Source organism: Fundulus heteroclitus, chromosome 14, assembly GCF_011125445.2.
Source record: "Fundulus heteroclitus isolate FHET01 chromosome 14, MU-UCD_Fhet_4.1, whole genome shotgun sequence".
NCBI lineage: Eukaryota > Metazoa > Chordata > Actinopteri > Cyprinodontiformes > Fundulidae > Fundulus > Fundulus heteroclitus.
The window spans coordinates 18,667,280-18,811,458 of NC_046374.1; the positions used below are offsets into that span (position 1 = coordinate 18,667,280).

Consider the following 144,179-nt stretch of genomic DNA (forward strand, 5'->3'; position numbering starts at 1 on the left):
CAGGATTAGATTGCCTTATCTAAATCAAATCAGCTGTACTGACTGCAGTTGTTACCTACATTAGGATGTTCAGGCTCAGCAGAAGATCAGAGAGAACCTCAGAAAACAGAATGAAAGGGCTAAGGTCATTGGACAGCTTGTACCTCGGTTTAGTTTGGTTCCCCTTCTCCGCTTGGCATTATTGGTGAGAATATAAATAGCTAGCAATGGGTAGGCACACTCATCTGAGACTGGTATTGACATTTCCTTCTTCTCCATTCCCCCTGTGTTTTGTTGCACACGGTAGTCGCCCTGACAAAACGTTAATTAATATTTCCTCTCCATTGTTGAGCAAGAGAGAGGACGTTTGAGTGCCAGTGCCAACCAAGGGCACTGCCAGACTCGCCATCTTGCCAGAGCTTTCTTTTTTTTTTTCCTTCTGAAAGAAAAGTGTTTTTCAGTGTGCCAACTGAGTGATGCTTTAAAAAAAGATTCTCTTATTTTTTTCCTCAAATGTTCTTTAAAGACCACTTTGCTCAGAAGTCCACAGTAAAAGTCATATAAAAACTTTTTTTTTTTTTTACCCTGTTTGTTTTTACTTTACTTTTGGCTCCAGGAAGTGGGGGATGTGGGCAGGACCACCAAAGAACCACTACAGTCAGATGGTGTACGAGAACGGAGAACCGTGCTGGCAGGGAGGTTCTCGCACCACTACAGTAAGTAAAGATGAACATACAGCCTTGACTCGCTCTCCCTGCCGTGGAAGCGCTACCCTCAGACCTCGTCCACGCAAACATGTCTATTTCAACAAACTTCATGTGCTGCATTTACGGGGGCCACGCAAAACACGTGACCTCGACTCCCACACATTATCTTCCTTCTGCTAGATGGCAAGTCGTACATACATACATGCTTTTCCTGACTTTTGGGTCATGCTTTATTCACGCGCTCATTTATTTGCTTTAATAATCTCCATATTTACCTGTTTATTCATTAATCTGGCAACGGATTGTATTGATTGAAATACAAGCAATGTTAAATAAGTCACTAATGTTTCTCAGGCATGTGGTTCAAAGGTCCAAATGTGATTGAGCAAACGGCTACTTATATTTGCATTACTGTACATGCAAAAGAAATTGAGTTCATTGTTTGTGATGCTAAGCAGATCCACATTTGTTCACCAAAAAAAGCATAATAAGTGCTTAAATTTTATAAAACGCTTAACTTAAACATGATCAATCTAGTTTTGCTTTAAGAAAGTTAAGTTAGATGCACTTAATGCATACTCATGTAGAAAAAAATGGAACAAATAAGTTAAAGTCACTTATACATCAGACCATGTTCTAGTGTAAAAAGTTTTTTTGTTGTTTTTTTTACAAATTTTATTTGGGGACCTCTGTTCTAAAGGACTGTCTCACTCGGCACATTATGCCCAGAAGGAACTTCAGGGAGGGTTCATCTCATCTATGCATCTATGCTGAGAGATGAGTTTTCTGTGTTGCCAGGGTAAAGTTATCGCGTTTCCTCTGTTGATATATGACTTGAAAATTGGCCTCGTAAAAAGTTTTCTTTGTGGTTCCAGCTAAAGCTTTACTGCCTGAATTTATTTGCTATAACGTAAGAAAAAGTGTCTTATGTGGATTTTTCTTTTTGCTGGACATAGTTTAAATTAGAGATTGTTAATTGGAATGCAGCACATATGGTAGATATGAACGCGTGTATTTAGTGTTTCAAGAAACTAAATTTAGCTTTTTGTTTTTGGTACAATAGTGTTAAAAATGCAACAAAAAAGCTGTAAGTGTTATGCATAGGCCCCAGTGCCTGCTTGGTAACTTGAGGTCGTTACGATACGTGGACATTATTTGCCAAAGCAGCTGTTCTCAAGCTCCATAAACTAAATACTTTGCTTTGAACGTCATAATTAATGTCATTTCTAGAGTTATAGCAAAATACTGCACTGCGGTCAGGGGTCTCCCTCACATCTGTCAAGCCAACCTCGCCTGTGGCCTAAAAATACGGCTATGACTAGTTCGACATGAAATAGGCTGATTTTCCATCTGGATCAGAGTCCAGACTTTGAGAAAGACAATGACTGCAAGTTGCTTTTGTTGCATTCAAATGACACAATTATCATCAGTGCCTGTGTGTATAAATGGCTCTGTTAAAAACACATTCAGCTTCTTTTTTTTTGTGCCCATGAAAACATTTTTTATCTTTTTCAGTGAGTGTACAGCAGCTTTCCTTTAAAACTGCACTTTTGTCCCCTTTCACACCAGAATAATACCAAACCACCACATTGAAAAAATAGCATGAAAGAGTGCAAGTGGTCTCTGCAACGTCTTCTGGGGTGCAACACAGATACAGTGTCCTCCCAGTGTGAGGCTTCCCCGATTGAGTTGAACATGCAGAAAAAAAAAAAAACATCTGTGGAAAGATCACGAAGGTGCGTTATCCTGGTGTCAGCAAGTCTAAATCCCAAGTTCTCTACGAAGGAGACTGATTGCAGCTGTGGTGACTTATTCAAAAATGAGCTTAGCTACGCACACCTCCAAATTGTGCATGTGGTTGCCATGGCACGGAGGAAGATAATGAGCTCTCCAGGCCGTAGATCACACTCAAAATGTTACAAAGGAGCTCTGGTGGCATATTTAGAGAGGTATGTTAAAGGAGGTGGAAAATACACAAGCAGCTGTTGATGGTTACAGAATAGTTTCCATACAGCTGTAGCAAGAAGCATTCAGAGCCTTCATCCTAAGCTAAATTGATGATGTAGGCATGCTTACCTCACATATTTACAGGGCGTTATCATAGGTCATGAGGAAACATTCAGGTGCCCATGTGATCAATTGTGATTGAGTGATCAAAAAGCTCCAGGGGGAAAAAATTGTCCTTATTTTTACACTGACTGAGGTTTTCTAAACTCGCTGTCCAGTGATCCAGTGATGTTTAAATGTGCTTGGAGTTTCTGGAGACCATCGGTCAGTCTTAATGTGGTGTAAAGGGGGCCCTCGGGAAATAGTGCTCCCAGTTCCAGGTAAAGCCAAAGAGCTTTTTTTTTTTTTATAAAAGGAGCTTATTTCGTAATATGTAGCCAAAACTCTCAAGAAGCAAATCAGCGTAAAGGGTAGACAATGAAATCTTGGCTCAAAAAACACAGCATGCAAATGAGCTCAGTAACTAAAAATGCCAGACTGCCAAAATGACAGTTAGGTCTCTTTATTTACTACCACTGTAGAGAACATCAGGCTTTTATGACACATTGCCTGTTTTTTTTATTTGAAGAAAGCCTAAATTTTCTGATCTGATTCCTTAATGCGTGTACTTAAGAGCAATTTCCCTGCGCCTTTAGCATTACCCTCAAAAATTTTGAGTCATGAACACATTAATTGTACTTTCAGTGTGTGTCTTTTGGCATTGTTATTCAAAATGTCCACCATCCATGAAAGCTTCATCTGCTTTGACCGTATTATTCAGAAATGGCTAAATGTTCAAGTGGATTTCTTTTTTTTTTTTTTTAAAGTGAGGCAATCTATTATGTAGATCTCCAGCAGCAACATTGTCCATGAGAGAAAATAACAAGCCATGGTTCTTATTCTCGTTTTTGTTTTTATGTGTTTTGACTTTGGTGTGCTTCTGCATGCTTTCACTTTGCTGCTCACAGTCACTTTTATGAAACCCATTTACATGTTTTTGCCAGAATTTGCTGGATTAAATATGTAGCACATTTAATAGTCTTAGTTTCTTTATTTCCCCCCCCCTTGCCCCCTCTTCAGATCCCAGTGAACATCGTTTGTAAATGTATGTACTCTAACCATCCAGGGGCCCCCTTTGAAAAGACTAAATTGAATTCCTTTGATACGACCCCATAACCGTGTGCAGGCGGCATAGATGAAGACTCGTCAGAAGTTGACGCTCATTATATTTGAAATGTTGAAAGTCAGCCGTGGATGGTGCTCTCTATCTCTCTCTCTCTCTCTCTCTCTCCCTTGGATGAAATAACACTTCTCCTTTTTGCACCCAAGTAGGGACCAGTGATGTATTGTTTTACTTGGGGTAATCCAAATTCAAGCACTGTGCAGTTAATCTTACGAGTCTGCGGGGAAGGGGGGGAAGTCAACTGTTTAATTTATTAATTAAATGTTCAGGCCGGGGCTTCAGCACATGAGCACTGACTACAACAACTCGCTGCAGAATGGTAACCAGCTGCTCTTATGGTGTGATAAATTGGGCCAGTGTGTGTTTGTTTATTACAGATACATTCTTGTTTCAAGAATTAAGATGGACAAATACAATCTGATTATGTTCATAAGAAGTAGCTAGGTACCTTTTTTTTGCCGTTTAAGACTCTAACGTAAATTTGTTATCACTTTAAGTCAGTACGAGCACCACCATAGCCTAAAAAATGTGGTGACAAAGAATTTAGCTGCATGTTGAGTCTAACTCAACAAGTCTAAATCAACACGTTTGTTTGCCTATCTTAACTGGCTAATAGGTTGTACACTCCTTTTCGTTAGAATTGTATTTCATTCTTCCCACATCAAAATCACACCCTGTAAATAAATAATACATAGTGTAGTGAATATTACTACACTAACTCTAACATTAGCATGCTAATATGTAAGTTAGCATGCTAATATGTAGCATGCTAAGGCTAACGTTAGTTCTGTCTTACTGGAGCATATAGCTGATTTTTAAGTTAAGTTTATTTTATTAACTATTAGCTAATTCGCCATTAGACTGTTGACAAAACACATAATATAATCATACACTTTAAATGGAAATATGGCTACTGGGAAAACATTGAATTCAGAAAAATATAAACAGAAAAAAAAGTTAATTTGAAAAATAGAAACTTTTTTTGTTTTTTTACTTAGTGAGTAGGCTAATTGTGACAATTATCTGTGATTTCAAAACCAGTCGAATAAATTAGACAAGTGTAGGTTTGTTCCTTCCTAATCAAGGTTTTATTTCATAATCAGCTGATTAAACAGGTTTTCATACATGCTAAAAACAGTTTGCTTTCCTAAATTATCTCTTTTTAATACAGGCTGCTTTTTCTATTGAACTGTTGAAATGTATATTATTAGACATTTCTAAGTCAAAAACATTTCTGCTTTCTAGCACATTACAGAAAAATAAAATATTGAAATTGAAAACAAAACAGATTTCATCAGCCCTTGTCTTATTTTAAGTGGAATGAATCTGAAGTAATTTCAAACACGGTAATTGTGACGCGTAATCACAATTTCATTACTGACCCAAATAATCAGGCTGTGATTTTCACCCATAATGGAGCTACCTGAGGCAGTGCTTAATAATACACTAAATGCCGCGATGTAGTTAAAGCCGTTTTCCCATCGAGGACTAGAAAAATATAATGGATAAGCACAGATATGTAACCTGCACATACTGTGCAACATAACTACCCCTATGAATCATAGCGACAGCTAAGCAGCACACAGTCGTTTGAATTAACCAAACCATCTGTTGTCTTGAATCAAGGATTTTTTGTTGTTTTGTTTGTTTTATGTTCAATTGTTTATGACAAGTAAAGCAAACATAGTGTGCAGAAAATGAGTGTTTGCTCTGAGATGACTTAATTTGAATATTGTTTCATATGCCTGAGTCAGACCTCACATAAATTATGCGCACAAGAAAGTAGTTTGTCTAACCAAGCAGCAAAAAACGTTTAACATTTCTGTTGAACCAGATACTACGTGACATAAAGTAAAGGTTTGTTTGTTTGTTGTTTTCTTTAATCTAACAACTGGACAAAACTGAGCTACCGGCATGGTAATATCTGTCTAGTTCTTGTCTCAAGCGATTTTGCTCAAAAGGAGGGACCGTCGACTCAGGATGATGTGAGGGCTCCCTAAACCAAACACTAAAAGCACTAGTAGTCATTTTTTTTTCTTTGTGCTGTCTTGTGGCGGCCCCAGTTTTACCTGTTAAAGCCATGACGAGCGTGAGCGCGTCATCTCCAGTTCTGTTTGCATGTGGGATGACAGCAGTGATATCCCACAGTAGTCCAAAAGCACAGAGACAGCAGGGACGAAGGCACGCATGTGGTCGCAGGCACTGGGGCTGCGACACGAACAGTGAATATCTTAAATGCCCTGACAGGCTTATTTGATTCTACTTTTCACGAGAAGTAGACCAAACCTTAGTGCAATCACAGAAACAAGCAGCCACACATCGGCTCACTCTGTGCTTTAAAACCGTTGTGCTCCCGACTCGGGTAACGGCGGCTCCCGTCCTCACATCACCTCAGCTTCTCCTCCTCTGTGCTTTTCTAGGTCACTCTGACGTGCGGAACGGAGACAGCCCTGCGATTGGTGAAGGAGCCCAGCAAATGCCAGTACACCATGGACTTTGAGACTCCTGTGGCCTGTCAGCCGGTGCTGAAGCAGAGGGGCGTGCACAGTGAACTGTGACCTCCCCTTTCCTTTGCCACCTTAGCCTGGAATAACTTGGACCCCTGCCCTTGTTGGTTTGCCCATAGTGACAGGCCGGGGTCCTGAGGGTCCCCTCTGACATCTGTGTTGTCAGAACATATATACTTCTAAGCAAGTTTGACTGAGGTCAGAAAGTATTTTTCTGTAATGATGTTCCATGAACACTGTCTGTAGTTCGCATAGACTGTTACTTTGCTACTTTATTCCCAATCTGTGTTTCCGTGTAGAACCTACTGTCAAATTTATGGGACGGAAACATTTTGTGAAATGGCTCGGGTTTCATTATAAGGTAGAGCAATATGCCAATGTGAAAATGACTGCATAAAGGGAGCCTAGTTCAGGCTACAATGTCAGAGAATGGGAGGATAGCCCTGTGAAATCAACGGCTGCTTTAAATGGCAGCTCTAGCGCTCATCTTGATTTTAGTGTCCAGTTAGAGATATTGAAATCTATATATATGAAATAGTTGTGTTTAAAAATCACCAAAAAAAAAAAGACCAAAATCATCATGATCACAGATTTTATTTTTATGTGAAAGGACTGAAATTTCTAGGATTTTCAGTCCTTTTTTAGTCAATTTCAAAGTATTAATATAGTATAAAGTATAAAAATGTTACATGTTTGGACCAAAGTTAATAACTTTGGTTTGCGTAATTCTATTTTGTAGGCCTCATTTTGGGCATCTAGACAATGCTGTTTGGGTTTTTTTAGTGACCAATAAGGCCTCGGTGTTCACCAATCATTCAGAGCACATATGCCCTATAAAGTTCCCATGAAAAACTAAATCCCATCTTTAAAAAAAAAAAATGAAAACAAACATGCAGGTCACTTGGTTTTCCAGCTGCAATATGCTAATTAGACTGCTTAGTCTCCACACATGTATTTAGATCAGCTGTCTTAAAAATAAAAGTGAAAAAAAAAGCTTTCATTTGACATTAGTTTAACCTATTTCTGTGTGCCGAGCCGGTAGATCGTGTTCAATTTGCCGTAAATGGGGATTTCTGTCTTCGGAAGATCAAACTCTAAACTAGTACCTCTGTGGCAGTTACATATTTACATCTTTAATGAGAACAAATGTCCTGGGAGCCACTAGGGAAGGCCAGAAAGTATTCAGGGATGTAGTGTGTTCAACACAAACACTACTCAATATGTACTTCAGTCGCATCCTTTAAGTATTATTTTCTATCCCATTTACACCGAACAGACATTTGTATTAACTGTCTATTTGAGAAAGTGATTAAATTACTCATGAAAGGAGATAAGCAGTTGTGCTTTTTTTTATTAAGTTAGAAAAAAAGAATTTCTTTGAATATCAGTTCACACAGAGTTTTGAATATTTTGTTTTAAAATGTATATTTTCTCTACAATTGTTATGCAAGACTTTTCAATCATCTCTTTTACGTTGTTTATGTTCTGAAAGGAGTCAGACTTTCTTACGGCTTTAAAGTCTTGATCAATATATTTTCAGGTCTCCTGGACTTCTGCTTCCTTTTCATTAATTTTAGATCACTACCTGGCCATGTTCTTACCTTTGTTATACTATATTGCCTAAAGTATTTGGTTAGCCTCTCCACATCGTTGAATGCAGGTGATCCAAACATTTCAATGGCCACAGATGTGTAAAATCCAGCATCAAGGCATTCAGACTGGGTTCCCCTTCTGGATCTGTCACAACAGCAACACAATCTGGGATAAATGATAAATGGTTAATAAGCATCTTCTGGCTTCTAAGCCTTGTTGGTCCTGGTGTGTCTTTCAACATTTGGTATTTTCACATGACAGAGGTAATTCACTTCTGTACTAACTTTTACTGTTTTTTGCCTAAACAACAATTCAAGTTCTCATGTGTTGTCATCAGCCATTCTTGCATTGCTTTGGTGTGGAGAGCTCTTCAATAGGAACATACTGCTGAGGTTTGGAGCCAAAATAACTGGGGGAAAAAATACTTAATTTTTATTCTAAACTATTTGTAAAACAAGAGAGATTCTATTAAGATTTCGATTCATGTTAAAGAGACCCCTTTTAAGTGCGGAACTTTCTTTGTACTCCACGTTCCTTATTACGCCGCCATGATTACGTGCACATACGGTGTGAAAGAATATGTTGTAAAATCTGGAGAACTCTTTTTTTTTTTTTTTTTTTTTTACCAAGACCACTTTAAAAGATCACAGGCAAATTTTTCTGCTTGGTTGGAAAATTAAAGAAATGAGGGATCGTTTGAAACTTTTGCACAGTGCAGCTACATTAATATACAATCTCCGAAGTCTTCTGCAATATTTACAGACCTTCAGTTCTTATTCTATGCTGAATTTAACAGCTATTGATTTTCCAACATCCTCGCAGGCCAAGCAGTCTGCCTCTTCCCTTGCCTGCTGTCTGTGATGTTGTTATGTAACAGATTGTAGGGGTTTCTGCAGCAGAGCCCTCTGCTCATTAAGGGGGAGCTAAATCAGCTGTCAGGTTTCCAATAGTCTGCCTGATATATTCCTGGCCTGCTGGGGCAGCTGGGTGGCTGTTTGCCTGCTAGCAATGCAATAGCCCGAGGCCCCGCAGCTCAGGAACTGCTGCTTTTTATTTATCTGGCCTCGACTCACATCCACATGCTCCATTTGATGGCGAGCCTAACCATTTCCCTTCACCTTCGATTTTCTAGAATAATAATGGCCCCCGTTTTGTTCGGGGAGCCGGTCAAATTAGATTTACGACGTCGCCGCTGAAGCTTTTCAAAGATCATATTGAGTTATGCAAAACGCCTCCGACGTGATGAAGTGATCCGAGTTCAGATAAAAGGGGGACAAGGTAAAGCAAAATGTGTGGAAATTACACAAAAGCTCCTGGGTTGAGCTAATTTGGGATAGCATCGCAGTAACTTTGCACTTCTGAAAGCAACCACCACCGCTACCCAAAAGAAATTATATATAAAAAAAAAAATCAGCTAAACAGTCAAAAACAAATAGTTCTTTTAATCTCTGCAGAGCAGCATTTCGGGTAAAGAACAGATGAAGCAATTAATGTCAGCTTAAAACCAGCGCCATGCATCTGTATTTAGCCTCCTTCTCTCTGAGGGGATCCGGAAGAACCAATAAACTTTAGAAACCACCCAGTTAGTAAATTGGCCCCACCCGTGTGGACTTTAATTTCAGGACGAGCACAGAGTTCTGTCTCAGAAGTTAGAAAGAGAACATTAATGAGCAAACAGCGTACAAAGTCACGTTTTTTCTTTTCACGAGCCATGTAGCAGACACGACAGCCGTGTGGAGAAGTGTGCTCTGCTCACACTATGTGGCCAAAGATGAACAGCACATCATCCTAAGCACACACTAAGAGATCCATGGTGGTGGCCGTATCATGCTGTGGAAATAGCTTTTTCTTTGGCAATAGCTTCCTTTCTTCGAAAAGGAAGTTGTTCAGAGTTGAAAGGAAGATGATTGGAGCTACTGTAGACACGGCCTCGCTTGAAGAACACCTGTTAGAGGCTGCAAAAAAAAAAAAAAAAACTTGAGACTGTGGTGGAGGCTCAGCCTACAGCAGGACAACAACCCAAACAGACAGCCAGCCATTGAGGATCTTACTAACATTTAGCAAATACCCTCTAAAACCGATCAGTGTTGTTGAATAAGGCCAACACAAAAGGGTACATTTAGCAGCGTCTCTGTTTTTATTCAACATCAGAATCTCTAATACAGAGTGACTAAAATAAAAACAAATTTGCCATTTTCTATCAAGCCACAAATTACTTGTTTTCCTATTGTTGTTTTTTTGCAATATATCAGAAATTCCATTCAGGGAAATGCAGGATTTTTTATTTCTTTTTCTTTTTGTTTGGGGGGGGGGGGGTGTAATAGTAAATGGTAGCAGGAGAGGGTCAGGAAGCAGTTTAGTGGGTCAGAATTAGGATTTTGTCGCCTTTTGTTGACATACTCACGCTTTGTAGTAAACATGATTTTCAAAACCTTCACTATTAGCTGTCACACTGGGTGAAAGGAAGCGGGACCAGATTCAATGCATGTGCAACAACCGACTTAAAACGGAAAAGGACCCCAGATGTCAGCCGAAGAGCCTGATTGAAAGTCAGCGTAACGGCCTAAATACAGCATCATTTTGACAACTGACAGCGTTACGCTGAAATGCGCTGGCAAGGACCCTGACATGTATTAATTTTAATTTTTTTGAAATAAAAATTTAAGTTTGTCCTCATTGTGAAAATCTAAAAGAAAGTGTTTGCTTAATTTAACCATTGAATGCAAATGGAAAAAACAAAAAAAAAAACTTGTTTTTCCACAGGGTTATCCTTGAGGAGGTGCACCTCGAGACTAATTTTATTTTGCCATTAGGAATACAATGATTGCCTCCAGTGAAGTTCAAAACATACCCAAACGTTAGCAGTGGCCCAGTCAAAGTCCAGACCTAGGTCCAGTCACTGGAATCTGTGGTAAGACTTGAAATTGGATGTTTACAGACACTCGCCATCCACTCTGACCTCGAGCTATTTTGCCAGAAACTGGCAGATTTTCAGTCTCCCGATGTTTAAAGAGACAAACAAACATCCAAAAGAATTGCAGCTGTGATTGCAGCAAAAGCTGGTTCTATAAAGCAGTAACGCCGAGGAATGAATACAAATGCTTGACACACTTTCAGAAGTTTATGAGTAAGACACTTGGAATACCACGTCTCCATCTCCTTCCACTTCGTAATTATGCTCTTCTTTGTGTTGGTCTATAACACAGCTGGAAATCCCGCTGATCTTCTGGACTGTCTCTATCCGGGAGCCCTGCCACATCACAGCCATTAAAGAACTTTTTGAGTTTGGGTAAAACCCAAAAAGAAACAAATTCGACAGTCCGCTGGGTATCAGCTCCTCACTTCACTGACTGATCACCACGGGTTAAATGAGTTCTGCGCTTCACCCCACACACGGCGTGGGTGGAGAAATTAGTTTTAGATGGACACTTATTAAAAACACGCTCTAACCCTGTGTGATTCTGCAGCGTGTCTTTTAAACCGTCCAGTGGTGTGCCGCTCCAGATCAAAAAAAAGGATGGGGGGGTGTGGGAGCGGTGGGAAGGTATCAGCAGGGAAACCAAACACACACGCTCTCTAGCAGATTCTTACACACCTCCATTCAGCACATTAGCACATGAAGGGGCAGGGATGGAAAGTCTTTCCAGTTGAGCGTGGGCGTATTTGTGTGTTGACTCCAAATTGCTAAAAAGGGCCCAGAGGCTTTCTATTGCATTAAATCTCCGAGTCAGCTTTGGAGAAACTGGTTCAAGGTACCTGTCCTCTAGAGTGGGAGACAGCGGGGCCTTCGCCTGACTGACTGGCTGACTGACGCCCACCACAGACTAAACTAGCGCCAGCTTCACTCTTTTGGAGATTGTTTTATAAGCCTGCTCCTTTTGAATAGAGGCCAGTTGTGCCCTCTGGGCTGGGGGTGGGGTGGGGGGGTTCTGCGCTGAGTCTGCAAGAGAGACTGTGACGTTCTCTTGTCTCCGCTTACTTTATTCTACTCAGTCACAACCCTTTAGTCAGCTGGTACCCAACGCACTAACCATTCAGTTTGCTAAACAGCAGCAGGTTCAGTATACGTTCTACATGTTCAATTGTGCATCTTGATTTTTACCACCTATAATTAAAGCTCTGGCGTCAGAATTGAAAGCAATAATTTTGATGTACATTCCTATCCAAATTTGTATAGGCTGCACAGACGTGCTCTAAATCTCACCTGAGAACGTCATAACATAATATTAACTCTGGCATCGGGGGAGCCAGGGACAATATAACTGATCAAACCATTTAAAGTGTAACTCGCCTCGATGTAAAGGCATAAACCATTTGAGGAATTGACACCAAAGTGGGTGGTTGCAAGAGACACACCTAAATGTGGGGATGAGCGGTGGGATGGGGGTTTTAAGCGGGGGCCCGGGGCTGCGATCAGGACGAGGGAAAGTGACATGTTGAAACATGGTGGGACAAGGGCGTCATTTGTGGGTTTTGCCATGGATCTGTCTTTTGAGGTGAAGAATTTTTCACTCCCCTCAACACCAGGGGCTGAAGAAGCCCAGCGGTGCTGACTCGGCGCTGCCCGAAGCAGGCGTTGCCAAGGCAGTGGGGGAAAGAATGGGTGCAGTTTCAAAGTGGTAAAATAATAATGTTAGCAACATCATTGCTAAAATGGGCTAATGTTCAAATCAGTAACAAACTCTAAACATTATCAATCAATGCTCATGTTGTTCCAACTCCTTAGTCTGACTCGCCATGAGGCGTGTATGTGACTGAGAGGCTTTTATGCTATTTTATGTTGTGGAGTCAAAAGCATGTACCGTTTGAACCAATAGGAAAATTCTACTGTAATAGCCGACCCTAAGAGGGCAGCACTAAGATGGTTTTAAGACAAACAGTGCAGAACTAAACAAGTTCACATAAAAATGGAAAGGATTGAGAGTAACATTAAAGTAAGACAAGGCAAGTTTATTTGTATAGCACATCAGAAATAAGACGATTAATAATGTTGTACATGATCAGAACATTAGAAAACAAAACATTACAGAGGAAAGGACATTAAAGTGGAATAGTAGCAGCAGGTCAAAAGCGGTCGGACTACAAACTAAAACTCTAACATTCAAAGGCAACTCTAAGCAAATAGACTTCTAACCTCGATTTAAAGGAACTGAGGGTTTCAGCACTTTTACAGTCTTCTGGGAGTTTGTTCCAGATAAGTGGAGCATATGAACTAAATGTTGCTTCTCCATGTTTGGTTCTGGATATGTAAAGTAGACTTGAGCCTGGAAGGTTAATACACTGATAACAAGTCTGTGATGTATTTAGGTGCTAGGCCATTCAGGGATTTATAGACTAACAGAAGTATTTTAAAGTCTATTCTCTGAGATACAGGGAGCCAGTGTAAGGACTTTAGAACTGGGTTGATGTTCTCTACTTTCTTAGTCTCAGTGAGGACGCGGGCAGCAGCATTGTGGATCAACTAAAGATGTCTGGCCGACTTTTTTTGGCAAACCTGTAAAGACACCGTAACCAATTGCAGTAATCAATTTAACTAAAGATAAACACATGGATTCGTTTTTCAAGATCCTGCTGAGACATCAGTCCTTTAATCCTGGAAATGTTCTTCAGGTGATAGAAGGCCAACCTTGTAATTGTCACTACATCCAGATTTTGGGCCTGATCGTTGGTTACTAGATGAAGTAGCTGAAGGCCTTTTTGTATGATCTCCATCACTTCAGTTGCTTGTAAATATATTTTGACTCATCTGTTCTTGTCTACACACATTTGAACGCCTCTTTATTGCCTCTTGTTGTCACTCTCCTTTATTAGCCATTAATGATTCTCCATAAAATATTCATTTTAAATTTACCTGACTTAGTTTATATTTTAATATTTCTGTCAAAGTAGATTTTTTTTACCATTAAAATGTTTTTAAAACAATCTTTTGACCAACAACCTTTTAACGTTGCTTAATGTTTAAAAATAATTAAACTTTAGCCCAGTGTAAAAAAAAAAAGGGGGAGCATATTAACATGTTTGTTCGTCAGGTTTGTTCTCTTTAATTAGACAATATTTCCAGCATCAATATTAAAAACGAGCTGATTACTCATTTCCAAATAAACTCCAGCGCTCTAGTCAGATAAAGTTAAATAAAACTATCCTGTCATATAACTTAACTTTAACCTCAACCATTAACCTTAGTGATGAATGAACACTGAAATAAACCCAATAATAACCATTAGATATCATCTGATTGAATTGCAGCGGTAGATTCAACACAGTCAGCCCCGGAGGCCGCGCCTACTCCAGGGCTGAGGAGCTTGATCACCCGCTCTGCTACTGCTGGGTGAAGTGCAGTGAGAACCGACATAACCGGACATTTCACAACTAAGCCATATTTTGATAAACCAAGCAGGTATTTGGGCTTTACACACCCAGTCTTGCCTAAAATCAATCTAAAAATTCATTTTGAATCAAATAAAGTCTAATGTATGAAACTTTACCAACTCTACAGCCTTAGTGAACTGCATGGGATTTAAACTACCACTAAAAGTGAAACTTTGAGACCGCAGCAATGGTTATATATTTTTAACTATGCATTAACACAGGGATTTTTGCGTTGACAATTTTTTAAAACTTTCTTAAAGAAAGCAGGGGGTAGACCATCAAGGCAGCAGGAGGAGGAACTTAGTTGGTGAATGATTTCTTCTAAGCTTTAGCAGTTTATTATTGCAGTTAGCAAATTAACAAATTCATTGCAGGCCCTGGTGGAGTTCAGATGCCACAGTCACAGGAGGATTTGTTAACCTGTCGACTGTGGCAAATAAGGCACTAGCATTATTAATGTTTTTGTTAATGATCTCAGAGAAGAAAGATTCTCTTGAACTTTTCAGTTGTAAGTTATATCTGTAAAGTCTCTATAGATGTCATAGTAACCCTGGCCTCTAGTCTTTCTCCACCTGCGTTCAGCTTTTCGACACTCCCTTTTTTCTCTTCTAACTGCTGAAGCACTTCTCCACGAAGATTTTTTTTCTTCAGAAAAGCAACCTTCAATTTAATTGGAGCAATTATGCAGGACAAAGTAGAAGTAGAAGAATAAGCTTGGTTGAAGGTTTCAGTGGCATCATCCTTAAAGGTGTGTTTTCTTCTGATGTCTCTTTGGCTGACTGTCATTGGAAATGATGCTTTCAATGGTATCAGCAAAGTGATCAGATAGGGCAACATCAGTTACATTGACCTTAGAAATCTTTAGACCTTTAGTGATGATTAAGTCTAAAATGTGTCCCTGTTTGTGTGTTGGCTGTTTAACATGTTGAGTTAAATCAAAGTTTCTAAGTGTGTCCCACAGTTCTTTTGCACTTCTGTCTTCAGGGTTGTCAATGTGAAAGTTGAAGTCTCCCACAATAATTAAACAGTCATAATCAACACATATCACCGATAGGAGGGAAATAAAATAATTAAATGGTTTTATTTGAATTTAGCAGGCCTGTAGACATTCAAGAACATATTTCATGCCCGGCTCTTTACCTGTGGAGCCAAGTATTCAAGAGTCAAAATTTCCCAGAAACACATTTTCACACTTCAGTGAATCACTAAACAATGTTGCCACTTCTCCACCTTTGCTGTCTGCTCTCACAAAGAAAATTGTAGTTTGGAGGCGTTGAGTCTATGGGAATAGGTACCTCATTAAATTCATGTGACCATGTTTCTGTTAAAAACATAACATCAAGATTATGATCAGTAATGAAGTAATTGATTAAAAGTGATTTTCCTGACAGATCTAATGTTTAATAAAGCCAGTTTATATGACAAGGTCTCTGTGGCAGGTTGTATCTGACAATTTATGGCTTTTAAGTTGGTTGTTTATTACTGTTTGTTATCCTTTTAGCATTGTATCATCACATATATTTTACAGCTATCTCCCATAAGGGGCCCTCGCTTGTCCAGGAAATTATCATTTCTAATAGAGTTACAGCTTGGACCCAGTCTATATCAAAGTGAAGTGCTTTGAAAGTTCTGGGCATCCTTGATATGTGGAGGAGATTAGGAGGTCGGAGGGCCCTGCGGCTTTTGGAAGATGCTAGTTTAATAGCGGAGCCTGGGCTATGAGGATGGTTGTGTGGAGAAGATGTAAAAATTTATAACGCAGGTTAGTTGTATCCCATTCTTAAACAGCTCTTTCATGTTGTTGGTGATATGCAGGAAAATGACATCTGGTTGTTCCAGTCAGTGCTATTCATATCCCCCATAATATACTGAATGCCAAAAGAGAGCCTGGCATAAACCTGAGCGATTAACCACTGCAGTTCAATAATAGCAAACTTCAGTCTCTCAAATGATTTCAGACACTCTAACAGCAGAGGCACGGTCACAGAGCTTCTACAGACATTTCTTATGCCACACCCACTCCACTGTTCTCCCACCTGAGCTCTGGATTTCAGCAGCTCCTCCAGAGTTATCGGAGGACTCCTTGTTACTTCTCTGGTTAATAGTGTCCTCTCCTGGCTGTTCAGTTTAGGGAGATGATGGATTCGACAAAGCTCTGGGACATATTCAAAGCTCTAGATCCCGTTTCATAACCTCACCTGGCTTTGAACGTTTCGAGGAGTTTTTTTCCCGACATGTCCGGTGTGATCTTCAATTTTCTTGAGCCTGTTTTTTATTTATTGTTGTGAAACAATTTGACAACCTCTGTGTAGATCGGGGCATTTTTCTTCTGATTCATGCATAGTTTCTGAGTGTTCAAATATTGTGGGGGAAAAAAACACTCAGATCAAAATAAATAACTACTTTAAAATGATTTTTCCCAAAGGAAAAGTGGTTCATAAGTTTGCTGCTCGAATCAGGCTGCATGGAGTTTACATCCAGTTTCTGAGTCGGACCAACTCCTGAGATCTGGCTCTAGCAACAACTATGTAATTCAGCTTTGTTTGTTTGCTGGGTAGATAACACGTTAGCATGTGGAGATTTTTCAGATAAAAATGGCTGCATCCTGCTGCTGAAAAAAAAAAAGCTTTTTCCCCCCCATCTAAAAACAAGAGGGGAAAAAAAGCTGGAAGAAAAGAAAGCCTCCGTGCTGCAAAGAAGCCGCCCCACATCCAAACTACAAATCAGTCTGTTATGTATTGCAGATGCATTCTTGTGAAGGGTTAAAATCTGAATGGTGCATACGAGGGTAGAAAAGTCTATCCAGTTCCACGCATGCAGTTTAGTCTTAATTATTCCTCTGACATACAGCCCAGTTCAATCCAATTACTTTAAACGAACTTAAAGTCCAAATGCAATCAAGAATTATTCTAATAACAGAATCCCATTCAGTCCAGTTAATCTGATTTACATGCACTCAAACTTAGTCCAATTAATGTCTCTTACTTGGTCCTATTTGGTTACATTAATGCCAATGGCATATCTGGCAATTCATTACAATGACACATGGCGTAATTCAATCCAGCTATGGTAAAAGTAAATGAAAGGCATTCAGATTCAGTGCATTAGTTGGATTAGTGATAACATGGAAATCTCTAAAAAGTTGTTCAACACAGGAAGCAAACAGAACCCCCCTGAACTTCCTGCGCATTCGACTCCAGTGCATTTTTTTGAAAAATGACAAAACGTGATTTTAAACTCCCTTAATCGGACCGAACAGCAAGGCCAGTGTTTGGACTGAGCTTAAACCAGCAGCGTGTATACATCAGCATCATCGGGACTAAACAAACGACGAAGACAAACATTGACAGAACGATGGGGGAGGATTAGAAAGACACTCAGACAAGTAAACACCAACAAAGAAGGCAGCGGGCGACGACGCTTGGGGGGGAAAACTGCTCTTTGAGAGGAGGAGAGAGACGGAGGAGAAAACATTGATGGAAGGAGCAGGCAAAGAGAGAGAAATGGGAAACTTTGAGAGGAGAGGAGGGGTTCGAGGCGGCGCTGGCAGTCTGGTGAAGGGTGTTTCTGTGTTTGTGCTGTCATGTCGGCGAACGAGGCTCAACACTTCCCCTGTGGAGTGGATGAGTATAAGCGTGTCGCGGTTGGAGGCTGGAAGGCCGAGCTGTGATAGCATGTGGTTTGCAGGAGCCTCCCGGAGTTGGCTGCTTACAGCGCGGGAGGCTGGTCGAGAGGGCGATCAGGGCCATGGGAGCCAGGAAATACACAGGGGTCTTTTCTTTACCACATTTAGACAGAGTAAGAGTTAGAAAATGGTGTGTTTTTTTTAGGCAAGGGCATTTAATACAACATAATGAAGGGTGCAAGCTTCCCTGTCAGTTTGGAGCGGCTAGTGTGCAAAAATCCCAGCAAAAAAAGTTGGAAAAGCAAAGTAGTATAAACCCAAAATACACCTGTACTAAACAGAAGAGGTAAAAAAAAAAGGCATTGTTGACAAAAAAAAGTTAATATAGGATAGAGATTATAAATAACTGATACATTATTTTCACATTTTCTCTGTACTGGATGTTAGGTATTTTCTGTGCCATGCCATTTTTTCATCCACCACTGCCATCACTCTAAATTTTGTATCAGCAGAACTATATTTTAATTTAAGTTCCTTTATTTACATAGCATCAAGCAGTGTTAAATCAAAGCACGTTACAAAACACAATAGTCATCGAGAGAGGAAAAAAGAAGTACTGGCTCAAGAGTAGTTTCTTTGATTAAAAAAAAAAATACAGCTAAACACGAGAGCAATATGAAAGAAAAGCAAAGATTACACAGTTCACCGCAGCAGCAACAGCTCCTAACTACAAAGACACAGCTAAACAGAGACTCGCCGAGCCAGGGTCATTTCTACATGAAAGAAAAGTTAGAGCGCATGTTGTCAATGGTAGCAGTCGGTTCGTTAATTGTTCTTTGAAGGAAAAAAGACACGGCTAAACACAGAAGCACTGGACTTGGCATGTTTTTTTTTATATTAAAGGGGGGGGGGGGAGAGTACACAGAGTTTATGTTGGTCCAGGAAAGAGAGATTCAGTGGCACTGAACCAGGGTTACTTTCCAAATGAAATAAAACACAAAGTGCAGCAATAATAGATCATTTAAGAAAAGAGACACAACTAAATAAAGAAGCAAAAGAGACACAGCTAAACAAAGAAGCACTGAGACAGGGGTTGTGAATTGGTGCCATGGCCAACATTTGGAAAGCCTGTCCCAATTTCTACTCTGTTAAAAAAAAAAATCATAGTGTCTCAACAACTCTTAGACTGTGTAATTTGATGTAATCCAGTGTATTCCATTTATAACGAGCGAAGATTAATAAAAACAAAACAGAGCTTCCCTGTTAGAAATATTTTACTGTCACAATAATAATCAGATTTAATACAGATTTTCGTGAAGCAAATTTCAACTGCTCCATGAAGCGCATCTTCCAAGCTTGATAACTGCTTGCATGATATGTGGAAACTGAAGCAGAACTTCATGTCTGTTTACAGCGAAGACATCAACAACACTGAAAAGAGACACTTTCTGAAGGGGTTAGTTTCCTGTGTAACCTACCTCAGGAGACACTGAGATGCTAGTGTGAAACTGAGCTACCTAAAGTACCAGTGGTTTTGATTGGCCAAAAAAGATAAAAAAAAAAATCCCAAATTGGAGAGCCGTTTTAGTGGTGCACCACCCACCCTCACGTTTCCAGCATTAACCCACAAAACACAGAGTTGGGGCCAGGAAATGGAATAGAGTTTGGCTAAAATCTGAAACAGGCTAACGCTCCAACAATGGGAATCAGCCTCAGTTTGTTCTGAGCAGCCGAACGTAGAAAATCGACCCAGTGTGACATTGACTTACCAGAGGTGCTAGTTGATTTGGTGCTGCTTCTTTTGTTTATTCCGATTAGTTTCGCTTCCGCACACATACCGTCTCATGTCCTGGTTTGCAATAGCAACGAGTATGTCTGACAAACTAAGGCAAAACATCAACGAGTCCGTATTTGACGGTAGGCAAAAATATTTAGTCAATATAGTCCATGCGAAAAGTCTAATTTGCAGTTTGTCAGGCATCACTGGTTTGTGAAGATATCTTTTTTTTTTTTATGCTTCATTCTAATTCACTAGATAGATGGTGTAAATTAGTCCGAGCGCATTCCTGGAGATGCTTTCCAGTGCGATGGTCCTGCACTCACCAAGATGGTAGGACAGGCCTGTGTTCGCGTCTTTAATGTCGCCATAAATCTGATGCAAAAACATTTTCGGGTTTTCGCGCATGCAAGGTTGAAAGAAGATTGCTACAGCTGACAGGATGAAAGCGGGAGCGTAAATTAAACCGAGGACAAACTGGAAATTGATCGGAGGTGGCATTCCAGACACTTTCCGTGCCCTTCTGTGGCTGCTTCACCCTCTGCAAATTGTTGTTTTTTTCCCCTCTTGTAGCCCCCATTAGGATGATAGATGAGAAGAGATGGAGAGGGTATGGTTAATCTTCCGGGGAGAGAAAAGACCAGAGAGGGAGTGGGGGGGGGGAGAGACCGGCGTGGCCTGTACATAAATAAACAGGGCGTCGCAGGACGAATGAAAAATTACTGCCGTCGCCCCTGATGAGATGGAGGATGGGCGGCCGGGAGAAAAAAAAGGGACGGAGCGAAGCGCGAGTGAGTTCGGGGATGGAAAGCGATTAAAAAGAAAGCGGGGATGAAAAGCAAGAGAGATGAGGAGGAAAAAGTGGGATATAACGAGAGGGAGAGCAGCGGGATCTTGGTGGGCGAGGGGTGGGGATTCTGGAGGGCTATATTGGGCTCAGCCTCTCTGCAGGAGCTGCTTAATGAGCACAGAGATTTTTAAGTAATTATTGGTTATCAACCTGATAATAGTCATTGCTCTGGTTTTGTGTCGCAGGCTCCTTATACTTATTCAATTACAGCCCCCCCCCCTCCTTTTTTTTTTTTTTTTTTTGTCCTAACAAAGCCCCAGCTCTGCATCGCTGGCTTGTGTTTAAAAACGTATAGCGTGTTTGGGCCGGGCCATTATTTTAGCGTTGCATAACAGAGGTTACCAGCGGAGAGATAGAAACACAGGATGCCTCTCTGCTGTAGGGTACATTACGATCCTGTGTTTGAACCAAATGCCACAACTTATTCAAGTATGCAAGAAAAAGCTGCTCCATAAAATCAAACATGTTGACTCAATTAATAGGAGTAATATCATATATCATGCTTGGTTAATTTGCTTTGTTTGGTAAATTCTGGTCATTGTTCGATTCACTTACACTGATTTTGATAAGTTAGCCGACTGGACCCACTAGTAGTTTTCTGTGATGTTTATTGGAAATTAAAACACCTCATGTATCATAGAAGGGCACATGACCTTGAATATGCCGCGTCCGCAGCGAAACATGCTGGGGGGATTTTTTTTTCTTTCTCTCTCTCCAGCAGGGGCAGGGAAGGTTTTCAGAGCTGATGGAGAGGATGGACGGAGTTGAATACGGAGAAATCCTGGAGGGAAATCTGTCCGAGCCTGGCAGCGGGACGCCGACCTTAACGCCAGAGAATGGTCCAGTCACTAGACTTGAAACCTGATGCATACAGACGCTCTCCGTCCACAATGAGCTCGGAAAAAGAAAGAACGGGCAAAAACCTCTGCCCCTAGATGTGCGGAGACATCCAGCTGTGGCAGCAAAAGGATGTGGATCCACGCAGCATCCACTCAGAGAGGATGATTAGAAATGCAACGACTGCTACGCTGCTGGCCCATCGTAAAATGACAGTAAAATGATGGTATATACTGACGTTGGTGGTTTTGTTATGATACAATGTGAAAAAATGTACAATTGAAATAACAAACGGGCAAGTATGGGCCTGAAAACGGTGGCTAACACACACACACACACGGTTATCAGGTGAAATCACAAAAGTGAAAGGGAAAAACAGGTCAGGATTCAATGTTAGCATGCTCAGGGCAGGTTTGCACAGAAAAAGGGGGACAAGGAAAAGAATCAGAGATGGGGGTGTTGTGGGGGGTGGGGGGGGTGGGGGGGGGATGAGGGTCATGTATGCTCAGCCGCCTCCACGGCGCAGGGAAGTCATCCATTTTAAGGGCTGCAGCAGCAGAAGACCTGCTAGCTTCTCATTAGCAGGTGAGACACACTGATAGGATCTAGGGATGCAGTTGGATGGCTGGCCAGACAGCTGGCTCTCTGCTCCATTACTCAGGAATACAGCGCCGCACTGGATACGTTCCACTCCACACACAGGAAGAGAATCAGAGAGAGAGAGAGAGAGGGGAAAAAAAGGAGCACTTTAGTCTTTTAAGAGAATAAAAGAGGCAGAGAAGCACACAGGGATGTGTTGGGAAAGTCTATAAAAGGACGAACAAGAGATGTGAGCGCACTGGTGCCGCAGCCTCAGGATTTATAGCTTGAACAATGCCCTGGGTTTTTGTTAATGAAACTGGTCTCTTTAAATAATAAAGCTTGTTTTTTGTTTCCCCCCCCCCCCCCCTCCCCTCTCTCCTCTACTTTTCCCTCTTTTCAAAGAATTGGATTTAAATTTCAGATGAGCGCTGCGAGGGGAAAAGAGATACGACTGCTGCTCGGCTGAAGGGAAGAAAAAAGAAAAAAAAAATTAGAGAAGTCAGCGCTGGCTGCTGCAGCGTCTGTTGATTCAGTCATCAATTACAGCAGCAGCAGCAGTCGTGATAAATAAAAGTCAACAACTGACTAAGTGTGAAACCCCATCCAGCTGCTTATTGAGTTCCAGGCCCACAGCATCCACCTGCCTGTATACACACACACACCGCATTGATCTCTATAAGGTCTTCAAAGTCTACACGTTTGATCAAAGCTGCTAGAGGGTGGGGGAGCAGTTTTTCCAAGGCCAGTAATGCTACCGGAGGAAGAATAAGAAGGTGGTGGTGGGGAGTCTCTGCTGCCGTGACAGATCTGGATCAAGAGTACCTTTCGCAGAATCAAAGTCAGCGGTATCAATATTTCATCAGAGGAGAACCAGTCGGTCGCCGTTCACCCACACCCTCTCCCGCCAAACCCTTCCCAACCTAATGCTTGTTCACTGCAAAAACAGAACTAAAAATAAGTAGAATTTTCTTGAAATTAATGTATTTGCCCTTGATTTGAGCAGGTAAATAAGATTATCTGCCAATGGAATGAGTATTTTTACCCCTAAAATAAGATAATTAGACATCCTGCACTTGAAATAAGATGATGGAGATGAATTGTTCCTATTTTAAGTGCAAAAATCTTATTCCATTGGCAAATAATCTTATTTACATGCTCAAATCAAGGACAAATACTCTCATTTCAAGAAGATTTTTCTTATTTTTAGTTCTATTTTTGCAGTGTTCTTTCCTGTCCTTTGCTCCCCCGCGGAGCTTCCTTTGTGGCTTCACGGCTGCATCGATCATATTTGCCCAACCTGCGGGTTATAGATTCATATTATTGATACTATGTTTTGGTAGCTCACAGTAACTGCGCTGAAAATGTATCTGTCCCCCATACAGGTTTGTTGTTTAGGTTCTCCCCTTTTTTTTCTTTTGTCACACTTAAGTGTTTCAAATAAAAGACATTTTAATATCGAAGTTAACCTAAGCAAATACAAGAGGACATTTTAAAGTGATTTCGCTGATAAATGCTATAGTTGTTAATCCTGTTCTGAAACACTTTTTGTTATACTGAGTAAATTCATCCTTCCATCCTGAAAGCAGTCAATACATCATACATTCAGAAAAATATCGAAAAAAAAATCTATCTCTGTGGGAGCTGCAGGCCTGTAAAAACTAACCAATCATTGCTCTTCCCATGTTCCTCATGTTCTGGGGGAATCACCTTATCCATCGGTCGTCCCACATACCAATCATTCTGATGCTCGTTCCTTGTTAGTTTCCACTTCCTGGCTGCGCATGCCCACTTCTAGTGTTTATGTATCCGGTTAGCTCAGCAGTTAGCTTCGGTGTTAGCCGTTCATTGTAGCTCCGCTGGTCTCACTGTAGACTTTGACGGAGTTGCAAGAAGCGAACTGCATTCATGTTAATTGAGAAGAAGAGGAAGGCCTCGGTAGAAAGAAATAAGACCAGAGTGGATTTGGGAGATTTGTTTTCACACGATCCCCCCTGAGGAGTGGAAGAGCGAGGTAAGACGGTGTTGTGCATGCGCAGTTATTGAAAAAGGGACTTGGGGAAACTTCCGGGTAAAAAAATAAATAAATAAATCGCTAACCCTAGCTTTGAGGGAGAGTAGATGTCCAAACCAACTTGGCTGTATGTGAAAAGCACATTTGCCTTACTTGCCTGTTCAGTTTCACAAGCTACTCTGGTACCTGTTTAATGCCAAACCCATAGAATCAAGAGTCACCTACAACAACATCGGACAACATGACATGGGGCAATAAATCTCACAAATCAACACAGGCCCAGATCTAAAAAAAAAACAAAAACTCCAGAACCGATCAGAAACAAAGTCTGTCTGCGAATTTTCCCGAGGCTTCGTGGCCAGTGGGAGCCATCCTCCACCAATGGAGAAAACACAGAGAAGTGACCTCCATACAACATTTAAGCCACTGACCAGCTGACTAAGAAGCTGAGGGTAACAGAAAAATCCCTCCAGAATATATATATATATGCAATATATGCAACTACCATCTGAACACCTTCTCTACCGTAATAAGCATTTGCCTTCATATTTTTAATACAGGCCCCTAATTATTAAATTTTAAATAGTTCAATAATCAGTACCACATTTCTCAGACTGGTTCAGTAGGCACTTTCAATCCCCCATCACCTTCACAGACGATTTTTGTATAATCACCATGATGAAGCTCTGAGGTTACCAGTCTAAGGGTAACCAAAGTTGCATAAACATGATGAAGTATGCCAAATGTGATCAAAGTTCTCCTCCTCATCTGACCTCAGAGGGTGTTTGGTTTGTCTGTGTGGGACGATACAAATCTCTGTTCATCAGGAACCTCTCATTTTAAGGGTCATGTTAAATTGCATCACTGAGGACTGATAAGAACTGGTTTTCCAACAGCTTCCAGGTCATAACAGACTTGGTCCATCTAAGGGTGATGGTTAAATTTTATCCAAATATTTGTGGGGGATATATAGCCGGGGCTGTTTGAGTAATCCAATTAATCCGATTAGATTATGTAGGTTTGAAATAATTCAAACATACTTTGTTTTTATTTTTATCTTTGTTGTACAATCATAAAACCTTGGAAAAATGCTCAAATGAATCATTAAAAGCCTAAAAATTAAAAGGGCTTTCATTCCCAGATGATTGTATGTTAACTTCTTATCAAAATTGTATGTGTCCAGGTTAGGTCTGTTGTTAAAGCATGAGAAAAAGTAAACAAAAGGCTAAAGCAAATGAAAATATATAAAACTCAAAGCAAAAATACAATAAAATAAAATAATATTCTTAATCCTGTCAGTATGTCAGGTTCCTGAATACAACCTCGATGTGTCACAATCTGGATTCCTCTCCAATCCCGAAACAGGGAGGCAGCAACACACGCTGTGCAGAAACTAGGCTGCCGAGTGCTTAACACGGCACCAGGCGACTAATACAGGAAGAGGTTAAGTTACTCCCCAAAACCCACTCACTCCGACACACAGTATTAACGCAGGAGAGGGGGAAATGAAAGTTTGCATTATTTTTAGAAGGAAATTATGTCTGTGGATCTCAGTAATTATAAAGCAATTCGGAGCTGACTGATAGGCCTCGGGTTTACTCCGCCATCCGGAGTCTCGCAGCCTTATCTTTACCCAGCACAACCGCACAGACTCCTACTTCCATTTTAATATGGTAATTATCGAGCAAATTCTAAACAGCGAGCGAAGGGAAAAGCTGGCGAAAGCATTGAAAATGGGATTCAGCCACCTGTCACCAATATCAACGTAACTCATGCTTTCCCCTCACTTCCGCGATGAGCCGGCTTTATTCAGGGTATTTATAGCGCCTCTCCTTTGTGTCCACTCCCAGACGAGCTATTTACAAGCCCTCTGCAGCCGTCATCGGCCTGATTCGCAAACGTGATAAAACTTAGACACAGATTGAGCCAGCGTCGTCATTTAGAATAAAAACCATTGTTCAGCCTCTGTTAACAAGGCGCTTTATTCCAGCTTCTATTCACGCCATAGGCTGAAGGTATTGTCGTGCATTTCAATGTAAAAGCTGAGCCTCCAGATTCAGCTGGGGAGCAAAAACGCAGGACCCGTTTGCCAAGCCTGGCCTCGGTTTATAAGAATCTTGCGTTGCCTTGCAGAAATAAAAAGGCGTTAGAGGAAGGGGAGGACTTTCCTGTAGACTTTTTCTCTCTCGAAGTAAGTTTTCATGGCTTGATTGGACTTTCTTACCAAGAAGAAAAAAAAAAGTGAGGGAGAAGCAGCCATTCTCTGGCCGGCAACATCTGACCATCGACTAAATCTTGTTGTCAGGAATAGGAAACCCAAATTTGATCCTAACTTACCCAGTGAAGGGGCGACGAAGGACAACTAAATTGTCTTTTGAAGTTCAAAGTATCGCGAAAACAAACAGATGCTGCAGACAGGTCAGGGGTAAAGTTGCGGAGACGTTTAAAGCATGGTTAGGTTAAAAAAATAAGATCCAAAGCTCTAAACGTCTCACTGAGCTCTCTTCAGTCCATCATGCACGACTGCAGGCCTCCAGCAACACCGACAGTCCTTTTTAATGGTGTAAAACACATCCAAATGAATGGATGAATGGGTGTAGAGACTGATGGGTGCAACATTGTTCCCTCTGCATACTGTAAACTATTGACATGTGTGTCTAGATTGATGGAAGGTATAGTATAGGATGCGTCCTAAAACCACAGAGAATCCATGGCAAAGCTTTCCGTCTCTGGTCGACAGTCGGGATGCTGACGCTGATCCTTGACGGATCACCTCAGAGCTTCACATGAGTGGTGACATAAGAGCTTGCCTCTTTGTTATTTAAAACTCTGATGGCTTTATTGAATCAAATCTGCATGAAAAAGAAAATTGTTGCTCGCTTGCATCTTTAAAACTGCTAATTCAGACGTATCGGTGCTCTCAGGGATCTCATTCCGTTTTGTCAGCAGATGATGTGCAGCCTCCTCCTCCTCCTCCTCCTCCACCCTCCATGATAAATCCATCTCGTGATTTGTCCTTTCTGCTGTCCCCTTTTCTCCTCCGTCTTTCTCTTCCACCCTCCTGGGTTAGCGTTGCGGCTTAGCTTATGGGCCCAGGGATGTTGTATTAATTAACTCGCCTCACTGCACTCCCATCAAGCTGCCAGTAATAGGACCAGCTCCAAGTTTCCCCTCCTGGAGCGCACCAAGATGGCAGCCTCCGTAAACAACAAGAAATTTACGACACTGCAGTCTCAGCAGCGAGGCCCTCGCTCCTCCTTATGCTGACCACAGGCTGCAGCATGCAGGTTCAAACAAACTTTCTTGGTTTAATATCAACATTTGCTTTTGTCATATTCAAACTGTTCCTGTTCCCTCTCGCATACCTATGATTGCTCCTCAGAACAGTGGGCAACCTTTTTCAACACGCACAGCACTCTTGCTGGGTCCATTGCTTAGCGCTGGGGCAATAAACAACTTTGTCTACCCTCATGTATGGCAGAATTGAAATCGTTGCAAATCTCCGTCAATACCAACGCGGTTTGACAAGCAGCGATGGAAATCACGCTGCTCCTCTGAGAGGCTAAAATGAGGTGTGTATGTGTGTTACAGTAGCTGGGAAAAATCAGCAGCGCTCCTCATGAAGTGCTGAGGTAATGCAAGGTGTGGAGATACAGTCCACAGAGAATCCCAAATTATACATTACCTTCCAGTAGATGGGTCACCAGATATATTTAGTTTTTTCTCAGAACTGCTTACTTGTTTCGATTCAGAGTATAGTACGGTGTAGCGACTGTAAGGCATTAAAAACACAGATCTGCATCCCTGCTGTTCCGTTCAAGGTGATAAGGACGACAAAACAGAAGCGTTTCTTTTCTTCAAGTAGCAGGAAAAGATGGAGACTCTCGCCAGTCAGCCTGTAACCAACGACAATTGGTTACCATGGAGACTGAATGTTGGTCGGAGAAGAAGCTTTGCTGACCAATGATGTGATGTATTTGGCATGTCCTGCAACTCGGGTGTCAAGAGATCAACAACATAACCAGAGCAAAGGAAACAAGAAAAACAACTTCTAATGGATCTTCAAAGTCCCAAAAGTTCACCAGGTTGCAAGAGGATCACATCACACATCCTTACACACTAAATGATCAAAGATTTTGAATCAAAAATAAAACCTAGAACTGGGCTAGCCACTCCATAGTGTTCATCTTGTTGGTCTGGAACCAAGATGTTGCTCACTTTACTGGTGTGTTTGGACCTCTTCCAGTATGCTGATGTACTAAAACACTCCCAGGGTGTGTGATGGTTGGAGCAGATAGCATACTAAGAGTATTATGTTGTCTGAGCAGCTATTATTCAATGTGTAGTAGCTTGAATTAAGGGTTTAGGGAGGTCATATCAAACTGTCAATAAGATGTTGGACTATTTTCTTCCACCTCGCTTTATCATTGATTTGCACACATTCTATGTTGCTTTGAACATTTTACTTACCAGTAGTTTAGTTTTTCAAAAACGTAAGAGCGATCACAAAATGTCTATCAATAATTGCAATTAACCTAACACTACTTCATATGGAGCTTACTTTAAGTTAGTTGACGGTACGATGCACGGATATTCACTAGCTATTCCCCGACTAGCTAATCTATGAACAGCCAATTATTTTCTTCATTTTAGGTAGAAGGGTCGTTTTATTTTCTCCAACATCAACAGGGGGGTCCACCGGAGAGCTAAAGGGCAATCTGGGAGAGCCACCTTCCAGGAAGTCTCACACGGCACAAGCTAGCAGCCGTCTGGACAGTGTGTTTAAGAGATAGATGAGCAAAAATCATCTTCACTGAGCAATGTACCAGTGGGTGCTGCCATACAGTTAGAGAGTCCCCCGTCTAGGAGAGACTACAAATGCTTTTTTTGGGGGGCTAAAACGTCCCGAAGGGGCCTCTCAGCAACGTGTAGCAATGCAGAAGGTCATAGACTTTTTACCTCAGTGTTACGTATTGTAGGTAAGAATCGAAGCAGATTAACCATCGATAATGCCGGAGAGGCTGCTTTTCATCAAGGAAAACTTGCCCCTCACTTCCTTAAAATAGTTTTAGACCCCACAGACATGCTTTGCAGACTGTTTGTTTAAAATATTCAGTTCAGGTTGAAATGGGACACTTTGTTAATTAACAGAGTGGTTCTAGGTCAGTAAAGTACAATAAGAGGGTAGATCTATACAAGTAAAATACGCTACATGTGTATATCTGTTTAACGTGCCAAATGAAAATAAAAAAAACTGTGAGGAGAGTAATGGCGTTTATTGTTAGTCATGTCGGTACCAACAAGTTCTTAAAAGTAATTACTTGTACTTGGTATGAAAAAAAAAAAAATCAGGTATTGGTGCATCCATACACAAAATAGTATAATTTACCACACTTGGAGGTTAATGCAGAATGTATTGTGGGTTTGGCAAAGCTAGTAATCTACAACTTTGAGGATCCAAGATAAGATAAAGAAAAAAGAAGCCGGGAAAAAGAGGATGAGTCACCCCAACAGTGGAGCACACGGCGGCTCCTTATTCTAAAGGCCAAGCAAGGAAATATTCCAGCTCTGCTTCATCTATAAACAATGATCCGAGGCTTTTCTTCAATTTCAGTCCTCCGCTGAATGTGGCTTCCACTTATTTCTTCCTCAACGGTAAAAATAGACCTCACAGAGACGCAACCAGAAGTCAGTCAAGTCTTACGTTATTCCGATGGGGTAAATATGAAGAAAAGCTCTGATCTCCACCTGAAGCAGAGGCAACTCCTCCTCCCGGTTAGCTGTAAATCAGCTCTTATTACGGCTAAAATGTGGACATGTAGAACTCATGCCGCACGCATGTGTCGACACATCATAATGATCCAGATGTGAGACACACAAACAGCCATGCTGAGCTTTCATCAGGGTCTCATCAACACACTCAGTGGGACGTTTCAGTCTGTCAGGAGAGTCTGCTTCCAGGCCCATCCTCAGCTCGGAGACTGCAGCTCCGCTTGCTTTGGGGAAATAACTCGAGCAGCAACAAGGCGAAGGAGAAAATGAAACCAGAATGGTAAACACGGCAATTATCTGCCACCGAAGCTCCACCATCGCCTGCAGAAAGTTGTGAAAGTGTCGGGGAAAAGGTCCGAACGGCAGCCACTTTGTGAGGGGAAGAAAACTGACAGTGTTGTTGAGCGGAGCTGCAGCTGCTTCACGACCGCAGTGGGACTCTGTACCCGACAAGATTTCCTGGGGATTTCGCTCAAGTGCCGAGCAGAGATGAGTTTCAGGGACTAATTACAGCAGATAATCCCAACCGTGCTACACTCCCCGACACGACTTTTTTTTTTTTTTTTTTTCTTCAAGGTAACTTGTAAGACGAGACTCTCCTGTGGATCTAAAAGCCATATTGGTTTCCTTAAAGCACCGGAGTTAAATAGTTTACACAGTAATTACTGGCTTCACAGATGGAAAGATCAGTATCTCCACTGGAAAAAAAAATACACATACTTGAATTTAAAGGATAAAAATACCTAAAAAATATGAACGAGAAAATCTAGGTCATGGTTGAATGATGATAAAAACTAATTTCTCATGAACCTCTTTCTAAACCAAGTACAGTAAGACATTCACTGTGAAATGAACCAAAATGATTCATTGATCACCCGGGATGGAAGTAACATTCCCTATAAACAATCGGTCTTCTCCATCAAAGCTTGTCTTTTTTCAAAATTAGAGGTGCGGTGTGGAACTACTTTGGTGTAGTGTGTATAAAGCTTTAAAGATAACCGTAACAGTAGCATTGAAAATGCTACCGTTAAGCCAAGAGTGCTCCAAGATGCCAACAAAATTTAAAAGATCTCCACCGTTTATCCCAAAAAGTCATCAAACGTCCATTCATAATCATGCCAGGCAGTTCTTGATTGCCAACCTTCTGTAACCCCAACCCTGATGAATAGCGCTCTGCAAAATACAGCAACTTTTAATTCTACTTTTAATGTTTATCTGAAGAAAAACCTTTGAAAATGCTCAGGTTTGTGTCAATCGGAGCATTATATATAAACCTTTGCTTATAGACAGGTTTGGCCAGTCTAAGAAGTTTGTATTTTTAAGTAGAGATGATTAAATGTGGTCTAGTCTTACAAGAAAAAAATATAAATAAATCAGACCCTAGCTTTAAGACCATTAGTCAACACCCATGTATAGCCATTGCCTCCAAGTGTGGAACATGGTCCCTATTCCCATTGATTGCAGGTAGCATGGTAAAAAGCAATAGAAAACATGTTGGGGCTGTAACTGACCGATTGACCTTTTCTATAGCATTATGTCCCCAAACACTGCCACCCTGGGCATAGAGCCATATTGTTTCCCTTAAACCCGCTGCTGATCTCAGAAGCTTGTTGGCTCAAGATGCAACTTGCTCCTGGAGAATTTTTGTACTAAATAAATACAAGACACTTGCTGGAGGACCAATGAGCATTAGGCAAGCAACTATTTGGAAATGAGTGAAATAACTCCAGTTTTGTTTTTTTGTTTTTTTTTTGTTTTTTTTCGCCCCTATGGCACCAAAAATCGTGTAGATGTTCAGAGAAGCTTGAGAAATTTCTGAAAATCAATACCCAACCATGATCCCCAGGCCCTCAGACGGCATTGCAACGAAAACCTACATGATTCAGCAATGAAAACGTCACCATCTTGACTCGGGAACCACTTCAGCGAACCACTGGGAGTAAACACAGTTTGTTGTTGCAACCAAAAAGGTAAAACTCTGCCGTGCGAAGGAAAGCAAAACAAAACAAAAAAAAAAAAAAACATCTAGATGCAAGAAGCGGAGGAGCGACTGTCTGCTCTGAGCGGGGGAGCTCATTTAAGATGCTTACACAGAGTGGATTATGGTGGTAAACATTCCCTCTTTCCTTTTCTTCAAATGAGCTGCTCTTATGAAATTCACATGAATTACAAAGCCTAATTGGACCACTAGGATCTAATGAGCCGATCTCCTTGGACCAACAGGGGACCCGGAGTCTCAGGCTGCGGGCACGAGCCCATTCCTGAACACCGCAGTCTGGAAATGCTTGTTTACTCATCACTGGGAAACAGTTCCTGTCAATAACAATCCCTGTCAGAACGTGCCTCGCCCAGAGAGGGCTTCATTCGTCCTCCGTGGTTTGTTTCGAGCTGACAGTTAGAAATCAGAGGCCTGGATTTCCTCCTTGCTCTCCTCTGCAGACTGAAACAGAAAACGGCTCGCTGATTGCCGCGCTTGTTCCGGCTGCTTGCCACAGCCATTATTCTTGAGGCCTGTTTTGCGTGGGGCGGCGGAGGTGGTGGGGGTTGGCGGTTAAGAAGTGAAGAGAGTGAGAGGCGAGATTTTGCCACGGCACCCGCGGAATGAGAAATGATACGGTACCCCCCCCTAAACGTGGCGCCTCATCGGGCTGTTACGGATTAGTTAGGGCTGTTATTCTAATCTGCGTCCCTTTTTTCTTCGCCGCCTCATTACGGAGCGGAGATGCCAAGGCCTCATGGCGAGAGTAATCTGTTACGAGTGGCGAGGGTGCAGCTGATGGAAGCCAGCGCAGATCCGACGGGCACCGGAGGAAAGCCAAGCTCCGACCGTTTCGTGGTGTAAGGACGCAAATCCAATCAGCGAACATGTTTGACCATGGACGGCGAGAAATGGGAAGACAGCGGAACAAGGACGCGCGCGTCTTTGATGTCAGTCAGACGCGTGCAGAGGCGCGTTCGGCATTGTGTGTTTCCACGGCCTAAGCCACTCGGGCTTGTCAGTCAGGGGAAGAGACTGGAATAAAGCTCCCGTTCATTTTTAGCCTTCAACGCGTACGTAGGGAAGTGTGCAACCCCTGAACCTTTTCTACACCACAGCCGCGAACTTCAGTGCGTTTTATTGGGCTTGTATGCGATGGATAAACACAAGGTTGTGCAAAACTGAGTGTAGTGGAAAGATGAGTAATAAAAGCCAAAGGATTTGGCATATATTTGTCTTCAGCTATTCAGATTCAATATTACAGAGTATTTTATCTATAATGGATATTATACACCGATGACAGTCTGTTGACATCAGTTTTCCAGCCTCCAGCAGTCCCTGAGCAATCCACAGTCAGGCTCTTAAATATATAACAGGATGTTCTGAAACCTCTTTCTCCACCTAGACCTTTAAGTTCATCGACTCAAATGTTGTTAGTGGTACCTTGGACCAGTTTCAAAAAAATCGTGGAGATCGTGCTTTTCAGGTAGCGGCTCCAAGACTTTGGAACACTCTCCCGCTATTTCTTCGCTGCACAGAATCCACAGTCTCTTAAAAAACACAAAAAACAAAAACATCTAAAGACATTTTTATTTATAGAACCATTTGCTTAAGCAGGATTTTTTTTAATTATTATTGTTGTTTTTGCTCCTGTGAAGCACTTTGTGATGTCAGTGTCTGTGAAAGGTACTATAGAAAATAAAAATTTCAAGTTTTTGAAACGGGGAAGGCGTGTTCAGCAACGGTATTTGTTCAGTGTTAGTTTCCAGCTCGGGTTTAGGGAACATACGACCTGTCAAGCTAACAGATTCTCCCAGCTGAGCTGTGGATCTCTGCAGCTCCTCCAGAGTTACCAGCGTCTTCATTGCTTCTCTGAATAAGGCCTCAGGTGTGGTTGGATGGTCCTGAGTTTGTGGATTATTTAGGGGGGTGAGGGTAGAGAGGTCTGAATATATATATATATATATATATATATATATATATATATATATATATATATATATATATATATATATATATATATATATATTAGGGCTGGGCAACGATTAAAATATTTAATCGCGATTAATCGCGATTAATCGCATTGTATTTACAAACTCCAAGAATGAATTCAAAAGTAGTGTAAAGAGCACTTTTATTTTAATGTTCTGCTGCCATATGAACAAAAGTGTTGTAACATTTGTAGCACTTGTTTTATACTGGATATTTTCAACCCATCTATTGAATTTAGTGCACTAGTTGATCTTTTCTTCATAAGAGAACAGCAAGCACTGCAGCCAAAATATGGCCTTTTTTGACCTGCTGTATATTAGCCAGTCCCTAAGCTTGATGTATCATGAAACTGTTGACCGTTTGGGTTTTGTGGTTTTTATTTTATTATTACAATTTAATAATAATAATAATAATAATAATAATAATGTTATGTTCAGTGTTTTTTCGCTAATCCACCTCTTATATATTTCAATCCTTATGTAATTTTGTCTGTGTTGTGTGCACATGCCTGTTGCTTTAATCCTATAAATTTCCCCGTCGTGGGATAAAAAAAGGATTAGCTAATGTTATCTTATCTTAAATAACACTTTTTAATATATGTACTGGGTTCTTTCAAGGTCTTAATTACATGTTATGTGTGGGCTCCACTAACATCCATCCATCCATCCATCCATCCATCCACTGATCTACCTGGATGTTCCCTGGAGGACTGAAACGCCTCAGTCAGAGACGTCTGTGGGTCTGTCGGGGCAGAGAGAGAAGTTTCGTCTCCTCTCTCCGTTTCTGGGGCTCGACGTTTTCATGTTTTTTCACGTGCTTAGATAAATTTGTTGTGTTTCCACTGAAATGAACCGGCTTTTTACAAAACATACAGCTTGATTTCATTTACGGTATTAAAATAAAGCCAAACGGTGCTACTTCCTCTGTTCGTGTTTTTTTCGCTGCTGCGGTCTGTCTCAGCTGTTTGTTTGTTAAGTTTGTGTGAGAGCTGAGGGGGCGGGCCAGGCTGAGCCTGCGTGCTGATTGGCTGGCGCCGCTGAGCCATGTAAGAGAGTGGAGGGGGAGCGGGAGAGTGCTGCCGTGACAGTCAGCGCGCCTGCTGTCTGACACTGACTGAAAGCATGTGAGCAACATGCGTTAATGCGCGATAAAATAAATATCGCCGTTAATAGTCTAATGAATTAACGCGAAATTAACGCGTTAACTTGCCCAGCCCTAATATATATATATATATATAACAGTTTACAGGCTTCTTCTCATTATGCACATCACTTTTTGAATTCAATAATTTCAATAGATAATTTGAAATTTGTCGTTATAACAAGATAACTATAACTATAATTATATCTGAAGGTTTCTGTGTTTTTGAAAAGGCAGCACAGCTATAAGTGCTCCAGTGCCCGACTGATAAAAATAAATAAAATAATGAATAAAAAAAAAAAATTAAAATAATTTTACCCAAAGCATAATGCTGCCATCACTATGTTTCATTGTGGGGATGGCGTATGCAGGGTTAGCATGAGTGTACTGCTATGTCTAACACGCTGATGTTAGTTGTTGCAGTGGGATGACCGGTGGAACAGCATAAGACGGTGTGCAAGGAACCATAATTTGCTTTAGGTCAGTCAAAACGGCAGCTTCAGCTCCACTTCAGCGTTTTACACTTTGAAGTTGACTCATTTGAATTTAAGCAGCAGACAAGCACCACTGATCCCCACTTATCCTCTTATACAACAGACAGATGCAACATCAGGAGCCCCTTTCCTAAAGGCCTGGAAGTGCTTTAATGAAGCAAGCTCGCATGTGGAGAAGGCGCTTGTATTTATCTGTGACACTGGGGCCATTAAAGCCACGTGAAGCATCAGTGTTCATCCACTTCACTTCAATCAGCTTCGAGGCCTTTTTAATTTAAGGCTTTCAAGAGGGTTTCATCTAGGGACGGAAAGACAAAAGGGCGAACGGCGGTAAACCGGCAGAGGACAGAGGAACGGCACAAAGGAGGACTGACCGTGAGGCGTCACAGCAAAACTTCTCTATGCTTGTAGCGAATTGTTTATTCTAGTAATTCAGCTAAAAAAAGTGAAACTCAATCATTGCACAGGTTTCTTACACAGTGTGAGACATTTTAAACACTAATTTCTATAAATTTTGATCATACTGGCTTAAAGCTCATAAAAATTCTAAGTTGAGTTTCTCAGAAAATTACACAACATAAGAGAAAAAAAAAAAAAACATGCAGGGTTTCGTCACTAACCTACACCAGTGTGCATCCACTGTTCACATTCTTTCATAAGTACTTGATTTATTCATTTCTATTTTTTTCTTTTTGTTGATTTTAATATTTTTGGTTTTTCCATCTAATTTGTTAGATCATTTTGATTGTGTCTGTTTGGTAATTCATTATCAGTTTTTGACCGGTTTAAAGCAGTATATATATCAAATTGTCTGGATTTCTCACAGAATAAATGGAGGACATTGAAGACGATAAGACTATTGTTAAAAAAAATAACTCCAGTCGCAAAAAGAAAGTGCCCAATATCCATAATGGGGGTGTCTTTTTCAAACAGGCTATAAAAAATATCCTCTGGTCTGCATCTGAATCTAAAATTATTCAAAACCTAAAGTGTACAAAACAAAAGAAAAAACACAACAGATCCAGAGAGTCATCATTTATTAAACAAAGATGCAATTTTGTAAACCTTTCATGCTGTCGTGTTCTTTCAGATGAAAAGTTTTCTTGCGGCAACCCTTGTAGACAAGTTGTACTTATTCAGTTTTTAACTACAGAGGTTTTAAAAAGCATGTTCCTGGTATTTACTCAGTCTGACATTAAAATGTGTGTAATGATCTGAAACATTTTAGTGTGAGAAAGAGCTAAGGTGGGAGAATTGGTGTGTTTTTGTGGGTGGTCGTGTGTGGCGGGGAGGGGTTACTTTTTCACAGGACCGTTACTGTCCTCTCAAAAACGTCAATAAATAGACTGAAGCTTGTAGTTCCTTTATGCAGTTTATCTGAGCATTTATAATAATTAATATTCTGATGAATTTCCTGAGATTTTCCCTTTAAAATAGAGGATGGAGTAGAAAAATTATGTGTTCATTGTTTGGAAATCACCTCATGAGTTTTTGCAGCCAAAACCTCTTCGCTGAACGTCAAAATTATTCAACCGACCAATGCTCTTGACTGACTGGAAGCACCTCGTTGCATCTTTTCTTTTTCGACTCGTGTAGAGTTGGAAGGGATGTACTTAGTTGCACATTTTGTCTTCTTTTCGGTTTGATTGTTTAATCTGTTGGGTTGTTGAGGGATTTACTGTATCCAAATAATTACACAACCGGTTACAGACTAGACCGTTTTTATTACGTAGAAATCCACAAAAACACCAGAGCGGTCTGTTTACCATGACCGTCCAGGATCTCTAGTGCTTAAACTGATGTAATGTTTGCGACTTCACCATCAGGTGTGCCCAGAAGGGCTACAAAGGGGAGAACCACTGCTCAAGACAAGAGATCCACTGTTCAAAGGTTTGCTGAAGGCGACTGTGGGGCAAAATTATTTGCTGAGAAAAACATATGCAATGTCACAGAAATATGGCCCCGCACAGGTTGACAGAAGAGGTCAGGCAGGAGTCAGCAGTGAGAATGTGGAAGGATGAAGATATTATCTAAAGAGAGAAGAGGACTTAAACTTAGCAGAAGTAGGACATGAGCAAGGAAGCAGCAGGAAGCAGAGATTTTGAAAGTGGAGGAGTTTAAGTAGCTGGGATCAACAACCCCAAGCAGCAGTGCATGAGCGAGTTGATGGAGCGCCCAGGCGGGATGGATGGGACGGCGATGAGAATCAGTGGTGATCTGTGAGAGACGAGTGGCTGCATGTTAAACTAAACATGCATGCGTGTTCGGATGCATGCCGGACGAATGCTGATCCAAAAGGTTTGAACTATAATCTGTCGTTAAAATACGAATTTTAATCTGTTCATCTCTCCGATCCATTCAAGCTCACAGCGCGCACAGGAAAACCCTGAGGATAATAAAGACCTTTATAGTGCTGAAGAATCTGCACAGGAGCAAGGTGCAGATAATAAATGAGCCCAGCAGAAAGCAGTTTGGGTTATAAATCACCACAGACAGACCGTATGCAGATGTGTTTATATGCGACTCTGCTGACATCGGCAGCTCTGGACAAACATCTTTTATTTATCCCCAGTCCCATAATGTTACACTACGTTGGGTTTCAGCAGAAGGGCAGACCCAGAAAACGTATCGAGGACACGGAGCCTAGGCTCAAATCTTCATGTAAAGAGCCATGTGGGAGCTGCAGGTCAAAGCTGCATCACTTTATAGCTTTACATTAAAGGACAAACAGGACAAAGGTTTTTTTTTTATAGCTTCATAAATCCAAGCAGGAGGTAAAAAGGCAATCACTAAAAAGCTATAAGCACATTTCTTCCCTGAAGAATTAGTCTCAGGGTGGGGTGTAAAAGAAATCAGATTGTTGGAAACAGTGCTCGGCAAAAATAATCGTACCTCTTGAATCTTTTATTTTGTCTCAGATTTTACCTTAATGGGTAAGAGGCAAGATGACAATTGCCTACGTGTAATATTTTATGCATGGTGGGGGGAGAAAAACAACAAAAAACACCATCTGCTTGGTAAATTATGGCGGTAGATTGATTGCATTTTTTTTAGCAAGAACAGGGAAGCTAGTCAGAGTCAATGGGAAGATAGAATGAGCTGAATATGAGAATCATGGGAGAGTCTCATGCCAAAGACTTGGAGATGGAGGCTCACCTTCTACCAGGATGTCGGCACCAAAATGAGACGGTTTAAGTTTAGAAAAATCATGTTAGAATGGCCCAGTCAAAGTCCAGACCTCAATACGAATGAGAATCTGTAGCAACGTCATGTTCAGACCCCAACAACCCAGACTGACTGACCTTGGGTTTTGCACACAAGAATGGGCAAAAAAAAAAAAAAAAAAAAAGTGTCTAGATGTACAAAGCAGGAGGAGACACCAAAATACTTGGTGGTTCAAGAAAGCACACAGTGGAGCTGCATATAAATGCACACCACACTTTACAGATTTTTAATAGTAAGAAAAAAAGGTATCTATACAATAAAAAAAAAAAGTCTTTCGGTCCGTGACCGTAATGTGAAAGAAATTAAGGGACAAAGATTTTCTCAAGCCCCTGTAATGTGTGCATCATAAGTGAACGTTTTCAAATGTTGAAGATTCTCAGTCATTCTGGTTATGATCGATCAACAAAAATAAATAAATAAAACAATTGGACTTCTAATCTGAAGCTGAAGATGTTTCACTTTCCACCCAGGAGGTTTTCTCAATTCAAAATGTCTACAGTAGTGTGGAGTTCCAAGCTTTATAGACCTAGGTCTCAGAGCTTAGATTCACATGTAGATACACCTGGAACTGGTCGTTAGGCTCATCATTTGTCTGCCTCACAGGAGAAATGGTCACATGCATGGAGGTGTGAATTGGGGTAAAACTTGGCAGGAATCAAACCTATCGCTGTGTTGTACGTTTTTGAAAGTAGAAACCTGAGGCAGCCTCTGTTTAAAGTTGTTTTTTTCTCGCTTTACGTAAATAGCTTCCTTCGAATCATGCAGATCCAAGTTCTAACAAGGCCTCGTCAGCAGGTTTACATTCACACTGCATCAATTCCAACTTTTTGCTGAAATCTGATTTTTTTTTTGGTCTGGCAGTTTATACTACTAATAAATGCGACCGCCATCAGACTTCTGTCTGAACAGTTCAAGACAGCAAAGTGACCCGTGAGCTAAGCAGTGTCCTGTTTATGGAAGTAAAGATGGATGTAAGTGTTTCTAGAAGTGTTTAATAAAGCTTTGTTTAAAAATGCCCCTCAAAGACATTAAAATGCAGATACCGGTCAGCATCTCTCCTTATTAGAAAGCTGTTGAGCAATGGGAGCTGAAAACATTAAGATCACATCATAGCAAGACGAAATATTGTACGAAAAAAGCAGCACAGCCATTAATGGTATTTTATAGAGCGCCAGCTGCTACCATGTGTGTGGATGTGTGGTGAGCTCCAGGAGTGACGTAAAAGACAGATAAAATGCAACATGATTGTTCCGACTTGCAAAGGTATCCGAATTAGTACCAGATACGGAAATCGGACAAACCTGATTTTTTTTTTTTTTTATGTGTGAAAAGATCTGGATTAGGCCAGTCTGCTTTCATAAAAAAGATAGCTATGGGTTGCATTTCCCTGCAATCTGAATTTAGCCTTAGTCACTTCTTTCTCCAAAGTTAAATAGGTATAAAATAAATAAATAAAGGAAAACCAAACGTTAAATGGAACACCAATCCCAGCCATCAATGGATAACACAATAACTTTGGACAGCATTGTTACTCTGATGCTTAAAGCCATGATGACCCCCTTTCTCTAAACAACCGTCCTCAGAAAATTTCAGATTTTGGGAGAGATTCAGTGGTGGTGTAAAGCTTCACAATGTTGACACGAAACAGCTAAAAGTCCCTTTGAGCTTTCAGCCACACTACAGTATTATATAACCTGGCCAATCAGATTGATAATGTGTGGCACAATCTAGAACTGCTCCATTTGAATCCATTCAGGGAAAGGAATCAGAATTTTCCGAGCTGACTGGGCGAAGCAACACCTAGTGTCAGCCTTCCAAAGGTTGGTCTTGGCCCATCACGGTATTAAATGAAAATGTAAGCAGCAGACGTCATGAGAAATCACAAGAAGGTAAGCTGATCAAGGCACCTCTTGCTGTTCTTTCAAAGAAGAAATCGTGGATTCTTAGAAAAACAGATGTGATAGAAGCCCCTACATGCTTCCTGCGCTGCTGTGTTTCTATTGGTTCAGCTGTGGGCTCAATAAACCGCAATACTGCAACATGATTGGCCCAAACTGTTTTAGGTTTGGACACAAACGGTTCAAGCCTGAGCAGTACAAGATGGATTCTCGTGTGTTTGAATGCACAAATACCATGAGAACTCATCTTGCAGGCAAGGTTAAGTATTACAACCTTTCAATATAACATCTGTCAGCACTTCTGCCACACGGACTTTACAACAAAAGCCCCTCAAGACAGCACAATTCAATACAAGGTCACTAAATAAAAGCTTGCTACTCAATGAATTCATAACTGAAACTGGACTGACACTGTCTCACTGAAACATGGCACAAACCCATGGACTACCTTGCACTAAGTCAGACCACACCACCTGGATACTCTTATTTTGATAACCCCCGTTTGGAACGTCGAGGTGGTGGCATGGTTGTAATACATCACAGCGACCTCTCACATTGCCCCATCTCCATCCCGGTTGCATCTTCTTTTGAACATCTTGCCTTCAGATTACACCGGTTTCCAGTCACTCACTGCTGCTGTCATCTACCGCCCCCCTAAACCATGTCCCTCATTTATTTCAGATTTCACAGATTGTGTCACACAACTATCCTCCATCTCTCCATCTGTACTGCTTCCTGGTGACTTCAACATCCACATCGACTCCTCCACAGCCAAATTAACATCTGATTTCTTGGACATCTTAAACCGTCTCCAGCTCACACAGCACGTCACTTCACCCACTCATACACATATGGGATCTAGTTTGCTCAACTCCCTCAGTAGGCATTAATAAACTGTCACTTACTGACCTCACAATTTCTGACCATCTGACAATTTACCTTGGACATTACCATCCCTACTCCCCCCGCCAAACACCCATTGACAATCTACCAGAACCTGAAGTTACCCTCTCTTCCCCTTTATCCACTGCAATCTCTAGCTCCTCTCTTCCCTCTAATCTCTCCATCCCTGGTCTGGACAATTTTTACAACCTCTCTCCTTCTGCCTTAATCAGTTAGCCCCTCTTAAAACAGCTTTTTCCACCTCCGCCACATGGTACACCCCTGAACTCCACAAACTCAAAAAGGATCGCAGAACCGTCAACACTTACAACTCAGAACTCAAATATGCCTGCTCCAAATTCTTCTCGGACATTATCCATTCTAATTCCTCCAACCCCCCCATTTTCTACTTTTACAAAACTCACCAAACCTCTAGATAACATTACCTCCACATTCACAATAGAAAGTAATAACTTCTTGGTGTCTTTTCATACAAAAGTCCAAACCATTCACAGCTCACCGACATCCACCTCCTCCACTGGTACCTACAGATTCCCCTCTTACATCCCTCAGCTTCACTTCTTTCTCTCCCCCGTCCCTCTCAGACACCACCAAACTTCTTATAAACATGAATTTCTCATCTTGTCATCTTGACCCCATTCCGTCTCCCCTCCTTAAAACATTCTCACCCTAGTTCCTCTCGTAACTCATATAAACACTTCACTTATCACAGGTTCTGCACCATCCCCACTGAAACTTGCCACCATTACACCCATCTTGGAAAAATAATAATTGGCCTCAAGCCTGATCACCTTGACTACTTCAGACATCTCAAACCTTCCGTTACTCTCAAAACTCCTGGAACGCTCAGTCATCTCCCAACTCTACCAACATCTTCATGCCTCTCAGCTGTTTGAAACTTTTCAGTCTGGGTGCTGCACCTACCACAGCACAGAAACTGCCCTGCTCAAAGTCACCAATTACCTCCTCGCCAGCGGGATATCCATCCTTCTCCTTTACCTCTCCGCCACTTTCAATACAATAAACCACACCATCATTCTCTAGCTGCTTCAGTCCATCGGCATCTCCGGTACAGCACTCCTTTGGTTCACCTCTTACCTCTGCGACCACTACCATTTTGTTTCCATTAATGTTATGTCCCATACCTCCCTAGTCACTCATGGTGTTCCCCAAGGTTCGGTGTTGGGCCCCCTCCTTTTTATTATTTACACGTTACCCCTTGGACAGATAATTCACCATCATGGACTCCATTTTCAGTGTTATGCTGATGACACTCAACTTCATATATCCACAAAATCAGTTACCCCAGTCATTCTCTCCAGTATCACTCACTGCATCTCAGACACTAAAACCTGGATGGACATCCATCCATCCTCTTCCGCTTATCCGGGGTCAGGTCACGGGGATATCAGCTTCAGTAGGGAGGCCCAGAGGTCCCTTTCCCCAGCCACTTGGGCCAGCTCCTCCGGGGGAATCCCAAGGCGTTCCCATGACAGCTGACAGACATAGGCCCTCCAGCGTGTCCTGGGTCTCCTCCGGGTGGGACGTGCCCAGAACACCACCAGGGAGGCATCCTTACCAGATGCCCGAGCCACCTCAACTGGCTCCTCTCGACGTGGAGGAGCAGCCTGGATGGACAATAGTTTTCTAAAACTCAAAGCAGCAGAACTCTTCACCGGTCCAAAATCCCTCCTCCAATTCTGTTCAAAATGTCATCACTATTGATGCTGACAATGTCCCCCCCCCTCCCCCCTCCTCCATTCGTAACCTCGCCATCATCCTGGACTCTTCCGTGTCATTTCAAACATCTACCATATCACCAAAACGTCTTTCTTCCACCTACGCAACGTCGCCCGGCTCCGTTCATCCCTCTCATCGTGTCTGCAGCTGAAATCCTCATACATGCCTTCATCACCTCCAGACTCGACTGCTGCAATAGCCTCTATGGTCTTCCTTCAGTCATCTCCAAAAATGTATATACATACAAAATTCTGCTGCCCGCCAGCTTCACTGGCTTCCTGTCCAAAACCGTATCCAGTACAAGCTTCTCCTCACGTACAAGTCCCTTCATAACATGGCCCTTCCATATCCGACTGACCTCCTGAAACCCCCATCGCCCCTCCCACTCCCTCCACACTGCAGACACCAACCTCCTCACAGCCATCAGCCACACTAAAACCCGAACCTTAAGGGACGAGTCTTCGCTGCTGCTCCCACCCTTTGAGTTCCTGACGGTTTGGGGCAGTGAGTTCCAGACTCATTACAGAACTTTAAATCATATCTTATTAAAATTAGCTTTTCCTCCAGTGATTTGTTTGTATATTTCTGTTTGTAAAAAATTGTTTTGTGAAGCGTCTGAGTGTCCAAAAAAAGTGCTATATAAAGCTTGATGTATTATTATTATTGTCATTAACCACTATTTAGAGGACATGCTCGGTCACGCCTCTCAAGCTCTACAAGTCCATCTGTGGTAAGCTGTCTCACAACCTTCAAGCTAATGTTAAACGCGTGGTGATTCAAAGAGAAGTCAAAGCAATGTTATACTATCAGTCACTCATTTGGCCCAGGCACCAAGTAAAAAACAACTAGCTGCTGCAGCTAATGGGTAAATAGTCAGCAGGAACATTTGGAGAGAATGGTTGTTTTGATTTATAGCAGTTCCAATGATGCAAGATGTTTTGTATTCACGACAAAAAAAAAAAAAAAAAAAAAAAAAAAAAAAAAAGTACACATTTTCTTACCTGAGAAACTTTATGGCCACAAACCCATGCGGCCACCACCTCCTGTCTGACTCAAGAGCCATCACTCATCGCCGTTGCATGAACTGGGTGGTGTAGTTGTCCCTCTCAGCCTTCTTTCAGTTGTTCCTTTCCTTGAAGCAGGGACTCAAAACGTGTTTTTTTTTTCATATTTCTGGAAAGAAGTGTTTTGAACAGGGAGATCATCTCCCATTATATTCAGAAACCTTGTCCCCTCTTCCCCGAGTAAAGATTTAGGGAAAGTAAAAGTGCTCACTCCATGTTCTTCTGGGCTGCCAATAGACCTCATAAAAACAGACTTCATTCTGAGCCTTTAAATGGATATAAGACTTATATTGAACACAGCTATAAATGGCTTGTGTGGATCCAAAGAACTCGGTCTAACACCACTAACCAGATAGAAATATTTCTACATGGCAAATTTAATATCGTAATACAATACAGGCCAAATAATAGTCCATCTATCCATCCATTTTCCGCCCCGCTTAATCCCTCATGGGGTCGTGGGGGTTGCTGGTGCCTATCTCCAGCATTCACCAGGCCAAATAATCGTAAAACTGAATAATTTGTGTGGAGTTGAAAATCAGTGACCTTATTCACTGTTTAGGAAAAACAGTTGTGCCTTATTTAAGGACAAAGGCAGCAGATGTCGTACATGATGCTTATAGTGCATTCCTCTCTGCAATTAAAGTCTGGAATGACCCATTATTTTCAAAGTTGAGAGGCATAAACATAAGCAGCACAGAAAATGCCCCGCTCAGCTATAAAAAAAATAAAAAGCAAGACCCCAAATACTAAATTTAAGCTGCATTAACATTGCTTAATTTTGTTGCAATGCCAACAGTGGGCAATAAAATTCATTGTAGCTTAAGTGTCATGGTATGGGGAGGGTTGTCCTATGACGTTGTTGGGCCAAGTGGTGAATGTGGATCCGTCGAAGACACTGAAGTACTTGAATACATCTTTGTCTTATACTTTTCCAAATTGTGTTTAAGGATTTTACGAATTACTCTTTTCTAAACCCAGATGTTTGCCAACTGTAAGGGAGAGTGTTTGAGAGGGAGACTAAGCAAATAGTAGATTTTAATATTAAAATCATAATCAGCTTTAATCACAAGTTGTTAAACAAGGAAATTGACTCTGGTTCTGCTTCACTCAGCTTACTCATCAGATTTTTAGGTTTTCTTGTTCATAAAAAGGGATTAATGCCCTTCTAACTAACATTTTAGTTTGAAGTTACTGGACCAGCTACAGTGATCTCAAAGAGGTTTGACCTAGCCTGTTAATGGAAATCCTTAGACATCATTTCCAATAGTCTGAACCTCTTTCTGTTTGAGTAAGGCGGAGGTTTGCAAGAACTTGTCAAACCATGTTGAAGGGTAAACAGATGTTTCTACAAATACCTAAAATAAAATTAAGAAATAAAGTACAAAAAGGACGAGACATCAATTTATGGGAGCTAATCTGTGTTGGCCGGTGAACCTAATCTCCTTTCAACCAGGAGCGTGTAATCATTTCATACAGCTCAAATATCTGCCAATATGAGAGGAGCGCTCAGCTCAGATAAGAGCCGAATATGCCGTCACTCATCTCCCCGCATCTTTAAATCATCACAAACTAAACCAGCAGCCCTTCACTCCCAATACCAGCATTCTGAGGCTTTAAAAGCTACAGAAATAACTATTCTGGTTCCAAAAAACATTTTTCAGATTGTGAAAAAGGGAAGTGTTAAATATAAAAAGATTTTTAAGGAGCTACCATGGTGTAGCGTCTTTCCTCCTGTAGCTAAACAAAGCTACAAAGACTACATATCTGCTCCTTTGATGTCATTAAAACAGTGTTCCTGGTGTGAGTGGAACAGCATGAGATGGTTACACTGTGGGGGACGCCCATTTCTAAATTACCATTTCATCTTCGCTTATATTAAGATTTTTTTTTTTTTTTAAGATTTTCCTAGGGCTTCTACCTTCAAGTTTTAAGATCTTCTTAAGCAGCTGACCTGAGATCCAATAATCTCTTCTAGTTACTAAACTATGACTAAACACGTTCACTGAACTCAAACCCAGTAACTAGAACTGCTATAATTTTTGTTTTGAGAGATTGCCCAACAGTTCTGACTCATTATGTTCATGGAAGATGGTTAGAATTGGAAATATCACTTGACCAGTCACTGGACTCACCAATAGGACAATGGAAAGGGATCAAGGGAATTTGCAGATTTGTGCAACTCTGCCCTGATGACCATTTGTTTAGAAATGTCTTCAAAAGCCTGTCTAAACAACTGTTTTGGCGGTGAAAGGTGTTGGCTTGTCGCCACCGTGCCAAGGCCTGGAAGAAGATGCAAACCACCACTCAGATGAAGAGAAACTGGGGTGTTAAGGGAGTAAAGATGCATCGATCCGCTGAGTCTGGTTAGGTTTGCACCTTCAGTTACCCTGGAGACAGATCTAGACAGCTTTTTGATACCACCACCAATTAGAACCTCCATACGTCCAAAATCCTGGAGTTTTATTGGAGGCCTTGACTGGCCAACCACAAACTAGCATCTACAGAAAAAAAAAAAAACAGTTAAAAGACATTTAAATTTCCAGCTGCAGAAAGAACGATCTCATGCAATGCGTTGCCCTTCAATCTTATTTATTGATGTACTTAACACTGAAAAAATCCAAAGTATCCAAACACAAAGTAAAGAACATGTACATCCTCTTAAATAGTCAACAAAAAGATTTTCTGGTCCAAAAAGGCTGTAAACCAAGTCAGACTATACAACTTCAAATAATTATTCCCATTAAGTAGTGAGATAAGATGGGTTTGGAGGGAGCGGTTTTTCACGCCGGAACCGTCGGCAAAATCTTGCCGAGACCGAACCATCGTCGACAGGTTCTGAAAAGAAAAAGAGTCAAGTTGGCGAGTCGGGCGTGAAAAAAGTGCTCCCCGTCTCCCCCCTACAGCAGCAGGTATCACAACTCATCTTGACTTAAAGTTGAACTTTTACAACAACAAAAGGAGGAATAGATAAAGAAAAAAAAGCAGTTGCAAAGAAGTCTATAATGCATAGCACACTGCTCGTTTGAGGGGGGAAGCTGGACTCGCACTGGCTCAAACACCACGCAGGATGCAGGTGCAGCATTCAGTGCATGTTTCCAGATCATGTAGACGTTTGGACCACCATGATCTCCGTTAAGATTTAGCAGCCAATTTCTTTTTTTTAATGGTTTTTGTCATTGCTAATGCAACTGCGCCACTGTCCGTCCCCAAACATAAAGCAATATACACCTTTTTACGATTTTAAAAGACAGGTTATATGCATTACGTATATGTGAGTATGAAAGAAAGCAAAGTATTTCCAAACTGTGGTTTATATCCATTCTTTACCACATAAATATATATCTATAATGTTTATATATATTAAAAAAAACAAATGTGTATACTTTAATACTTTTTTTCCTCAACAAAGCAAGACTATCTACAGACCAAACAACCAACATATTTGATGCACTGAAATGCTAGTCCATAGGACGACAAATAAAAATCTTTTAACCTAAGAGAAATTTAAGGTTTCAAAAACAATATCTTACATAGTCTTAAAGAAAAGTAGAATAAATCACACTTTCTAGCAAAGGCTAACCTAAAACAAAAAAAGGTCTGTTTAATACAACGTAAAAAAAAAAAGAAAAAAAAAAAAAAGACTTATTTACACAGCTCAAAGCTCAGAAGTTATCCGTTTGATTCTTCCGACGCTTATTTTAACTGCGGCTGCCATCAGCTTGTCCACAATCTTTCATACAAAGTATGTAAAAACCCCCAATGGTCGATATTAAGACAAAAATCTGTCTACCGATACTATAGGTACGCCACAAAAACTCCATCTGAAGGAAATCTTACAGGAAGAACTGATTTTAAATCCCCCAGAACATTTAAATATCTCTCCTTACTGTGATTTTGCATGCACTTCTTTTTGCAAATAAATATTTTATTTTGTTTTCAAATCTAAATCGGAAAAGCGAGTTTGTAGTCGAGCAGACGATCGGGATGGAGGAGGACCCACAAGATGATTCAACAAATGAAACCAGCACGGGCGCCGATTCTGTAGTCTAAAGGTAATACAAAGATCTCAAAAGGTATCTTTTACATCATAAATCTCTCCAGAAACATCAACCACTGCAAACTTTCCGTTTAAAGTTCAAAAGCTCACAAGGTGTCATATGAAGATATTTGTCAAAGTATTCAAGTCAAAATATTTTGTTCCAGGTCCAGTAAAAAGTTTCTCCAAATTTTTCTTTTATAAAAATAGATGCTTTTTTTAAACCCACATCAAAGAGGTTCTTAGCTCTTTGGCAAGGTACTGCTTTAAGAATTTTTTTTGTCTTTATCCGTTAAGGTTTACAAGAAGCGACATTAGGCAGCCAACCAATTACCAACTTAGTACGATAAACTAACAGAAACAGCTCAAAATAAGAACTTGCTAAACCACTCAAAGCATTAACGCACCGATGGCAAATCAGGACACAAAGAAATACCACAACACTTAACCTTACAAGACTAACGGTGTCAAAGCAATGTGCCAGAAAAATCTAGAAAACTGTAGTAACCTTATAGGCCATCCATCAGTGAAGACCGCGAGAGACTCAATGTCAAGTTTTTAAAACCTGACGGGGTTTTTTTTTTCTGCTTCAAACCGATGAAAATATTCAAAGCGTAGCAATGGCGGAAAAAACAAAAACATTGTTGGACTCTAAATATTGATTCCAAAGCTTTTTTACTAATGTAGAAAGTTACGCACAATACGCTTCCGTTTCCCTTTTTCTTGGTGTTTTCTAGAAACAATCTCAGTGGGTTTTTTTTAGGCTTTGTGTGTTTTGTTAGTTTTGAACGAGACTTGCAGAACTCTGTCCCCGAGGCGGTATCCGTTCAAGCTGGCGATGGCTACGGCTGCCTCGTCGTAGTTAGTCATGGTGACAAAACCAAATCCTTTGCACTTGTTTGTGTTGAAGTCGCGGATGACCTTGACGTTTGTGACGGCGCCGAACGGCCCGAACATCTGCCAGAGGATGCTTTCGTCCGCGTCTGGAGCCAGGTTGTAGACGAAAATGCACCAGCCGGTGCCCGCGTGCCCCGGGATGTTGATGCCAGCCAGGCTGGTCACCCCGTCAATGGCCATGGGGGAGAACCGGCTGAAAAATACAACAATAAACATGATTCAAGACAAGACATCAGAATGGGAGCAGAAGAGCCTTTAAAAAGAGATCTGTGTTGATTTAAATGTGAGAACTCCACAGGGATCAGCCCCATCCACCCTTCAGCTGCAGTTACAACCCTCACCATTTGATTTCACTGCAACTAATAGACAAATATTAAATCCCTCAAAGCCTTCCTCTGCTGTAGAAAAAAAAAAGTATTAAATTATGAGTCATAATAAAATGTTGACCATTAGAGACCAAGCTACCACTTACCATAAAAATCCCAACTCTTAGCCTACAAAACCCCGTAGTTACAAAAACAAAAGCAGGTTTGGATTTGGGCTAAACTGTCTGGGTCCAGTATAAAATGTAAATTGCAGTTGATCGGGGGTGATCACAGGGTCTGAGGTTTTGGGGTTCTTAGCTCCCAGTACCCAGCCTTTGACTCTTGGCTTGAATGATGGATGTTTAGTCTAGCTGGAATAGAGTAACCTTTTCCTTTTTAAACTGCACTACAAGAGATTATCTGTCATTCATAATCTAGTCTCCACATGCACTAACATGCAGTTCCCTGCACACTTCAGTGACTTTCACCAGACCAAGACCCAAGGGTTACAACTTCACTGTTTAGGTACATGCTAGCTTAGCTTGTAGCAAGGTTCCAGCCCTTGGTTTTTCTCTTCTATCTGGGAAAGTTTCTCCAAACATTAGGTTCATCTTGTCTATAAAGAGGGTCAAATGTTTATGTGTGGCTGTTCTCCAGATGTTAGACTTTGGGACATCCAGCAGCAGCTTATATGGGACAGGTGAGCGGCTGCAGAGAGGAGACAGGAACATCTCTGTCCGTGTCCGTGAGTGTCTCTGCCTGTGCAGGAGGGAAGTGCAACAATTTGGCCTCATCTAAATGGGTCCGTTTATATAGATTTGAAACCTGTACTTTGTCTAAATCAATACTAAAAGAAATTATTCAATCATTTTGACAACCCTACCTATTATATACCGACTTTGGTATCACTTTAACTGATGTATAAAAAGAAAAACATTTAAAATAAACAGTGCTTAGGGTGGCAGGGGGAACACGTAAAGCCTGGTGGCCTGCCAGTTTTCTAATAGGGCGGGTTGGGATGGGGGGGAACCCAGCCTATGATGGCTATGATCCACAAACTTTAGGACTGTACTGGTCAAGCTGGTAACACTCTGGGATTTCAAGCCCATCCAAAGTAAAACTGTGGTTTCTGGCCATGAGCTTGATGAGAGTCTGTGGTTCGGTGTGACATCGAGTGCCGATTCTCGTCTGTCCCAACAGCAAACATCCACTTGGACATTTTTTCAGAGCTTTGTTCTACCAGCGGTCACAATGCAGTTTTCCCAGAAAATATGACCGACATATTTAAATCTCCTGAGAGACTACATGACAAATACACCGTTGTGTCCGTAGTGGTTGTTGATTCTGTTTAAACGTGGTGGAGATACAGAGATACGCCTCTTATGAACAGCGATTTGTATCCACAGATTATCTAAGATTAAACCAAGATTATTTAAATGGGGTTTGTATTTGCTGAATAAAGTGTTATTCTTATCTAGTGACCTCTGTATCTAATAAAAAATTTGCTTTCCGTTTGTTTTATGTTCAGTTTCATAAAAAATAATCTAAAGTTTACAGTATGTGTGTTCTGTTTTGCAACCCAAGTTAAGCCCAGCAGGTCTATGAAAATACCTAATAAATGGCAATCAAAGCCAAAGATGACTAAACGAAGATCTAATTATGACTGATTCACCTCAAACCAAACTCCAACCTCTCTTGTTCTGGCTGACAACATCCAAGCTAATCAGCCCCCTGCTTTGGGAGAATTAAGCAGGCTACTTCACCTTGAGATGGTAAAACTTTTGAATACACCATTTGTTGAATTTCTAAAATAGAAACCGAAAACTCAAGTCAATCAAAGTCAAAGACAGCTAAATGCAGATCTGTTTTCACAGTAACTCACCTCTTACCTCATCGCTTCTGACTTACAAACAGGTTAGTTCTCCCAAATCTGGTGATTTGTTCAGATCAGTCACTTTAGGGGAGGCAAATTTAAAATTCAACCCCGAACATGGTCCATTTTATGGAAACAGACATTTATGGGTACGATTTCTCTAAAGGTTTCACAATCCAGTCATAGGGTAAAAAATAAATTATTAATCTATGTAAAAAATTATAATCATTCCTTCATCCCAATGAACTGCATGCATGAAGCAATATTGATCCAAAACATGAAGGCTCAACACTCGGTGGGCGATTTTCCCGAAAGGCCAAACAAGTAACAGAGTGCTGGTCCAATAGAATAGACTTGAATTATCAAAATATAAATCTGGATCCAAGCAGCCATGAAATACATGTATTCTACACAGAAAAAATAAGCAATCCTTCCAACCAGTCCTTTGTGATAGCAAATTACACAAATACAATAATAATTTGATATGTGTAGATGCAAAACTGTTCAAGTGTGACAATTGGACAACCTCAACAATTGTGATACTTTTAGAACAAGCATTTTTGCAGCAATGTGAGGAGCGTTTGCTTAAAGTGAGAATAATTAGGGGGGTGAGAAAGTTCTTGTAGTATCCCTACCCTCTGTTTGGCTGCGTTACAGAGGCGCTCTAGGAGCACAAACTCCTGACCTCTTCATGACCCGCCGCCATCAGTCAGCGCATTCTGCATCATCCGCAACTAATATAAGTCTTTATATATAGAAAATCTCTTAGTATATTTAGTTAATGTGTCAGAAAAGCTACAATTCACACTTTCACATGGCTCATATCACTCACAAAGGAGCTGATATCAAAGCCTTCAGGTTCTGATACAAACTTTTGAACTTTATCTGTAATCTTTTGCACGCTATAATGTGAAAACAAAAATAAAACTAACCTTTGTTCATTGTCTGTTGTATTTACTCTTAGCCGGAGTGTCCAAAAAGAAATGCCACCACAGTAACACGCGGTGACAATAAATAATCTACGACTCTTAAATGGGATTAGTTTCATGGACAAGTTACAAGGCATTTCATTTCATATTTACCACACTAAATATGAAGCAAAATTATACATGTTGCATTTGTGTTTTTAACTTAAATTTATTTTTTACAACTTAACTGGATTTTTGCTTAATATGGCAATGCCCTCAAACTCCGACTTCTGCACAAGGTTCTTCAGCCTGAATCTCATAAACCATAATATACAGCTTTCTCCAACTGTTCAAAAAAAAAAATATAAAAAAAATGTAGCTGCTTTTTAAGCTTATGATTCCTAAAAAAAACAAAAAAATAAAATTTTCCTTGAAATCAAAGGCACAGCATAACTGAAAATAAATATCCCTTTACCGTTTGAGTTTTCGCCCGGACCAAAATAAAGAGGCAGAGAAAAGCCCCGGCCATTAGTGAGTGTGGTTTTGGGAAATAAAATTCAGAGTGCTTGGAAAGCCTATGAATTATTGCAGCAGGTGTCACATAGGATTAGCTGCTCCAGTTGGCCTCTCAGGGAACATCCACTGTGACAGGTGTGCTCACAGCATCAAGGACCCACAGAGAGATTTGGCAACGAAGACGTGCGCCAAGGAGCGACCAAGACATGGAATCAAAAGTGTATTGTTGCTGCTCCTCATGCCCCTTTGAGCTTTCAGAAAGCCGGACTTCAATCACACTTGAGGAAACAACACCAATACTCTGGCAGATCCTGAAAGGCGTCTGACGCAACCAAGTTTAAAACAGAAAAGGGCTGTCCATAATAGATCAAGGCAGGAAAAGCGGAGCTCAAAATATAGGTATGCAATTTTGTGCAATAGCAGGGGTGATTGTCAAATGTAGGCATTTGTGATGCAGACGACGCAGTAATCCAGACATGCGACATCCATGTGCCATCGCTCTGCATGACTGCGTTTAAATGAGCACTTGAGGATGAAATTTGAGACATTGCGCCGTTTCTAATATTCCTCTGACCTTTATCCATGGCGGCATCAACCTCCCAGTGAGCACAAAGGGATCGCAAAATGTCTGTTTTTGACTTCCTAATAAAATGACAGGACATTTGGTTATAATGAGATGCAGGATATGTGAGCACAAGATGAAAACGATGATATAATAATAGAACCCCGTTTTTGAAGAAATCTCTACAACTTGCTAAACTAATGGCTGAATTTTTAAATGCTGATCAAAACCAACTTAGTTTTAATGTGTATGAACCGTCTTCATTTTTAAAAAAAAAAAAGGTACATTTTCATTTTTTTTAACAAATGCCTTTTAAATTAAATATAGCAATTAGTGTGGGTTGTGTTTTAGAGCCTTGGTAGCCAAGTTTTTTTTTTTTTTTAGATTGGTAAAAATCACTAACTGACATTTGAGTTATATATTGTGAAAAAAAATTATTTTGCAAACTCAGAAATATTGCTGGATCCTTTTAATTGCAATCTAAACACATTTCTGCTCAAAGGTTCAGTCTTTTAAGGTGGAGGATTTTTCACCTCCACCGTCACCGTAGGTTGAGGGAGTCTTTGTGGAGCCGCATCAGTCTGAGCCGTAAGATGACTGAAGCCAATGCTACCGAGGCAGTGGAGGACAGGATGTGTCCACCTATACAGTATTTTTCAGACCATAAGGCGCGTTACATATTCTTCCAAGTGTGTAATATCACTCCGTCCCTCCGGTACGGTGACCAGACGTCCCCAATTTCTGGGGAATGTCCTCGTTTTGAATGACCTGACCCCGGCAAAAGCTGTCCCCGATTTCAGTGTATCATGGAGTAAAGAAAGTTTAGCGCAACAACAGGTATTTATCCGGTCCCGACGTAGTAGAGCTTTGCTGAAACGCATCTTACCCGCTCCGTCGACGTTCAAGTTCAGACAAAACAAACCAACCCCCAGGCAGAGATTCTGTGCTTAACTAAATCAGAGACGTCCCCAGTTTTCATCACAGGAATCAAATCTGGTCACCTTACATCGCTCTCCTGAGGGAGAGCTATCCGTCTCTGCTAAGAGGACAGAGTAGTTGGACTGCCATGTTTCTAACATAAGGCCAAAATAAACGTAACTTTTATACTGAATTAACTTACTTGGTTTATCATTGCTAGCGCATACTCCGGGCGCTGACTCATGCCTTACATGAATGCACTTCTAGTTTAGACATTACAGGCAGGCAGTCTTGTAGACAGCTCAGGGGTCCGATCAGGTAGTGACACAGTGAACCGTAATGCTCCGAATGTCCATTGAGTAGAGCGTCTTCATTGCTTACCAAAGTTGTAATTTTAATAGATTTCTGAGCACATTGTACCACATAAAATTGGTCAGTAGAAGGGTCATAGAAGGGTCTGAAACGTCGTTAAATATAGCGACAAAGTCAGACGGAGCTGCTTTTATATCCCACAGTATCAGAGCTGCTGACAACTGGGTGACATCACGAAAACCTTTGAACCAATTGCAATATTGATTTGAGATTCAATGCAAGACACCTACTGAAACTTTATTTCAACAAATCTGCACTAATTTGTCTAAATAATGACCAGGAAATGTAGACAACACTGTAAGACAATCATGTTAACAGTTTATTAGCAAAGAAAAAAAAGTCAATTTGGGAATAACTAAATTGTTTTCCCTGAAAAGTTCAACTTTAAACCTAGATATTTGTTCTCCTGTTGTAAAGCGGTGGAACCAAACTCCAGTCCCCAAGAGCAGGCGTCCCGCTCCAATTTGAGCTCATTAGCAGAGCTCTGTAGAGCTGGACTTTGGGCTCGTGAAGTAGTTTAGCCAATTGCTTTAAGCGTGTAGGGCAGGGGTCACCAACCTTTTTGAAACTGAGAGCTACTTCATTGGTGTTGCGTCATACGAAGAGCTACCAGTACTGACCTTTGAACTAGAAGAGTCAGAGTTCACCTTAACTTTATGTAAAATAAAGAAAAATGTCATGCTTTGTTATAGTTATTTTTAAATTCATATAAAGTCATGTGTGAATAAACAAGAAAAGTGACATAAAATAAAGTTTTAGATGCAACTCACTGGTCATTTGTGCTTTTAGAACAGGCTCGCGGGCACCACATGTGGTCCTCAGGGGCTATTTGGTGCTCACGGGCACCATGCTGGTGACCCCTGGTGTAGGGGAAGGGGACACAAAGGGTTCTGAAATTGTAACCCATTTGACTTTTCCAGGAATGTCTGTCTAATACATTCATGCAATTGCACAGTATTTTTTTAACACATTAACCTGTAAACTGACAGCTGTCTTTTTGACTTGAGCTTCTATTAACTTGAACACTTACATTTTTTTACAATGACTATTTGGACAATTTTCAACTTCCAAGGGAGTGTTTTGTCTGTTACATTTTTGAATCCAACATTTAAATCTTATCAGATGCTAGGGACTATTTGGACGCTTTTAGCTACTCTTGTCGGTGCATTGAGCAGTACGGTTTGAACATTATGCCTTGTTTGGGTCTGTTTTTGTCATTATGGTGACATAAGATTGTTGAAAAGTTGCAGAACATCTACCCTTGAATTGAGTTTGAGAACTGTGTGGAAAAAAGATTTGTAGCGGAAAACTCAATGTGGGAATTGCATAAACTGGAGAACTAATTTCTGACCAAAGCTCAAAGAGGAGGCATCAGGAACCAGAATCGTAAAAAGAAAATTCAGTTTTTAGTTTGAATTCCACAGTTTTGCAACATTTTGCTCGTTTCTCTGTTGTCTGGTGAAACATGCATTAAAATTTTAGTGTCTTAATTTTGCTTCAGTTGTCAAAACCATAGTTGCAGTTGGGGTTAGGATTAAGGATGCAAACAAATCGATTTACGATTAACTGATGATGTCCGCTTAGACAGAGCTTTTTTTTGTGAACGCCATGCAGAAGAGGGCACCACTGCTTAAGTGGAGCGAGACCATTATAGTTATAAGTGAAATTATGACAGGCATTCAAAGAAATATGTTCCAAAATGCTCGTAGTGAGAATATTTTACACCATTTAAAGACAAGGATGTATAAATCACTTGATGCGGTTCGGTTTCTAAACAGACAATCGAGCTCTTCAGCCATGCTGCATGGCGGAGCACAGCAGCATCAACTTCACAGTAAAGAAGCGTACACGACTCACACCAGACCATGTAAAACATGCTGCTTTTTTATTTACTTGGGTCTAAGTTTATTCATATGAAGAGGAGCCCATCAAAGCATCCAAAGAGGGATGTTCGTTTTGAAGTCAGGGAGCCTATTTATGTTCCTCCTTAGTGTTCAGTTGCCAGCACTGTCAATTGTATTCTTACCCTCCCTCGGATATATTGAGTTATTATTTTTATGTTTTTGTTGAGCTTTAGCTTAAATTTTACCCCGTCTTTAAATTATAGTTTTACATATCTCTGGGGGATTGTGAGTGTTTCACATATTTTTTTTTCCTATTCAGTAATTTCACACGTTTCTGTTTGTTATATTTTATAAATATGTCGAAGTTTAATAATGTGAGAAATTTTTTTTTTGGTTAATTCAGTATTTTTAACAGCTGGCACAAAACAGTTAATAGAGGTACTTTTTAAATTTAGCACATAATCAAAAAACAAAATTCTTCATGCTGTAGAAAGACCCTCTTGATACAAGAGAAAATTCAGGTTCTTAATAAAATGGCTAATTAATTAATCATCGGTTGAGCGATAAGATCAACCAACTTTAGATCAACTTATTAAAATACTTTCATCCCTTTACAAAACATGAAAATATCAGCTGTTGTCTGTAAAAAAAACCAACAAAAAAACAGCATGAGTTCGTCCATTGCAGTACTGCATGTTTTCCCATCAAGATTTTAAAGGAGCTTAGACACAAACTATGCATTTCACACATACCATGAAATTCTTTACAGGCTTAAAAAAAGGCTAAATAATATCAGGTCAAACGCTTAGCGGACATCGTTTTATTTCAGATGAAATATATGGTTCTTTATGTTTTTAATGGTTTCTCTTTATAGTCATAACGCAACTAGTCCCCTTTAAAATATTTTATCCTGTTCAAACTCACCAAGTACTTTTATCTTAATTTTACTGAGCATTGCTATAACAGTGTAAAATTGTTATATCCATTCATGTCAAACCAACAAAAGTTACTCTAACCTTTTGAACAGGGTTTTCAGCTGTGCTAAAAGCCAATATCAGCTGGCATCACTGGATTCAAGAGGCAGAAATTCAGCTCTAAAAGGCAGAAAATCTTGAGCCATCCATCCAGGGTCTCTAATAAGGACCGTCAGAGGCTCTACCCTCTCTTCTCACACCACAAATAATCAACCTTTTAGTCTTAGACAGCCTTTGAATATTAATATCTTCATCTGCATTTTTGTACTCCTACTGGATTCTGTGCATAATTTGCAGGCAGTTTCTGTTCATGATCTCTTGTTGAATCAGTCAGACCTTGTGAAGCATCAACTACCAACGCAACAAAATAAGCCCTCCTATTGGGTCAATGATCCCTCGGGAACAATTAAAAAAAAAGGTTTTTAAAAGAAAATCTGATTACCTTTTGACTCCATAGGCCATGTTCAGCAAATTGTCCAACCTTGGAGGAGAAAAGGAAAACCATTTCAGTAAATAGAAAGCTTCCTTGAAGACGACTCATTTTGAAAAGATGACGAATGAAAAATGGTTTTGATACAATGATCAAACTCTGTTCCACTCAGGGGAACCTGAGGACTTTTACAGCCTTTAATAACCTGCTGACTGTACTTGTTTCTCAATCAACCTACACAGCCTGGAGACTTGCATAGAGCTTCTAAAATGGCTTTAGCAGCACGATAAGAGAAACTATCAGTAGGATGCAAGAGCTGAAAATACTTTTATTTTAACAGGATTTATAATTCTCTATATTTGAGAAGATGTGGGGGAAAATAATATGGTGGTGAATGTAATCATGGGGTCGAATCATGCAGTCGGCTGGTCTCTGATCAGATTTTCTTCTGTTTAGATATGCCCCTATTACCTGAAGCGTTGTGCCTGCTGTGCGAGGGGTCCTGGGTACCTTCGATTGGGCGACTGATACAGCTGAGACAGCAGCGCCTGACTGGTCTTCTGGCTCGGGTTGTTTGCGAACTTGACTGTGATGGGTTCGGTGGCACCAGGCGGCTTCTGACAGTTCAGACCCTTGATGGCCTCCTCAGCCTCAACTCGCCGGTCAAAACGGATGAAGCCGACCCCCCTGGAGACACCTGAGGAGAGCAGAAATATCTAAATATCTACAACCCATTCTACGACAAACATCTTGCAGAAGGTTACTCTGCTAATGCTGACCTAAAGTCAGAGTTTGATGTTTGACCATCACGTTATGCACAACATGGGTCTCTTTTAGGGTTCTTTTTTTCCATTATGGATATTTTTTCTTTACAACTGAGCAGATGTTTGCCTATACAGTTTAGGCTGCAAGGTATTTAAAGTTTAGATGGTTTTCAAAAAAGCCTGTTGATCTTCTGTTGAGATCATTTTCTAAGTTCATGGAAACTCTTGATCCTTTTGTCACATTAGCAAAATCTACTAAGGACGTTGGTCAAACTTTTGACTGCTTTTAGTATTGAAGTCAAAAAAGCGTTGCCTTTTTATTACCCAGCAAGCCTTGCTCAGCTGTATTGGGTCACTTTCTGCAATGCAAATTATTATTCCAGCTTTTAATTTCTCCACGTCGATATTGTTGCAACCCATCGCCCATCTGTTTCAAACCTCTTTTTGAGTATCTGCAAGTTCTGAATGAGACCTTAAACTTTTCACCTTTACTCTGTTGCAATTTCAGAAAACTGTTTTTACCACTTAAATTACCAAAATGCATTAATTTAATTGGACTCTCCTATGAATAAATAAATAAATAAATAAATAAATATCAACATGAACATTTAAATGTCTCTTCAGGGTGAACGATGTGTATTTATATTATTGCACCGTACCTGGAGGATAGGGCTCATGCATAGATCTGATATTTTGTTTTATTCAGATCTTACAGAAACCGACTAGTTTAACCTGTGAGAACATTAAGGAATTAAGTTGAGCTCACTTAAAATTCAAAGAGCGAGCAGTAAAACTTTAAGGTCTTTGCAGGTTATACCATAACTACTTGTGTACAACATCCCTGAAACGTGTCATTTCTTTAAGAAATCTGCCCACAGTGCCGAAAGGATTCTGCACATATCTACTGGGAGATGAGGCTAATGTGAGAGAATCCATTTAGGTGTTTTTTTTTGGGATTCTGGTTTCAACTTATGGCTGAGAAACAGAAAATCTAATTGGTCTAAACTGTTAATTTCAGGCTGTAAAATAAGCATCACAAAAAATAAAGGTAATCAGAACAGGATACTGACAGGAAAAGCTAATTTAAACCACTGTTTCCTACTTTAGAGCCGCCGTGTTCGTATTCTGTTGATGCATATTTATAAACAGCTCTAGTGGAAAATTGCATTTTTGGGGACAGAATCCTCAAACCAGCTCCTCTGCATTTCTCAGCTGGCACAGCGTCATTTTGTTCAGCAGACCCAAAAGGGGAAAAATGTGAAAGTAAAAGGAGGAAAAAGGAGAGCCAGTCCAGCGCTACTCACCAGTCACCTGGTCCACCAGGATCCGTGAGGTAATTATGCGTCCGTACTGAGAGAACAGCTGCTCCAGCTCTTTCTGCGTCATGGTCTTCGGTAAACCACTGACGTACAAATTTGCATCTCTGATGGAGGCGGAGCTTGGGCGCGCATAAGAAACCTGCCAGAGGAAAGTTTCCATGAGCACCGCGACAGCACATGTGGTAATGAACTCAGACTCATTTCTACTTTTGGTAGCATTTACCCACATCATCTAATCCATCAATGTTAGCAGAGACATTCCTTCAGTGTGTACCCTAGATTCAACATTTTCAGGACAAAAAATTTAAGCTACTTAACATTTCATTAACAAAAATGTTTTCAGACTTCAGATACAAAACTCAGTCAATTAACACCAACATTAGATGCTGTTAAGCAAATCCATCTTTTGTTTTTTACTTTTTTTTGGAAAATCCATCTTAAATTCCTTAGTTAGTTTAGGTTTAGTGAAGGTGAATCAGGTAGAAGCCATCATTTCAGTCATTTACCGCTTTTTGCAACCAACTGCTGAGAAAAATTAAGCATCCAGCTGCAAAACGTAAAACTAAAAAAAACAAAACTGGACAATATTAGGGAAACAAGTAAGGCAAGGCAAGGCAAATTTATTTATATAGCACAATTCAGTACAGAGACAATGCAAAGTGCTTTACATGATTAAAATATTGGAAAATAAAACAGAATAAAAGCAAGTAGGGATAGTGTAGAAACAAAAAAAAGAACATTTGAAAACAGTAAAACATTTTAACTTGAACATTCAAAGGCAATTCTAAACAAATGTGTTTTTAATCTTGATTTAAAGGAACTCAGGCTTTCTGCACTTTTACAGTTTTCTGGAAGTTTGTTCCAGATAAGTGGAGCATAGGAACTAAATGCTGCTTCTCCTTGTTTAGTTCTGGTTCTAGGTATGCAGAGTAGGCTGGAGCCAGAAGACCTGAGTGGTCTGGAGGGTTTATACGCTGATAACAAGTCTGTGATGTATTTAGGTGCTAAGCCATTTAGAGATTTATAGACTAACAGAAGTATTTTAAAGTCTATTCTCTGAGATACAGGGAGCCAGTGTAAGGACTTTAGAACGGGGGTTATGTGCTCTACTTTCTTAGTCTTAGTGAGAACGCGGGCAGCAGCGTTCTGGATCAGCTGCAGCTGTCTGATCCACTTTTTAGGCAGACCTGTAAAAACACCGTTGCAGTAATCAATTCTACTAAAAATAAACGCATGGATTAGTTTTTCCAGATCCTGCTGAGACATCAGTCCTTTAATCCTAGAAATGTTCTTCAGGTGGTAGAAAGCTGACCTTGTAATTGTCTTTAGATGCTTTTGGAGGTTCAGGTCTGAGTCCATCACTACTCCCAGATTTCGGGCCTGATCAGTGGTTTTTAGCTGAAGCGACTGAAGCTGTGTGCTAACTTTTGATCTCTCCTCTATTGGTCCAAATATTATTACTTCTGTTTTGTTTTTGTTCAACTGAAGAAAATTTTGACACATCCATGCATTGATTTCTTCTAGGCATTTACTCAGTGCTTGAATTGGTTCATAGTCACCTGGTGACATGGTGATGTAGAGCTGTGTGTCGTCTGCATAGTTATGGTAGCTGATGTTGTTATTTTTTATTATCTGGGCTAGAGGGAGCATGTAGATATTGAAGAGGAGGGGACCCAGGATGGACCCTTGGGGAACCCCACATGTGATTTTTGTAATCTTCGATGTAAAGTTACCTACTGATACAAAAAAAGTCCCTGTCCTTTAAGTAGGATTTAAACCAGTGGAGAGCTGTAGCAGAAAGGCCGACCCAGTTCTCCAGGCGCTCTAACAGAATGGAGTGATCAACAGTATCAAATGCTGCACTGAGGTCCAATAGTACCAGCACGGTGGTTCTTCCACAGTCTGTATTTATATGGATGTCATTAAAAACCTTGATAAGGGCGGTCTCTGTACTGTGGTGAGCACGGAAACCTGACTGGAAACCATCAAAGCGGCTGGTCGTTGTTAAGAAGGTGTTTAATTGTTGAAATACAACTTTTTCAATAATCTTACTGATAAAGGGGAGGTTTGAGATGGGCCTGTAGTTCTGGAGTAGAAGTTTGTCTAAATTGTTCTTTTTCAGCAGTGGTTTGATAATTGCTGTTTTTAGGGACTGGGGGAAAACACCTGACAGAAGGGACGCGTTTATTATCTGAGTCAAATCAGACGCTATTACAGGTAAAACTTTTTTAAAGAAAGCTGTGGGTAGAACATCAAGGCAGCTGGAGGAGGAACTTAACTGCTGAATGATCTGCTCTAAGCTTTTGTGGTTTATTTCGCTGAAATGGGACATTTTGTCAGAAATAGTTCCAGCTGAATAAAGCATTGGTTCTGGTGTTGATATGGTAGTACAAAGTGATCCTCTAATTTTTAGGATTTTTTCAGTAAAGAAGTTAGCAAATTCGTTGCAGGCCCTGGTGGAGTGGAGTTCGGAAGTCACGGACACAGGAGGATTTGTTAGCCTGTCAACTGTGGAAAATAAGACACGAGCATTATTAATGTTTTTCTTGATGATCTCAGAGAAGAAAGATTCTCTTGCATTTTTCAGTTGTAAGTTATATCTGTAAAGTCTCTCTTTATAGATGTCGTAGTGAACTAGGAGTCTATTCTTTCTCCACCTGCGTTCAGCTTTTCGACATTCCCTTTTTTCACTTCTAACTGATGGAGCATTTCTCCAAGGAGATTTTTTCTTCCCGGGAAAAAACTTCACTTTGACTGGAGCAATGCAGTTAATGATGTCTGAGACTTTAGACTGAAAGTTATCTACTAGCTCATCTACTGAGTTGCAGCCCAAGGTTGAAGTATCAGAGTAAGCTTGAATAAAAGTTTCCGCGGCATTGTCCTTAAAGGTGCGTTTTCTTACGATGTCCCTTTGGCTAAATGAGTCGCTGGTAATTATGCTTTCAAAGGTAACAGAAAAGTGATCGGATAAGGCAACATCAGTTACATTGACCTGTGAAATCTTTAGACCTTTAGTGATGATCAAGTCTAAAATATGTCCCTGTTTGTGTGTTGGCTGTTTAACGTGTTGACTTAAACCAAAGTTTCTAAGTGTGTCACACAGTTCTTTTGCACTTCTGTCTTCAGGGTTGTCAACGTGAAAGTTGAAGTCTCCAACAATAATTAAACAGTCATAATCAACACATATCACAGACAGCAGGTCACTAAAATCATTAAAAAAGTTTGATGTGGACTTAGGAGGCCTGTACACATTCAGAAACATAGTTCGTACCGGGCCCTTTACCTGGAGAGCCAAATGTTCAAAAGAGTCAAATTTTCCTAAAAACACCTTTTTACACTTTAGTGAATCATTAAACAATGTTGCTACTCCTCCACCTTTCCTTTGCTGTCTGCTCTCACAAAGAAAACTGTAGTTTGGAGGAGTCGACTCCATCAGTATAGCTGCTTCACTAAATTCATGCAGCCATGTTTCTGTTAAAAACATTACATCAAGATCATTGTCAATAATGAAGTCATTAATTAAAAGGGATTTTCCTGACAGATCTGATATTTAATAAACCCAGTTTATATGACTTAGTGGTTGATGATGTCTCTGTGACAGGTTGCATCTGACAGTTTATGATTTTTAAGTATTTGTTCCTGTTTATCCTTTTGTTTTTCTTATTTCTGCCACGTATTATCACAGATATTCCATAATCTCCGGCGAAAGGCCCCGGCTGATGCTGGGAACTCTCATGTCTGATAAACGTGTGGCCAGGGCCCAATCTGTATCACAGCGAAGTAATTTGGAGTTCCTCAGTACCAGAGTGTTCTGTGATACGTGGAGGAGGAGGATCTGAGGCTCTGAGGCCTTTGGAGAATCCTGGTTTATTCACAGCAGAATGGCTATGTGGAGAGGATGTCATCTGTAGGCCAATCTTAAATACTTTGTTCATGTTATGAGAAAATTCCAGAAAAGGAACTTCTGGGCTTTGTGGAGAAGAAGGGGAGGCGGGTCCAGTCTGGACCGGTGTTTGTGAAGATGGAGGTTCTTGGTCCTTTCGTTGTCCTGCTGAGATCTGGGATGAATCGTCCTGTAGCTCTGACAACGCCTCATTCTGTGTCATCTTTCTGGCCATCTTTATCTTGGCTTGTTCGGGCTGCACTGGGCTTATCATTTGTTTTGGCACTGGATGTTCCTCGTTTTGGGACAAAGCTGATGACGCATGGTTCACAGAATAGAAGATGTTTGAAATCAGCCGTTTTGCACCTGACCTATTTAGAGAGAAACAATCTCTGTTGAACAGATGTCTTCTTTCCCAAAATATGTTAAAGTTGTCTATGAAGGTTACAGTTGTTTCTTTGCATGTTTTTTCCAGCCATTTGTTTAGCATCAGAATTCTGGAAAAAATCTCGTCTCCGCAGTTAGCGGGTGAGTGAGGCCCGCTAAGAAGAACCTTGACATTCAGGCCATCAACAAGTTTCAACAAACGAATGTAATCCTCTTTTAATACTTCTGATTTTCTTATCCTGTTGACGTCCGTCAGGGCTTCAGCTTGTATTATGAGGTTTTCCAAGGTCGGACGTTTTCTCAAGATCCTTGGAAGGTCTGTCTGAAGGATGTCTGTTAAATCAGACACCAGGCCACAGTTCCCGTCGTTATAAATCAACACCTCTGTATTTTTCTTGTTACAGAAATGTTTAATCCCCCTTACAGAACCATTGCATAATATCAGGGTCCTTGGCCCTGTGGCATGTCTTTTCTCTGATGTCTTAGAACGAAAATCGTTGACATACCTCTGGTTTTTGTCCTCCTGGGTCACATTTTGGAGCGGAGCGAATCTGTTTCGTAAAGGAATTCCAGCATTTCCAGCAGGTTTACTCCTATCATTTGTTGTGGGAACAGCCCGCTGTTGTTTTACTTGTCCTGGGACATCTCTCTGTAGTCTCGGCCAGTTTTCTTTGTCTAGGCGTGGGGTTCGTTGGTCCTTTGGTCTTGCACCCAGAGTGGTCCAGGGATTCTCATTTTCCTCAGGGAACTGTTTGTTCGCTGAGTCGCTGGGCTGGTGGTCACCGCTCGGAATCACGGGCAGGGTCGTATCATTTCCATTCGCGGCGTTTACATCATAATTCACTTCAAGTCGACAGATTTTCAGTTCCATAACAGCTATCTTCTGTAAAAGCTTGTCAAAGTCCATTGTGTTGAAGGAGGGCATCTTTTCAAAATCCAAATCAAAAAATAAGTAAAAGAAAATAAAAAGAAAATAAATAAATAAAAACTAAATCCAACTTTCTGTGGTTTAGGTTAGGAGATAAAAAGGAGATAAAAAGTAAAAGGCAGGAAAATGCAAGCAAGCAGAGAGCAGAGAAAAAAGCGTCCGAACAGGCTGAGAGGCAGATATGATCTGCAAGTGATTGCGTTCCAGCTGCTGATGATTGTGACTGTACATTTTTAGCATTGTTCCCCTTGGTTATGAGGTCCTCACAGCTGTTTAGCACTACAGTCACCAAAACCTACATCAGGTTTGAGCATCACTGGCAGTGAAAGTCCAACCAAGGCCAAATCTTGTAGGGAGTCACAAGAACTTCCGCTTGATCACTGGGACTGAAACTTTTTCTATGTCTGAACGCTAAAAACAACCCAGGTGCTACAAGGTCACAGTGAAAACAGTTTAAAGTGGAAGCTGAAGTAAAAAAACGATGCTTCTTACATAGTAGGCATGTCAGGTGTTTTTAAATCAGGCGGGCCGCTACACTTTATAGGGTGCGGATAATTTCTACCTGTGCTTTTTGCCGTTTTGGCCATTTAGTGCACGACTCATTCGGGTATAAAAGGTGCCGTTTCCACAAGCAGTCAATTCCTACCAGCCTAGGATGTTTCAATAAAGTGAGAACATTTTGATTTAATTTAATGCGGCAATCAGATTACAGAAATATGCGAGCAATTTGGGCAACGCTGCTGTTCCCTCCCCGGAAAATGAAGCCTTTCAGAAATCTTACAGTTCAGGTATCCTCTCGTTCAAATCTGCTCATCATTGCATTAGCTTTAATTAGCTTTGATAAACAATATCAAATTGTATTTTAATGTTTTTACTTTTTGTGACAGGTATTTTTAGCTGCCAACCATCCTTCACCCTTCAATGACCGCCACACCTTTTGTTTTACAGTTGGAATCAGATTAAAGTGTCCTCTCGCCCTACTTTATGGCGTCCTTGTGGAGGTTGAATATTTCCACCACGGAGGAACTCATGAACAATTATTGGCCAAACAAAGATGAGCTTTATTCAACTTCACATAAGAGGGCTGAAAAGACCTCAGTGAAAGCGTGCTGCCATAAGAGCAAGAATGATTGAGTACAATCACATCATTATTAAACAAAGTTATGTTGAACAATACAAAACACTAGCTTAGATGTAGCCCATTCTTATAGGAATTTTAGTAGAGAAAATTTAACTTTTACATAATTTCAAAGACCTTTGCCACTTTATTTTTAAACACCCCTTTTTTTAATGCTGCCATTTCTAAATGCTCTTTTCTCATAAAAAAAACAACAACCTACAAACGATGTCGTCAGTTCAACCTCTTGGCCTTTGGATACGGTTATTAGAAAGGCAAAAAGCTATACCCCCTTTAAATATCTATTATTTTCAAATTTGTGCTCATCTCTAAGACTTCCTTCCTTGTTCAATAAAAAAAATAATGACATGTGGGATCTAAGGGCTGCAGTTTTGTGAACTTTAAGTCAGATTAAAGTAGTTTTCTAGCTTTTCCTAAAATCAGCTGAGGGTGTATATTCCATTTACCTTGATTGTAGCAGTGAAAACTTTCTTTAAAAGGCATTAACTTTTTAATTATCCTGACCAATAGTTGCAGCATCAGGCCGGCTTTTTAAATGATTTACAATAATGTGGCGGTTTGTTTACAGCCAATCCATCCATTCCTTTTTTGTCAGGACTTATTTGAATTGGACCAATCACCCGATGCTATAATAAAAACAATACAAATAATGCACCACAAACACTTATCCACAAAGACCACCTGAATCAAAATCATTACACCCCTCAGTAGTTCAATCCATTTTTCCTGAGTCCATCCTTTTCAGTCCAGCAGACAATTATCCATAGGAAACCGTGAGGAACATCGTGTTCAAATGCTGACGTTGGTGCCGAGAGCTTTGAAGGATTACACTTCAGAAATTTCAACATTAAAAAGACAGGACCGTTCTAACTGATCTCATTCAGAATTTGAACATTTATGGTTCTTTAAACTTCAATTTCGCATACGAGAATGTTGCAGCTCTACTGCATGGGTCTAAAAAGGCTTCTTTTATGGTGGCAGAACAGAGAGTCATCCCGTTTGATAAGCACGCCCCGAAATCTGCTCTGACGTGAATGCATGAAGTGTAAAAAGCTGCAGCTTCCTGACTGGATCCAGAAGACTCTGTCCTCTCACCTCTGCCTCGCTCAGTCTCACCTTCACACTTTATTTGATGCTAATATGCACAAAGTGTACTCCTCCAGCAGACTATGGTTTATTTGCACATCTGACGGAGCAGGAAGAGAACTTTAGATGCGCGGCACAAAGAACCGTTACCATGTCCTACTTTCAGGGGCACGAACTGGGAGATGAACTAAGGCGTCTGCTCCGCCGGTGCAAACAAAGCAATAATGCTTATAACATAACACATCTAGGCCAGTTCTGCAATGGTGAACAAACACAAAACATGCAGCTTACATTTTTCCCCCCTCTCTTTCAAGCAAAACTGTCCCCTAAACATTTAATAAAATCAGTAAAATGTAGAACAAAACCACTTCAGAATAATCTGACTCCACTGTCCACCATCCAACAGCTCTACACGCAGCAAATGAGTTTCTTCCCACCAGCATGTCGAGTGCTATGTTGTCTGATGAATGCTAATGGCAGCCACCTCCCTGTAAAGGCATACAGCACAGCTCCTTCACATGCAACCATAGAAACAGTTCTGCTCTACTTGAGGCCCAAGAAAAGCCGTCTGTGCCCAGATTAACAATAGGCTCCCTCTCCACCCCACATTGCTCCAGCATTATAACGCTTTCAGCTCCAACCTGCAGAAGTAGATATGAACACAGCACACACTGGAGCAGTACTTGTTTTAGATCACCATATCTTACCTTGATGGTTTTAGTCTGAAGCCTCAAGCCATTTAAGGTATTGATCGCCTTTTCTGCATCTTTTGGGTCCACATAATTGACAAATCCATAGCCTAGGCTCTGCCCTGCAAATCAGACAAAAACAGGTTTCAGGCTCGGAGTAAAAACTGGATAGGGAAGAAAAAGGCTCTTTGCAAAGACTGACATTTCGTGGACGCAATGACCTTTTTATGAATCATGGGTGAATGCAATCGTGGAAAATGAATGCCATTTTACATCTAAAAAGGACTGCGATAAGTAGCAAAGGACAGTTATTGTTTTCGTTGTCAGATCAGGTGCTGATTCAGGTCAGAAGTACATTTTCAAATGATCTGCTCAAATAACTCATGGTATAATCTCAAATATGCTCTATAATAAGGCTTCAACTTATGATCCCTAACCATGAGAAAATATGCAGATTTCTCACTCAGTTTAACTCCAACGGTACAATAAATCAGCCCTCACGCTACACAAACCCAGTGATCTTGCTCCAGCGCTGGGTTTCTCTAGTTTTAACACATGAATCAAGTCAAAACTATAAAACTACAAAAATCCCTTACTCAGGAGACACTTAATGGAAAGTAAAAAGATATAAAGCTGTATTTCCCATGTCTACAGCAGGGATTAATATCACAAAAGCAGAATCTTAGTTTATATTAGTGAAATTTTATTACAGTCTAAAAACAAAATGTCCATGTTTGATTTTATTTCTTTCATCAAATTGCTCACAGACCAAGAACTAAAGGGTTCAACTTTCAAGTATTGGGAGGGGGAATTTCAGAGTTGACCATATTTTTGCTTATTCAACTTTCCATCTCAACAGCTGCTGGAATTAATAGAAATAAGTAGAAAATAGAAAAATGTTCACAAGCAGAACTTTTAATTAAAAGACATTCAGCAAGTTTACATAGCTTTTTCCACAAAAAGTTTTAAAATGTACTTTTCTGACCAGGATACTTTGAAGCCACAACTCGCTCAAACAGGTTCACCATTACAATCAATGCATGTCGCCGCACAAAACTCCTGCAAAACCCGCATCCCCAAGGCCAGCGTTGGGCAGCTTCTAGTTGTGCCTTTACTGCAACACACCTGAGTCGGATTACTAGTGCAGGACTCTGCAGGAATTTAACAACTGAGGAGGAGGGAATTTATCCATCAGATTCAGGATTGCTGAACTGGGGATGAATCCAGCGATTGCAGGATGCCAGGCCTTGAGGGCTTGAGTTTAACACTCCTGATTTAATCATAAATTATTGGGAGTGAGCACCTCTACGTTAAAAAAAACTAAAACAAACCACCTTCCCTGCATAAATGGGATAAAAGGACAGATTTCCACTTAAAGCCGACATCTCAGTTTACAGCACCTTTTGTTAAAATTAACCGAAATGCAAGAGCAAAAAACCCAAAAAAAGTTCAACCGACAGCTTCAGCAGAGACTGCAGTCCATCAAAGCAACCAGAGGCGATTATCAGCATCAACTTTTTACGGGAAGGATTTTTGTGATGCTTTTTAAGGAGCAGTCTGTGTCCCCTTTATGAAACTAAAAATCAATAAACGTTCTCTCCAGAAGGTGGTCCTGGATAAACGATAAATGGCTGCAGCAGCTTCTTTGGCTTGTATTTTGCCCATCCGAGCTATCATTGCTGTCTCAGAGCCATTTTTCCACATCTGATTTCACTCTATAGAAACTTTCACCTGCTTTTTCCCCCCATATTTTCAACAGCAGACAAAATGTAATTGTTTTAAGCAACAAAGCTGCAAACTATTGAAAACACTGTAAAAGTGGTATGCCCTTTAAACTCCAACATCCCCTTTCCCACCTCTTTATGGTCTTTACGGCCTCTTTAGAAAGGTTGTTTTACCTTTAAGGACCAGATGACAAAGCTTGTTTGCTTGTCTAAAAATTAACCACTGGACCCACTTTAGAAAAACACCAACGACTTCCATCCAGCCTAGTTGATCTCGGTTCTGAATAGATGAATATTTTGTTTGATTCAACTGCCTCAAGATGTTTAAGGAAAGCATGATTTAAAGTCTTTACATTTACAAGAAAAGTGTCGACAAGACACCAGATTGGTTGACATTATAGCCTCATTTCTGTTGTGGTTAGTAGCTGCTGTACCATGAAGTCCCTCCACAGACAGGAACAGAGTTAACTCATTTATTTCAACATTTTACTCTTAAAGCTTTCCAGCACGACGAAAACCTTTTTTTTTTTCTGAGCCAAGCAGTTCATTAATGGGTCTGGACCTTAAGCTGACACTTGATTACTCTGCAATTGACAGACTCCCTCCTGGGCCCTTTTGTCAAGTTTGCTAGCGCAGGAGGAAAAATGCGCACTAGGGTGCCATGCACAGTCTGACACAGAAACAATAGACCTCCTCGCCCACCTACTTCTCCCAAATCGTATCAACAGCAAGACATTCGGAGACGTGTCTGGCAGTGAAAGTCCTTTCCAGAGCCAAGTGCAGGCACGAACGCCTCCTAACTCGTTACAGGTTTTCAACGCACTAACTGGATGGTTTTAGGCAAGTCACACTTGAGTGGGAGTGTATGTTGTGATCAACTCATCATTGCCCATGGGCATCCGTTTTTGAAAACATAACATGTTGGATTGCCTGTGTAGAAGATAAAGAATAAAAATGTAATTAAATTCTGACAGTTCAGCCGCCCCAGTTGTTTCCATTCCCACCAGATATTAACCAAACAGGCTGATAAATCTCCTACAATCGAAGAGCTTTACCATTAGAACGTTTCTCCTTAAAGCAAAGCAGATGAAATAACCAGGTAAACCTGCAACATCCTTTAGTGTTTTTATTTTATTTTAGAAATTCTCATCTTTTAGGCTATAGAATAAGAAGTCAAGTCTGGAAACTAGTTTTCAAAGCCAAAAATTGCATTCCAAAAGTCTAATCTTTGGGGGAAAAATAGTATTATTTTTTTCCAGCTTTAAGAGGAGAACCTTACATTGTGATTAGTTTTCTGTTTATTCCAGTAAATCTGCAACGTGCGGTACAGTTTCATTTTCTATTTGCAGAGCTGCTGTTATCGCCCACCACTTTCCTTTGTACCGTTGAGCTCCTGCATTGACCTTCCTTCAACTATATAACAAAACCTTGAAGCACATACTATTTAAAAGTGTGCATTAAACTAGAAGTAACTGAACCTGAATGGTTGCTTCTCCACATCAAGACGTTGTCAATGTATGGAATCCAACGTTAGCTATAACTCTGCACAAAGTAAACTTAAAATCAATAACAAAAGTTATGCTCAAGCTGGTTAACAAGGGACAATGTTACCTAACATTGCATGTTCAAATTAAAAAGCTTAATTCCTCCACTACCGTTAAGCACACCAATGTATAAATGTGTCTAAGCATCTCATTGGCACAGTAATTAAGTCTCAACCACACTCGTTTTCTTTAATAATGAAATTAATTTCTCATTGCTTAGCTGGATTCAATATAGCGGACAAAAATGTCAAAACTTTGAATAAAGTGACACTTAGGCCTGCAGGGCATGTTGTAAAGCCTCTCCTGAACCCATTTATTCCAGGAAGGAAACACCCACCGCATCCTTTTATAACCAGGGCTCAAACAATTTACCCATTTTTAGCCGTCATTAAAGAGGAGGATTGCCAAGATACTCTTTCAAACAGCAACTCCCAGCTTTAAGTAAAATGCTGCTGCTGCCTGTAGTGGGAGAAAAACATTACAAAAACACTGAGCCGCTTCTGCAGCAGCAGCCAAAGCGTGAACATGTAGAGCAAAGAAGGAACACATCTCCCTGGTGATTACTAAACATCTGATGTAGCACCCATACACAGATGTAGGCTAGCTTAAATCCATTGCCACAGGGCCAAGGAAGAGAGGCAAGCAACAGGCTGGAGGGGATGGAGTTTTATGTAGAGCTGAAATCAAAGCAATAATCCAGATAAATTTCACTTTGAGGCTTTGAATAATATGAAACTTCTAATTATTCCCACCTCAATTCAAGTCTTTTAAGTTAAAAAGGGATTTCTTTTTTAAGTAGCACACTGGCTAAATATATAATGGTATCGGTTTAGAGACTGGTCATAAATCTAACATCAATGCAAATTGCAACTTTGAATTAGCAGCCTATTAATTCCTGCACGAAAACCATTGCTGGTGAATTAGTAGGAAAAAAAAATAAAAATAAATCAAAAGTCATTAGGATCTGAATTTTGATCAACCCATCAACTTGTAAATTTGTTTTTATTTAAAGCTTTTCGTACCTTGAGACAACACCGGTTTTTCCCTTTTCAATTGGAATGGGCGATATAGCTTAAAAATAAAATGATCTGATATTATACCAAAGCCAATTGATAAATTTTTTCCTTTTTCACCAAAATGCATTTTAAAAACTGGATTTTATTTCAAGCATTTCATCTGGGGGTTGACCTGAATTCAAAGTGCAACTAAAAAGCTGTGAAACATGCTTGTAAAACAAGATGCCATCATAAACAAAAAAGAAAATGTTTGTTTCAGCCAAAGACCTGAGAACAGATTTCTCCTCAAACTAACAAACAAAAAGAAGAGTATATTAAAGTGACTCGTATTATGGTATTAAAATGTATATTTATATACATTTTATTTTTTTTCCAAAAACATTCAGCATTACATGCGGTTCTCTTCATAAAATCTAAATTTTCCCAACAAAAATTGTAAAATCAAATTAATCGATTAAACCGACTTATCGCCCAGGCCTACTTTTCAATAAAACAAAAAAAAACAGCAAGTCAAGTGTTACCTCTGTAAAATGATTTGGATGCCAGTGGAAATTGTATTAGGAAAGTTAACATCCAAACTACTTGAGCTAAAGTTGCCTGGTAGAAACTTAAATGAAAACGAAATAAAGCCGTTCACAAATAGAAAGGAAGGCCTAGCGTTGCTGGATGTACCTCAAATGTTTACAAAGAGGACAATAACACTCAAAACTCTGTTCATAACATCCAAAAACAACTTTAGGTACACAGGAAATACAATTAAGACTCAAAAGCTATTGGTTAAAGATTTCAACTTCTCTTGCAAAAACCAAACGCTCCACACATCCAGGTTATTTGAGCTACAAATAACCTGGAATAACCAGTTATTTGAGCTGCAACATTCAGCGACTGCCATAAAAATATATTTTACATACTTTTATATCAGCTTACACTTTCACTGATTTAAAGGTGTTCCCTTTAGTCAGCAAAATGAATAATCATTGCTGTTCCGTTTTAAATAAAAATGCAATTCAAATCACTGAATATGTTTTACAAGTTTCTTGTACATACAGTGACTTCATTAATGTATGTTTTTTAAAGGTAAAACTGAGAATTTTAATCAGCTTTGCATGCCTGAAGAGAACCCCCCCCCCCCCCCATTTCAAAACAAACACTCTTACCGCCAGCAGTGCAACCCTGCTGCAGACCTCTGAGTAACAGCAGCAGGTCTTAAGCAACTGGTGAAAAACTCATGCATTACTATGAAAATATGAGCTCCTGCTGGGCGCACATCTTCCATATTAATTTAGTAAGGGCTACGCTAATGCCACCACTCTGTTATTTCACACCAAAATAAAAGCAAGACGCAATTCTAAAACGGCTGGGCCTGCTTGAACATACTAGATGTATATTTCAGACAAGAGGAAGGTCTTAACCTTAACCAAAAACAGCCAGCAGGTGGAATACAGCAGCCTGAGCGATCGGCCTGCTCATTACCACCATGAACTTCAGTCAGGCGCAACTGACTTAACTAGATGAAAACAAATGCGATAACTTTAAAATTAACGCTGCAGTAGCCAGTGATTTAAAACTTTTGTAATATTGCTACAGTTTGGCAAAAAAAGATGTAAAATCCAGTGGGATGAAACAATCCAAATGCATAAACAAAAACATGCAGCAAAGCATGAGCTATAAAACAAGGCGACGCTACGAAAACTCACATTACCTGTTATTTTGTCCCGAACCAGTTTGCAGGACTCAATTTCTCCAATACTTCCAAATAAACTCTTGAGCTCCTCCTGGGTCATGTTCTGTGGCAGATAGTTGACTATCAAGTTAGTTTTACTGTCCTCTATGCTCCCTGACTCTACAGGCGAGGAGCAGTTGTTCGAGATTGTCGAGGGACCGTTGCTTGTATTGTTGCACGTCGGCCCGTTGGACAGCTGTGTTTCCATGGTCGCAATTACCTGCTAAAGAGACAAAAAGGGGAAGGAAAATGTAAAGAACCCCATTATGAATATTGGTAATAAAAGAGTGAAACCAGTTAAAAAAGGAAGCTCTTCACACATCACATTGTTTTGTTGAAAACAAACCATTGCAGAATTTGAGAAGCATCAAAACTAGTCATTATGACTTCTTGGGCATCATGTAACAACTTTCTAGCAATAAGGTGGGAGCTTTAATAAAGAGCATTTGTACAATTTACAAAGAAAAGGTAACCAAAAAAGGGGGATGTTGACAATTTTGAATCATCTGAAGTAAAATAGATTGTTTTTGGCACTACAGCTGAAAAAAATAAATAAAAAATAAAAATAAACTTGTCAGCCCTAATGATGAAATTGTCTGTTTCATGGCTTTAAAGTTATTTACGGTTAGCCAAAATAAATCCCTTTATTCAGCAAAGCTAAGTAGATATGCCAAAGCCAGTAGCCGCCCAAAATCTGCAGTCGTCCCTAACTAGTGTTAGACAGAAATCCCTGAAGACTGATCAGCGAGCAACAGCTTAACGTATGAAGAGTCATCCTTGTTTAACAAATTCACCACGTCTAGTCACTCCACAATCCATTTTTCTTTATATAAATCACATATAAATACAAATAAAGAGTTGAGGACGGGTTAAGACCATACCAACTCAAACATTTAGGAGGTTTCAACCCCAAAACCTGCATCAGGTTTAGTTTGTTGTTAAAACATCAAAATATGACAGAGCCAATATCATTAGTATGGCAAAGGGAAAGAAAGAAAAGAAACAAAAAACACCCCCACACCAAATGATTTTAAGATTTAAAAAGTGCCACAGACCCCAGTCCAAGGCTCTGGAGCCCACGAACCACTTCTAAGCAGAGAAGCCACATCACACAGTCTGACTGCCATGTCAGTTTGGAGTTGCCGTCTGAAAATGTGGACACAAAAAGTACTTCATGTTAGAGAAACAAGGATTTAAAAAAAAAAAAAAAAAAAAAAAAAAAAAAAAAAAAAATCACTGTGAAATTATTACAGGCTGTCCATGCAACGAGCATTTCAACGAGGGAAATCAAGCTAGAGGAATGTTTTAACTTGGTCAGAAATGATCTACAGAGAAAGACCCGTCTCTGAGCCAACAAATAGCCCGGGCCCCAACAGCATGGACAAACGGCAGCAGTGATGGGCTTTCTACAGACGCACTGAAACCACGGAGCAAAGAAAATATACACCAAGCTGACAACGACGGCTCTGCTTTGACAGAGCTGCTGATGAAACTTGGGACACATTTCAGCATTTGTTTTGAAAGAATAAACAATGCAAGTAGAAGATGCAAATATCCAGTAATATTGCGTAATGTTTCTAAAAAAAACAAATGTAAAAAATAAATACACGTCTGCATAAGTTTTATCAATACAAAACATAGCTCAATGTTCTAGCAAATAGCCACTGATCTATAGCACTTTATTAAAGCAGGCAAGACGTATGTTGCAACATTGCCCAAAAAAAAAAAGTTCCCAAAACAATCTTTTGGGCAAAGGCCTTTTAACCAGAAAAGTGTACCAAAAATCTCAGGGTTTAATGCAAAATTTCCCAGCATGCCATTGGTGCAGTCCTTTTAATGAGCTGCTGGCGTGACCATGGTGTCTCTGGCTGTATAGAGCCCACACTTGAGCAGGACTCCATCCTCAACAGCTGCTGCACACTGCCAGCCAGTTGACTCAAAGAAAGCCGACATGTTTCCCTCACTGACAAATTCAGCGTTTGGAAACATTTATGGTCGTGTAAAACACCAATGGTTCTTGTGAAGAAACTGGACAACTTTAAGATAATGCAATCTTAAAACTATGGACAGACAACATTATACCAGCTGCATGACCGACCTGAGCAGAATAACCACCCTAGTGTGTAATACTTGTTACGCAAACAGCTGAACGACAACAATAAGAGCAGCTTTAGTGGAAAACAGGTTTAGGGGGCTTTTAGTCTGCTTTAGCTTAAGTTTATGTACCAAAAATAGATATATACATGTAATAAAAAGTACATTTATAAAAGGTAATGCATTATATTAAAGTATACTTTTTAATTTTCTGTTTTAAATGAAACAAATGGATTATATAAATTAGATTTTTATTTTTGCATCAATACACACCGCAGTAGGGGTTATCAAAAATCATACAACTAAAGCTCATACTTGGATTGTCAATAGATCAATAGCTATAAATAATCAAAACAAAAAACTGAATTATTGTTAGATGCTCATTTAGGTCAAAGATCGAATTAAACTGACCCAGTCACATTTGTCCGAATTGTTGCAGTTCTAACTGCAGCACTGCAACAACAAAGGCTCAAACTCTTTGCTAGCTGCAGCCAAATAAAAGACATGAGACCCACTTTATGAACAATGCATACATGATTGGAGGGACGTTCCGTATAAAGGCAGATGGACAAGAAAAAACAAGAAGCTGAACGATGTCACATGCTAAGCTAACACTACAACACTGATGGTTGAAAGCAACGTAAAAAATGTCATAAAGCTCCTTGATCTGCACCAGTGAAGCAGGAAACCTTCTGGACATAAATGCTTTCCGTTTGAACATTGGCTTCACAGACAGAGCCTGATGACGGTTCTGCTGGTCTCAGCGACTCCACTGAGAACCATGCAACGTTCTACTGCGGTACAAATAAACGCAGAGAATATTAATCAGCTGACGCCAACACTAGAAGTAGCTTTAAGTGACGTCACTTTAGGAAAAATCTTAGAATTTCCAGAATTTTAGGATTTTTCTTAGAATTTTACCTCGGTAAGATAAAGAGTTATTCACCAAACATCTCAGGCCGAGAACTTTACGCGAGTTCCTGAAGTAAAAAAAAAATATATTAGTGTGGAGGACTTTTAGTGAGCTTTAGCGCAGGTTAGACGGTAGGAACAGAGAGCACTGATTGGCTGATCCACCACCTAAACAGTGGAGGAAATGAGCACAAACTTCTTTAACAGCCCAGCATTAACAACTTTATCATCCCTATAGAAGGGAATTAACTCGTTTCAACCGGAAGGGTTGAACGTGTGTATCACATGTAATTTTATTGATGGTAAACAATATGAAAAATAATTAAAAGTGGTAAAACCGTAAGAAGAATCTACGGAAGGAATTTTTATATTTACAGAAATTGCTGTCAATAATAAAAGCTTTAAAAAGAATTGGAAAGTCGCAAAAAAACCAGCTCAGAGCGCCACCACCCGGTGGAGCTGATGTACGGCAGCCTCGCTTCTGTCAGTCTGCTCTAAGTAAGAATGGATGAATGACTGCTGTGTGAAGCGCTTTGGGTCCTCTGGACTTCAAATGCTATATAAGAAGTTAGATGCGGGCTAAAAAAGGATATCACAGTACAACGCTGACAGGTGAGAGCACAACATCAAATACATGTAGTAAAATAACCAGTACAATTTAATTTAACTTAGTCTCATCACGACATGTCTTAATTCAGTGTAATCAGTTTTTTTTCCTCCATCGATTACCAATCACAGCTCTTAGAAGACAGCGTCACCCCTAGCAACTGGGTCAACCACACCTCACTAAGGTACAAATGTGGCATCGCTCTCAGCAGCGATCTGAATCACTCTTTAGTTGACGCCCTTGCAGGATGAGCTCCTTCAGGACAGGGAATATTTATGAATATGGGCACAGATCCTTAGTTACACTTAGGACTGTCACGATAAATTTTACTGGACAACAATTATTTCATAAACCTAATGGGATAAATCGTCATTTGTAGAACTTTTTTAAACTAATAACCAGCATAATAAGCATATCCTCGACTTACTGGCTCACTAATTAAGCAGGTGGCGTCATGTAGTTTAAATAAATAAAAAATAAAAAAAACTCCCACCCTGCAGTGGTTGCGTTTGGCTTTGACACCGATTTAATTTCTTTTCAAACTAGAGTTTCTCTGGCTCTCCCTCACCAGGCTCTCATTTTAACTTTGAGCATGAACTACAAGAGCCAGAATTCAGCCTCAACTTAATAAAAAAAACATTTTTTATACTGTCACTTTACAATCTATATAAATACAAATTTGATTAAAAGAGCAACAGAAAAATAAATATAATCTTGGATGCAGCTCACTGGTGGGTTGTGCTGTTTTTAGAACAGGCTGGTGGGCACCACATGTGGGTGCTTGGGGCTACCTGTTCACCACGGGCGCCATGTTGGTGACCCCCTTTGGTAAACATTTAATTTGCTTTTAACCAGAAATAACCCTGCCTTCAAAAACTTTGTATTGAAAATTGTATGTTTGTTAGTATCTGCATAATGTATGAAACGTTTATATCATAACATATGGTTTAGAGTTGACTGAAACATTAAAGGACATAAAACATATTTTTCTGCAGTAACACCAGCCAACCAGAACCAAAGAAACAACTCTTATGGGAGCCTCAAAATATTGTGAGTCCAGGTCTGATGCTGCATTAGTGACCCACTGGCCTGCATGTTTAGGTGTTTCCCTGCCTCCATACTTCTGACTTAAATAGGTGATAGAGAAGTTTCTGCAGGTCTTGATGCCTGCTGAGGAGTTAAAGCAATCATTTCATTCAAATGTCCTTGAGCAGTGACATCTAAAACATGTAGGACAGTGGGTCCTGAGGACCACGACTGAAAACCATTGCTTTTCTACCAAAAAAGCCTTTGATTGAACAACATCCAACAACAGAGCAGAATACCACTTTATCTCAGTGGAGGCAATGATCAGAGTAATCTGATAAGCACAGGAAATACAAATGTAGCAGTCCAAGTTTAGGTATAAACACAAAGGTCATATTCTTAATAGATGCTTTATAGTCAGCCATTTATGGTCCAATCCTGGCAACGCTAATATCAATACAGAGAGTGGAAAAGACAATCCACATGCTTCCAATACTGGGTGTTGTGAGCAACATTAATATAAATCACTCCTTTATCTCTTTAATCCGCTGCTCTTTACTATCAAACAAACATGACTGAGTTTACAGAAAAGCTACTTAAGACAGATTCTTGAGAAATTAAAAGTTAATACCTTCAAGGCAATGTTTTGTCTACATGGAGCCAGGGTAATGGTAAAGCTTTTAAAACTGTTGCTTTAAAGTTGTTAAAGCTTCGTTTGTTGGTAACAAGTAATGAAAATGTCAGCTTACCATAACTCTAACACTAATTGATTTTCTCTATTCAAGCACAGAAAACTGCACAGCTCTGGCCAAGTGAACAGGCAAAAACATATGACCTTGATCAATATTTCTTAAAAGGAAACCTAAAAATGGGGGAAAAAAGATTTAATATGTCAGCTTTTATTATTTCAATACTTGTCTGGTAAAGATATTGTGAACTGCTAACATTTAAGCTCCTTTAAATGGGTCATCCAACATGCTTGCATAAGCTCCTACAGCATAAACAATGGCAGTCTCATTGTGTTAAATCTAAAAGTAACACTAACAAGTCATCACCAACCCACATTTGCTTAATCTTTTTAAAAAAAATAAAAAAAAAAAGATCTGAAACTACCAAACATGCTGCTGTATTTAAAGATTAAGAAAAGTTTTAGTCCAATTAAAATATAAAACTGGGTACTAAAAGCTGCACAAGGCTTCAAAACAATTCAACCAATGGGAAGAATAGCTTGAGGTCAGATTTATTTTAATATATATTCTAAATAATGTGCAAAGCTCTTGGCAGCTAGAGAGGACATAATTGACCAGATGAACAACTGCTTCAGATTGAAAGAGGAAAATATTTAGAAGCTCAGCTCATCAAGGTGTAAAGACTGATGTGTGTGTGGGAGGGGCACAATTAAAACCCTTGTGTTTATGGGCATTTAACTGAAAAATACAGTTTTACCATTTTAGTTTAATCTGAATGAATTTACCAACATGTGCATAAGGGGTTAGGAGGCTTTAACACTTTTACAAACACAGGCCACAAACTTTAGGATTATTTATTTAGCAGTTTTTCATGCAGTAGAGCTTGAATTGCAATCAACATTACAACATCATCATTGCGTGCAACATCACTATACAGAAACACTGACTGGATACAACACTTAATGGGTCATTTTTTGTGCCATGCACACAAATTCTGCATGCAAACAACTTTCACAGTGAGCTGGATAAAGGCATTTCCTTCGATGGCCAAACTAGATGTACATTTTTAGTGGCCAATGTTGCAAAAGCTCAAACCGTGGGACATTGTGATGAACGACGAGAGTCAAGGAAATGTGGTTAATCATAACTGATATCCAAATTGCAATATTTAGCAAAAGCATCTCAATTAAGTATTTTCCTCATAGGGTGCAGGCCCAGGACTTGCATTGCAACACAAGGCAGATTGGCAAGTAAGAATCTATACATAAAAAAGCAGCACTCTGCTGTCCGTAGAGGACAAAACATCATTTCTACGGCAAACACTGGAAACTAAGAGGCATTCCTTTTTCAGTGGATCACTGTGAAATTGTTCCAGAGTGACAACAAACCTTCCTACAGGACAAACAGCCTTTCAGCTTTTTAGTACAGACGGCTTAGATCAGATTGATATTGGTAAGAAAGCCAAATGCAAACAAAACAAACAAAAAAAAATAAAAAAAACATTGTTTTTGGTCAGTTAACAGGAAAACGTAGCTTTAACACATCGTATACGACATTGTGACACCCTCTACCTCCACGATGAGATATAAAGATAATTCATCAAACTATGGATGGGGCAAACCGATCCAGCGTTGGCATCGGGCTCCAATACCAACGTTTTTATGGATTGGAAAATTACGATCCAACCGCGGACATTTCTAATCCATAAGCTGGGTCTGGAGACTTTCCAGCAGAAAACATTAAAGCACAGAGTATCTGCTGGCTGCTCTGCTAATTGTGGAAAGGATTTTCTGAATGGAGACGAGTTCCTCCGGCTCTCGTGATGAGATTAGCTTCCGGTCGAGAAATCCATTCCACAGTTTGCAGCCAGCTAGCAGAGGAGCTGGCCATGGGTAACCAACTTTAAATCACAACATGTCCGCTGTGCGGAGATATGCTACACCAGAAACACCACAAACCAAGACCACAATGTATGTTTACAAAGCCGTACTGAGAGGTGAAAGCTCCTCTACGACCTACAATACAACGGACTTAAACAGGAAAAAGCAAAAACATTTAAGAGCACTGGGATGTTTTTGCCAACACAGACGGCGAGCCGCAAGGGCTGGCTGGACTTGATAGACGAGCAATTTCTTACACTTCTTGTGACAAATTCATACATTTACCACACTTTCCGCTAGTTTGGCAAAGCAGGGAAATGTATACTAGCAAGTTTAATGAGCTAGTGGAGTTGCTTAGCAGTGTTCAGTCTCTACCAGGCAGCCATTGCACACCGGTCGGAGGATCAGTCCGCCGTCGCACAACAAACAGGTAAATGTGCCGAAAGAAATTCAGCTAGTTTGTACAAACGTGTTGGCTGGATGTCTTGAGCAGGGGTGTCAAACTCATTTTGGTCTAGGGGCCGCATTCAGTTTAAATCTGATCTCAAGAGGGCAACACGAGTTAACTCATTGCAAGATTAAATAGAAATAATAAATGTGGACTTGTTGTTGATTTTTATATTAAATTAATTTCACTTTTACACAATATATTATGAATAACCTCAGTGTTTTTAAGAAAAGTATGTGCAATTTCAACAATACATTTACTCAGTTAAACATTTATTTGTGCATTATGCATAATAACTGATCAGATTGTACAATGTTGAAAAACATTTATTCAAATTTTTTGGAACTTAAAAACACTGTCCTACATGACAAAATACATCAAACAGATAAAAATTAAGAAATAATTTAAATTTTTCCACACCTGAAGCTTAATCTGCTATTTAAAACAGCGCCCCTCGTGGACAATATAGGAACTGCATATTTATAATTAAACGAAGTACATGTTTTTTTTCAATAATTGCTTTATCATTCTCTTCCTTTTATCTCCTTTCTTTCACCTTTTGTTTTTTTCTTCTTGTTCTTCCTTTCCTCTCCTACTTTCCCATTATAGTGTCCATATAATTTGCGATATTCCCCGCATGAATCATAATAAAACTATTCACATTCATAAATCAAGCGGAGCACTATGGCAAAAGCAGTACTGCTCCACTTGTGAAAGTCAAATCTGATGAGCTCTTTTTGGCATTAAGACAACAATTCTTATTGCCACATAGCCAGACAGGACACTGGGAAAAAAATAAAAAAATAATTTTTTTTTATTAATGATAATGCATTTAGCCACAGGGTCGGACTAAAATGTTCGGCGGGCCGGAACCGGCCCGCGGGCCATATGTTTGACACCCTTGGTCTAGAGACTTGCGTACATGTGAGTATGTAGGAGCCATTAAGTAGCAGGCAGCAGGAATGACCTCTGGACCCTGACAGCCATCATCATCATCACCACATTACCACAATATATCATGATGAAATTTACAGTCCATATCGCCCACCCCCAATTCATACATATACTTGCCGGTAGAAAGGAGTTTTTTTACAGCCTGTTTAAAATCACCAGTATGATGATTACATTAATGCAGAGAGCACTCTGGTATCAGCCAAGAAGTGAAAAAAAATGTGGTTCGGTGCATCCCTACATCAAACAGTTTTATTAAGTATTTTACAAAGTTAGACCGTCAGCTTTGAAGATTATTCAGATTAGTCCACAAACAGTTGAAGGAACAGCTACCGAGATTGGCTTTTTTTTTTTATATCGTTTGCCATCTGGTGTACAGGAGTCGGCCATGTTGATTAGTTTTATCCAGACTAAAATTTACTTTAATGTTTGCCATTTACATCTATAACATACTTCACAAGCGGTCAACAAATCTGATTTTAAAAACAGGTTTCCAGGTAAACAAAAACTACAGATCTTAGGTTGGTTTTAGCACTCCACAAGCTACCAGCTACAAACAGAGCAATGCCAGGTCCAGCATCTGGGTACAGGTGGGTGATATGGATGAAATGTGTTTCTACACTAAAAGCCTTACACCCATTACAGTTTAATACAGCTTTTAAAGAAAAACATAACATGCAATTTAAAGACATGGAACATTTCTGAACCAGTTTGTGTAGTTTTGCCAACGTGTGTAAAACACAACTGACCTTCACAAGTACATATACATGGTTTGAAGAACACACTGACAAATATTTCTGCCAAACCTCCAAAAATAAATGCAAGAGTGCGCTTTACAAAACGAGGTAATGATGTAGGAAGTCTGCATCATTAACGTGCAAATTTATAGTCTGCAATCTGAATCCACAATGGACCCAGCATACAGCTAAATGTTCAAGATGTTTACATCTGGACGATAATTCAATAATAAATATCGATCGATGTATAATCGATGATAGAAAAAGGGTCAATAAAAAGTTAAAAAGAATAACAGTTTTCCTTCCTTTTACTTTCTAGACAATCGTGAAGGTTAATATTACAGTCGTTACATCCTCCAAACCAATCACAAAGCACACCCAGGAACCAAGCTCCGTCCACTCTCAAAGAGTTCAGAGAGCACACATTCCTTTTTAAAAACTTGCAGTTTTGGTAAAAAGATGGTTGAATATAGGGTTGAATTTGAATTCAGTGTTTGTGTGTCTTTATCTAAAATAGGTTAAGCAACAGCATAAAATGGCCGGGGCTTCACTTAAAATGTATGTTTTCAATTTGTTGATAATTATCAACATTTTTTCCATTTTATCGATATGCTTTTTTTTCCTGTATCGTCCAGCCCTATGTTTACATCTGTTGAGCAGCATCGCCTCTCCTTCCAACAGTCACTCACGGCCTGACCCAAATCATGAGCTGCTGCTGGAAGCTTTAAAGTCTGCCAACATGTCAGAGAGCACCCAGAACATGTGACCCTATTTATAGTCAAGATGAAGACAAAAGCGCTGTTCAGAGAAACTGTCTAAGGCAGACGGACAAGAGAAAGGAAATGTTGAGCTAATGTTAAGCTAACAGTACTTTACGGATTGTTTTAGCGCAACAAAAAGTCAGTAAAGCTCCTGTATCTGCAACAGTGTTGAAGTGGACATGCCGGAAAACATTAGCTAATGCTAGCTGTTATTAGCTTGACACACAGCCCAATGACAGGGTTCTGTCAGTCTGAGCTGCGCTACAGAACGCTCTCCGCTCTTCAAGGCTGAAGAAGTGCTGCGCCAGACCAACTGACCACCTGCAAAGCAGGCTAACATATCTGCATTTTAAACACACCAAGTTTCATAATGATGGCAGCACTAACTCTCCCGTGAATAGCTTCTTGAGTAACTCTCCTACTCCTGGGTACAAATATAAAAAATAGCCCAAGAGCTTCAAGCCCTGCTCCGACATGCAGCAAAAATCCAGTCATCGAATGAAAGGTTTTGACCCGGCATGGCTGTCGGAGGGGAAATACTCCCACTATCTGCACAAGACTGGACTTGGTAAGTAAATGCATTCCTGATAGCGAGAGATGCAGTGGATAAAGATGGAAAGGTGGAGAGAGACCGAGAGAAGGACATGGAGAGATATAAATACATAAAATGCAGGACATGGAACATGAATACAGACCATTCTCACTCTTTCACAGTGTTCTGTCGATCCTTGGGTACGACTATCTGCCGCCCCCCCCGCCGCCCCCAGACCAATGTCAAGAGGGGAAAAAAAATTTATGCGGACGTCCATGTCTGGGAGAATAAAAACAAGCAGGGTTTCCTCTACATGTAATTGATCGTGATGCACCTTCACAGCAAAAATAAAAGCCACCTCACCCTCACAATGAACTTTTTATTTACATGTTAAAATAGTTAGTGTATCTATATACACACACGCACTATTGGCACACTTACACTAACCATATTCAGAGTGTCAAATGCATTTAAATATCAAATGTTAAAATGTACTTTATTATTAGAAAAAATAAATAAAACACTGCCAGCTGCTGTCTGGCTGCAGAAGAAGCTACTCTGTGGTGCACAGTGTTACAGACTTGGAGACTTTGTTGCTATATTTAGCAACTTTTCACATCAAGTAAAGCACCTAGACACTGTTTACCACAACCTTTTCTTAAAGGAGACCGTCTGGTAGCTCAGACTCTGAAGCAGCAATCAAGCTGAAACGAGTTTATAAGACTCCCAAAGCAACTTGAAAAGGAGGAAAATTGAAAAAAAAAAAAGGTTTACCTGTCTGTTAATTTACCTTTTAACTAAGCTTAAATAACATTTGTTCAAGTTTCCCCCCCATTTGTTGATTTTTTTTAACTCATCTAAGCAACCTGCAAACCTTCTGGTGATTTCACTGACTGCGTTTATAAAAGTAGGACCTTATCTGCGTTATGTCGTGGTAAATGTGCAAATGTATTAATGTTTTATATTCTCTGCGGTGAAGGCTGGAAATGTGGTAATTTGAGACAAAGCTTGAATATCATTACAAATCACTTGTAGAAAAATCAGACATCCCCACAGCAGTATTCATTGCTCTCCATGTAGACAGACTGCAGTGCAGGTCATTTATTACACATCAGCTAATAACATGAGTCATGATTCACAGGCATGTCCCTAAACCAAGGTCAAAAACCAGAAAACAACTTGGGCAGAAACAGAACGAGTGTTACAGAAACTGCTTCAACTTTAATGGCATTTACCACACAAGATATACTTATAGAGACGAAGCCCAGAGGAGCACAATAGTTTAATATATTGATAATATTCAAGGATTTATTTCTCCCCCATAACTGGAAGAATATCTTTTTCTTCACTATTCACCACTAATCTCATCAGAAACTGTCCACACAAAAACTTGAATTTAAACAACTTAGTATAAACCTGTTCCATTATTTCGAAAAGTACACAAGATTATAAAACAAAGAAAACCCTCCGACCTAAAAAAAAATTAAAAAAATATCAAAGTTAAATTTGTAAGCTTGACGTTTAGTTTCTGTAATCATAGTCTTAGTTTAGCTGCAGCATTGTAGCTCTAAAAGCATACGCTGAAATAAACTAAACTAGGATTTTCTCAACCGTGTCTAAGACTTGAACATTAAACACCGGCTTATAAAAAAGGTACATTTTAACCTCTCCCATTTCTTCTTTCAAACATCTGAACCTAAATATTGTAGCCCTGGTTCTTCCAAATTTCCACTGTACTAGTTTAAAAAGGTACAGAGTAGATAAATTGCACCTTCTGGTGGTTATTTGGGACTTAGTATTGGTCACAGGCTAATTTATACCCAGTAGTGCAATAGTAGTTCAGAACATGCGGATTTATGAATTAAATTAGTTGATGTGCTCTGGATGATTTATTGCTCATGTTATAACTTGTGAAATAGTTATCTCACTGCTCTTTTTAAAATCACAATAGCTAACCCTCCTCTAGGGCTGTATGACAAAAGTGTGATTTATTTCAACCATAACTGCGATTACGTTTTAATTTTTACTGTTCTCTGCATTAACCATAAACAAAAATTACCTGAAGATACAGATTTTGTAAACAAAGATTATTTAAAACAGGAAATTTAACAGCTTTTATTATATTTATTAGCTTTTAAACAGAACAGTTTGAGTTGGACATCAATCCTTGTTGAACAAAAAGTGCATAAAGTACAACCTACCAACAAATCAATGTATTAAATAGTTTGATCGGTACTTAATGTTATGGTGAGATTCCTGAAAATTTCTGGTAGGGAAAAATTATATAGACTTTAAAACAAATAAAATTTGATTATCTCACAGCTGCAGCTCTCTTCCCTTCCATGTGGACGCAAACCCACTTTAAACATTACCGACATCTAAAGGACGCGTCTTACCCATTAATTGTTACATAGCTGAAAATTACAGAACGCTAATTTGGAAATTGTTTATTAATTGAGATTATATTGCAGATACGATTCTATGTCCAGCCCTACCCTCCTACATCAGATAAACTGAAAATTCTTTAAAGCTGATAATATGCGTCATCTAGATTGGGCCAAAATCTGTAATGAGTTCTTTGGATTGGGCCCATAAACCAGTTTAACTCGCGTTGAAATGCAGCTGATTATTTCTGCTCTGCTCATGTAAAACCTGTGATCTAATCACTTTCTATGCATTTAAATGCAAACGGTTAAGAAGATTAACTTAACATTGTAATATTGATGAAGTGTTTTAACAAAAAATATTACACACATTTCTCATTTGGTAAACGGCAGATAAAAAGGCAGACGTCTAAGAAACTCAAGTTGGTTACCTCACCTTTAAATTCAACAACTAAAATACATCTAAGTTGGACATAAAGAATATTGATAGTGTTGTACAGCACTGCAGAGGCTGGTGCAATGACGCATAAATTGCCTCCAGGTATCGAAAACGCTAATTAAAATCATTACTCGTTGGTTTTGGGAAAGAGGTAAAAAAAAAAAAACAGCACATCAATTACACCTGAAGAGTGAATTGTCAAAAAATTAAACGTTGTGCAAATAGCTTCTGAAGCAAAATGAAAATTGATACACAATAAGACCAAGCTAATATATTTAAATCAAATAGATTGGACATTTAATTATATTTGATAAGAGCCTACACCTTAAAATGTTGATTATTTTCATAATATCTGCTGTACTAGGGGATTACTCGGATCAAAAAGCATTTAAATCTCTGAAGTTTGCACAAAGTTGGGTTGCGTACAGCAGCTATAGTTGACTCCCAAACCCCACCGCAGCTGCTGAAGGCATTTCCCATCCCATCACTTAACCATTTCATACCTTTGCAATTTCGCCCATTTCTCAGTAGGGCTGGGCGATAAGGCCTAAAAAAATCAGTATCACAACATATTGAGCAGTTTACTTCGGTAACGATAAACAGACGGCAACACAAATCACACACACACACCTTTCCCAGCCAGTTGTATATTGACGGTATGATTCCCCAGGATGATCACCACTAAATTATCAATAGATGCTCCTCCCAAATACACACACGTCCCTAACGAAGCATATAGGTTAAAAATAAAATAACCCCCATCAACGTACAAAGGTAACTCCATTAAGATGTACACTTACTGACTGCCAGATGCAGCCTGTACCCATAACACTGCACTTGCATCCATTTATTGAGCTCAGCAGCTTTAGGTCTGTCAGTAGTAACGGTGAGGAGGAACTGTTCCTTGATGTCCCATGCAGACAGCATCGTGCTTAAACCCTGTTCCGACCAGCTCCGCGGTATCAGCTGGAAAATATGCCGTCTGAAGCACTCTGGTGCAGGGTTTCCATTCATCATTGATGTAACGTAAAGCCAGACTAATGAACGACTCCATCGTGTGACCTAGGGCTGGACGATAATTCAATAATCACTTGATTGAGGTGTGGTTCAATAGGAAAAAAGTTCAATGGTAGAACAGTGCATTCTAGCCTATCCTGTAGGATAATACTAGAGTCATTACATCCTCCTCCCAACCAATCAGAAACATAGACCCAGGAACTCTCCGTCACCAAACTTCAAAGAGTTCAGAGAGCACACTTTTCTTTTAAAACTTAGTTTTGGTAAAATGTTGGTTGAATAAAGGGTTGTGTTTGAATCAATTTATTAAAAAATAAATCCTTAAACAGCATAAAATGGCAAGCGATGCATTTAAAGTATGTCTCATCGATATGGACCAATCTGATTTCTATTTTATCGCTAGGCTTTTTTTCTATATCGTGCGACCGGACCAGATCAGCTGCTCCTCTTCCTCCTGGAGCAGCTCTACCTCTGCCACCAAAACATCTGAAATTTCCTCCAACCTCACCGTCTCCCACTTCTTGAGACTGCATGGGGCGGAGTCACGTGACTACAGACCGTACAGGTAGTGCAGCGTCTTAAAGGGACATGAGCATCGCCTACCTCGGGCGTGTCGAGCTGCAGTCCTGGAGGGCCGGTCTCCTGCGTGATTTGGATCTGTCCCTCTAATTCAAACTATGCACTCACTGGGTTCAGCTGTGTTGAACCAGGACAACGCCTTTAACCCGCAGGACACCGGGGCATGAGGACTGACATTGGACACCACTGGACTACCTATACACAGCCAAAACCAGACTACTTGTTTTAATTATTTTATGAATACCAAAATGGCCAAATGACGTCGTTATTGTCATAAATTTCATGACGGTAAATTTTCAGTATATCCCCCAGGCCTACGTCTCACTTATCCCAGGTAGGAGATGATTGCATCTAACGCAGAATGTTTTGCACCAACAATGCATCAGTTTATACCCGTCAGAAAGACGTTTTGTTCTCCTCTCCGCTTCCTGGAATCTTTGCTGTGAAAACTTTTCAAAACAAGACTGCAGAACATGATGGTGCAGCATTGCAAGGGATTAATACGGCCATTGGTTGGTAGACGTTACAAAATTAAAGCGTAGCTGCAAATAGGGTGTTTTCACTGACGTCACTGGCCAACTTCCGGTCCGCCATATTGGGTGGCACACTTCCTTATCTCTAGTTGTCTTACACGTATTATCGTATCGCGAATGGATAAGTACGCCAGCACGCTAGAGCGACCAGATAAGGACGTATATCTGAGGAAATGTTCCGTGATCGACCATATGGACCCCTATGCCCTCCACGGTGCCTTGTTTAGCCGTAATCCAGATGCATTACCTGGTGTTCGGTGAAAACCCTCTGCACACTCTTGAGGAAATGAGAGCTTACAAGGGTCTAGAGGCTCACAACCAGTTCACATCTGGTTATGTACATCAAGGAAATCGCCATCATACGTGGACGGGTGAGTTTTAATAAGATGGTAAAAATGTAAACAATCCGACGCAAATGTGTCGCATGCTTCTGCGGTGGCTGGCGGCCGGCGGCGGGCGGTGCGCGAAGGCGCACCGCCCGCCGCAGGGCGGACGGGCTCTGGGCCGATCGACGCCGCTCGCGGCTTTAATTATTTAAGCAGAACAATGACCAGTGCAAAATTAAGTTGTATTTACCGTATTGGCGCCGGTAGGAGCTGCAGATCATAAAGCCAGCAAACAGTGGGAACACAGCAACTCGTTCAAAGGTAAGCTGCGCTCATGCTAGTTTAGTAGCTGCTAACCGTCAGTGCTAACAACCACTCGCGCATGTAATGTACTTTTAACTTGCTGCTATGTGTTTCAAACGTTTAGAACACACTCTCATTGACATCGGGATACTGTGGAAAGTTATGTTCGGTCTTACAGCCGCGATCCAAGCGAGCCGACGATCTCTTTGTTATCACTGTAACTCGTTCAAAGGTAAGCTGCGCTCAGACGGGTTAGCACATGCTAACCGTTAGCGCTAACAACCACTCGCGCATGTAATGTACTTTTAACTAGCTGCTATGTGTTTCAAACGTTTAGAACACACTCTCATTGACATCGGGATACTGTGGAAAGTTATGTTCGGTCGACTTACAGCCGCGATCCAAGCGAGCCGACGACTCTTTGTTATCGCTTACAGTTGTTCTCCGTGGTTGCGCCTCCAGGCAGGAAAGCGGTGGAAAATTAATCTGTTTCTATGTTTTTCCCATGGCGATCATGTGTTGCGCTGTTACAGCCCACAATACAGCAACGGTTTACCATGGTTGAAATCAAGTTAAGGTGAAATTAATCAAATTAAAACACGGCTGAGAGAGGGAGTACAGTACGCGGTAGTAATAGGCAGTAGAGGCGGCGGAGGCAGTCAACATGACAGCCGCGGAAAATAATAAGTCATAACGCCCAAGCCCTATTATTAATATATTCTTCTTATATGTTTTAAATACTTAACAGTTAATTACCTGTGACAAAGTGAGCACCGCAGACTCTGGCGTATTCCAGCTTAACACCGTCCAAATCGGACCTGGATATCCGTGTCAGCCATAGGTGACGGCGTTGTTCAGACAGCTGATTCACTATTACGGCTGGTAGGCGATAGAAAGCGTTGATCTCCACCTCCACGGGCCGTGCAACCAACCATTAAACACGTTTTCCCCATTGTTCACTTCCAATACTGCCTAAGGCGTCATACAACGCAGGTCAACGGTGCGAAACGACTGCCACCCAATATGGCGGACGCGCTGAGTAGTCACGTGAGCGTGACGTCAGCTGAAAACACCCTATTGCAACATGCCACAAAATATATCAAATTACAATTATTGCAGTACTTAATAATAACATTAATTATTTCTGACCAGTAGGACGGACTCCAAATGCCTTTAATGGTGTGAGACGTTAAAGCTCAGAGTGGAGTGGATATTGTATAAAGGGCAGAGAAAGAAAAGTTGTGAAAATGTGGCTTAAATGTGCCAACATTCTTATTGTTATTTTCAGCGTTGTAAATACATTTATCAGATTTTGTGCAGGCGTAGTGGCAGGTAAAACTATTGCTTGGCTGGGGGGTTTAAAAGCTGAGGATTAAAGTCTTAGGCTTCTCTATCCCGTATGCAAACAGAACGACAAGGACAGAACAATGTTATGTTATTTGGCCAAGAACTGGCTATTCTAAGCAGTTCTTTACTCCAGCAGCTCCCTTCATGTTCAGGGTATTTGGATAATCAGGCAACAAGAACATATTGTTAACTTCAGTCTTCATTATGGCTTTCCCTTTTATTCTAAGTACAAACACTGGCTATTGTTCCAATTGAGATACTGCCACAAGGCAGCAATATTTCATTAGATAAACACTTGGAACAGGAGGCTTGGCAAGACGCCTCTTTCCAAAAAAATCCAGTCAAGGCTTTCACTGTGTGCAGCCAGCCTACAGCATCATCTTCATGCAGGCATCTGAGTGCAGAGCATCTTGTTCCACTGAGAATTACCCTTAGTTTACCCTAGAAAACGCAGTGAAAAACCACAAGGTTCTTCAGTTATGCTATTATTTCTACCGCCATGTTTACACCCCAACGAATGGGACATTTTGGGAGGCATTTAAATGTAACAATGGCTAATTAGAGAGTAGCGCAGATCCCACTGCATCTATACTAGAAAGGGGGAGGTGCTGGTGGTCATCAGCCTTATCCTCACTTTTTTATGTTGACATGCAACAGTCAAACATTGATGAGCATTGTGTTAACCTAAAGAAATCCAGTGCATGTGCTAAACTATTCCCAGGTAAGCCAGCTAACCCCTGAATGTGGTTTCAGTAGAAGCAAAGAGGAATCTCTGATGCCATGACAGGGAAGTAAAAAGTACACATGCAGCCAAAATGAGAAAACTTGTGCATATTTATGTGTAACGTCAATTTGAGATACGGCCTGTGAGACCAGACGTTGCACTCTAAACAAGGGTTTCAGTGTAAATCGCAACAAACTGAAGGATGGCATTCAGATTTGAAATTATTTTACCCTCACAGGGTCTTTAATGAATGATGACTGCAGTGTTCAGATGAAATTAAATAAGCATCAAACCTATTTTCCAGATTCTGGTGCATAACGGCCAGAAAGCTGCAGGTTTTATGAGCATTGCCTGATTTAAGTGGATGAATTACTCTGTCAGAATATCAATCTGTAGAGGCCGCGTAATGAGCGATTCCCAGCTGTGATAAAACAAGGAAACATGGAGGACTGTAACTGGATGCTGGGATTCTAGACCCCACAGCCCTACACCTCCAGGACAAAAAGGAGGGCAGGTTGGAAATTGAGAACTCTGCCCCAACCCTTTATCTTTTTAGTGACAGTAAGCAAGTCCATAGAGGCAAACAGGGTGGAGAAATATTTCACAACAGTAGCTCTGAATCAACCCGTCACAAGGAAGGCTTGTTGAGACTTGGAGGTTAACAATGAGGGTTAAAGTTGTGCCTCAGGACACCACAACCTGAAGCCCAAGAGGTTGACAGCATGTAGACAACAGACATGACCAGCTACGCCCAAGACGCATCACTGCCACCACTAACCAGCAGGGAAAAATACAAATTAAGCTGCAGGATTGGACCACTTTCGATTTTAGGGCAATTCACATCAATAGAGTAAACAATTATTTTTCATCAGGCCGGAAGCATGTGGTCAACATATACGGAGCGCTCCTGAACATAAACCCAATGCCACTACGTTCCAGCACAGAGCTGCTCTTCTGTGCCACTTTCACAATCCTTTTAAGATTGTACTCCAGTATCATTGTGTTGTAAACAAATTTTTCTAAAAAGCACGAGCAAAGAATAATCTTTCAGGTTGAAAATATCTAGATATGGGCCACAATATAAAAGGACAATGGCAAAGACATCCAGTCTTGCAGCTGAATTCTTACGAGCCTGGTGAGAAATCTACGTCGCTGTGTGAAGGTATAAAGGAGCAAAGTTAAGGTACAATGTTAAAGCTGTTTTAAATATTTACATAGAGAACATTTTACATTAGAAAAAATTATAGTATATTAAATAAAACTAAGAGCAGGCTATGCCACCTGCTGGCGTAAACAGATAAGTGCACTGGGCAGAATGTGTCAGCATGACGCGTTAAATATGCGTTAAGGGCGTCATTTGACGCGTGAAAAGACGTGACGCTGCTAATGTGTGTTCCCCTTTAAATAAACCGTCTTGAGAAGCCCTCAGTAATCAAACATGGCTGCAGTCCTGCTTCTCCATCACTATTCACAGGTTCTCGGGCAGATTCCTATCCCAGTCAGGCTTTGTGAAGCTCTTTCAAGCTAAATATTTAAAGTCAGGATGGTAAAAATTGTTTTACATCTGGTTACCCTGTCAAAACATTACATGGCAGCAGCGCAGCATTAATGATTGCACTATTTAATAGCCTCTTTATAGAACTAAGCATCTCATCATTAAAGTGGAAAAAAATATTTACCAAAAGGTTCTGCATTTCCAGATTAATACGGAGCACTGCAGTGAAACTGAGCATCATCTTTTAGAGAAATCGGCCAATTCCCATGCAAGCCGAGCATGACGCCGACGGTTAGCTCAGAATGTACCGACGTGACACCGAGCACTCAGAGTGAGGAGGCACGAATCTCTGCTACTTGCTCCTCGGAGAATTAAATTGACCAAGTATGCGTGACAAGCTGGGAAAAAAAAAAACCCTCCAGAGTGCATACACTGACATGCACAACCCGTCCTTGAAAACTAAAAGCCCACAAGTAACAGTTCAAAATATCTCTGTTGAAACCACAGATGTGACTCGCCTACCCACACACCAAGTGCACAAAGGCAAACGCTGCAGCTTACAATCCTAAGGCATTAGGTGGCGTTTGCCTACTGGTGCGAAGAGCATCAAATTAAACAGTCCCATTATTTGTACAGCCCATAAACGGGCATTTAATTGATTTGAATTTTTATTAAAACTATTATTTACTTCCATTCATGCAGCACCATTTTAATAATTTCACTCCCACAGCTTTAATTTAATTTACTCAGTTTCCAATGCATTATACTGTAGTTCAAATCTACAAGCTAATATGTGCAAAATGCACTCAATGGATGTTAACAACTATAAATCACATTAATGCATATAGACTCATCAGAAACCATCAGCAGAGCTGGTAGCTAGCTGTTAACCATTCCCCAAATAAATTAAATAACTCTTATATTAGGTATAGAAAAAATTAATGATTACAGTAACTTGCAATGGGTCATCACTGCACCCAGGGAGGCCAAAGTCAGCCCCATCAGACTGTGATATCAGCACTTCTATGCGGTTTTGGTTAAACCTCAATAAAGTACAAGACAAAAAGCCTCTGGTAAAATATAGGAAGACCTCTACTAGAATCAGATGCTATAGCCAACCCGTCCCCCAAAAAATAATAAAAGTCAATGTTTTCATAAAAAGCACAAGATCCTTTCACAACTTCCAGTTTTCTCAGAAACTCAAATTGAAGCATTTGTAGTTTTAGATTTGGAATTTAGATACATTCCGCCCTCCAAACAAAATAAAACAGAACATTTAGATCCTGTTTGGGGGATCAGTCTTTAAATCCATTTCCATTAAATCCACTTCTCTCCCCGCATTCACAGTAACTACAGGCTCCACAAAAGCCCATGAAAGCAGGAGCGGTTGCATCCGTGGAGGCTGCTGTAATCCACCTAGTGTGTTCAAGGGCAATGCATTACTGGCCTGCAGTGAGGACCTGCCCATGTAGAGGGAGGGCCACCCTGTGGCCGCCGCGCTAACAAGCTTGTGCAACGTCCACACAACCCATACTACGCTAGGGGAGGAGGCCATGTTATGAAAAGAAGAAAAGGGGACGGATGACCATTTAAGAAGGACAAAGGATGGAAAATTGCTCCTCTCTACAGCCGGCCACCGCATACTAACCTAGTTCTGACAGCGACACACAATGACATGCAGAGAAAAGCGGATGTGTGGCCTCCGAGTCCTGCTTTTTAGTCACTGTCAGCAGCCTTTACTTAGAAAGGCAAACGTAGTGGCAATACACAGACAGCCACTCTCATCTCTTGTCCTCAGAAACAGAGGTTGCTGAATCTGGGGTTGTTGCAGGACTAGAGGGAGGAGGATCGGCTAAAAGCAGCAGATATTCATCACACGATGTGACTTGATCTGCAGCGACTTCATTAAAATCAAGAGCTCTTGTGCGCTCACAAACCCTTAAAACCATAAATAACAGACACCATATAATATTTAAGAGCCATGCAGTTGCTCTTAAAGATGATGTTAATAATAAAAAGCCTATATTTCAAGTGTCTGCCTTTAAAGATGTCAATTAAAAACATGCACATCTTGCCACTTAAGTCAGCATTTTAACAGTCAAAATTACTTTAAGGCTTCAAATCTTAGCGAGCTACACATCTGGACACCTTAAAGACCAGGACATACCTTCTTTAGCCAACTCCCTACAGAGAGGTCTTCCTTTTCAGCAACCTGCCAGTAATTACCCAAGCAGGCTCAGAACAATAATAATGTAATAATGTAAATAATTGCTAGCACCATATTATACCCACAGAACTTGGGATTTAAACAATTTCACACCACATTTAAAAGTTAAACACTCCAACCTGAACCAGTAACATCTTCATAGCAATATTGTGCAAAAAGATAAACCTAGTTCTGTCCCAAATTACAGCATTATATTCCAAAAAGACAGAAGGGGTAAAGAATTGATCAATCTACTGCTGCCAATAATAAAGAAATCTATAGAGTGTATTATATAAAAAAGTGAACAATTAACCGCTCACACTTAAAGCGTTCAGTCTTTTGAGACATTAGCAACTCAGCTAAAATGTACTTTACCGGGTCTCCACCTCACTGCCAATAGATTTTTTTTTTTAAAGTTGTATTTTGCAGTACAGCAACAGCAAGTTCATAGCTGATGGTTTCCCTCCATCACAGTCAATGGATTTTTAAAGATGCACAAATATGGTAGGCGATTGTTTTGTGTGGCCAGCATATAAAGTTACTTGAATCCAATTAGAGACCGGATCTGCCTTCGACAATAGAATAAAAAAAATATCCAGGGTTTAAAAATAATGCGGTTAAAATTGATAAAGCAGCGTTGTTGTATTCCAACTTCCCAGACTCTAGTTAGTTTGTCCTAAATCTACTGAAGACTTTGATGGTAATCATTACATCTGTTTAACAAACGGATGACTAAAAAGCGCTTACATGAGAGGTTTACTCAGATCTGCTGTCCCTAGTCAAATATTGACTTATTATAAACTGATCTGTTTTTGTACAGCCGAGTCTTCTGCAGTGGATCATTGAAACCTATCCAGTTGGGCGGACACTGGCTCCCATTGCAGAGGAAATATCCTGACTTTCATGGGTGTGAATGTCATCCCATCAGGCAACTGACTGGGTTTAGGCCCGTCAAGGAGCTGCTCGTACGTTTACTGCCACTCCTTTTTCTTTGGCCTTTTCTTTTCACAACATGAAACGCAAAAAGTAGACAAACTATAACATAACTACTTCCCCTTTAACATTCAAAATGATTGTAAAAACAAAACAAAAAAATGTCTAGGGGTAACAATTTTTATTAAAAAGCTTTACAACATTAAACTGAGCAATTAGAAGCGCCACTGAAGACGACAGAAGTTCAGGGCACAAAAATGTTTATTAGGCTTTTATTTTTGTTGTCCCCCCCCCCCCCCCAAAAAAAAACAACAACCCACTAGTCCATTAATTTCTGTTTTTAAGTACCCATTCACTGAAAGTCAGCTGATATGATACATAGCACTTTTAACCCCAGCAAAGCGGGAATAAATATTATCTCAGAATGATCCAGCGCTGCAATTTATCAAGAAATGTAGACGCACGACCTTGCCGTCCTTTTGAAAGGTCAGAGTTAAAGAGGTTATGCGCAAGTCCGGCCAAATCCAGCCGCCTAGATGGCCCGGACTGGTCCATTGGGTTCAGAGGAAAAGTTGACGTTGAATGTTTAACTCTGAAAGCGAATTTGAATACCATTTAAAGAAAGAAAAATGGCTCCTAGAAGAAATGCTTCACGTGTTTCTCCAAGTAGCTACATAAAAATGTTTTTTTGGTTTTTTTTGCCATGTGCATCAAGGGTTGCTGATGCCAAGAAGAGAGGCTAATACAGAATATGACCGATTGACTCCTTAGTCCTGGTGGGCTGCAACATCAGTGAGCCCAATAACATTTCAGAGAGCAGTTTGGAAGCAATATCTACCAGTTTTTGATTATTAGTCATAGTGAGTACACACCCTGTCAGCCAATCAGCTTATTCAACCCGTTTAAAGGCGTCCCCGTGCAACAGGAAGTTGACGGAGGACGCTGGTGGTCAGCAAAGCTTTACTGAAGCGATATAAACCATGTCATGCCAGCATCTGCTGGAGGTGGCTCTGCAGAGAACAGACCACTGTTCTCCGGAACTACAGCTGCCATTAAAAAGGATTAGACCAAAATATTGTGCCAACAGACTCAACTAAACTCCAACCAAATGGTTTAATTTAAACATTTGCAATTGTTGCTGCCCTATTAAGCAAACACTGGGGTGGAAATTGCGGAAGGAAAATGCAATGACATGGATACTTAAATGTTTTATATTTACTATAAGAAAGCCTCAGTGAGTCGTTTTAAGAAGACCAATTTTGAGTAAGTAGCGTCTGAAAAGCCAGGGTGGGACAAGCGCCATTTTAATTACGTAATAGGCTGCAGCTGCGCTACTGCTGCAGCTCTGCCGCCAGCTCTTACTCGAAAAGACTCGAACAAACAAAAAGGCAAAGTTAACACTTTATTTCATAATTTAGTTTGAAAAAAATAAAATAAAAAATTTACTTAGCGCTCCTGTTAAGGTTACACCAGTGAGAGGCCTTGTTAGCCGGATACGGGGGAACATTAGCAGCACCGCTAGCAAAACAACATGACTCCGCGTTTTCTGCAGCATTAACTAAAAATAAAATGCTCAAATGGTCTTAATTTGTCATTTAGCTATTGTCTCTTTAGAAACACAAGTTTGTCCCCCTGCGCACTAATGAGACCGTGCAACAAGTTATGACAGGCGAACAGAACCTGCTAGCTAACACACGGCCTCAAGCCGAACACCCACCCACCGTGGCCGTTTCCACGCTTCAGTTTTTAACACGTCTTACCTCGAGGTGTTGAACCGCCGCCGCTGGTTTTTAATGAAGTCTTTGCAAATGTTTGGTGGCAGTCTCTGCGGAGCATATGGGGGCGGTGGCGGGAACGGGCACGTCCTAAATAAACTCATCAGGGCGTCAACCAATCAGGAGACACGCACGCAGGAACTAACCGCGCGGCACCGGCGGCGTTCTTAACTGTAGCTGATGAGCTGCAGCTGCACGCAGTTTGTGGAGGACCGATGGGACTTACGGCTCTTTTTCGGGATTCGCGTAATTTGGCCCAATCAGTAAAACAAAACAAAATACGATTCTTTCGGCTCACAAATAACTTAGCATACCGAAGGTATTTTTTTTTTAGCTGACATGAATGAAATTGAGTTTGAAAAGCAAAAAGCATCCAATATTGAACCATTTTTTTCCTTGTAGCCTATATTTAGAATTCAAAACTGGAATTTTTTGGAATATGTCTTCCTCATGCTTGGAATAATAATAATAAAAAAAGATATATAAAAAAAAGTCTAACTTAAAAATGTAACTACAATAATTATGCAAATTCCAGTGGAAGTTTGGCTTTTTTAAAGCAAATGTCAGACTGCTCTATACTGCCCATCTGTGGGCATCCTGCATAAAAACATGTAGCAGACAAAAGTTGAACAGTGGGGCCATGGAAGTCCATCCAAAAATATGAAGAGGGTTTTCTGCCAGCCTGTTAGATGGTTTAGAAGTGATAATTAAACTTTATACAACATCTGCATCGAGCTGTAAAAAGTATCAATACGCTCATAAATCCGAATGAGAACGAATTTATCCAACTACTGTTTATTATGTCTATACATTTCCCACCAGGTTTACGTATGTTTCTGATCTTATTAGACATTATTGTGTTAGCGGTCTTGTTTGTGTAGTTTTAGAGCTGACTCTGCCATTACTGCTTGAACTAAATTTAAAGATAGACAAAGTATGATGAAATAGAATGAGGCTAATGTGATATGTCCAAAGATCTGACAAATAAGAAAATGGCCTGGCTGCAGCAACACATCACTATATTTTTGGTATTTTGCGATTTAATTCAAGTCCTATATCCCACAAGGGAACAGCCCCTAATATAGCAACAATACTAATAAAATAATAGCTACTTAAGATGTATCACTATGGTTTAAGATAAACTTAACTGGCCTACAACTGTGCATTGGCAGACATTCTTGATATAATACACACGGAATGCATACTTGAAAGTAGTCTTTCTCCAGTGAGAGCTTGTTCTTTTTGCTTCCATAAATAGACTGGACTTGTGCAGTCGCACCTGCAATTCAGAAGTAGTATAAAAAAAAATGTGCCTATGAAAGCAGGAACTTCATCCAGAAACTCCAACTGGCACAACACGCAAGGTGCACCGAGTATAGCATTGCTCCTGTCAAGGGTTACACAGTAAATGTTTTAATGAGTCAGTTTTTCATCATGGATCATAAAAATAATGACTACACTTTGAGGGTTCTTTTTTTGCATCTAATAAAAGGGACTCTAGAATGAAACCATCTGCTTGTTTTGAAAGGAGTTTGTTCTAATCACCCTTTTTCGCGTATCAGCATTCAACACAATAGAGGGGGGAAAAACTGTACTGTAGGTCCCACATAGACTACCTGAATGCTCCGCAGTTCATAGTTGAAAATTCAGCCGCCACATGAATGCACCACAGTGACTTTCCCCCCACATCACGTCTGCATGCAATACGAGGATCTGCTCTGCACACCGAACGGACCAACCGAAACAGTCTACTTCTTCGTGTCGATTTCAAAATGCTTGAAGCGAATGAGCAAATGTGCAGGAAAAAAAGATCTTACCGTTTCTATAAACGAAAGTTAGGGACGTCCTTGGGGCAAACAATCTCTGAATGAATCACCTGGCCAAATGATGTGGATTCCGCGCTCTCTTTCGCTCGCTCTTTTTTTCTTTTTCTTTTTTTTAGTTCAAACTTAGAAACATAAAAAAAATACCAACACAAACAAGATAAAATGAGGAAAATAAAATGTTTATTAAATCAAAACACAGGAATGATTTATTTTCAGCAAATGCGCGAAACAAACAAAAATTAAGGTAAAAGGGAGGAGGAGGAAGGGAGAGGGGGGAAGATAAAAAACAAACAAAGCCAACACAAGAAATAAAAAGGAATCAAATAATTAAACAAAAAAAGAGCCCGGCTTTCTGCCCCGTGTCTCGCTCTTTACAGGTGCGCCACACAAATACGCCACATCACTGGAGTGGAAAGCGACGCGGAGGAGGAGGCTGTCTTTAAAAGAAGCTAGTCCTGCCCGAGAATATATGCGGGCCGCGTCACAGCGCGCATTTATACCTCTCCACACTCGCCGTTTCATCCCATTCAACCTACACACGAGCATGCGTCGGACGCGGAGGTATACCCGGAGCGGCTCCCCCATCCGCGGCTCGTCGCGTGGGGCGGCTCTTCAACGCCATTGGCTCTCAACGCCTCGCGTCTCTCCAGGATCACACGCTGCGATTCGTCCGCGAGACGGTCACTCAAAAAGGGACAGAGCGTTTATACCTCGTCCCATTTTCTTTCTTCTCCCTTCATGTGGCATTTGAAGCCAAACGTCGCACCCCTGAAGTAAGCCTTCATAGTCTATGTATTTTCCCCCCACAGTCCCTATTTGGCCGTTTAGGGTGCGTGCTATTTTCACGTTTGCTGTACCATCAGACAGAACAATACTAATAAAATAATAACAAACCAACTCCATCGCCCTCTATCAGCTCCATACACATCATCATCAGATTATAGATAGGAGCAGACATCAGCGTCTAACTGCTGCAAACCAGTCCGTGTACTGATCTAACGCTGCTGATTTCAGCACCACGGACAGCGCTGCGCTCCCATAAAGCGCCTGCCGGGCCGGTCTCTCCACTCAATGGCCAGAACCGAGTACAGTTTAACAGCGTCCAGCACAGAGTAGGGGCAACTTTGGGCGTTCACTTTATGAACAGGCTCCTAAAAGCTCGCGTTTAAAACACTTGTGAGGCCCACTGTGCAGAGACGGTTACAGTTGACTGGCACAGGACGTTTCTGGGATCCTAAAGCACACAAACGTGTCCATACCGCTCAAACCTTTTCACACATAATGTCGCAAACACAAACTTGAATGCATTCTGTCTGGATGCCGCGTGACAGAACGACAGACAAGTGCATCATTCTTAAGAGGGAACTGTGTTTTTTTTATTACTGCCTCTGGGAACCCGTTCAAGGCAGCTGGAAAAATGTCTGAGGTGACCGAGAGAATGCCCAGAGTGAAACGCAGTGATCGAAGCAAAGTGGAGCTGTTTTGAGGAATCTAAAATGTAAAATGTTTTGACTTAATTCACTTTTTTTTTTGTTTGCTACATAAATGTGATATCTTCACCATACAGCTACAATGTAGAGAGCAATAAAAATGAGGAAAAGCCATTGAATGACAAGGTGTATTCAAACTTGTGACTGGTTGTGTAATATTTGCCACCTTGACATGCACCCCTAAATAAAACCCAGTGTGTTTAACTGGCTTCCTAATTTACTGAATTATGAGTACACTTGTAATATAATTTCAGTATAAAACCCAGCTGTTATGCAAAGGCCTCAGAGGTTGGTTAAAGCACCATTGGCGAAGAAACAGCGTCAGGAAGACCAAGGAACACAGCACCGAGGTCAGAAGTAAAGTTGTGGATAAGTTTAAATGTTTATTCAAACAATATCCATAGCTTTCAACATATCACAGAGCAGTGTTCAATCCATCTTATATGAAATGTAAATGGTAGAAAAGAAACACTAAACATCATACCAAACACACCATCCCCTGTTTGAAACATGCAGGCAGCAGCATGATGCTGTCTTGGGATGCTTTTTTCCCCCCAGGAAGGATCAGAATTGATGACATGATTGATACATACAACTTTTTGGAGGCTGCTAAAGACTTGAGAATGGGTGAAGGTTTGACTTTCCAGTAGGGTGACTCTAAACATGCAGCTAGAGATGTGTTGGAATGGCCCCAGTGATATCCAGACCTAAATCAAATTGGAAATCTATAGAACGACTGAATTTCACAGATGCTCCATATCCAATCTAAATGAGCTTAAGATATTTTACAAAAAAAGAATGGGAAACAATGCCAATGTCTAGTTTGAGAGTCTAGAAGTGGTAGAGGCATTGCCCAAAAGCCGTAACTGTAATCATAGTGATTTTTTTTCCAACAAGTGCCAAATTCAAAAAGATGTTCAAAGCCACGTCTCATTTTTCTTCCAATTCACAATTATGCTCTACTTTGAGTTGGTCTATCACATAAAATCCCAAAAATGGCAAAGCTAACCAATCCAAATACTGAGAATTTGATTGAATCACAGCCAATTTATAAACAGTAAGAAGCACAAGGACAATAAATCAATTCTCCTTTATGAGTCATTTTGTGGTCCTGATTCAGGGCTTTTTGCAAGACTGTATACTTGAGTATAATGGTAATCAAAAAATACAAAGACACAATACCTAAAGTGCAAAATTGTTTGTCCTCAGCCAATTTAATTAAAAAAAATGAAATACGCAAAGACATTAAACTTCCTTTAACCAAGAAGTTTGTTAAAGACTAATTCCTCACTTAGAGAACAAAGAACCAAGATCTGTGTAACCTTCAATGTTATACTGCATGTGTTGATTGTGCTGAACTTAGAGTCCATTTAAAAAAGGCAAATGACAAACCAATTCATGCATATTAAAACGACGTAAGTTTTTGCATAGAATCTAGTACTCCATAACGAAAGCAGGGCATTTGTGATACAGTGACGGAAAGTGTTTGAAAGAGAATTTGCCTGGTGTTCTCCTCATAGCTTGTGCTCGTCTTGGCAGCTATGCTGATGGCTCTGGACTGGAAAAAAGGAGAGGAAAAAAAAAACAGATATTTAAAGAAATGCACACATTGAAAGAGGATATCAGTAGATCAACATGAATGCACAGTCCATGCCTCACCTCACGTCCACCTGGCACAACCAAACAAAAGTTTTCTGCTTCTCTGAAATAAAACTATATAAATAGTGCGTAAATAGATAGACGTGTCTGACTGCAACTTTTGTTGGTCTGAGCACCACTCCTCGTAGTTTGATGTAGGTCCAGCTTTCTGGCTCACAGTAGTTGGTATTAGCATGTGATCATGATGTAAAACCTGGAAATCCTTTTAAGAAATCTGCTTTCAAAAAATTATGTTTCCCTACCTCCAAGATTAAAGAAAGGAAAAGACTAGAGCAATAACAATCAAAGCGTTGAAGTCCAGTCTAGTTCCAGAATCTGATTGAAGTTATTGTCACTCACAAATATCAGCTCATTAACATTTAGACATTGTTTCATGTTAAGGGAACCTCATATCCTCAAGGCTGTATGCAGGTTATTTGGCGTTTCCTTTCCTTTCCTTCCTTCCTTCGCTGACATGGGTTGTAATCAGGCTCTCATCTCTATGCGATCCTTGATCCCTCAGAGCTCTGACCTACCAACCTCCCCTGTCTTTCTGCATAGACGGCAGAGTTCCGGCTCCAGTGATGCTCTTCCTGGTTCCTAGCGTCTGTACGAAGAACATCTACTTGGATCCCTCTCCTTTTTTCTGCCGCTCCTCCGTCAGCCGTACTGGTAACTGCTATCAGAATCCTGTCCTCCGCCCCCGCTCCACTGACTTGCCTGTCCACCCTCTGATACATCATCGCCTCGTCAGCTCCCATCTGCAAGGAAATAAAGGACAAACCATCACTTGACCACCATACACTGATCTCCCATCAACTTCAGCTCTGTGGATAGACTCACCCTCTACAGGAGCTCCAACTATCTCCAACTCAGTAAGCTCCACTCATTCAACAGTTATCTCCATAAGTATATCCAGCCAGCCACCTCTCCACCTACTGCCATCCTGAAACATGGCCCCAAAACCTGCAGAACATAAATCCTCTACATATTATATAAAAAAAAAAATCCTTTTCTGAAATTTCTCCACTGTGTCAGTAATTGCCACATGCACCAGAGTCTTTTCCTAAACCATGACAGGTAATTTGTGAAAGTACAGCACAGTGCAAAAAGTCTTCCCCCGTTTCTTCATATAGTGTTTACAAGGTGCCAGATCTCTTTGTAACTTTTTAAAGTGGCCCTGATCAATATGCTTTTACATCGTTGCTGCTGTTGAGCCCCTCAAATTTTACTCATAATTTAAGCATCAAAAGGCTTGTAAACACATACAATCAACCTATGATCTGTGGAAATATAACGTAACAAAGCAAACGACCAATTTCATTGAATCGCTGGGCACTTTGTTGCCAGCAGCCTGTCGCTACCAATTGAAAATAGCTGGAGATACCTCGTTTTGAGGGGCAGAAACAGAATTTTGGCATAAACAAGTCGACTCCCCCACAACTTGGCAGACTGTTTATGATCAGCTGAAGGATGCTTCTTCACTGCGTGGCGGGACTTTGGATATTTAAACATTTTCCAGACACACCACTTGGACATAATGCTCATCCACTAGTTTATTTTTGTCATGGTCAAGAAAGACTGGACAAATAAATAAAAAAGGCAGACAAAGTCAAAAGACTTTCTGAAAGCCAAAATAATGACAATAATCAAGACCACTTAAAAAAAATGCCACACTGCAACCGCAGACTTTTATGTGATAGACCAACACAAATGATTCGAAGGAACACAGGGGTTTTGGAAATTGATTACCGTAATAAAAATGTGAAAAACATGATGTGCACTTGTATTCGGCCCCCTTTCTCTTAATACCAATCAATAAAATCTAATGCAACCAGTTAGCTTCTAAGCTGACCCAATTAGTAAACAGTTCAGCTGTGTGTAATTTAGTCCAATTGTTCTGTGGAGGCCTCGGACGTTTCTTGGATAACATCAGTTAAAGACCGGGCATACAGTTGTGGAGATGTTTGAAGCAGGGTGAGGTTCTGCAATGTTAAACAATATCTTAAGCTTTAAACGTTTTAAAAAGCACTGTTAGTTCCATCATCTGACAGCAGAAATAAGATGGGATACCTGCAAACCATTAGACATCCACCTGAACCGACAAGAGCATTACTTAGAGAAGCAACCCTGGTGGAGCTGCAGAGATCTGCAGTGAGACCATCTGTTGACAGTAACTATTATTCGTGCACTCCATAAATATGGCTTTTATGAAGGAGGGGCAAGAAAAAAAAAAGCCACTATGCACCCTGTTAGCAAAGTCAGCCAGGGGGCACAACAAATATGTTGACGGTTCTCTGGTCAGATAGGATCAAAGCTGAAATGTTGGCCCAAAAACAAACACTATTTATGATGGAAAAGCACTACTGCATATCACCATGATCACATATCTGCAGTGAAACGTGGTGGTGGCAGGATTATGCTGTCAGAAGGTTTTTGTTGCAATTTTGGTGACTGGAAAAGGCTTGTAGGCTAAAGCAGAGGCCCACCTTCTAGTAGGACAGCAACACTTAAATGGGAAACAAAATACATAGGTTTGTGGATGTAAGGTGACAGAAAATGTGAAGAACAAAAAGGGTTATGAATATTTTAGTGAGGCTCTGGACTTGGAGGGAAAAATGTAGAAAGTATAAATGTTCTGGGTTTGTGTACGCCTTTTTTCCCCTCCCAAAAAAAGAAACTTGGCCATCTGTTCCTACAGTAAGTTAAAGAAACATTAAAGAAGCCGTCTTATTGTTTGTTGTTTAATTTTAAAAAAAGCAAAAACTCTTTCCCTCCAAGTATTCCTGAGCCGCCTCTTAAAGCCTACATTAAATACCCAGACCCAGCATCACAGCGCAAGGAGTCAGTCATCCTGGCTTGGGACTGAACAAACAGCCGGCAAATACTCCTGGAGCAATGGTGTATTAAATGCTACGCGGCTCAGGAGAATTCCCTGCATGGCAGCCAAGGCAACAATCATTAGCAAATCTTACCAGCTTCCTGCAGCTTTGGTCCAGCACTGTCTTGCTGTCAGGGCCTCGCAGCACGCTCCTGGCCAACCACACCATACCCAGGGAGCTGTAGGAAATCAGCCGTCTCCATTCCACCAAGGAGACCAGACATATTAGGCTGCGAGCTGCAGAGCACCCTCTGGGTGAAAGATTAATTAGAGCTGACAAATCGCATACTATTGGAAACAAGCCCAATACATCACACAAAGATGGCTCACATGAAGCAAATGAAAGTGATTCAGTGGCTCCAAGAGGCCTGAAGTATTCCTCCAAGTCCTGTTGAATTATGGTTAGCACACTACTGCTTCCCCCTCCTGTGAACAAAGTATTCAACCAGGAGTGCTTGACTCAAAGGCATGCAAATGTGTTCACCTCCTTTTTTTCCTCTCTTTTTTTTTTTTTTACATTCACAAGAGCAGCTGCTGTCGTCTTGTCTGTTTGGTACCCAGTTTCTCTGCTTGGATGAACTCAACCTACTGTCCTCAGATGCTCTCCCCAAGGAAACGTTGTTTGTAAGCTCACCATTTCCTGGCAGGGATACGTGCTGTCCAAGAGGGTGTGGCCTTAAAGGGACACTGCTGCAAAAGAGAAGCCCTCCTCAGACCGTGTGTTGAACCAGAAAGAAAATGACATTTTGACATGGAAGGTAAATACTGTTGCATGAAGGCGTGATCAGGGGAATACAACAGAATAAAACAAATCTATTTGTTTGTGTTATTTAGCTGGAAACTATATACTTTATTGTTTCTAGTGGCTTACCCCCCCCCTCCCCCCCTTGTACATACAAATGGAAAGAACTCATTAAGTTGGTGTAATAAAAAAAAATAAAAAAATGATGCTGCCCACATGTTAGTATGCATGATGTTAACACATGAAAAGCTTACATTTGATAAGCAAGTTCCAGCATATATCTTAAATTTGTTTTTGAATCTTTAACTTTCACAACAAAGCAGAAGTGTATTCCGTACACATTTTGTCTTTATATTTCAGATGTCCCCCCCCCCCCCCCCCCCAAGGGTCAAGTAGACTCTACACCAGTTTTATTTTATACCAACCAGGATGAAAACAGCTCTTTGGATCGAAAGGGTTGCTAAACCCTGATGTGCAATTAGGCTGTGATTGGTGACAGAAGAGGGCGCTCTTTTCAGCAAGGGGGAACAAACACATCCCCAGAGGTGTGCATTGTGGGATTTGCAGCTAATCATTATTGGGGAGGGAGGGGGGGGGGGGGGGTAACTTCTGACAAGCAAATATGTGTAGACTTTATTTTATAGACGCGATTAAAAGAAGAAAATCTACTCTGTTTAAAAATGGTGCAAAATAAGACAGTTTTATTACCTTTCTGTATCATGTTGCATCCGTTCCAGTGGATGTGCGTGTTGAAGAGGAACTATATAACATTGTTTCATTAAAGAAAAGTGCAGGGAAGAAGTTTGATAATCCTCATTGACATGAACCTCAAATTTATTTTGAGCTTTTAAAGATGCTTTTAAAGCATTCTTTCCCCATGTGGAATGATTGTAAAAACTCCCAAATTGAAGTATGGAAGTTTGAACTTGTTTTTTCCAATCCAAATTGCATCAGAATTATACATACAAATATTTGGCTCACTACCATTTAGAAAAGTGTCCCTCAACCAGTTGCACTGACTCACATTTTTGAAGCAATCAAAAAGCTTCTAGTGTAATTCTGCCAAACTATTTGACTACTGCTCTTGGCGAATTGGTAGACCTCTTTTGACTTTGATGCTTATTTGAGATCATGATCCTGTTGGAGTACCCAGTTTTGTCCAAGTTTCAACTATCTAGCTTTGAAGTACATTTTTGAAGTTTCTTTTAATTATGACAACGTGGCTTTTACCACTTATTGTTTTTACCTGTACAGTGTCCTTGAGTGTTTTGAAAGGTGCTTGAAATAAAATATATTATTTTTATTATTATAACATTTTTATGTGGTCTTTTAAAAGTCGAATGTCTAAAACAGTTCAAACATCCTTTATCTGAGCAATAGTGCTATTTTTAAAAGGACTAAGCCATTAAGTATTCCTAGAAAATAGGCTAATTTGAATGTTGAGATGTGGCAGCACAAAATTACATATTAACAGTCCAACTTTACGGTTCCATACGCTTTGTGCGAGGTACCAGTACCACTGGCAGTGAAACAGATCCAAGGCATGATACTGCCACCGCCATGCTTTGATCATATCAACAGGAAGTGTGTGGATTCTCTACAGACTACGGAGTTACATCTAACCAAATATCAATTTGGATGTATGTACAATTTAGCTTTTTTGGACTTTGTGCAAACCTGTGCACTTGGTTTTGTTTTTCAAAATTAGTTGTGTGTAGATATTCCACTCCCCTTTATACATGTTTTAGAGTAAAAATTAGTGAATCAGCTCAATCAAAGTCGACTCAATCAAATCATACAAACAGGTTGGTTAAAAATGTTTCTATATATGGAAACCCAGCAGCTTGCATCTAGTCACTGATTTGCAACAGTCACTCTTCCTGAAAGAGTATGTAGCCACAATTGACAGTTGATTGCATGTAGCGACAGTGGAGAGGAAAACTCCCCTTTAACAGAAGGAAAACCCTCCAGCAGAACCGGACTCCGTGTGAGCGGCCATCTGCCGCGATCGACTGGGGGTTACAGAAGACAGAGCAGAGACACAAAACAGCACAGAAGCACACACTGATCCAGGAATCCCTTCTATGTTAGAGAGGGTAGTGGCAGATTAGCCCCAAAGGTGGCCGTGTCTAGGAAAGAAACACAGCTTTGCAAATAAGGTCTGAGTCAGATTTCCTGGTCAGGAAGAAGAAAGAGAGCACGTACAATAAGTCACAGTGAAATCTTCCGCCAATAGCTATGTCTATGACAGAAACAGGGTTAGACTCTGAGAGACAGGGCCAGCTGCATCATCTATAAAAGGAAGTTGTAGACAGCAATAGGTCAGCCAATCTGCCACCTAAGATGTTGTCACAGCTAAACAGAAAGTCAGGCTAGATGTAGCTACTATGAAGAGGAAAAAAAGGGTATGTAAATGTCTGGTTTCAACTGTCTGCATATAATATCCACGGAAAATCCTCAATAAAGTCCTCATTTCGTATCTTTTCTCTGCTCATTGATAATCAGAAGGACCCGTGATGAGTCCCTTGTATTGCCTCTATATGGCAAAGGTAGGTTTTCTTGACCTTGGCTTCCTCTCTGCAAAGTCAGTGGTATCCTGCGACAATGAAGGGCTGGGCATTTCACCACACACGGGCATTCTGTTCCCGCAGCGCCTGCAGAGGAGTGAGATGTCAATAGCCATCCTTCGAGACATTATCGGACTCTGTGCTGGAGCCTTTTGTGTGACGATGGTCCCAGTGTGGCATGGAGGTGATTATTAAGGCTCCCTACTGTTGGCGGGATAAAAGCATCCCGAGATGAGCTCAGAAAGATGCTGCAAAAGGGGATAATAAGTAAAACTGCTCTGCAATATCTCTCAGAGTGGGTCATTTCTTTTTCCCCTTCGCTTCCAAAGATTGCAGTGATCAGAGAGACAGAGGAATAATCTTAGATAATAAATGATAATGAAGTCTCTCTGACTTTAGTGCAGGGCATTTAACTCTGCATGCAACACAAGAAGTATGTCTTTTGTTGTGTTAAATTGTTATTAGATAAAGAACTTGCATGTGGTCAATCTAATGGGAGTATTCTGAATACATTTTCAGCCTTACCGGGAAATGCTGCACATTTGGAGAGGCGTTCTGGAAAAGGGGCGGCTTTACCTGCATCATGACAAACACGTGTGAAAACAAGCTTTCCAAGCACGTTGTTATGTTCGATAACGATAATGGACAAAACATGTGACGAAACATGACATGTACACAACTTTACAGATCAGAATGGCATACATTCAGACAATTTACAAAGACTGAGCTTAAATCTTTGAGATGTTCTCTGACTAAAAGGGACAAACATAGTCCTCCCAGCAGGAGATTGTCCAAAAATCTCCAACGAGAGGTGTCTCGTTGGCACATCCCAGAGGTAAGGAACTGAGTTATGTGACTTACAATCGACTCAGACTCAAGTCACCTACGTAGTTAATGACTGTAGACTGGGCTGTTTAAAACCATGAAAAGCCAAGAAAAAGACTTGGTCTTTCAAACCAATGACTTTTGGTGTCTAGTTTTGATGGTTTTGAGGTCATACTTTTCTGCTCCGATGAGTCTTGTGACGTCATTTGAATGTTGGCTCCCTGTCTCGTTATGTGTCTCCTACTGTTACTAGTAGGGAGTGAAACTAGATGGTGACATTAAATTTGACGCGCAAATAAATTCAGTTGTAAAAAGTAGCTTTTTTCAACTCAGACAAGTTGCCAAAATAAAAAAAAAGTTATTTCTAGACAGGATTCTGAAAGGCTAATTCATGCTTTTATTACCTCACGTCTTGACTACTGTAATTCCCTGTACTTTGGTGCCAGACAGGCTGCTCTCAGCCGCCTTTAGCTTGTCCAAAATGCAGCAGCACGTCTTTTAACACAATCTCCCAGGCGTGAGCACATCACCCGTGTTCTGGCTGCTCTTCACCGGCTCCCAGTGAGCTACAGAACTGATTCTGAAATCCTTGTATTTGTTTTTAAATGCTTAAATGGCCTCATTCCAAATTGTCTTTCGGACTTGGTTCAGCCGTATCGTCCCATACGGTCTCCAAGGTGAGCTGCTCCTGGCCTTTTCAGGGTTGAGGCTAAAGCTCAGAGGTGACGGGGTTTTTGCAGTTCCTATGTCGTGGACCAGGTTACCGCTGCATGTTATCTTTTAAAGACTCACAATTTTTCCTTGGCCTTCAACACAGTTCGAGTTGTTTGTTTTCCCCCTGTGAGTCAGCTGTTTTATTTTATTTTTATTATTTGTGTTATAGATATGTACAGCACTTGGGGCAACAGTCTTTTGTTTTTAAATGTGCTTTATAAATAAACTGGATTGGATTTAGATTTGTGATTTTTATTTATGTTCTATAGGTCTGGGCTGGCCATACTCAATTTATTAGTTTTGCTGTTTGGGTTTTGCCCTAAGGTCCATTTCTTCATGTTATAGATGTTGGATGTTTTTCCTTGTTACTGCATTTCTTTCTTTTATTTATATTTGCCTTCTAGTTAATTATTATTGCATTTGTTTTTACTTGGAGTCTTGTGTTTGTGTTCTCAGTCATATTATGTCCTTGCCTTTCTATCCAGCTCCATTCATGTTTATTTCCGTCTGTCACCCTTTTACCATAGCCCCAGCCAATTTACCGTATTCATTCCACCTGTGCTTTGCTCATTATCCAGCATCTGCGTCACCTGGGACTCTGCCTATTTATACTTTCCTCCCACATTCATTTGCTGCCAGATTGTCCAAAAGCCTTGTATGAGTAGTCATCCAGCATTTAGTGTTTGCATTGTTTTTGTGTTCCCTGTTTGCCTTGCTGGAAACCTCACGGTCTCCTGTTTTCTAGACACAACCTTGGACTGCACTCTGACCACGATTCCTGCCCCGCCCCTTTTTTGTTTGTCTTCTTCTGCCTGTCACCTCCTGCTATGAGCAGCCTGCCCCGCTTTGGACATTTTCCTGGCCACTACATACTTTTTAATTGTCCTATATATTCTCATATTAAACCTTTTAAGCACAGCTCTGTGTCTGGTTTGCATTTCAGGTTGTCTTATCTGCTGTTCCTGACAGACTTCACTTGGACTTGAACGGGTAAATAATTTTTATCTGAAATAAAGCTGAAAATGTGTTTCAACAGAACCACGTCTGGCATCCACCAGTAGAACTGTAATAATCATAATACAGATACTTTAATGTACACACCTCTCCACTTCATGTCAAACATATGGGTTACCCACAGAAAATGCATCCTTTTTTTAATTTAAGTTTTATTAAAAATATTGCACAGGATCCAAAGTATTACTTTCACTAGAATCGGATAAAGAAAGCTGTATTATTCTCTAGCCAGTTTACTGCAACTTCTCACACCCGTATTTCTAAGACACAAGAGAGACAAAATACATCTAAATGACAAATTAATGAGTTTCAGTATGTAAAACATGTGGGCTGTAAATTACAGTAGGGAGACAACCTACATCTGACTTTAGTTAAATATTTACACTTACACAAAGAATGAGTCATAGCTAATAAAGACACTAAGAGACAAATGAAGGTTTTATTTTTTTGCTCACTGATTTAATCACCGAGTTGGAAAAGGCACAGCCTGTTACTTGGACATAAACCGACAACAGATTGGCTTTTAAGTCAAATAGTTTTCCCTGCAATCTGCAAAGTTTGCAATAAAAACATTTACATGTTAACAGTACTAGTATTTCTCCTCTAAAAACTGAGAGGTTTCCTCTTATGTTTGCACAGCAGGTCTGTGAGCTTTGGGCCTGAACCTGAATATACCTCGACTTGGGACTTTCACGTCTTTACTCTGGACTTGACTGGAGATTTGAGTAGAAAGACTTGAGAACTACTTTTGACTCGTATAGCAATGACTTGGCTTCATCCTGATCAGAAAACTAAAGTGTAAACCCTGACCACGAGACATGGAAGTCTGTAGCTTTGAACCACTATTTTTCTAGCTTCCAGCAGCAGCTGCTAGTTGTTCTGCAGCTAATATTAGCTCGTTCATCTTGATAAATGCGCCACCCGTGTAAGATTTAGGGAGTTTGCCTTGTGGACGATTTGATCCCCTGCTCTGACCATCTCAGTTGTTGTGTCCTTGGGCAAGACACTTCACCCGCATTGTCTGCTGGCGGTGGGCAGAACGCTCGGTGGCACTGATGTATGGGAGCCTGGCTTCTACATTCTACAAATGTAGCTCACCACTGTCAGGGTGTGAATGTGTAAATAACTTTGAGGTCGTCTGACTTGATAAAGCCCTATACAAGTACAAGCCATTTATCCTTTATGATAAATTAATGTATTATTGAAAAGTGAATTAATTTGGGTAACTGCATTAACAAAGTCTAACTCATATATACATTCATTACAATAGTTTATTTCTGTTAGGTTTGGTTATTCTCACTTACGGCAAAGAAAAACAGAAAAACGTATACAACCAAGAAAAAACAAGGTTAAACAGAAAAATATGACCGGCACAATCATGGCGAGGACCACTGGCTTTACGGTTGCTGACACACTCCGCAAGGAGGGTATGCAAAAAAATAAAATAAATCTCCAACAGACATTGGTTACCTTGCACAAGTCGCCAGTTCTTCGGAGGGCTTTTTCAAAAATGTATTTCTATTGATTCTTTTGAGTAATAAGAAAAGATGCTTCTATCTTTGTAAGTCTCTTTATAGAACACATTCAGACCTATTTGGCTGGTTTGAATGAGTCATATGCTCTTATTGTACAATGGTTGTCTTGGATGGATGCTAAAATGCATCGTGTTTGCACCGAATGAAATTATCCAGCATCTCCCACTGAAAGGAATTTGGTAATGTGATGTTAATGTACAGGTTTCATGTAACCTGCACACACACACACACACACACACACACACACACACACACACACACACACACACACACAGAGAAAGAAATGGCTCACGGGGTCTGAGATCATGTCCTCTTGTTCTATATTTCCCAGTCAATAGCGGAGGTTGATGCTGGTGCATGATGTCACTGATTATAGACCATCCAATGCTGGTCCTGCTGGGAAATCGGTGCTCCCACTGCGACTGTTAATGCCGAGTAACGTAAGACTGGGTGATGTCATTGTAGGAGCAGTGGGACCATAGCGATAAAGGTGGCGTCGTCATGCGACGGCACAACCCAGCATGACAGATTTGAGCTTGATTGAACAAGATTCCTCTACTCTTCTGGTTATTTATCTTAGTATGAACTCAATGTCCTTTACAGGGGCTTCCAAAAGGCTTGAAACCTCTTGGATGTTTTCTCATGTTACATGTCTCATGTTTAATGTACTTTATTGGGATATCATGTGGCAGACCGACACAAAGTGGTGCATCGCTGTGAAGTGGAAAAAGGTTACGTGGTTTTCAAAAATTGTTCTCAAATAACAAAAGGCTGAAAAGTGTGGAAGGGATTTGTACTAAGCACCCCCTTACTCCAATACCCCTAAATAAAGCTACCAAAAGGATGGCCGTCTGCACTCGTTCTAGAATTTGTTCTATATATATATATATATATATATATATATATATATATATATATATATATATGACAGAGCTAAAACACTACCCCTTTAAGTCATGGTGTGAAGGTTAAGCAAAAAACATTATTTCAGTTTGGAAAGTTCTTCAGTTTGTAAATAAATATCCCTGCTCTTTGAATCCACTTTATTTTTTGCAGATCTTAACAAGTCTCTTTATGGTTTTTCATTCAGCTTTTGAAACACTTTTTCTTTGCCCTTCGTGTATTTCTTAAGACCTGGCCATCCACAGCTGTTAGTCGTGCAATCAAAATGTCTGGCCTTCACGGAAGAATCATAATAAGTCGTATTTGCCTTTTGCCACAAGTCATGTAGGTTGGAGAGCAAACATATGGATGAAAGTGCTCTGGTAAGGTCAGACCAAAACTAACATTGAACATTCCACTAAAAGTATTGTACAGTCTCCATTGTAAAAAATGATGGTGGCAGTGTCATGCCGTGGGAGGCTTTCCTTCATGACAGGGACAGGGAAACTGGTTAGAGCTGTTGGAAGATACGGCAGATGATGGAAAAGGGAAATAATCAGTGTTTCCACCAGCTACGTATATTGTATTCCACCTCCCAGTAGGACAACAACATTAAAGATCCAGCCAGTGCTTCAACGGAGTGGCTTAGATCAAGACACATCCATGCCTTAAAAATCAAAGCCCAAACCTAAATAAAGTTATTTATGTCTAAAATGACTTGACAATAAGCTGATATTGTCAGCACTTTTCACATATTTTTTGTACAAACCTTTTGCAATCATGCATCATTGTCCTCCAAATTTCCTTGTATCATTCACAACAATCCAGTAAAATAAGGAAACATAATGGTTGAAATGTGATAAAATGGAAAAAAGTTGAAAGTATCTGAATGCGTTGGCAAAGGTATGTTGCTTAAGAAAATTTTTTGATTGAAAAGCATCAGCAACCGAAGGCGTTCTGGGATGTTTAAAACACTAAAACAGAATGACAGCAGCTGTCACCTCTTTGGCGGGGACCTTAAAAAAGGTATGGATGCAGACTGTCGCTATTTTTTTTTTTTTTATTCAAAGATTTCGTACTCAAAACAAAGAGTGAAGTTTCATTAACGATCTGCTTTTGGTTTGTTTGTCATAAAAAAAATAAAAATAATAAAAAAAAAAAAATAAACCAAAAAACATAAATAAAACCTGAAAACAGTTTCTTTCATTTTGATCCTCGGAGAAAAAAACAAAAAAAAAAAAAAACACATCTCGCAATTGAGCAGAGGGAGATTCTAGATCTTGGAGGAAATGGGGCATGAAATCTTAAAAACAAGCCAAGATCCTGAGAAATTTCCATGCTTTCTTCTTCTTTTTTTTTTTTTTTTTTTTTTTTTCCTCCTCGATCAACTCATGTGGATGCTGAGGGATCCTTGACCATCCAGTGCCTCATTCTCCCCCTGAAATGGCCCGGTCTAAACAGTCTGATTGGAGAGCAGGAAAAACAGCCTGAGTCTGAGTAGAGGGCGAGCAGGTGCAGGTGAGACAGCGATCGATTTGGTCGTCCGCAGATAAAATAAGAAATCAAGGAGGATGTGTGTGTGTGTGCGTGTGTGTGTGTGTGTTCGGGGGGGTTATGTGACACCGCTCCCTGACAGGCCTTAGGAGGCTCCAGCAGATCTGAAAGGGAATTTCCCAGAGAACAAACAAAGGGCATCATTAAAGCGCCGGCTGCTTGCACTTTCTCTGCTAAGTGGAATTTGATCTTTGCCTCCCTTTTAAACCCCAGAAAAAGCGGACGCCCCCAAGATCTCGTTTGATGGAAAGCCCGTTGTCCTCTCCTCCAGTCTCTGGTGTGAGCTTTAACTACTACAGCCAAACTTTTCAGAGAAAATGCTCCAATTTAAGGTAGTTATTTCTTTGTATCCCCAGCCACAGCTTTCTGCAGCATTCTCAACAAAGGCAGCATTTTATTGTGCTTTAAATGCCGCCGGCTTTTTATTCCCTCACCAACAGATTCTTAGTGCAAGGGGGTCAAGCTAACCAGCGGAAAGTTAATAATGACATAATTTACTACTGATTCCTAAAAGCTGTTAAAAAAAACAGTCTTCTCGGTAACTCTAATGAACAGAACAATAACAAACTTCAGGTCAATTTGTGCTCCTTGTTTTAAAACTGGCCTCAAGCTGCACAGCCCGCCCGCGTCTCATTTTTACCCTCCAATCAGTTGGGGGAAAATGAGTGACACGTCGCAGCAGAGAGGGAGCTTTCTGTTAGCTCTATTAAGGCTTAAAAGCATGAAAAACTCCCCCCGCACCGAAGGCACACAGGCATGATTAGCTGCGGCTGTTGTCATGTGAAATCTGTTTTAACCTTCAGCTCTCTTTGTTGCGATGTTTTGACGGTTTCAGCGTGGAAAAAGCAAAGAGCTGCAGCTCCAAAATGTCAGCTTTTCACAAACCAAAACGGTCCTCCTGTTACCTCGTATAGAGCTAATAAATCCAAATGTTGGGAGAAAAACCCCGCTTTGAGGAGTGCCTCGATCTATTTTCCACATAAAGAACATAATAAATCTGCTTGGTTGCAGGTCTCAGGTATATACTTTCACCTGCCGATTCATTAGATGCAGTTTACTAGTTCCAGGTCGGAGCCTCGGCCGCCCTTCTGCAGCTGCTGCAGATTTGCCAGCTCACTGCAAAAACGGAACTAAAAATAAGTCAAATTTTCTTGAAATGAGTGTATTTGTCCTTGATTTGAGCAGGTAAATAAGATTATCTGCCAATGGAATGAGTATTTCGACCCCTAAAATAAGATATTTAGATATTCTGCCCTCTAATTAAGACTATGGAGATGAATTGTTCCCATTTTAAGTGCAAACATCTCATTCCATTGGCAAATCATCTTATTTACCTGCTTAAATCAAGGACAAATACACTCATTTCAAGAAAATTTGACTTATTATTAGTTCCGTTTTTGCAGTGTGCACATTCATGATGAGAATCTCCCACATCCCAAAGAAGCCCTGTTGGGTTGGGAGTCGGTGACTGTTGAGGACGCTGGAGTACAGAGACGCCATTGTGATGTTCAACGCACCGGGGAGGATGACTTATGCCTTGCGACATGGAGGCAGCCATGAGAAGATGGGTGTACTGTGGTCATGAAGGGATGGACACGGCCAGCAACAATGCTCAAGTAGACTTGGGGGGACTGAACCATGCTCAGTTGGTACCAAAAGCACTTAGCGGGGGCTTCTGTCGCCGCAACACCTCGCCTTCTGCTTCGAACATGTTCTGCGTTCGCTGTTCAGAGAGGATCCTCTGCATACCCTGGTTGTACCAAGTGGTTATTAGATCTACTGTTGTCTGTGTTTCTACTCAAACCAGTCTGCTGTTTCTTCGCCTCTTGCAGCACCAAGACATTTCCATCCACGCAACGGCTGCTAACCAGACATTGTTCCTCTCCAGATCATTCTCTGTAAACCAGAGAGATGGTTGTCTGTGGAAGAAACCCGGCAGATCATCAGTTTGTGGAAAAAAAGACGTAGACTGCCTCGTCTGGCATCAACGTTGAGTTGCTGCTATTTGATTGGCTGGTATGCCATTTGTGTTAACAAACAATTGAGAAGCTGTACCTAAGAAAAGGTGTCTGATGTATTTTATGTTAATACCAACATGTACCATCCTCATAATGTTTTTTTTATTAGCTTTTTGTGTTTACTCGGCATACTGGTCATTTTACTACTTCGTCTATTTGATATTATTGTGCACTTACCTTTCAACGTTTTACTGTGATTGCCAGCTTTTATGAAGTGGTTTTATTGGGGAAAACAATCAAAATAAAATAGAGAACAAAAGGTGGAGAAAACCGAACCAGACAGAGGAGCAGCACCTCTGTCTGGTCAGCTCTGGGAGGAGCACAGAGGAGTGTTGAAAGGTAAATTGGTCGTTAGATCACGGCGCCAATAGACGGACTGTGAAGCACATTGCTGCAATTCTATTAAATTCAATTAAATTGTATTTATGTGGCACCAATTCAAAATGCATATAATTTCAAGGCACTCTACAAAGTCAGATCAATGTATCGTTTTCTCTGCTTTTACGGACCAGCCTGGCAAGTGATAAGCGCTCCGTGCAGCAATCAATACCCAGGGAGGAGATTGCATCACACTGGCAAACTTCTAGGTGTCCATTTAGACTACAGACATCACCATGCAATACAGAAAATACTTTCTCACCTCTTTTAATTTGTCTATAGTGTGTATTTCTGTATATATTTTTCTGTGACTTTTTCCATTTCTGCTAAAATTTTTATTTTTCTGTAAATAATATAATGATCCCTCTGTACTCTATTCCTTCTGTACATTTTTCCATTTTGTATTTGTGATTATTCAATATTTGTCTAAATATTTATTCAGCCTCAGTAAAATCACGTTGCTAGAGCCGAACCGTAACCTGCCGTGCCGCTGGTTGCTTAAGGCCTAGGGTGCTTTGTAGCTAACCTTTATTATTCTGAGGTAAAATTTCAAGAAAAATCTTAGAATTCAGGAAATTCTAAGATTTGAATCAAAATGACGTCGCTAAGAGCTACGTTTAGTCTCAGGATTCTTTGTGAGTATGAGCACAGATCCTTTAGTTATCAGGCTCCTCTGCTGTGGAACCAACTCCCAGTTTTGCTCGGTGAGGCAGACACCCTGTCTACTTTTAAGACTAGGCTTAAAACGCTTCTTTTTGACAAAGTTCATAGATAGAGTGGCTTAGGTTATCCTGAGCTATCTCTGTAGTTATGCTGCTATAGGCTTAGGCTGCTGCAGGAAATTAAATCTATTTCTCTCAATTTGCTGAATTCCCTCACTGTTCTCCAACTTTGGATTATTGTTAACCTCATATTCTCTTTGTTTTCTCTCTTCAAAATAGCTAAATGTGGCCCGGCGTTCAGTTTAGCTGTGGCTCCGTCTTGGGGGCTAGCTCGGCTGAGCTACTGCTGCCAACGGCTTCATGCTCTCCTTCTACAGATGATGGCTTGGGGCTGTCTTTCAGAGGCTAACCGCCTGTCTCTCTCCCAGACACCACCATTAGCAGAGCTTTTACTGCAATGAACTGCATGTGCCCCGGGGCGACAGTGGCACGGGAGCTCGGGAGTTCATCCTGTAACCGGCAGGTTGCTGGTTCGAACTTCCACTCCGACCTGCTCGGTCGTTGTGTCCTTGGGTAAGACACTTTACCCACTTTGCCTGCTGGCGGTCCGCGGCACGATTGTGTGGCAGCCTTACTTCTGTCCAGTCTGCCCCAGGGCAGCTCTGACTACAACATAGCCACTCATACATTCACCCTCAGCATGTGAATGTGTGAGTGGACGGGTGAATGAATGACACCTTGGGGTCCTCAGAACTTAATAGAGTGCTGTGCAGGCCATTTAGCTCTATTTATCTTCTAGGCCTGAAAACTGGCTCAGAGCTTATCTGCTTAGCTATGTTTCTCTCCTGGATGAAGTCACTGTAGGTAGGAGTTACTGCTACCGTCAACCTTTTCCTTTTTTCTCACATAGAAAGTCCTCCCAGATCAGTGCTTCCATGTTCTTTCTGTGTGCATGCCCTGTCTTCTCAAACTTCCAGTCAGTCATGGAAGACTGAGCCTGTTTCACATTGAACCTGTCTGACAACGTGAAGTTTTGTTAAAGATTTCAAACAGCATTCCAAGTAGTCACCAGACTACAAAAATTGCTCCTATGGAGTACATTGACGATTCAACGAAGAGGCCACAAAAGAAACGAGTCTGGTTCTAATGCTGCTTTGTAAAGTCAGAAAGTTCTATGAACATCCGAGTTAATAAAAAATAAAACTTGTAGATAGGGTAAACATCAGGGTCAACAGTTTTAATAAATATTACAATTTTCATACATTGGAATCCACTCGCCTCACTTCACAATATCAGAAAATAACTTGCTCTGGTGTTATCTATACCTTCAATCTTGGATTTCACATTTATTCTTACAAACTTAAGCCTTTTCAACATCTGAAAGATATCAAGCTATTTTTTTTAATGTAAATCATACTTATTTATCCCTCTCCCCCAAATCCATTTTAAACATCTGCTGTTGCCACTATACGCTGTCATTCCTCTCTGCCAGTCACTGACTAGCTGGTTAACTTAAAAAAAAAAGATTACACTCCACCCCTGAGCACTCAGTGCATTTGTTATAAATGTTGATGATACATTGTTGGTATACAGACCCCAGTGGCATAACATTTGAAAACAATATTTTGTATTACAAAAATAGTTATCTTTGTCTGAAATACATTTTTTTTTGATAAACTGAGATATTTTGTACCTGTAAACAAACCATTTCTTACCTAAACTGCTAGGGTTAGATCAGTTTGTTTTTTCTTCGTAGTTAACTGTTTTGATGATGGATAAATGAAGGTACTAAAGGTACCTTTAAATGAAATGAAGGTATTGATGAAGGTACTTAAATCTGACTTTTAATTTAAGTTTTATTATTATATAATTTTTTCACCACATACAATGTTTTTCATTGATTGTGGTTAAGATTCCCAATGTTAGCCAATAGACTCTCAAGCAACATGAGAAATTCCGACTTCATCAAACCAAAATAACTCAACAACAACAATGGTTGTCTAAGCTAATGTTAAACGTCCCTGAGCTAAGCACAGATTGACCCAAGCTGGTTATAAACCAGGCGCGGCCAATCTGTAAAACTACAATATACACACCAGATGACCAGAGCTCATCCTGAATCCTTCATCCCACAGTTCATTTTAATTAGTTAAGCGTAATTAAGATGTTTTACAAAAATATGAAAGTGGCGGAAAACACATTCAGAAACACAAATTTTTAGAAACTTTAAAATTGCTTTTAACGGAAAGCACACCATTAGTACCTCACAACACTCAAATGAAAGCTTCTTCCAACCGCATTTTATTAAATTCTTAGAGTTTATGAGTTTGCTGTCTCTTGTTATCTAGCTTGCAACACATCTTGGCGTGGTACGTTATTGCTTCATTCTTGTGTGGACTGACAAGGACACCAAATGCAATAATACACGAAACAACATAAAGCTAGACGTTATAATGGTTGCTGTGGGAATAAAGCCCACATATGTGAGTGGATTTGCAAGCAAAAAACTAAACCATTTAATTTGAAGCCTTTCTTTGAAGGGTTCGACTGCCTTGCCATTCACACAAAAGAAGAGGGACCCTTAAAGGGTCTCTCTAAATAGCCCTTAGGTGTGAGTGTGTGCATGCACGGTTAACCTGTGTGTCCTGGGTGTCTCTGTGTTGAACTGCTCTGGACTGGCGACCTGTCCAGGTTGAACATTGTCTCTAGCCCTATGACTGCTGCTAGTATAAACAATGGATGGATTAATCAATGAATAGCATAAGATACTTTTGAAGATTAATTAACTGCCTTAAATGAAAGCAGTAATGATTCATTAAATGAAAAAGAAAATCATAAAGCAGCCTGCCCAAATATGTTCGAATCACTCTTAACTCTTTTTAAAACACTTAGAATATTACAAAGATAATTTTACTGTAAAACAAGCGTAAAGACATAAAATGTTGATACAGATATTTTCATTGTATACACCTTTTAAATGACAAAAGGCCACTTATTATAGCTCAAGGTGTTCTTGAGCTTCGCCCTCAAAAGTGATGCATAATTGCAATTTATTTATGCATTAGTCAAATCAAGAGTCTGTCAGGACCTTGCAGCTCTCCACACGAGGAGCCAACATTTATTCTCAAATTAAAGAGATGAATTTATAAGGAGGCACAGAGTGAGGAATAATAATGTTATAAAGTCAGGTCAAACAAACAGTTGATGGGATGTTTAATTATTCAGCCATGGCAGTTTGCTGAGATAATGGCTTCTCAGACCTAATGAATTTAACTAAAGAGAAACGTGATGGCTCCTGTTTTGAATCACCATCTGAGCTTTTGATTTGGCTGTGAAGTGTTACCTTGGTGCATCTCTGCGTTTAATTGCTTCCAGCCAAAGAAATATTTGTACAAATTACACAGTCAAGCTTTACAAGATGAATTAATCAGGTGTCTCATCTATTATTTCTGTATTTTTGTGAGTGGGAACAGGACCACAGAGGACGAAGAGGGCCTGTTCACTCTTTTAGCCCTGTGTTAGCGGGCTAGTCCAGCCGCTGGTGTTAAAAGGTATGCAACTGGTGTTAAAATCTACTTCAGTAAATATAAAGAACTTATAATTTGAGCCTATTTTTTCTTATATTTGGTGTGTTCGGGTAATTTTATTGAGTTGTCCTAAAATAAGCAAAAGTTTAATTTCAATAATAGCTCATCTCTATATTAATATTTATAATTTTGCAGCTAAAAAATATTGTAAGCGTTTGATTACTAAGAGTAGAAATGGGCTGGGAAATTAATTTTGTATGCTAATACAGGGTCTCTGCAGACAAAAGAAAGACTTGGAGTAAGCGAAATACAATCCAGCGCATTCAAAACATCTCTCCAGTTTTCCATTTCACATTTAATGTGTTATAATCTGTGTTATTCTTAGTGACATGGATTCAGCATTTTTAAAAACAGTTTAAAGGAAAGATTAACATTTTGGAAGTGGGTTACTGTAAAGAGCTTAGTCAATGTCTCACATGCACCAGTTGACCCTCATAATGTATTTACTTTAATGAAAAAGTGGTTACTTTTTAGAGCTAACAGCCCAAGAAAATACTGGACCTAGACTGGAATATTGGTCACAAGTGAAAAACTTTAAAAAAAAATGTGCCTATTTACTTTCTTTGCTTGCTTTGTTTCTCCGGGCTGTGCTTAAAGACTTGTTCCTGGTAGCTAATTGTGCCAGTGGTATCTAGCAACAGACTCTCAACACAAACCGGAGACCAAACGTTAATCTAGTGCCCCACATTTTGAGAACCTTGCTGGGTAATACTTGTCAGTGCTTCCAGTTGACAAATGCACACAGGAAAAGTTTTCTGTTTATGATGTCGCATAAAATAATATTACTAAATCAAATTTATATACTAGCTTGTGCTTAAAGTGTAGCTCACCCCATAATCGATTTTATTTTTGCAGGTAAAATGTATAAACTGGGCCCAAGGGAGCTACTTTAATGTTCGGTGCATTTTTTTTATTTTTATGTGAACTAGTTTAGTTCTGCAATATTTGTCTCAAAACTATCTTAGTGTTGCCCTGTTAGTGCTGGGTTGAATGGTGGCTATTGCAATTGAATTTTCCTATTGGTTCCTAATGGTACATGCTTTCATCATCATAGCCTCATGTTTGGGGCAGACTACGGTTCGGGCTGGCCTTTAAGACAGGACAGCAAAGAGTTTATGGGGCAGAAAAGGCCTGAGAGTGGTGGAGCCTGAGTTGGATGCTTCACTAGCTTACAACATCTCTTATACAATGATTTTATGGAGACCATCATGGAGGGTGGTTAGCAGGGCTAATAGTTAGCATGTTGAGCTTACTATCAAAGCATCTTGATTAAAATGTAGCTAAAACAAAAAAGAATATTTAGCATAACTGTGAAGTTGACCTTCTCAGACAAAGAACAAATTACTTTTGAAAAAAAAAAAAAAAACAGATGAAAGAACAGTTGAATAAACTATAAAACATATCCTTACTCTAGTTTACACACCCTTCTCGATGCTAGCATGCTTCCCCACAGTGTGTCAAAGTTGTGGGTATCTGATAGAAATAAGAAGAGAATAAAGAAAGTATTGCTAGGAGCCTATTTATTCAAACCTTCGCATCATTTTCTGTTCTCAGACCCCTTCAATTTTTTGCACGTCATTCAACCATCTACTAATGGCCAAATTGTTGATTAAAGAATAAAAAGGCAGACAAATCGGCAAACTCTGCTTTGAACACACGCGTTCTCGAAAATCTATGTTGTAGTACACAAATTGCTGCCACAGGAATATGTGTAGGTGTCAATCAGAATAGAGAAGAAGCAAACAAAAATCTATATCCATTACAGTCTCAGAATGAAACATCCAGGCGAAAAGATAATCTCAATCTTTTCAAGAGACAAAGACACTGATCATATGTGCCAGTGTATGATTACAGGGAGCTCAATTAACGTTGGCCCGGGAGACAGTTCAATCACAGAGACAAACATTCCCTCAACATTGCCTACGTGACCTGCAATCCTCGGTCCACATTAGCTTCACTGACTGAGTTCAACAGGTTTGGAATGGTGAGCCTCAATCATGTCTACGTTAAACAACTTCCAGCTACCATGCCATCAAAAGTTTTCGCCCTCTAATAGATTTCTTCTGTTGTCGCTCTTTTGTCACACCTACATGTTTCAAACACATTTCAGTGTCAGATAAAGATTTAGACTTAGACAACTTTATTTGTCATTTTGTATGCACAGAGTGCGTACAGAACGAAATATCGTTGCATATAGCTTGTAAATTGCAGTACAAATTAAATTACAGTATAAGGTGCAGCAGTGATTTAAAAGTAAACAATTTAAATGTAGACAATGCAGGAGAAGTCACAGTGTACAGGTGAGTATTTTCTAAAAACCAGCTTTTTATGTTTTTTTCCTAAAAAAAACTTGAATTTCCTAAGAATAACGAAATGCAGTTTTCAGATTATTTCATTTAATAATGGGGAGCTATCCAAACCGACAGAGTCCTATGTAAAAAAAAAGAAAAAAAAAGAAAAAGCATTTGCCCCTTTGTCAAATCATGACTTAATTTTTAATATATTTTTTGTTCAGATTCACCTAACTCAGCCAAACCATGACCTGATTACTGCCAGAATAAATAAAAAGAAAGAACAGTTAAATTAATCAGAACCTGTATGACAACATAAAGTAGGATAAAAAAAGCAACGTATCATGCACCAAATCTAAAGACATTAAATAGCACGAGACGCAAAAGTATTATTATGTAGCAGCTTGAAAGGGTTACAAATAACAGAAAAAAATGGAAATTAGGTTAATCTTCCCATGACATTCCCACCAAAATTACTCCAGGAACGCATCAACAACTAATCCAGGGGGTCACAAAACAACCCAGAACAACATCTTGCCTAAATCTAACACACCAGTTCGTGCTGATGGGCAAGCATGGTGGTGTCAGTGTGAGGGTATGGGGGTCGCTTCCCTGCATCAGGACCTGGATGACCTATCATCAGGCCATGATAGTGTGAAGGAGAATGTGTCGCCATCGGTTTGTGACCATAAGCTCAAGTGCATTAGGACTACAGGACATGGATTTAAAGCTCACCCACAAGACCGCCTTTGGCTCAAGGAAAAACACTAAACAAAGAAATTGGATGGCCTAGTCAAAGTCTCTACGTATTGTGATGCTGTGGCATGACATTAAACATTCATTCTCACATAATGTGAGGATGGTTTTATTAGCCCTTTTGCTTTAATTAATGAAAATGCTATTTTAAAAGTGTCTTTGTATTTAATCAATTTGTTATCTTTGATGCTCATTTTTTTTCATTTTTAGGGCATTTTATGTCTTACAGAACCAATAAGGTATGAATTTGTAAGTGGTCAAATCAATGTTTATAGCACTCTAAGTCAGAACTTTATTGGGGAAAGAAGCTGAGGTATTTTTTTGTGAATGAAGTTGCCATTGCTAATTTATATATATAAATATTAAAGGAAATATTTCTCCGAAAATCGTAAATTGTTAACCTTAATCAAGGGAAGGTCTAAGCTATGGATATTTATTTTTACACCTCCAGCAGCTGCGTACTTTCCTGCAACGCTCATCTATGCTCTCATATTTATCCCCCACTCTCATGCAATGTTAAACATACATGTGTTCTTACAGTGAGAATAACAGGTCTTGTATATTTCACCACACACGTTTTACTATCTGGGACTATTACACTGAAGACACCTCATTTAAAAGGGATCCATAATTGAAAACGGGATCTTTAATGCACGATCCCGCGACACGGACTATATCAGACGCATCCTACAGTTCAAAGTGGCTTTAACATGATTTTCTGATAATACCACACAATTAGGCTGATCAGAATGGAATGCACTGGGAAGATTTACCTCCCTGTGGCACACTTATAATAAAGAGGCCGACAAAATGCTTCAGTTGCTTTCAGTTGTTGTGACCGAAACTGAGACTGAACGGTGAAAAGATGTTGTAGAGAAGGAGACAAAGCAATCAAGACGCTGTAAAGATTTAAAAACAAAATCCTACCTTGCATATCTTTTTTTTAATAATCTTAGTTAGACAGCACTTTGATTTAAAAAGCAGAAAAGCAGCTAAAGGTTATATTTAATTATTCCGTGCTGAGCTAAGTCCCGATTTAACGTTTCCCTGTATTACAGCAGCTGAGTCTTTGTTGCCATTGGTAACCTCTTTTAGCACAACCACTTGCAGCCCAATTAAGTGAATGTTAATTCCTAATGCTCATATTTTAAGCCGTGCCTGGCGAAATGTAATTTAGAGCATGCGGCTTGTGCTCACTGCAGCCTCCTGCCCTCCCAGCAGAAGAAGGCAGGCGTTTTTTTTTTTTTTTTTCAGCAAATCAAAATCAATAGCCATCTAAAGGAGGCGAATCTCACAACATTAATCTCCTGGATCCACCGGTGATTCTCACTGTCATTAATCAATGCTTTAAAGCTTAGAAATTTGGCAATTAATCTTTAATTCTCTAATGGAGAACACACACAATCGGGCAAACAGCGAGAGTGGGTTTCGCCGGCTCTGAGCTTATTCAATACCGGTCTAATGAGGTCTATTATGAGTCAGATCTGGTTCTTTTTGAAGCAGCTGAGTGTGCAGGAAGAGGGCTTGTGAAGTGGAGGGTGTAAGTCATTATGCTCTGTATTTTGCAAAACGCACAATTGTAAGAGGGAGGATGACTTCTATGCGGACTGGTGCCAACGGAGATTATCTGTCCGTGAAAAAAAAATATCGAAAAGAGAGAGAGAGTGAGAGAAAGAAAGGAAGAAAGAAAAAAAAAAAGATGGCACCCAAGCTTAAAGGCCATCACATGACCAGTGGCATTTTATGAACTCCAGATGAACTTCAGGACAGTCTTTTAAGCATTCTCCGCTTCTTGTGTGCTTGCGTATGTAATTTAACAATTCTTTCGCTTGCTTAACTCAATGAATAATCAATTGCAGTTCACTCTGCATCTGCGCGAGCTTTACCAGACAGGTGGATCCGCCGTAGCACCTGCTGAGAGAGGGTCTAAAAAGAAAAGAGAGGAAAAAAAAAAACAGTAGAGGGTGGAGGAATCAGTCAAGCCTGTCGCATTGACCTACTTGACAGTACCGAGCTGAACGGTGAGAGCTTCAGGAGTCGATGTCTTTCTCTTCTTGCCTTCTTTTCAACCTTTAATCCATCTTAGCATCGTGCAAATACCAGTCCACAATACAGCGAGAGGAGAAAAGGTGTCTGATTTAGAATAATAGCTCTTATTTTGTTCATTGCAAAATTGTGAGTCAGGACAACAAAAATAAAGCATTTTTTTTTAAGCCATGGTTGTAATACAGCAATACTAGACTTTGTCAAGTTCCCCAAAGAGGGGGACGTCAAGCAGAGAAGCCACAGAGAGGCAAAAATTACTCTGAAGGAGCACAGCAACACTTGGCAGGGTAGAACGCTGGACTTGAACCCACAGCTTTTCAGTTGCCAGATGACTATTGCTACTGCTTGCCACAATCATGAAGGTGACAAGAAAGACGCATAAAAGAAACCAAAACAGAACATTTTAACCGTACACTAAGATAACCAACGCGGCTCTTTACCCTGAACATACAATCTTCATGGTAAAGCACAGTGGTAGTTTTGCAGCCATAACAAAGCTGGTCAGAACTGATGGGAAGATGAATGGAGTATAATTCAGGGCAACCCTGGAAAAAAGAAACTCTGAAGTGGCAGCAAAAGGCTTTCGACTGGGGCAGAGGTTCATCGTCTAGCAGAAAATCAACCCTACATTGAAACCAGTGCTATAAGGAAATGCTTTTGATTAACACATTGTGATTTGAAAATGACATATTCAAAGTCCAGACCTAAATCCAAATGAGAATCTGCATCAAAACGTTGCCAAAGAGACAAATCTTTAGGCTTTTTGCATAGAAGAATGGGCAAAATCTTCAGTCTAAATGTGCAAAGCTGGTACAGATGTTCTTAAAAAGGTCTAGCAGCTATACTTACTGGGGTAGGTAGAATTATTTTCCTCCCACTTCAAAACTATGCACTGCTGTGGTTTGATTTAGCTCACAGTCATCCAATGAAATACACTGGAGTTTGTCGTCGTAACGTGACAATTTGTGAAAAAGTTCAATGCGCTGTTTCAAGTCTGACATAATAGTGGAGTGTGCTGTTCTGGATGTAACTCCTCATGTATATTACCAGTGGGTAATGCTATTAGCCCATTGCGGTTAGAAAAACATTTCAGTCGACTGTGACTAGAAAAAAGGTTTCCTGAGTATACCTGGGCAACATGGCATACACGTGTACCACAGCTCTCACTGATGTGGGAGTGAGCAAGTATTGGGACAGCGGAAGTGGGGTTGTTCAACTTTTATCACGTCGATAGAAAGAAAGAAACAAAGAAGTAGAGAAAGACACAAAGACAGGAAGAAAGAATGCAGCACTTTGCTGGTCTTAAATGTTATGCTAACACAACAGCAGGAGGGAACGACATGGCGTCTGTATGAAACAAAACTGCTTGTATGAGTATTTATTGCGTGTGTGTGTGCGCCCTTTTGGCAGAATCCTGCCGACATAAACAACAAAGACCTTAGAGAAGCAATTGGTGCTGTCTATCAATCTGGGAGGATTCTAAAGCAATTTCCTAACAATTAAGATAATTTACAAGAAGAGCACATTTCCACTTGTGAATAATCTTGCAGGGAGGTCAACAGCCAGACCATCGGACCAGCTGAGTGTTGTCAGTGCAAAGTTTTTTTTCCCTGAGGGAAAAAAAATTCTTCTTTTACCAATAATTAGCAGCAGCGGCTTCAATTTCTTATTACAGCTGGGTTTTTTGTTTGTTTAGGCATTTTTTACAGAATGAAACTTAAAATGAATATAACCATCACAAAGTACAATTGGTGGAACACAAATTCCAATAAATGGACTCAGTTACAAACACCCTTTGATCTCTATTCAGAACGACTCTTGAATCATCGATTGACAACAAACAACAACAAAATGTCTTGCATAGACTGAAATCAGGCGGCTTGGTTTACACCACCTTAATTATGTGGTTAAAGAACATTTTGCAGAAACTACAACTTTAAATGTTCATTGTGTCTAATTGGGAGCTAATTTCTCGTTTGCATGATTGTGGAATTAGCCTTCATAGCAATGCATATTTCAATTCTCAGAACTCTTTACACGACAGTCAATTTTAGTGCTCTCTGAATCTGTAAGTGAATTTGCCATTCAAAATCTGGAGTTGTTTTTTTCTTCGGAAATCAAACAAATATACCAAAAAAAAAAAAAGCAAACTCCACTTTTCCACACACCGTGTAAAGCAGCAAGCCAATCCTCACATTGTTCGCTTAAAACTTTACATTTGACTCGTTTTATTCTCTGTCATGGCAGCTACCGCCGACATGGGGGAACAGTTTAGAATCAAACTGGCAGGAGTCGACAGCTCCGGCGTTTAGGGAGAGGAAGAGAGACAGAAAGAGGGTGAGAGGAGGAGCGCGTGGAGGGAGAAATGTGGAGGCACAACAGGTATTTCTGTCAGACTCCAGGGGTCTACCTTGTTGATCCCTGCCTCTCATTAGAACAGAAGGATGACACACTGGCAGTATAGGTAGAAAAGGGAAGATTTTGGGAATCAGGAAGAGGCGGAGGAAAGTTATAAGAGAGGAAGAAGAAGAAGAAGAAGAAGGGCAAAGTGGGTTGCTAAAAGCTCTTCCTTTGACATGTTTTGGTGCAGCTCAGAGAGGTTTCAGGGGATGGGGCTGCTAAAACAAAGGTTCAGAGCCGGTTAGTAAGTGGAAGCTGCGTCATGGCATGCTGCAGGGTGAATTCCCCCGACCTGCAAATGTACCGCAGCAGGGCTGTTTCTGGAAAGAATATAAAGAAGAGTGCAAGGTTGGGGAGGGCGTCGCCCCCACAATCCAACAAATATTTAAATAAATAAAAAAAACAAAGGTCGGAGTTTGCAAGTCTCACCTTGCACTTTTCCTCAGGGTTAAGAGCGGTGGGTCCCGCCAAGAGGCACACAGTCACAGACGGTGTGTCGTAAGACCGAAAGCAGAGAAGGTGTGAGAGGAATGTACCTAAAGATCATGCTTTCTCAAACAACACAGTGATATAGTACTCCAGTTTAAGGGACCAGAATGTCACCATATACACACAGAGGAGTGCCTTAAAGCATATATATATATATATATATATATATATATATATATATATATATATATATATATATATATATAACCTGACATGCACCCAGAGAAACAAAATGGCCTCCTGTCAAGGTGAGCCAGCAGGAAGAGACAGCAGCCTTTTTGTTACACCTCAAAAAGCTCAAACAAGCAGAGATCTCTGTGTTCTGACATACCATCTGACAACGGAGGAGAAGGTGCTGGGTTCAAATCCCAGCTGCGGTCGTTCTATATAGAGTTTAGGATGTTCCCCTCCGGGCATGTGTGGGATTTCTCATGGTACTCCATCTTACTCCCGTAGTCCATAAACCTGCATCCTAGATTAGGTGGAGATTCTAAATTGCCTTTAAATGTGAGGGTTTGTTTCCCATTTGAGTTTACGACAAAGAAACACTATCTATTCACAGACTGATTTCGGCAGCGGGGATATCATGGGAATGAATAAGTGAGTCATGGCTTTGTTTTTTGAAGAACAAGGTGTTTTCACTCAGTTTTTAAGCACTACATAAACTGAAGGTAACACATGCAGCAGAGATGGGTGTGTACATACGGGTACAGTCAGTCAAACCGAAATTTTCCAAAAACAACAAATGCAAAAGAAAAGCAAAGGAAAACAGGCACAGTGCTTGCAAAAGTATTCATGCTTGTTGAACCGTAGCATGCATTTGTCTCAGTTAAGTAAAAAATCTGAGTAAAAACCTCTACTGCTGTTACAGTTACAAGTCTTTGGATATATGTCTTAACCAGCTTTGCACACCTGGCATTTTTGCTCATTCTTTGTTACGTAATAGCTGAGGCCCACTCAGATTAGAAGATAGCATCCAATCAAATTCAATCAAGACATTTTGGGATGCACACCTATGAAAAAAAAAAAAAATTTCTCATTTTTCTCTTGTCACTTTACATGAAAGTCTTGGGGATCATCAGGATGTTTTTTTTTTTTGGCAAGTGGGAGATAGGGGTGTAACAATACATCACATCAATATATAGAATAAATGACTAACAATCCAATTACATCGATGCAAAATTAAAATATCAATACACATTGTCATTTTTAAGATACACCTTTATTTTGAAATTCAGGCAGATATTGAACAATTGATCTATTATATAGATATGAGAAGAATGCTGTTTGTGGTTTAAATGCCTGACACCTGTAAGAGCTTACAAGTAAAATGGTCAAATCACATATATATATATATATATATATATATATATATATATATATATATATATATATATATATATATATATATATATATATATATAGTGAGTTGATATCAATAATAGTGTTAGATGGGAATATAACATCGCATGTTATCGATTGTATCGATCTGAATTTCGGAAAAGACTTTGTGATATCAGCAAATATTGTAATGTCATCCAAACAAATCAATATAACATTATATTGTGATAAAGCTGGTGATTTACACCCCTGGTATAAGACGGAGCTTTGATTTAATTTTTATTCAGCGGTGGTTCTCTCCTTGAAACCCTCTCAACAATGCAATTTTTGCCAAGTCTCTTTGTTTTTGCCAAACCATGAACCTTAACTGGCCCCTCCTGGGATGGTTCACCCTTCTTACATGTTTTCTTCATTTGCGAATAAAGCTTTCCAGTGTTGTCCTTTGGAGTCCAAAAGCCTCAGGAATGGCTTCCGAAAAAGATTTTGTTTATTCCTGGGTTTAAACAAAATCAAAATGAACTTCATGGTTTATTCTTCTATAAACCAGTCCATGAAGTGCTGCTTTTTAAAACCTATTTAATCTTGTACTAAATTAGTTTCTCTTTAAGTGATTTTTAGACTCATGGCTGTGCCAATTGAATTTGAACCAGATTTTCTAAGATATATATTTGATCACATTTAATTCATCATTTATAAAGGCAGTGTGGCGTAACTACCACCAGAAATCTTTTTTATGTAACTTTTAAGTATGACAAAAGAAGAAAACAACAGAGGAAATCGGTTAAGTGATTAAAACAATCCCATTGTACCATTCTGACCACTGTAGACCAGGAATACCCCACAAGAGCTGCACTATTGGAGGTGCTCTGACCCTGCTGTGTAGCCATCGCAGTTTGGCCCCTGCCAAATTGACCTAAATCCTTACATTTGCCCATTTTCCTGCTTTTATCGCATCCTCCTCGATGAGATCAGTCTATGTGGGGCAAAGGAACTTGTCTTCTAACTACCTTTACTAAAACCTGACCTTCAAAATGCCCTCTACTGCTCACTCAGTTCAGCTACCTGGGTTTTGCTCAAAGCTCGTATCAAGCTGGTGGCACAAACTGAGCAATAGTGGGAGAGTGCCCACCATGTGAGATGTCTCCATTTCACTGCTAGAGTGCAGGAGACACAGCGCCTAGGGGAAATAAAGGGGGTAAAGTGGGAGCAGTGCAACAGGGCTGGTGGTAGGCGAGGGGGGTGGGGGGCTGATGTCAAGCCGTGAAATTTTTAATGCCTCCACACCCTACATTTTTAGTGCCAAGCTCAATCATTGATACATGTGCAGAAACGCTGCGAGCCTGCGTAATGCTGTAGGGGTTACCACTTGAAAACAACCAGACATTTCTCTGTTTTTTTTTTCTGTTTATCACACAACTACTTGTTAAATATCTAAATGAACAAGGGAGCAGCGACACCCACACACTATTGGAAGCAATAACATTTGAATGTCAGAAAATAATTCTTTCAGTAATACTTTCTAATATTAGAGCCATTGCAAAGGCCAACCATGGCCATGGGGGAAAAGGAAATGACTTTGCCCATGACAGTTCATAATTCCATTTCCAATATCTTTTCCTTTAAATGTTTAAGGTCGCTTGTGATGTACTTGGCATATCTCATATATGTCTTTTGAAATGAAGTCCTCCTTCTCTACATTTTTCCTTTGTCATTCAGCATTATGGCAGCTGACAGCTGAAGTGAAATCTCCTTTATTATTTGCCAGCCGCTCTTACACCCCTGCATAATCATTCTGAATGCGCCGTAATTACAGCTCCCCCTGAAAAGGGTATCGGACTTGCAGCTTTATTGAAAACGATGAGCTGATGAGCGTTGACTTGAACGCAGGGGCCTCGGCTCCTGGCTCGACCTGCTTTGGGGTGAAAATGGATTTTGCATTATCTATGGGTGGCGTCCCATTCTCTCAGGCAGCATGTCTCAGTGAAAGTCAATAGAAGTCCTTGTCACATCAAGTAAAACAACATCAATTCGAAACGGGAGCAAAGAAAGAAAGTCCCAAAGGAGCCGTGTTGATACGAAACTGAATATATCCCAGCTTCACTTTAAACACTGCCAGGCAACACCCTTACTCCGCAGTAAGAAAAAAACCATCCATCCTCAGTCTTCTGCTTATCCTAGATTGGGTCACTGGGGAAACCGGTCGGGGACATCCCACTCCGCAACAACACTCTCCAGCTCATTCTGGATAAATCTTTCCTCCAACAAGTTCTCGATCTGTCTTGGGGTCTAATCCCAGTACGATATTCCCAGGAAACATCCAAAAGGGAGACACCCTGGAGGGAGGCATCCTAATCAAATGTCTGAGCAACCTTAGCTGACTCCTTAAACTTGGAGGAGCAGCAGAATTACTCCCAGCTCTCCCTGGATGACGAAGCTCCTCATCCCGTCTTTAGTGCCAAGCATGGCTACCCTTCGGAGTTATCCGGCATCTTTATCTTTTGGTCATGATCAATATCTCGTGGCCATAGGTGAGGCTCAGGATGCCTTGTCATATTGCAGCTCAATGTTTTTCACTTTGCTCTGACAACTTTGGCGGGCCATTTCAGAGCCATTAGTTAAACAAAAAAAAAATGCTCTGCAGCATTTAAGTCGTTTTTTATATTCCCATCAAGCTATGCTTCTCTGGATTTACAATCCGAATCAACTGACAAATGCCTAAACCAATTACATGTGCATTCATGTACAAAACAGAAGGAAACTGCAACACTGAAGTCATCTGACTGAGGAGAGACGGCATAAATGGAAGGCTCAGACACGAAGGCCCTTAAGACGAGTGATCTTTCACTGAATGCTGACTCGCGCCAATTACAAACCACCCACATCCCACTTGTTGTTAAGAGTAATTAGTCAGGGGCCTGCCCGTTTTCCGGGAAGGTCTTGAGAGATGAGAGAAATCTGCCACAGGTCAGTCAGCTCAGTGGAGGGTTCAGTGCTTTGAGAGCCGCACTCCATTCAGCTCCACACTCGGATATGTGTGGGCTGCACTGAAGTGGAGTAATGGAGTGAAGGTGCAGCCCGCTCAATGCCCTCGAGGTCAGCCATGATCATCATCAGACAAGAAGCATAAAGGATAAAAAACAAACACACACCCGATCACCGTGAGGGCTTTCCCTTCCGTTTACGAGCTGCAGCCTACATCAGAGAAATGACATGCTTAATATGTCAGGGGGTAGTAGGAAATGATCTACCTTGACATGTAAAAAAACTGTCCTCTCCCTCGACAAATGGCCGTTGCTGTGAATTTACTGTTGTGTAAAAATTACCATGTTTCCAATACGTAAATGTTTTAAGGTTATAATAATATGAGGTCAGAATTTGAATCTGTATGTGTAGGTCAGGGGCTGGTTAGGATCACAGAAAAGAAGTTTAAATGTGTTTCTTTTTTAAATATTTTGGGAGTGAGGCCATGCAATCACAGGGAGAATGTCAAAAATGTCCATGCAACACCCAGGACATTCTTGCTCCACGCAACATCCCACCAAAGTTCCCCCATAGTTCTGAGTTGAAGAACCCATAAAAAGGGGCCCTCACCACTTATATGGGTTTACTAGGGCCCACAGACTTCCCTGCCACCAGATCCAGTTCACTACCAGACGGTGATCAGTTGATAGCTATGCCTCGGTTCTCCCTTAAGTTTAAAAAAAAAAAGACTCACGAAACAAACAGAAGTCCAATAACAAGACACCATATAGAATCAAAATGGGGAGACCAGACCTACCACTCTCATCCCCCCGGATAAACCCCTTCATTGCTTGGATGGGTGTCATGGTCCACCTGGAAAATAAAGGAATCCCCAGAAGGATGAAGGCCAACATACATTTTGCAATTCAAACAAACTCCTCCGGGATCTATTCACCACTGAGAAACATCGCAATCACTTTGTCAGTCTCCCCCACATCAGCCTGGCTTGTTGACGGGTTGATGTCCCTTGACATTTGCCGTGATTGAGGTCAAATTCTCTGTCCAATAGAAGTATATTATGACACAAGCAAGGCATGCTTGGTCTCCCTACTTGATGTATACACACCAGGCCCACCACCAAGGTTTGCCTCATGGAGGGTGACCCAATTAAACCTTTTTGGGCACATTTACCTTTTTGTTTGGTCTGGTATCCTCACGGATAATTATACTCTTAGCTTGACCCATTCCCAAAGGTTAATTCGCCATTGGAGACACCATGTTTGACTCAGTTATCTAAAGCCACAGACCACATAGATCCGAGGATCAAGAGGTTTTTTGTACCCCTGAATCACATTATGATTTTTACCTGAATGTTATGTTTGTCTGTGTACTTAGATTGGTAGAATATGTCTTGTCTTCACCGTGGGATAGTGAGAAACGTAATTTCGATCTCTTTGTATGTCTGGAGCATGTGAAGAAATTGACAATAAAGCTGACTTGATAAACTTCACTTGAGAGCAATTTTGCAACTGTCTTGCAAATTCTTGCAGGGTGCCAGTCCATCACAGGGCAACGGACAAACAACCATCCACACACTCATACCTAAGGGGGATCTTAAGTAACCAATTAACCTAACAGTCATGCTTTTAGATTTTGGAATGAAGAACCCACATTTGCCCATGGAGAACATGTAAACTCCACGCATAAAGACTGCAGGGCCAGGATTTGAACCCAACTGCAAGACAACAGTGCTGTCAACTGCTCAAATTCCTTGCTGTCACCACATGATAAATACCTGGCGGTGGTTGTGGTTGGCCCGAGCAACACGGGTACTTTAGGACACTGCTGGGTCCTCTACTTCAGCTTCCAAGGTGCTGACTTCCACTGTTTGTCCCTGTTGACCTGTCCCTCCAGAACACTTACTCCATTTAAACTGAACAGATGGTGCGGGCCTGCTCATGTGCAACTCGGGTCATTAAAACCAAATCTCCAAAACCCACAAGAACCATCTCAAATCCCGAGGGCGTTGTTGGGCAGGCAAGACGAATGCTCAGTCTTCATATGCTTCTTTTTTAGTGCTCTTTGCGATGTTTGAGCTTCTGCTGGACCTGCTTGTGGCCTGCGCGTGGAATGCATTTGCAACGTTGAGAGCAATTTCTACTCACCCATCAAAATGCGGCGGACTGGTAATTGTTGTTTAATTGACGATGAAATGTTGTTTTCTGGTTTGACAGGTTCCAAAGATGAAGCGCGGGGGGAGCCGCCATTTTAATGAAACCACCTTTAAATGCCTTTAAAACCCGGTACATATAATTGCTGCTTCAAGGAAACTTTACACAAAGCATTGCGGAGGGCTCTTGAGGAAGATAGAAAATTGTGCCGTATATTTGTTTGCAGGAAAAACCAGATTAAAAGGAATGAGCAAGGATTCTGTTTGCTTTGAACACCTCAGTTCCACTGGGAACAAAGTTATCTGTAATTGAGATTGCTTTTCTTTAAACCTCGCCAGGCATGTGCTTTTCTTTATTATTGTTTTGACAAAAATAACAAAAAGTTGGTTCTCCGAAGTCCATGCACTGCTTTGCCCCCCCCCCCCCCCCCCACCTTAAAGGTTGCGTAAAACAAAAACAGCATAGCGTGTACGAAAATCAAAACTCACAATGCCAGTTGTCCATTCTCTCTCCTCTCCGCCAGTGGACTCTTTATCTCTTCCTGCATCACAGTATCTCTCTATCATCCTCTCTCTCTCTCCCGGCCCCTTGCTTTATCAAGGCAGTGAGACCCCCCTGGGAGGCTCTGATCTCCAGAGCACATCCTGAAGAATTAATGACTTCTAATGTACCAGTTAATGCAGAGAAGGCGGAACATCCATCATAACTGACAATTTAATGGCGCTTTCATAGATGGGCCGCTCACATCTCTCCCATTCTCCTTCAACATTTTTTTTCCTGCTTCCTCTCACTTGCTAACACATGCTTTTAGATATATAGCGAATGCACAAGGCAGCCTCTTGCTGACTCTTTGCTAAACGGTTCTAAAATGCTCGCGATCACTCTAAAGGAGAGCATGCTTTGAATGCAAACAGGTGACCTTTCTGTGGCAAGTTCGAACACAGACAAAGTGGAAACAGGGTATGGAGTTTGGGGTCTGCGTGTTTCCTTTTTATTTGGTGTTTTTTTTTTTTTACTTATTACAAATACAAACCTCCGTCTTTTTGGGGGGTACGGGTGGGGGATTATTGGCAGCTGCCGATACCCAAGGGTTTTGGCAGAATTGTTGACAGGACCACTTTTAGTCATGCATTTGACATATATTGCCTGGATAAAAGCCATAAAAAAGTAATAAACTGTTCCCTTAGCAGTTTATCATACGGCAGACCGAGTACACATGTGGAAGAAGGATCTGTGGTCAGAAAGAATCAACATTGAACTTTCCGACGAAGACACAGATGCTTTATGTGGAGAGAACCTGACACCTTAAACAACCCGTCCACACGATGATGAAACAATGTCCTGGCAACTTCATACTAATAGTAAATTTACAGCTAGACGTCCATTGAAGTATTTTAGATCAAAGCATATACATGTGTGAGAATGGCCTGTCAAAGTCCTGACCTAAATCCAATTGATAACAACATATACGTTGCTATTCGATAATGCTAGTGTGCAAAGCTGGTACGTCAAATCCAGTGCAGGTGGTGGGAGACAGAAGAGCTAAGTCAAAAATAACATCCCATTGGACAATGTGTCCCACCCCATGCAGGAAGCTGTTGTAGAGCTGGAGATCTCCTTCAGGGACAGACCGCTCCATCCTAGATGCATAAGAAGCGTTATTGCAGATCCTGCGTCCGAGCAGCTGTTAGACCGTATAGCCATCACTGTTCCCAGCAGAATCCATACATGCTTACACCTCTGCTGCTTTTTGCAAAGTCATTTTCATTCTTGTAAATAGTCTGGTAGTGTTTTTCATGCCTAAATATACATACACGTTTTGCACACTTCTTAAAATCACCCTACTAAGTCATACACTTCTCAAACTATTTGAGTATTCTGGATTATTAATTTTAATACACTTGAACTTCCCTTTGTGGAATAATAGAGGATCTTTCTATTCTGTTCTAAAAACATAATGCAAAAGACCTGCGTTTTAAATTGTAAGTTGAAGAACCCATGGAAAACTCTTAAGTAAATGTTGCAACCCAGGAAAACTCTCCTCAAACTTCCTAATGTGGAAGAGTATCTAACTTGACAGCCATGTAATATAAAGAACACTTAATCAACGCATGTCTGTATTATTTTTTATTAATTTGCCGCATCTTGCATAAATCTAATAGAATACTGTTTTCAAGAAACCTGTAAGAAATTTGAAAGAGCTGTCATGTGATATGAAATAAATAAATGCAATCCCTGAGAAACTAATTAGTGAGGAAGAGCAGATTTCTTTTTTTTGTAAGTTTGATTTCTTGCTGAAAACTGGGTTGAATGTAGTCTGTGTTACCAACACCTTTTCTGCTGGGAACAGAAATGTCAGAAAACATTTCTTCCATCTGGATTTTGCATAACAGCGAAAAAGGATGTTCTAAAATGTCATTTTGGACTAAGACTAAGAAAAATCGATTAAAAGTGATTAGTAATTTGGATAAAGTCAATATTTTATGATATCATATGTTGAAGTAAACGGGTCGTATACGACAGCAACATTGAGGAGGGGAAATATTCACCAAGATGATCTGCCAAATGATCAAGAGTCAATAAATGCTCTGTAGTTTTTTTTCTCTTTTATTTAAACTCTGTTGTCACAGAGTGCACACAGCAGTCTAAGAGTGAGACTTGAAGCACTCCGCCTTACCTGAAGCAGTTTATGGTATACTAGGCAAAGAATCATCGTGTCTCACAGAAACCGGTGCTTGCAACCAGGTGTAGACCCTGAATCTAAGAAATTCTGAGAGAGCTCTGTTTCTGGTCATCAGCACATATGTTTGGAGCAGGGATTACCACAACCATGCATTTGGACAAATCCAGTTCATTTCACATTTCCTTTTCAACCCAGAGATTATTTTTTAACAATAGCCCAATGGTTCTGGACCAAAAACCTTCCACTTTGCTTTTTAATGCCTTTGTGTTTTAACCCAGGACGAGTTGCTGACAACAGAGATTCAGGTATTTAATGAGACTTATCTTTTACTATATTTTAAATCTTGGTGTATTGTATTTTTTTTAGACTTAGCATTTTGCTAAATATAAATGTCTTTGGAGATTATTATCATGTCTAAACCATTCAAATTTCACCAGTCAGTAAAATCCTAACATGTAGATCCTACTCTGATGAATCAATATGATAATCTTTTTCTTCTTTATGTTCTTTGATGCTATAACATCAAACCTTTAGTAGATATACAGGGTTTATTCTTGTGCGCATGCACACACAGTCTTATTTAGTATTGTTTGCTAAATAAAAGCAACAATTGCATCTTCAAGTGTCCTCACTGAGAGGTTAGCTGCCAAACATCAACTTGCTTTATTGGAGATAATTGTCACTGAACAGAGAACGGCTTGGCTGCAAAGCCTCTCGGACTTGATATAGAGGCCCAGTATTTCTGAGAACAGATTTTCCAGGCAGCTAATGTCCTTTTCAACATGTCTAAAATTATGTTCAGAGAACTGTCCAATCAATGGGACTGCCCAGTGATGGGAGAGCGGGCCACCTTGCAGCCAAGTAGCTTCGCGGTTCATAATGGTGAGCTAAATTCATTGGAGCACCCAAACAGCACTGAATCCGGGAGGTGGATGAAGCGGATAGTTTTCACTTTGCCATTTCCAGATGGCACAAACAAAATTTGAAAGTGTTGGGGAGAAGGAAAAACACAGCCATTACACAGTGATAGTCTACTCAACATGCTGGCCTGAAAAAAAAAAAAAAAAAAACAAACAAACAGGGAAATAATGAATATTGAAGAAAGATACAGACCTGAAATGTAAAACAAACTACCAAAAACAACAACAACAAAAACTTTTTATTGCATCTATTGCTTTAAATACAATATCTCAGTCTTTGGCTGTACAAGATAATAGTGAATGCGGAAGATATACGTGATAAAAGAGGACAAATGCACATGTCTGCTAGGTAAGTTTATACTAATCATTTAAGACGTACAATAAATTATGAAATTATTAGAAGCTTTCCATCCCAGAAGTAACCCTGATACTCCACAAAAGGTTGATCATAGGTAAAACATTGCCTGAAAATATTTTCCAATCTAACTAGCAGGCACAAAGCCAGACTGATATTAGGTTTGATCCACCGCAACCTTTGATGCAAATCCTTCCTGGATTACACTAACTTTTCCCTGTGAGCAGTGGTTTGATGGAAGCATAGCAGTATGCAGTGGCTTTCAGAGCAAAGATTAAAACCCGCTGAGCAGAATTTTGTTGGAAAGATATAAAACAGGTTTCTCGCACTCCGTCTAAACACATTGAAACGTGGTTGGAAAGAGAATAGAAAATATGTTAAGATAAAGACAATTGTTAATGTCTAAATGTGGTTGGGAATTTACCTGGGTTGATAGGATGGGCCAAACAAGTATGATTTTATTTGCAAAATTTCAACAGGACATGTGGGGCGAGAAAATGTAATTTTCAACATGTGTTAATTTCAGGGGAATGACGTGTAATAATAGTTCTTACGATGTTATAAGGATTATGAAAATATTATGCTAGAAATGTAAACAAATACATATAACAAAAAATGCGAGGACTTTTTTTTTTGTACAGGGAATGCTGCCACAGGTCGGTGACGTAGAACTGCTGCGTTCATAGCAACCACCTTAACAATGGCAGAAGAGAAACATTATCTGCATTATGGGAAAATATGAAAAATGACGACCTATTTCTTTCTCCTTTTTTGGTGAGAGAAACTTGATTGGGCTGTAAGCCAATGCAAACAAATAGGCCAAATAAAAGGTCAGACTGAAACATTTCAAGGAGACAATACTACATTTTCCCTTGTGGACAAGCGTGGCTACTACACGCTTTTCAGCGAGACTGGGTTGGCAAGACCCAAACTTGTAATAAGTGCATTGAATTTGCACATGACCGTGTCATGCGAGTTAAAAAAATATTTGGGTACAAACTCTAACCAATCCATCCCTGAAGGGAATGGATTGGATAGAGTTTTGTTCCTGCTTTCATCCCCCTCAGTCCCTCATGTTCTGGGGGTATCGCCTTATCTATTGGTTGTTCCTACATGCCAGTCATTCTGACGCGCTCACTGTTGCAGTCAGTGTCAGATACTGACTTTAAGGTCCCAGGTTAACACTGACATTAGAGACACCAATGCACTCAAACAACATAAACTTTTGAGAAGTTTATTTTTAGAGCAACTATTTTGCTTTTTAGTGTCATAAAAGTCTGACTGTCTTGTGCCTAAAAAAAGAAGGCTAAACACTGGATTCTTATAACTGACTCCCAAGGGATTGGGTAAATAGAAAAGAGGAAGAGGCCAAGCATCTCCATTTTATTTTAAAAGGCCATAAACCAACTAGAAACAAAACATATTTTACAAGAATAGAGCAGACAGCTGGAATGGACTCAGGAAGGTGGAGTTTTGGTTGCAGCAAACAGAATTTCTGGAAATAAGTGACAATTATAACAAACTGTATTTTCGTCAGAAATCTGGAAACGACCACATAGCTGTTTCTTTGTTAAAAATGTGCAATATTGAGCATAAATGTTTAAATGTGGAAGTTTAAAAAGTGATTCTCCCCATATTAGGCCAGTCTTGGTAGTCTTGGTATGCTGAAACAGTGACGGGAGAACAGTTGTGTGCTTTTTTTTCTGTTTTAACCCACTAACTGAACAATAACCTGTTGACACTTCTCTTTCACTTTTTAACTAAAGTAAAACATGTTTACTTCCTGTTGCTCCTCCAGCGTCCAGTTGCCGTGACAGTGAAACCAAGCAAGCCCCCCGCCCTCGCTCCACCCTGCTGATAATTAACATATTCTCACTCTTAACTTTCCATAAAAGTTGAAGAGGTCTGTATCCATAATGCACCACACAGCCCAAAATCTACAACTCATTGTTGCACTACAGAAAAAAAGATTTCTGATACCATTTTGCTGCGAAAAAATTTGCTGCATCCAAGGCTCGGTGTTTACAAAGATGATGGTTGATGGACAATATCTCTGCAGAATTGCCTTTAACTGTTCATCCAAATTTTCTTTTTAATTTTGGTGAAAAGTGGTGTTTTATTTTTAATCTAGAAGTAGTCATGTGAGAAGAAACTGAGCAAATAATGGATTTAGTGTTTACTTTCCAGAAGTTATTTTCTTTTTTTTTTGTAGAAGAAGGAATTGCCAGTAATGGTTGTCTGTCTCAGCGGACAAGCAGATGCCTATTCAGTCAGTGGTGAGTTACGCAACGACAAGCCAGATATTCCCTTCGGCCAGTTGCCGGCTCGCTGTGTGAGGCCCTGGAGGCAAATTGCTCTGATGCAACATATGTGGCATCTTCCAGGGCTGATGTAACCTAAACAAAGAACGCTCATTTTTAAAACACCTTTGTTACCAATTGATATATGTGGGGGAAATTGACAACACACAAATAAACCAGTATTGGTAAATGTAAAAACTATCTTTTAATAATTTATATATTTTTTTGATAGATTAAGAACAAAAAAGAAGAAAAAAATCCAGACAGTTGTCCAAAAAATGATATATTCACTCTTACTGGCTTTCTGGGTTATGCTCAACATGTATGAAACCAACTGGGACGACTTCTCCCGAAAACAAGCATGCAGCCTCAAAACTAAACTTAGATGCTGCCCCAACTGGATA

The 144,179-nt window shown here is 40.3% G+C and overlaps 2 protein-coding genes and 1 long non-coding RNA gene across 14 annotated transcripts in view; 1 reads left to right on the forward strand and 2 right to left on the reverse strand.

Annotated features, from left to right (window-relative positions):
- The window catches only part of LOC105936193 (glucosidase 2 subunit beta), a 222,567-nt gene extending 214,876 nt beyond the window's left edge, over positions 1 to 7,691 (forward strand). For 2 of the 3 annotated variants that reach the window (XM_012876905.3, XM_012876912.3), the window contains 2 exons: positions 596 to 695; positions 6,276 to 7,691. In XM_012876905.3, coding sequence (XP_012732359.1) covers positions 596 to 695; positions 6,276 to 6,413 — 238 coding nt within the window. In that variant the 3' untranslated portion in view covers positions 6,414 to 7,691. The remainder of the gene's footprint in view (positions 1 to 595; positions 696 to 6,275) is intronic. The other variant, XM_021323747.2, reaches the window with a different exon arrangement.
- A 39,096-nt stretch (positions 7,692 to 46,787) lies between these two features.
- elavl2 (ELAV like neuron-specific RNA binding protein 2) lies at positions 46,788 to 100,742 on the reverse strand. Of its 8 annotated transcripts, none has more exons than XM_036146476.1 (9): positions 100,567 to 100,742; positions 75,107 to 75,197; positions 74,031 to 74,274; positions 68,063 to 68,166; positions 59,919 to 60,072; positions 58,322 to 58,547; positions 57,863 to 57,901; positions 55,373 to 55,462; positions 46,788 to 49,341 (listed from the first exon to the last, which is right to left on the reverse strand). In XM_036146476.1, exons 2-9 carry the CDS (start codon positions 75,176 to 75,178, stop codon positions 49,011 to 49,013), a joined length of 1,260 nt encoding a protein of 419 aa, XP_036002369.1. In that variant the 5' UTR covers positions 75,179 to 75,197; positions 100,567 to 100,742; the 3' UTR covers positions 46,788 to 49,010. The 8 variants fall into 8 exon arrangements, with proteins under 8 accessions (XP_036002369.1, XP_036002365.1, XP_036002366.1 ...); XM_036146472.1 differs by lacking the exon at positions 100,567 to 100,742 and adding an exon at positions 98,735 to 98,862 and having other exon boundaries at positions 74,031 to 74,271; XM_036146473.1 differs by lacking the exon at positions 100,567 to 100,742 and adding an exon at positions 98,735 to 98,862 and having other exon boundaries at positions 58,361 to 58,547.
- A 2,213-nt stretch (positions 100,743 to 102,955) lies between these two features.
- LOC110369420 lies at positions 102,956 to 107,328 on the reverse strand. 3 transcript variants are annotated; one of them, XR_002429036.2, is made up of 6 exons: positions 107,102 to 107,326; positions 106,915 to 107,010; positions 106,679 to 106,835; positions 104,547 to 104,669; positions 103,725 to 104,464; positions 102,956 to 103,623 (listed from the first exon to the last, which is right to left on the reverse strand). It is a non-coding gene; the product is annotated as an uncharacterized LOC110369420 (long non-coding RNA). The 3 variants fall into 3 exon arrangements; XR_002429037.2 differs by having other exon boundaries at positions 104,547 to 104,687; positions 106,915 to 107,328; XR_002429035.2 differs by having other exon boundaries at positions 106,915 to 107,324.
- Positions 107,329 to 144,179: the final 36,851 nt, after the last annotated feature.

Bases quoted from the DNA above. Each gene is read 5' to 3' on its own strand.
- elavl2 (XM_036146471.1), bottom strand. From the start codon at position 98,853: ATGAGTTTATTTAGGACGTGCCCGTTCCCGCCACCGCCCCCATATGCT. The intron at 75,198-98,734 runs GTAAGACGTGTT...CCACATTTTCAG, and splicing joins CGGCGGTTCAACACCTCGAG to ACGGCAACTCCAAACTGACA. The intron at 68,167-74,030 runs GTAATGTGAGTT...TCTGATTTGCAG, and splicing joins GGTTCGGGACAAAATAACAG to GGCAGAGCCTAGGCTATGGA.